The 131,066-nt window shown below is 45.6% G+C and overlaps 41 protein-coding genes and 1 non-coding gene across 42 annotated transcripts; 25 read left to right on the top strand and 17 right to left on the bottom strand.

Moving 5' to 3' along the window:
* Window positions 1-23,406: 23,406 nt before the first annotated feature.
* Window positions 23,407-25,156, top strand: P153DRAFT_351044 (PLP-dependent transferase). The gene is made up of 4 exons (XM_033666312.1): window positions 23,407-23,695; window positions 23,745-23,878; window positions 23,929-24,338; window positions 24,464-25,156. The coding sequence occupies exons 1-4, from the start codon at window positions 23,586-23,588 to the stop codon at window positions 24,989-24,991; spliced, it is 1,182 nt and encodes a 393-aa protein (XP_033518600.1). The 5' UTR covers window positions 23,407-23,585; the 3' UTR covers window positions 24,992-25,156.
* A 45-nt stretch (window positions 25,157-25,201) lies between these two features.
* Window positions 25,202-26,203, top strand: P153DRAFT_411814 (uncharacterized protein). The gene is made up of 2 exons (XM_033672093.1): window positions 25,202-25,912; window positions 25,998-26,203. The coding sequence occupies exon 1, from the start codon at window positions 25,591-25,593 to the stop codon at window positions 25,906-25,908; it is 318 nt and encodes a 105-aa protein (XP_033518599.1). The 5' UTR covers window positions 25,202-25,590; the 3' UTR covers window positions 25,909-25,912; window positions 25,998-26,203.
* A 119-nt stretch (window positions 26,204-26,322) lies between these two features.
* On the top strand, window positions 26,323-27,928 carry P153DRAFT_371075 (uncharacterized protein). Its single transcript, XM_033669179.1, has 3 exons — window positions 26,323-26,479; window positions 26,525-27,587; window positions 27,654-27,928. The coding sequence occupies exons 1-2, from the start codon at window positions 26,414-26,416 to the stop codon at window positions 27,578-27,580; spliced, it is 1,122 nt and encodes a 373-aa protein (XP_033518598.1). The 5' UTR covers window positions 26,323-26,413; the 3' UTR covers window positions 27,581-27,587; window positions 27,654-27,928.
* A 191-nt stretch (window positions 27,929-28,119) lies between these two features.
* On the top strand, window positions 28,120-30,448 carry P153DRAFT_327213 (uncharacterized protein). The gene is made up of 6 exons (XM_033665323.1): window positions 28,120-28,253; window positions 28,316-28,444; window positions 28,504-28,582; window positions 28,632-28,708; window positions 28,765-29,087; window positions 29,146-30,448. Exons 1-6 carry the CDS (start codon window positions 28,251-28,253, stop codon window positions 30,341-30,343), a joined length of 1,809 nt encoding a protein of 602 aa, XP_033518597.1. The 5' UTR covers window positions 28,120-28,250; the 3' UTR covers window positions 30,344-30,448.
* Window positions 30,449-30,544: 96 nt separating this feature from the next.
* P153DRAFT_371073 (glycoside hydrolase family 16 protein) lies at window positions 30,545-32,732 on the bottom strand. The gene is made up of 2 exons (XM_033669178.1): window positions 31,966-32,732; window positions 30,545-31,919 (listed from the first exon to the last, which is right to left on the bottom strand). The coding sequence occupies exons 1-2, from the start codon at window positions 32,353-32,355 to the stop codon at window positions 30,777-30,779; spliced, it is 1,533 nt and encodes a 510-aa protein (XP_033518596.1). The 5' UTR covers window positions 32,356-32,732; the 3' UTR covers window positions 30,545-30,776.
* Window positions 32,733-33,371: 639 nt separating this feature from the next.
* On the bottom strand, window positions 33,372-34,646 carry P153DRAFT_327207 (yeats-domain-containing protein). The gene is made up of 2 exons (XM_033665322.1): window positions 34,592-34,646; window positions 33,372-34,540 (listed from the first exon to the last, which is right to left on the bottom strand). The coding sequence occupies exons 1-2, from the start codon at window positions 34,622-34,624 to the stop codon at window positions 33,743-33,745; spliced, it is 831 nt and encodes a 276-aa protein (XP_033518595.1). The 5' UTR covers window positions 34,625-34,646; the 3' UTR covers window positions 33,372-33,742.
* Window positions 34,647-34,789: 143 nt separating this feature from the next.
* On the top strand, window positions 34,790-35,983 carry P153DRAFT_411800 (NAD(P)-binding protein; the record flags this gene model as incomplete). Its single annotated transcript, XM_033672092.1, has 4 exons — window positions 34,790-34,848; window positions 34,901-34,951; window positions 35,005-35,345; window positions 35,406-35,983. The coding sequence occupies 4 exons, from the start codon at window positions 34,790-34,792 to the stop codon at window positions 35,828-35,830; spliced, it is 876 nt and encodes a 291-aa protein (XP_033518594.1). The 3' UTR covers window positions 35,831-35,983.
* On the bottom strand, window positions 35,453-37,652 carry P153DRAFT_371071 (RIO1-domain-containing protein). Its single transcript, XM_033669177.1, has one exon. The coding sequence runs from the start codon at window positions 37,543-37,545 to the stop codon at window positions 35,920-35,922; it is 1,626 nt and encodes a 541-aa protein (XP_033518593.1). The 5' UTR covers window positions 37,546-37,652; the 3' UTR covers window positions 35,453-35,919.
* Window positions 37,653-39,621: 1,969 nt separating this feature from the next.
* On the top strand, window positions 39,622-41,142 carry P153DRAFT_254115 (uncharacterized protein; the record flags this gene model as incomplete). The annotated part of the gene is made up of 2 exons (XM_033662758.1): window positions 39,622-40,067; window positions 40,230-41,142. Coding segments are annotated over 2 exons (1,359 nt in total), but the record flags the coding sequence as incomplete, so codon positions are not given.
* Window positions 41,143-45,541: 4,399 nt separating this feature from the next.
* Window positions 45,542-47,320, top strand: P153DRAFT_361373 (uncharacterized protein; the record flags this gene model as incomplete). Its single annotated transcript, XM_033666982.1, has 11 exons — window positions 45,542-45,768; window positions 46,093-46,108; window positions 46,212-46,243; window positions 46,300-46,313; window positions 46,372-46,451; window positions 46,484-46,489; window positions 46,529-46,534; window positions 46,657-46,662; window positions 46,922-46,938; window positions 47,241-47,272; window positions 47,316-47,320. The coding sequence occupies 11 exons, from the start codon at window positions 45,542-45,544 to the stop codon at window positions 47,318-47,320; spliced, it is 441 nt and encodes a 146-aa protein (XP_033518591.1).
* Window positions 47,321-53,179: 5,859 nt separating this feature from the next.
* Window positions 53,180-55,744, top strand: P153DRAFT_137015 (apses-domain-containing protein). The gene is made up of 5 exons (XM_033662083.1): window positions 53,180-53,714; window positions 53,764-53,952; window positions 54,005-54,137; window positions 54,189-54,312; window positions 54,370-55,744. The coding sequence occupies exons 1-5, from the start codon at window positions 53,453-53,455 to the stop codon at window positions 55,537-55,539; spliced, it is 1,878 nt and encodes a 625-aa protein (XP_033518590.1). The 5' UTR covers window positions 53,180-53,452; the 3' UTR covers window positions 55,540-55,744.
* On the top strand, window positions 55,745-56,287 carry P153DRAFT_136989 (uncharacterized protein). Its single transcript, XM_033662082.1, has one exon. It carries the CDS (start codon window positions 55,950-55,952, stop codon window positions 56,250-56,252), a length of 303 nt encoding a protein of 100 aa, XP_033518589.1. The 5' UTR covers window positions 55,745-55,949; the 3' UTR covers window positions 56,253-56,287.
* A 302-nt stretch (window positions 56,288-56,589) lies between these two features.
* P153DRAFT_t121 lies at window positions 56,590-56,674 on the top strand. Its single transcript has one exon. It is a non-coding gene; the product is annotated as a tRNA-Phe (tRNA).
* A 697-nt stretch (window positions 56,675-57,371) lies between these two features.
* On the bottom strand, window positions 57,372-58,202 carry P153DRAFT_136976 (uncharacterized protein). Its single transcript, XM_033662081.1, has 2 exons — window positions 58,183-58,202; window positions 57,372-58,119 (listed from the first exon to the last, which is right to left on the bottom strand). Exon 2 carries the CDS (start codon window positions 58,041-58,043, stop codon window positions 57,651-57,653), a length of 393 nt encoding a protein of 130 aa, XP_033518588.1. The 5' UTR covers window positions 58,044-58,119; window positions 58,183-58,202; the 3' UTR covers window positions 57,372-57,650.
* Window positions 58,136-60,005, bottom strand: P153DRAFT_371069 (PRP3-domain-containing protein). The gene has a single exon (XM_033669176.1). It carries the CDS (start codon window positions 59,844-59,846, stop codon window positions 58,299-58,301), a length of 1,548 nt encoding a protein of 515 aa, XP_033518587.1. The 5' UTR covers window positions 59,847-60,005; the 3' UTR covers window positions 58,136-58,298.
* Window positions 60,006-60,147: 142 nt separating this feature from the next.
* P153DRAFT_327191 (beta and beta-prime subunits of DNA dependent RNA-polymerase) lies at window positions 60,148-65,566 on the top strand. Its single transcript, XM_033665321.1, has 2 exons — window positions 60,148-63,664; window positions 63,715-65,566. The coding sequence occupies exons 1-2, from the start codon at window positions 60,209-60,211 to the stop codon at window positions 65,449-65,451; spliced, it is 5,193 nt and encodes a 1,730-aa protein (XP_033518586.1). The 5' UTR covers window positions 60,148-60,208; the 3' UTR covers window positions 65,452-65,566.
* Window positions 65,567-65,597: 31 nt separating this feature from the next.
* Window positions 65,598-67,452, bottom strand: P153DRAFT_401284 (PCI-domain-containing protein). Its single transcript, XM_033671897.1, has 3 exons — window positions 67,410-67,452; window positions 66,947-67,337; window positions 65,598-66,886 (listed from the first exon to the last, which is right to left on the bottom strand). Exons 2-3 carry the CDS (start codon window positions 67,218-67,220, stop codon window positions 65,880-65,882), a joined length of 1,281 nt encoding a protein of 426 aa, XP_033518585.1. The 5' UTR covers window positions 67,221-67,337; window positions 67,410-67,452; the 3' UTR covers window positions 65,598-65,879.
* Window positions 67,453-68,541: 1,089 nt separating this feature from the next.
* On the top strand, window positions 68,542-71,204 carry P153DRAFT_371065 (autophagy-related protein 7). The gene is made up of 4 exons (XM_033669175.1): window positions 68,542-68,895; window positions 68,952-69,060; window positions 69,109-70,449; window positions 70,500-71,204. Exons 1-4 carry the CDS (start codon window positions 68,693-68,695, stop codon window positions 70,992-70,994), a joined length of 2,148 nt encoding a protein of 715 aa, XP_033518584.1. The 5' UTR covers window positions 68,542-68,692; the 3' UTR covers window positions 70,995-71,204.
* A 1,436-nt stretch (window positions 71,205-72,640) lies between these two features.
* On the bottom strand, window positions 72,641-73,298 carry P153DRAFT_371064 (Thioesterase/thiol ester dehydrase-isomerase). The gene has a single exon (XM_033669174.1). The coding sequence runs from the start codon at window positions 73,244-73,246 to the stop codon at window positions 72,788-72,790; it is 459 nt and encodes a 152-aa protein (XP_033518583.1). The 5' UTR covers window positions 73,247-73,298; the 3' UTR covers window positions 72,641-72,787.
* Window positions 73,299-73,467: 169 nt separating this feature from the next.
* Window positions 73,468-76,840, top strand: P153DRAFT_426644 (uncharacterized protein; the record flags this gene model as incomplete). The annotated part of the gene is made up of 2 exons (XM_033672614.1): window positions 73,468-74,090; window positions 74,137-76,840. Exons 1-2 carry the CDS (start codon window positions 73,564-73,566, stop codon window positions 76,838-76,840), a joined length of 3,231 nt encoding a protein of 1,076 aa, XP_033518582.1. The 5' UTR covers window positions 73,468-73,563.
* Window positions 76,841-77,068: 228 nt separating this feature from the next.
* On the bottom strand, window positions 77,069-77,477 carry P153DRAFT_136930 (uncharacterized protein). Its single transcript, XM_033662080.1, has one exon. The coding sequence runs from the start codon at window positions 77,345-77,347 to the stop codon at window positions 77,111-77,113; it is 237 nt and encodes a 78-aa protein (XP_033518581.1). The 5' UTR covers window positions 77,348-77,477; the 3' UTR covers window positions 77,069-77,110.
* A 131-nt stretch (window positions 77,478-77,608) lies between these two features.
* Window positions 77,609-84,979, bottom strand: P153DRAFT_390734 (uncharacterized protein; the record flags this gene model as incomplete). Its single annotated transcript, XM_033670973.1, has 2 exons — window positions 77,609-84,832; window positions 84,884-84,979. 2 exons carry the CDS (start codon window positions 84,977-84,979, stop codon window positions 77,609-77,611), a joined length of 7,320 nt encoding a protein of 2,439 aa, XP_033518580.1.
* Window positions 84,980-85,395: 416 nt separating this feature from the next.
* On the top strand, window positions 85,396-87,013 carry P153DRAFT_327170 (uncharacterized protein). The gene is made up of 3 exons (XM_033665320.1): window positions 85,396-85,774; window positions 85,821-86,498; window positions 86,547-87,013. Exons 1-3 carry the CDS (start codon window positions 85,753-85,755, stop codon window positions 86,939-86,941), a joined length of 1,095 nt encoding a protein of 364 aa, XP_033518579.1. The 5' UTR covers window positions 85,396-85,752; the 3' UTR covers window positions 86,942-87,013.
* A 25-nt stretch (window positions 87,014-87,038) lies between these two features.
* On the bottom strand, window positions 87,039-88,294 carry P153DRAFT_401277 (uncharacterized protein). Its single transcript, XM_033671896.1, has one exon. It carries the CDS (start codon window positions 88,006-88,008, stop codon window positions 87,190-87,192), a length of 819 nt encoding a protein of 272 aa, XP_033518578.1. The 5' UTR covers window positions 88,009-88,294; the 3' UTR covers window positions 87,039-87,189.
* A 1,937-nt stretch (window positions 88,295-90,231) lies between these two features.
* On the bottom strand, window positions 90,232-91,064 carry P153DRAFT_136794 (uncharacterized protein). Its single transcript, XM_033662079.1, has one exon. The coding sequence runs from the start codon at window positions 90,911-90,913 to the stop codon at window positions 90,458-90,460; it is 456 nt and encodes a 151-aa protein (XP_033518577.1). The 5' UTR covers window positions 90,914-91,064; the 3' UTR covers window positions 90,232-90,457.
* A 202-nt stretch (window positions 91,065-91,266) lies between these two features.
* On the top strand, window positions 91,267-91,852 carry P153DRAFT_361362 (uncharacterized protein; the record flags this gene model as incomplete). The annotated part of the gene is made up of 2 exons (XM_033666981.1): window positions 91,267-91,326; window positions 91,391-91,852. 2 exons carry the CDS (start codon window positions 91,267-91,269, stop codon window positions 91,850-91,852), a joined length of 522 nt encoding a protein of 173 aa, XP_033518576.1.
* A 536-nt stretch (window positions 91,853-92,388) lies between these two features.
* P153DRAFT_361361 (60S ribosomal protein L27-B) lies at window positions 92,389-93,089 on the bottom strand (the record flags this gene model as incomplete). The annotated part of the gene is made up of 5 exons (XM_033666980.1): window positions 92,389-92,417; window positions 92,468-92,620; window positions 92,670-92,865; window positions 92,920-92,941; window positions 93,082-93,089. The coding sequence occupies 5 exons, from the start codon at window positions 93,087-93,089 to the stop codon at window positions 92,389-92,391; spliced, it is 408 nt and encodes a 135-aa protein (XP_033518575.1).
* Window positions 93,090-93,319: 230 nt separating this feature from the next.
* On the top strand, window positions 93,320-94,715 carry P153DRAFT_390729 (WD40 repeat-like protein; the record flags this gene model as incomplete). Its single annotated transcript, XM_033670972.1, has 2 exons — window positions 93,320-94,114; window positions 94,170-94,715. 2 exons carry the CDS (start codon window positions 93,320-93,322, stop codon window positions 94,713-94,715), a joined length of 1,341 nt encoding a protein of 446 aa, XP_033518574.1.
* A 384-nt stretch (window positions 94,716-95,099) lies between these two features.
* On the top strand, window positions 95,100-96,394 carry P153DRAFT_302502 (alpha/beta-hydrolase; the record flags this gene model as incomplete). Its single annotated transcript, XM_033664456.1, has 3 exons — window positions 95,100-95,272; window positions 95,455-95,743; window positions 95,852-96,394. The coding sequence occupies 3 exons, from the start codon at window positions 95,100-95,102 to the stop codon at window positions 96,392-96,394; spliced, it is 1,005 nt and encodes a 334-aa protein (XP_033518573.1).
* A 1,169-nt stretch (window positions 96,395-97,563) lies between these two features.
* P153DRAFT_302438 (MCM-domain-containing protein) lies at window positions 97,564-100,703 on the bottom strand (the record flags this gene model as incomplete). The annotated part of the gene is made up of 3 exons (XM_033664451.1): window positions 97,564-99,341; window positions 99,391-100,344; window positions 100,391-100,703. 3 exons carry the CDS (start codon window positions 100,701-100,703, stop codon window positions 97,564-97,566), a joined length of 3,045 nt encoding a protein of 1,014 aa, XP_033518572.1.
* Window positions 100,704-100,774: 71 nt separating this feature from the next.
* P153DRAFT_136680 (tubulin binding cofactor A) lies at window positions 100,775-101,772 on the top strand. Its single transcript, XM_033662078.1, has 3 exons — window positions 100,775-101,132; window positions 101,326-101,412; window positions 101,471-101,772. The coding sequence occupies exons 1-3, from the start codon at window positions 100,971-100,973 to the stop codon at window positions 101,561-101,563; spliced, it is 342 nt and encodes a 113-aa protein (XP_033518571.1). The 5' UTR covers window positions 100,775-100,970; the 3' UTR covers window positions 101,564-101,772.
* P153DRAFT_371053 (uncharacterized protein) lies at window positions 101,472-102,966 on the bottom strand. The gene is made up of 2 exons (XM_033669173.1): window positions 102,868-102,966; window positions 101,472-102,822 (listed from the first exon to the last, which is right to left on the bottom strand). The coding sequence occupies exons 1-2, from the start codon at window positions 102,908-102,910 to the stop codon at window positions 101,828-101,830; spliced, it is 1,038 nt and encodes a 345-aa protein (XP_033518570.1). The 5' UTR covers window positions 102,911-102,966; the 3' UTR covers window positions 101,472-101,827.
* Window positions 102,967-103,411: 445 nt separating this feature from the next.
* Window positions 103,412-104,305, top strand: P153DRAFT_302591 (uncharacterized protein; the record flags this gene model as incomplete). The annotated part of the gene is made up of 1 exon (XM_033664462.1): window positions 103,412-104,305. One exon carries the CDS (start codon window positions 103,412-103,414, stop codon window positions 104,303-104,305), a length of 894 nt encoding a protein of 297 aa, XP_033518569.1.
* An 869-nt stretch (window positions 104,306-105,174) lies between these two features.
* P153DRAFT_350970 (uncharacterized protein) lies at window positions 105,175-106,749 on the top strand (the record flags this gene model as incomplete). The annotated part of the gene is made up of 1 exon (XM_033666311.1): window positions 105,175-106,749. One exon carries the CDS (start codon window positions 105,175-105,177, stop codon window positions 106,513-106,515), a length of 1,341 nt encoding a protein of 446 aa, XP_033518568.1. The 3' UTR covers window positions 106,516-106,749.
* Window positions 106,750-107,139: 390 nt separating this feature from the next.
* On the top strand, window positions 107,140-108,269 carry P153DRAFT_371051 (2-dehydropantoate 2-reductase). The gene has a single exon (XM_033669172.1). It carries the CDS (start codon window positions 107,176-107,178, stop codon window positions 108,142-108,144), a length of 969 nt encoding a protein of 322 aa, XP_033518567.1. The 5' UTR covers window positions 107,140-107,175; the 3' UTR covers window positions 108,145-108,269.
* On the top strand, window positions 108,258-109,127 carry P153DRAFT_136602 (uncharacterized protein). The gene has a single exon (XM_033662076.1). The coding sequence runs from the start codon at window positions 108,372-108,374 to the stop codon at window positions 108,927-108,929; it is 558 nt and encodes a 185-aa protein (XP_033518566.1). The 5' UTR covers window positions 108,258-108,371; the 3' UTR covers window positions 108,930-109,127.
* Window position 109,128: 1 nt separating this feature from the next.
* Window positions 109,129-111,444, top strand: P153DRAFT_136607 (uncharacterized protein). Its single transcript, XM_033662077.1, has 2 exons — window positions 109,129-111,178; window positions 111,234-111,444. Exons 1-2 carry the CDS (start codon window positions 109,327-109,329, stop codon window positions 111,254-111,256), a joined length of 1,875 nt encoding a protein of 624 aa, XP_033518565.1. The 5' UTR covers window positions 109,129-109,326; the 3' UTR covers window positions 111,257-111,444.
* Window positions 111,445-112,383: 939 nt separating this feature from the next.
* P153DRAFT_371049 (histidine permease) lies at window positions 112,384-114,375 on the top strand. Its single transcript, XM_033669171.1, has 2 exons — window positions 112,384-112,552; window positions 112,606-114,375. The coding sequence occupies exons 1-2, from the start codon at window positions 112,396-112,398 to the stop codon at window positions 114,072-114,074; spliced, it is 1,626 nt and encodes a 541-aa protein (XP_033518564.1). The 5' UTR covers window positions 112,384-112,395; the 3' UTR covers window positions 114,075-114,375.
* A 1,961-nt stretch (window positions 114,376-116,336) lies between these two features.
* P153DRAFT_302664 (uncharacterized protein) lies at window positions 116,337-116,718 on the top strand (the record flags this gene model as incomplete). The annotated part of the gene is made up of 2 exons (XM_033664465.1): window positions 116,337-116,481; window positions 116,570-116,718. The coding sequence occupies 2 exons, from the start codon at window positions 116,337-116,339 to the stop codon at window positions 116,716-116,718; spliced, it is 294 nt and encodes a 97-aa protein (XP_033518563.1).
* On the bottom strand, window positions 116,606-118,273 carry P153DRAFT_371047 (uncharacterized protein). The gene is made up of 3 exons (XM_033669170.1): window positions 118,072-118,273; window positions 117,804-118,017; window positions 116,606-117,750 (listed from the first exon to the last, which is right to left on the bottom strand). Exons 1-3 carry the CDS (start codon window positions 118,255-118,257, stop codon window positions 116,930-116,932), a joined length of 1,221 nt encoding a protein of 406 aa, XP_033518562.1. The 5' UTR covers window positions 118,258-118,273; the 3' UTR covers window positions 116,606-116,929.
* An 893-nt stretch (window positions 118,274-119,166) lies between these two features.
* P153DRAFT_371045 (uncharacterized protein) lies at window positions 119,167-120,096 on the bottom strand. Its single transcript, XM_033669169.1, has one exon. It carries the CDS (start codon window positions 119,618-119,620, stop codon window positions 119,330-119,332), a length of 291 nt encoding a protein of 96 aa, XP_033518561.1. The 5' UTR covers window positions 119,621-120,096; the 3' UTR covers window positions 119,167-119,329.
* A 246-nt stretch (window positions 120,097-120,342) lies between these two features.
* P153DRAFT_327130 (cytochrome P450) lies at window positions 120,343-122,500 on the bottom strand. The gene is made up of 3 exons (XM_033665319.1): window positions 122,012-122,500; window positions 121,615-121,955; window positions 120,343-121,568 (listed from the first exon to the last, which is right to left on the bottom strand). The coding sequence occupies exons 1-3, from the start codon at window positions 122,347-122,349 to the stop codon at window positions 120,661-120,663; spliced, it is 1,587 nt and encodes a 528-aa protein (XP_033518560.1). The 5' UTR covers window positions 122,350-122,500; the 3' UTR covers window positions 120,343-120,660.
* Window positions 122,501-131,066: the final 8,566 nt, after the last annotated feature.

The following is a 131,066-nucleotide window of genomic DNA, read 5'->3' as shown; positions in this document are numbered from 1 at the left end:
TTATTTCTATATCTACCTTAATAGCAAAGATATTAAAGTTTAAAAAGATAGACTTTTTTTTCAACTTTTTATTTATGTCACCCCACTGTATATTATAATACTCGTTTTTCTGCTTTAAGTCTATTATAGTAATACTTATAGTTATTATACTATATAGTATAATTTTACTACTATTTATAGCTTTTATAATTAAACTTAGAAGTAGAATAACTTTTAAGTTTTATTCCTTAACTAACTTTATATTAATAAGGTTAAGTTATATACCTTTATTTAAAAGGGCTTTTATAGCCTTTAATTAGCCTAATTTAGCTTATATAGTAAGAATATAAGCTAGTTTAAAGATAAAGTAGGACTTTAGTTTTTTTAACTTTTTATACTCTTTAAGGGCTTATATATAGGCTACTAAAAAAAAGCTTACTTTAATTAACTTTTTTCTATTTCTATATTTTCTTTAATAATTTTTTTAGACTTATTATTAGCCTTCTTTTAGTATTTATTTATATAGTAGCTTAGCTTATTAAAGTAGTAATAAGTAATTTCTTCTTTATTAAGAGACTTACTAGCCTTTACTTTATTAAAGGTTATTTTTCTTTTTTCCTAAAAAAAAGAAGTTATATTACTCTTCTTTAGAAAAAGTAGATCTTCTTAATTACTTTCTAATAAAAGTCTTTTATTCTTACTTTTATTAAGTTTATAGGTTTTTTTATCTAATCTTAGGTGCTAGTAGATATTATTAGTATATTTTTTAATTAATACTAAGTTATTATATCTATTTATAGGCAGAAGTAGTAGGTTATACTAGATCTATTTTTTTAAAAATATAGTAAACTCTAGTATCTATATTAAGAGTAAAATAGCTAATTATACCTATATTAAATATAGGTAGTTTAATACTTCTATAAAGCTTTATTTATAGTATTTCTTATAGTTCTTTACTATATTATAAGTATTTTAATAGTATTTATTAGGTATTTTAAAAGTATTAAGTATCTTAAGCTTTAAGTTAGCCTAAGTTAGCTTTTATAAAAGATAACTATACTTCTATTCCTCTATAAAAAATTCTTAGATTATTTTATAAATCTTTAATATATATATTATTTTAAAGTCTACTTTCTTTACCTTTATAGTAAACTTAGTAGAGTTAGAAAAGTAATAGCTTTTATAATTTCTCTCCTATCTATTATAGCTTTACCTATTATTTTTATTAAATATATATAGTAATTTAGGCCTTAGTAGGTTTATATTTAGTACTGCTATAGTACGTAGTACTATACCTATATTAAAAAGTAGCTTTACTACTACTATAGGATTTCTAGCCTTAGATCTAGCTTTAAAGCTCTATAGCTACCTAATTTATAGCTTATTTACCTATATCTTCTTCTATATAAGTAAGGCCTATAGCTCTTATTATACTTATTCTTTAATATCAGTACTAGGATTAAGTTATTTATAATTAGCCTAATTAGGTATTCTTAACTTTTAATAAACAGGGTACTTTATTACTATAAGTTATTACTACTAATTAGAGATTATAGTAATATCTCTTATTTTACATAAAGTCTAAATGTCCTTATATTATATCTAAACTTATAAGTAAATAATTTACTTAATATATTTACTATTCTAAGCTACTATATATTAGAAGTAATTTAAATATAAGACTTAGTTATAGTAGTAACGTAGTATAGTAAAGATAGAATAATAGTATTAAATATATAATAGGATAAATTACTAAGGGACCTTTATCCCTTTATAAGGTACTTTTATCTGTATATATAAGCTAAGAGGCTAGGGCTAGCGCGTTAGTATATAATATACCTGTTACTCTACACTTGCCTAACAGCTTAGAAGAAAGAAGTATAGTAATACTACTTTAACTAAGAGTATACGCTACTTAAAAAAAGTATTTATAGATATTAAGTATACTACCTAAAAAGGAATTATTAAGAGTTAATATAGAGAGAATAAGTCTTTACTATAGAACTATTTTATTATTTTAAAATAGTTATAAAGCTAGCTTATCTTAGTATAAAGGAGTAGTATAAGTAGTAGTAACTATAATAGAGATAGTAATTAGAAGTAGAATAATATAAATCTATAGGAAAAATAAACTTTATAATAAATATTAAGTAGAAATAATAAATACTAATAAATAATAAAAACTCGTAAGTAAAAACTTAGTGATAGCGTTATAGACAAATTCCTATTTATAATAGGTAGGTATAATAAATAGTAGTAGTAGTAGTACTAGTGTATAAAACAGTATTAGTAGATTTTATAGTAATAGTAAAAGTAGACACAGAGTTAATACTAATAATTATTTATTTTTATAGTATAGAAATCGAAATATTAAGTTTCTCTTCTATACTAGTTGCGTAAGTAGATTTATAATATAAAAAATATTCTTACTTATACTAACTAAAGTAGCTACTATAAAACTAGTTATTATTTTAGGTTTATAGCGTGTTTATACTTATAGTACAGGCAGATAGACGTAATACAGTAAGAATTTAATATAGTAACTTAGTGTAGAAGCTAATACCTAGCCCCTTTATACATAGTAAATATTAGTAGGAGTATATAGTAAAAGTAATAAAGAGCTAATTAGCTGTCTTATAATAACTAGCTGCTTAATACACTAATACAGACGTATATTTAAGAGCCTAGGTAGCTGTTAGTTAAAGTTTAGTTTAGTTATAAACCCTAGATTATATTCTAAACTATAGCAAAGTCGTAAAAACTCTTTAATTAACTAGTAATACTAAATTAAAAATTGTTATAGGTTATCTACCTAGAGGATAGAGATTAATATGTTACGTTACTATTATATTTTAGTTATATACGTCTTTTAATTACTTATTAGTTTTTATTATATTTTTATACTAACTACAGTAGCTTTAATTTATCCTAGTTATAGGTTATTAGCTATCTGCTTTTTATTACTATTACTGTTACTATTACTTTTTCTACTACCTATAAGCTAGCTTTATCTTTATTTTATATTAATCCTATAGTCCTATAGTAAGGTTTTATACCTGTTAAATTACATTTATAAGTCTTCTTTTTTAGGTAATATTCTTAAGGTCTATAAATGCTTACTTAAAACGTTATTTATTTTAAGTTAAAACAATATTATTATACTACTTAGTAGTAAGGCTAATAAGTTAAAAAAGCTATATATTAAAGAAAGCCTTATTAGCCTTATAAACCTATATAAAAAGAAGCTAAATCTTAACTTTATAAAGCTTTACTTTAAGCTTTTTATTAAGAACAAAATACTACTTTATATTTAGATTACTTAAGTAGAATATATTACTATTATACTAAGTAATTACTTCTATTTCCTTTTACTACCTAACTAGGTCTTTAGAGATCTTACTAGAGATATCTAAAGTACTATACTAATACTAGTAATAACTTACTTTAATAATTTAATTTTTAATCTATTATAAGACGCAATATAAGAGCTTCTACGCTACGCTAATAGGATTATCTTATAAGTTAAGCATAATCTAAGTTATAGAGAAAGATAAAATAAAATTAATAAATAGTTAATTAAATAAAGATTTTAACTTTTAAGGTATATAAGATATTAACATACTAGCTTGATTATATAAACTTTTCTTACCTATACCCTCTTTTAAGCTACCCTAGTTATATATTTAAAACTACTAGTTTATTAAAAAGTTTTTTTAACCTAGCTATAGTTTATAATATTATCTAGGGTTTATAATTAAATTAAACTTTAACTAATAGCTAACTAGGCTCTTAAATACGCGTATATACTAGTATATTAAGTAGCTAGTTATTATAGAAATAGTGTTTTAATAAGCTTTTTATAACTATTACTATATACTTTAACTAATATTTACTATATAAAAAGAGGCTAGGTAATAGCTTCTATACTAAGTTACTATATTAAATTTTTACTATATTACGTCTATCTGCTTGCAATTAAAGCATAAATACTCTATTAACCTAAAATAATAGGTTATTTACTTTTACTACCTATTACTACTACTAATATAACTATTACTCCTACTTTTATTATTATAATAAATACTACTATTCCTAATATAGTAGCTAAGGAAGTTACTTCTTATACTACTAACAGTATATATAGGTTTTCTATAACCTGTAAAACCTCTACTAATAAACCTTTTTAAGTATTAGATATAAATCCTAAAAAGAATTATAAAAGGTTTTTATTCTAAAAGGTTAAAGTAGTTAGATTATACTACTAAGTAATAAGTTAAGTACTCTAGAAGATAGACACTAATATATAATCTAATTATTATATTTTTTTTTCTATACGCGTTTAAATTTATTTATAGTTTTTATTATCTATACTAACAATAGCAGCTAAGGTTTAAGCTAGTTATAACCTATTACTTTTTATTACTATTACTATTACTATTGTTATTACTATTACTATAACTACTACTTTTAGCTTTATTCCTATTTTATATTAACTATACAGTCTCTTAGTAAAATATTATACCTTTAAGATTACTACTATAATTTTCTTTTTTAGGTAGTTTACCTAAGATTTATAAAAGCTTACTAAAAGTAGCTTTTTTCTTTTAGTTAAAGTAGTATTATTATACTACTTAGTAGTAAGCGTATTTAGTTAAAAAAGCTTAGTATTAAATAAAGCTTTATTAGTTTTTTAAACTTATATAAAAGAAGCTAAACTTTAACCTTATAAAGCTATACTATAAGTTTTTCTTTAACTTTAAAGTACTATAATATATATTTATCTTTTAGGTAAAAAGTATTACTATTGTATAAAGTAATAATCTTTATTTATTTCTACTACCTAACTAGGGTATTTAAGATCTTACTAGAGATATTTAAAGTACTCTACTAGTACTAGTAGTTACTTATAATAATTCTTTTATTATTAGTTTACTATAAAATATAGTATAAGAACATATAAGCTATACTAAAAAATTATTTTATTAATTAGGTATAATCTTATTAGTAATAAGAAATAAAATAAGATAGATAGATAGATAAGTTAAGTTTTATATCATTAAAGTATAAAGGATATTTATATACTAGCTTATTTAAATAAACTATTACAACCTAGTTATTTATGTAAGATATCTAGTTTATTAAAGAGTTTCTTAGACTTAAGTATAGTTTATAACCTAAAGCTAAATAAAACTTAAATTACTACTTAGGCTCTTTAATATATATCTAAATTAGTATATTAAGTATCTAGTTATTAAGAAATAGCTTATTAGCTTTTTATTATCTGTACTATATTCTTTTACTAATATTTACTATTTAAAAAGGGGCTAGGAATTAGCTTTAATACTAAGTTACTATATTAAATTCTTACTATATTACGTCTATCTGCCTGTATTATAAGTATACATACGCTATAAACCTAAAAAAATAGGATAATTATATTAGAGAAGCTAATCTTGTAAAAGAAAGCTTCTTAATTAAATTACCTATATAGAATACAGCTAGGATAAATATATTAAGGCTTTACTGTTAGTTTTTATTTTTATTTTATAGTTTAACTATATCTTAAAAATGTTATTATAAAATATTTAGCTATTACTATAAATTATATATATTATATTCTTTTACTATTTTATTTAGTATTTAGAAACTTTTATAGAGATTTTTAATATACATCTTAGTATCTAAAAATTATTATTACTATTAATATTTTCTTAGAGCACTTTAAAGTTAAGTATTAAAACATCTTAAGTTTAGTAATACAGTTACCCTAAAAGTCTATATTTTTAGAAATAATAACTTAAGATTAAATCTAAGCTAGAATAAATCTAAGGAATATTAAGGTCTTAATACTAAAAAGTTAATATATCTTTATGCACTAGCTTAGCTATAAAAACTAAAATTACCTACAATCTTTCTAGAGTTGCTTTAATTAGATATCTTCTAATACTAGATAATTAAAGAACCTCTTAATTTACCTATAAGTTTTTCCCTAAAATTAAGTATAATATAGATTACTATTTAGAATTTTAAAACATAAGTCCTAATATATATATAAAGTAAAATACTATTAATAGATAGACATGTTATTATTTTATACTACTTCTATCTATATCTACTAATATTTTTATTAATTAAAAGCTAGGTATTAAGTTCTAAACGCAGTTACTATCTAATAGACTTACTATTATTAGTTAATCTATCCATAAAGGATAGAGATAAATATGTTACGTTACTATCTTATTTTTATAACCGCGTTTTTTAATTATTTATAAGTCTTTAGAATTTATACTAACTATAGTAGCTAAAGTTTAACCTAGTTCTTTAGTATCTATGTTATTAGCTCTCTACTTCCTAATACTGTTACAAATACTATTACTATTACTATTACTATTACTACTACCTCTAACTTTATTATTATTTTATTTCGATTATATAGCTTTATAGAAAGGTATTTTACCTCTTAGATTACTACTATAATTCTCTTTTCCTCTAAGTATACTTAGAATTTATAAAAGCTTACTTGCAGTAGCTATTATTCTTAACTAAAGTAGTATTCTTAATAAAAGTAGTATTATTATAATACTTAGTAGTAAGCTTATTAAGTTAGATAGGCTAGGTATTTAAGAATATCTTATTAGTCTTATAGACTTATATAAGAAAAAGCTAAAATATAATATTATAACCTATACCTTAAGTTTTTATTAAGCTTAAGGTATTATAAAGGTATCTTTATCTTTTAGGTAGTAAGTATTACTATTATACTAAGTAAAACCTTTTATTTCTTTTTAATACCTAACTAGGTTTTTAAGAATCTTACTAAAGAGATCTAAAGTACTTTACTAGTACTATAAACTACTTACTTTAATTCTTTACTTATTAGCTTACTATAAAATATAGTATAGAAATACCTTAGCTATACTAATAGAGTTAGATTATTAGTAAGTAATAATTATAGTTATAAAGAATAATTAGATAGAAAAATAAAGATAATAAAAGTATAAAGGATATTTATATACTAGCTTATTTATATAAACTATTATTACCTTTACCTCTTCTAAAGCTGCTCTAGTTATATATTTAGAATTACTAGTTAATTAAAAAAGCTTTTATAACCCAGCTATAGTTTATAATATTATATAAGGTTTATAACTAAGCTAAACTTTAACTAATAGCTACCTAGGCTCTTAAATTTATATCTATATTAGTATATTAAGTAGCTAGTAATTAAGAGATAGCTAATTAGCTCTCTATTACTTTTACTATATACCTTTACTAATATTTACTAGATAAGAAAAGGCTAAATATTAACTTCTATACTAAGTTACTATATAAAATTCTTATAATATTATGTTTATCTGTATATACTACAAGTATCTCTAAAGGACAGAGATTAATATATAATCTTATTATTATATTTTTATACACGCGTTTTAATTATTTATTAGTTTTTATTTAGCTAAAATTTAACCTAGTTATAAGTTATTAGCCCTCTGCTTTTTATTGCTATTACTATTACTATTACTATTACTATTACTGCTACTTTAAAATTAGCTAGCTTTATCCTTGTTCTATATTTATTATATAGCTCTATAGTAAGGTATTATACCTTCTAGATTACTACTATAATTTTCTTTTTCTAGGTTATATACCTAGGATCTATAAAAGCTTACTTAAAGTAGCTCTTATCCTTAGTTAGAGTAGTATTATTATACTACTTAGTAGTAAGCTTATTAAGTTAAAAAAGCTAGGTATTAAAGAAAGCCCTATTAGTCTTATAGACTTATATAAGGAGAAGCTAAACTTTAACTTTATAAAGCTATACTCTAAGTTTCTTATTAACTTTAAGGTACTGTAAGATATCTTTATCTTTTAGGTAGAAGGTATTACTGTTATACTAAGTAATACCTTCTATTTCTTTTTACTACCTAACTAGGTCCTTAGAGATTTTACTAGAAATATCTAGAGTACTATACTAGTACTAGTAATTACTTATATTAATCTTTTAATTATTAGTTTACTATAAGATACAGCGTAGAAACTTCTAGGCTATACTAATAGAATTATATTATTAATTAGGTATATTCTTAGTAGTAAAGAAAAATAAGATAAGATAGATAGATAGATAGATAGATAAAGATTTTAACTTTTAAGGTATAAAGGATATTTATATACTAGCTTATCTATATAAACTATTATTACCTAATTATATATTTAGGATTACTAGTTAATTAAAGAGTTTTCCTAACTTAACTATAGTTTATAACCTAAAGCTAAACTAAACTTTAATTACTACCTAAGCTCTTAAATATACGTCTATATTAGTATATTAAGTAGCTAGTTATTAAGAGATAGTATACTAATTAGCTCTTTATTACCTTTACTATATACTCCTATTAATATTTTCTATATAAAAAGGGGCTAGGTATTAGCTTCTATACTAAGTTACTATATTAGATTCTTACTATGTTGTATCTATCTGCCTATACTATAAGTATAAATACGCTATAAACCTAAAATAATACTATAAGTATAAATATACTATAAACCTAATATATAAAGTTAAGTTATTAATATATAGGTATATATATAATAGAACTATACATAAATAAACCTTTGTAGATTTTATATAATTTAGTATATATAGCTAGTAGAAGTATTAAAAGTTAGAAACTAAAGAAAAGATAAATTTAGAATATACGTTTATTGCCTGCCTTCTGTAGGTTAGTAAGTAAATAAAAAAAAGAAAAACTAAGTATATAATAGAGCCTTAAATTATTTAGAGACTTTTAATAAAAGAGATCTAAGATAAAAGTTTATTAGGCTATATACTTATTTTTCTAAATAACTTAAGGCGTAATTACGGACTTATTATTTATTACGAAAAAGTTTAATCTTAATATTAAGTAGTACTTCTTATTTCTTTTTATTACTTAACTTTCTTATATAATAAATTACTAGTAGCTAAGAAACTAGTATACTACTATAAGCTATTACTATAATTTATCTTTTAATTTAAAGTTTTTCTTATAACGTAGTGTATAGATAGGTAGACTATATAGATTAAAGAAAAAGATTACTAAGTTTTAGTATTAGTTTCTAAGTTAGAAAAGTAATAGACAAATTATATCTCTAAAGAAATATAGAATACCTAATAAATTAGGCTTTCTATAAAAACTACTCTTTTATAAACACTCTATTTATAAGGTCTAGTAGAATTAGTATAAGTAGCTACTATTAGAGAAACCTTTATTTAGTTAACTATTATCTAAGACTAAAGCTAAACTACGCTTAAGTTATATCTCTAACTACTTATTTAATAACCTAGCTAAAATAGTATATTGTATATAATCTAATAAATTAATATCGTAATTATCTGTTATCTAAACTAATTTCTATAGACTTTTATAGAATATACTACATTAAAAAGGATCTAGTATTAGATCCTATATTAATATATTATACTTAATCTTTACTGTATTTTTTCTTTTCTGTAAAAATATAAGCTTAGATAAAGGATTACTAAATACTATTATTAAGACTTAGCAATATACGCTAGCTTTTAGTACTAATATACTTTATAAAACTTTAAAAAAGAATAGTTAGTTTAATCTTTATTACTATAACTCTTTACTCTTACTTATAATTACTTTAATAATAAAAAACGTATAAGCTTATAAACTAAGTAATTATACTATAGTCCTAGTATAAAACGTCTATAAGCTTATCTAACAAGTATAAATACTCGATAACTCTAGAATAATAGATTGCGTTAGTAGTAGAGTTAATAAGTATTAGAGAAAATTTATATATCTAGGCTTCTAAGATAATTAATAGAAGTAGTAACTAAAGTAGCTACTTAGTAAGATTAATAGTAAATTATAGACTTTTAGATATATATAGAAATATACTCTCTACTATTAGCTTATATAAACTCTATATAAATAAATCTATATAAGTAAATAAGTTTTAGAGTTAATTTTAGAGTCCTAAAGTTATTAAAATTCTTAGTAATAGTAGCCTATATTCTTTTTTACTAAACTTTTATATTTTTAAACTTCTCTAAGCCTTTAGGGCTTAGAAATATATAGCAGTTATAAACCTCTAAGACTACCTTTAGTAGTCTTGTCTTATTAAAAGAATAGTAAAAACTAAAAAGCTTACTAAAGATAGTATCTTAAAGAAGGAAAATTAATACTTTTATTTTTAAATATACTAAGCTATAAATATATAAAAGGCTATAAAATAATAGAAATTAAATAGGATTTTAAAGCTTATTTATAAAAGAACTAATTTTTAGATTTTTTAAGTTATACTTTATAGAGGAAAATAGAGCTAGAAATAGTAGGTTTAGGTAATCTATTATTTAAATTACTACTCTATAAAGAATTAATTATAGAGTAACTATATATACTACGTAAAGAGTAGAAGTAAGGTTACTCTAAGCTCTAGAATTTCTTAGCAGGAGCTTAGAAGTACTATAGTATTATAATATACCCCCTAGGTAGCGCGTAACTTATATATATTACTTAGATAACTTTATAGCTTATATACTTAGTGCTTAAAATTTTTAGTATACTTAGGACTTTAAGTAAATTTTATAATTAACGTAAATAACTACTTTATAATTAGTTAATTTTATATAATTATAGCTCCTAAAGTATTTATACTACTTTTTCCTATATTCTAAGATTTTTTACTAATTATAAGTTAATTAGCGTATTCTAGTTAGCTAAGCTAGTACTTCTAAGAAGTATATTAAAAAGGCTAAAAAGGAGGCTAAGACTTCTTTTTCTACTCTTAAGAAGTATAGCTATAGTTACCTTCTTAATAAGGCTTTTACTTTTAATTCTACTACTAAAGAAAAAAAAGAGAAAGAGAAGCTCTTTAAAAGTAAAAAGCTTAATAAGAAGGAGAATAAGCTTACTAGTAGTAGTAATAATAATAATACTATCTTTTCTTAGGCTTCTACTAATATTCTCTATTACTCTATATATACTACTAGTACTACTAATTAGCCTACTACTTTATTATCTACTACTCTATTACCTACTTCTAAGGCTACTTCTAAGAAGAATTATAGTAAGTATAGCTTTACTTATTAAGATTAGTACTTTAGTTACCTTAAAAGTACCTTTACTAGCTATATATATTATCTCTATATTAGCTGCTTTAATCTAATAGTTACTTATAGTAAGTAGTACTAGAAGTACTTATTTAGGTATAAGTATAAGTATATATAAGTTATAGAGAGCTACTCTTCTTAAAATTAAACTAATTATATATTTACTTTAGCTTTAATACTAGGCTTTCTCTAGTTCCTACCTTTCTTATAGCCTATATTATTAATTAGAAGTTTAAGTAAACTAACACTTTTTAAGCTTAGCTTAAAATAGTCTTAGGCTTAAAGAATAATAAGAATTTTACTAATACTAAAGCTATATATACTTTAATACTTACTTCTACTGTTAAGCTTAAGGTCCTAGCTACTTCTATTCTAGGTAGTTACACTATTAGAGCTAATTATACTATTCTCTATAGTAGAGGCTTCTATCTACCTACTTCTAATATAGCTTAAGGCTAGCCTAGAGCTTTTCTATTACCTAGTTAAGGTTCTATAACTCTATTTACTACTTTTAGTTACTAGGTTAGATCTTCTTCTTTAACTAGCTATAAAGGTTTAGAAAGCTATAGCTTTAGTAAAACTACTTTAAGTAACTACTTTTAGTCTATTAGTAATAGTAGAGCTTCTAGTAGTTACTTAGAATTAGTATTTCTTACTAATTACTAGGCTATAAGAAAGGCTAAGTAAGCTAAGTATTATTTTTTTAGGTTTATAGTATATTTATACTTCTAGTATAAGCAGATAGATATAATATAATAAGAATCTAATATAGTAACTTAGTATAGAAGCTATTACCTAGCCTCTTTTTATATAGTAAATATTAGTTAAAGTATATAGTAATAGTAATAGAAAGCTAATTAGAATACTATCTCTTTAATAACTAGCTGCTTAATATACTAGTATAGATATATATTTAAGAGCCTAGGTAGCTATTAGTTAAAGTTTAGTTTAGTTATAAACTCTAGATTATATTATAAACTATAACTAGGTTGTAAAAACCTCTTAATTAACTAGTAATTCTAAATATATAACTAGGGCAGCTTTAGAAGGAGTATAGGTAATAATAGTTTATATAGGTAAGCTAGTATATAAACATTCTTTATACCTTAAAAGTTAAGATCTTTATTTATTTATCTATCTATCTATCTTATCTTATCTTTCTTTATAACTAAGATTATACCTAACTAATAATATAATTCTATTAGCGTAGCCTAGGAGTTTCTATGCTGCGTCTTATAGTAAACTAATAATTAAAGAATTAAGGTAAGTAATTACTAGTACTAGTATAGTACTCTAGATATCTCTAATAAGATCTCTAAGGACCTAGTTAGGTAGTAGGAGGAAATAGAGGAAATTACTTAGTATAATAGTAATACGTTCTACTTAAGTAATTTAGATATTAAGTAGCACCTTATACTTAATAAGAGGCTTAGGGTAAAGCTTTATAAGGTTAAAGTTTAGCTCCTTTTTATATAAGTCTATAAGGCTAATAAGGCTTTCTTTAATACCTAGTTCTTTTAACTTAATAGCCTTACTACTAAGTAGCATAATAATACTATTTTAACTAAGGATAAGAGGCGTTTTAAGTAAGCTTTTATAGACCCTAGGTATACTACCTAGAAATAGAGACTTATAGAAGTAATTTAGAAGGTATAAAACCTTACTATAGAACTATAGGATTAATATAGAATAAGAATAAAGCTAGCTAATCTTATTAGAAAGTAGTAGTAAGAGTAATAGTAATAGTAATAGTAATAAGAAGTAGAGGGCTAATAACTTATAACTAAGTTAAACTTTAGCTACTGTAGTTAGTGTAAATAATAAAGACTAATAAATAATTAAAACGCGTATATAAAAATATAATAGTAACGTAATATATAAATTTATATTCTCTAGAGGTAAGCTAGGTATAAATATACTAAGCTTACTTATACTAACCTTACTTACTCTAATTATTACTAGTAAGCTCTTAATCTTACTATAGAGCTAATTAATTTTATTTTTAAGTAGATAGTTTTTCTAGAGGAGGAGAATATTCTCTCTAGATAAATACTAATAATATAATTTCTTTAGCTCTACTTCTTATACTTCTATACCTTCTAATATTACGTTAATTAGTATAGATACTATCTAGAGATTTAGAAGTTTCTTAAACTAATTAAATTACTGCTTAGAAAGGTACTTTATTAATCTATTTACTACTATCTTACTAGTAAAGAGGTAAATAATCTTAAAGAAGCTCTTTTTATACTTCTAGTACAGCTATAAATTTTAAATATCTATATAGTATAGCTAAGTTATTATTTATTCTCCTACTTTCTTTACTAGGTAGATTATTTATTAGTTATTATAAAAGATATTTTATACTTCTAGAATCTTAAGAGTAATCTCTTTAAGTAGTTTCTTAAGAGCTATAGATTCTTTTACTACCTACTTTAAAGCTAGAAGCTTAGCTTCTATAGTTAATATTATTACTATTAGTTATAAAGCTACTTTTTATATAATTACTCCTCTAAAGAGTATTATAATATATCTATAAAATAATTAATAAGTCTCTTAATTATTAGTAAATAATATATTTCTATAAAATATTAGATCTGTATTATTGCCTTTTTTATATTAAATTACTAAGTGCTTTAATTAGTATAAGTAAATAATTACTTAGTTAATTATTTTAAGGTACTTACTACTTAAGTTAGTAAGGAAGTAGAAAAGCTAGAAAATTATATAAGCTATATTTAGTTAGATTATTATAGCTATATATAGTACTAATCTAACTTACTTTTAGTAGTTTTTAATTTTTTTCTTTAAAGCTTCTTTTTTATTCTTTATAAGCTCTTTAGATACTAGAAGTATTTCTAGAAAGCTCCTAGTATTAGTAAAATTAAATTTCTTAGTAATCTTATTAATATAAGTATTATAGAAAAGCTTAATTATTTAAGCTTTTTTATTTCTAATTATATAGATTTCTAGAAACTATTCTACTACTCTTTAATCTTTAAGCTTATAGGCTCCTTATAAGCTCTTAATAAGCTTATAAGCTTCTTAATAGTAATTCTTATAAAATAGTAGTAGTATATTATTAATATAAAATAGTAAAAAGATCTACTACTTTCTTAAATAGAATAAGTATAGTTCTTCTTTAGATAAAATAAGCCCTAGCTCTTAAAGCTTACCTAAGAACTTATTATACTATAAGAGTAGTAAGTCTCTTAGTTTATATAGTACTTATTTAAGTATTATATACTTCCTAGGCTTTTAATAGCTATCTAGAAGATTATAGAGAACTAGAAACTTATTACTTACTTAAGTATTTAAAAATACTCTAATAATATTATATTAGAGAATCTCTAAATAAAATTTTACTATAATTACTATAGTAAGGTAAAATAATCTTACTACTAGTATTACTGTATAGGTTAATTATAAAGAGTCTTTAATTTATAAATTTCTTTAATTAACTAGCTAAGCTTTATACTTCTAAAAGAAACTATCCTAATTAAACTTATAAGTAAATACTTATTTAAGTAGAATTAGCTTAATATTTCTATTAGTAAGCTTAATTTCTTTCTAGGTACTCTTTTAGAGTAAGGTATTTAGTTTCTTTACTACAGCTTATTAAAATAGCTTTTTATATTAATAGTTATAAAGATCTTTCTATTTTATTAGTAGTTTAGGTAGCTTATCTTTATAGGTATAAGCTTTTTCTTTATATTAAAAAGTAGCTTTTATAATTAAATAGATTATAATAAGTTCTTTATCCTAGCTAAAAGTATTAATTACTTCTAGAAAGTAGGTAGCTATAAAATTATTACTTTACTTTTAGTATAGTAAAGTGTAAGCTCTTATATTTCCTACTCCTTTAGGCCTAAAAAAGAGATAATTTTCTAGATCTTTTCCTCTTCTTCTTCTACTCTTATAAGAAGTAGGTAGGTATATTTTCTTAATATATAATTACTTAGGAGGTTTTACTATATATACTATAATTAAAGGAATATCTAATCTAGTTAGGGTAGTAGTAAGAGAGCTTATAAGCTTTCTTTTATAGAATAATAATCTTTATAAGCTTAGTTAATCTAATTCTTTAGTTAAGTATACTTCTTAAAGACTACTAGACTAATTACGCTTATTTCTATTATAGAAATACTACTTTTATTAAGTACTTAATATTTACTTTAGAGAGATTTACTTTATAGAATTATTTCTACTTTCTATAAGAAATCTCTATAACTTACTAGCTAAGCTTATTACTTATATAGGTACTACTCTACTATTAGCTTAAGCTTCTAGCTAGCTAGCTATATACTTAGCTTCTTTTATTATAGTACTCTCTAGAATTTCTAAGAAGTAGAGAAGAATCTTTATAGAGTCTTATAACTTTAATTCTTTAGAGAGCTAATTATAAGCTTTTCTTATATTAGTAATCTTACTCTTATTTAGAATATATACTATTAGTATAGCTTTCTTTTTAAAGATCTCTTTAGATACTTTTTTATAGAAGAAATACTTATTAAATATTATATTTCTAGTAGTAATTACTTAATTAAGTACTAGAACCTATATTTTATAGATATTTAAAGCTTTATAGCCTACTAAATATCTAATATAGCTTCTAGGGCTTACTTTAAAGCTTTATTTATTACGCCTAGCTATTTAATTCTTATTTAAGAGATATATATAGTAGCTGTATATGTATACGTTACTTTAATCTAGGTATAGATCTACTATAGCCTATCTTATAGGCTTAGGATAATAGAAATAGAAATATTAATAAAACTAATTATCTAAAACTTTATTTAGGGCTCTTATTTCTTAGGCTTAAAAGAGACTTATATTATAGAGCTAAGTAGCTACTACTACTATTTCTAGCTAAAGCTTCTTAGGCAGGTTTATACTAATCTATATTTTAATAAATTTTATAATTATTTCTTACTTTACTCTTTCTACTCTACTATTTAGTTTATATATATATAGAAGAGTATTATTAATTTAAATTCTTTACTCTTCTACTTATATCTTAAACTATAATTATCCTCTTTATAAAAGTATTACTATATTATTATCCTACTAAAATTAAGCTATTCTTAGCTTATATTATATAGCTAAAAAGCTTATAAAGCTCTTAAATATTTTTATAATCTTAGGTAGTAATTTTATTTAAAGGTTAAACGTATAGATCTTCCTACTATAGTTATCTTTAATTAGAAGTATTTATATTTCTCTTAGTTTACTACTTAGTATATTAAATAGATTCTATATAATTTACTAGTATAGTATTAGAGATTTCTTCTTTAGTCTTTAGGAGATTACTTATATTATATAGGTTACTAAGTAGTGCTTATACTTTAATTAAGCTATTTTTTTAATATAGATATTCTAAGTATACTTAACTAGTACTTTTAGAGCTTTAAATTCTAAGTAACCTAAGTATAAGTATTAAAGCTATTTTAAATTAGATTAAGTATTAGTTACTTATAATTAGAGCTTATAATTAGCTAGGGTTATACTTATAACTTATAAGTAAAATAGTAGAGGATTATATTTAAAGAAAGTTAGGTTATACTTATACTATAATATAGCTAGTACTATACTTCTATCTAATAATCTAATCTATAGTATAGTATTTAAACTAAGATACTAAACTTCTTTCTATTTAAGCTAAGCTTTAGAGATAATATTTAAGTAAAAACCTTTAACTACTATAATATTATAAAGTATAAGGTTATTAGTATAAGCTTTATAAAATCTATTAGTAGCTTCTTTAAGTACTTAAGTTTCTATTTTACTAATTAGAAAAGCCTAAGTACCTAATTTTATATACTAGATTCTATTAAACTTCCTAAATATTTCTAGTATAATTAGATCTTTAGTATTTACTAGGTATATAGCTAATTTACTATCTAGAATTATACTTTTAGAGAGTAGATAAGAGTTAAAGTCTATAATATTATATACTTTTAAGCTTAGCTTAAGAAGCTTAAGATTAATTACTATAGTATTAATCTCTTTAGAGTAAATTAATCCTAATACCTTACTTAGAATAAAGTATCTATCTTTAGTAAGCTATACTTAGAGAGTAGTATACTTATAAGCTACTAGCCTAGTAAGGATTTACTAATATTCTCTTTCTAAAATCTACTATAGGGCTTTAGTAATTACTAATAAGAGCTTTCTATATATATATAGCTTTTACTTATAGAGTACTTAGTAATTTTCTTAGTAAGGGTATAAGGAAGCTTTAGGTTTTACTACTCTTTTATTATTACTTAGTAAGCTCTTTAATTAACTACTAGTAAGAAATCTTCTATTAAGTATTATAAAAATCTTTATATTATTTCTAGTAGAGTAGAGAGTATACTTCTAAAGAAGTACTAAGAAGATTCTACTAATCTATAAAAGTATTAGAGGAGTTTTACTAAGTATAGTCTTTTAAAGTACTACTTAATATGTTAAATAAGCCTATTCTAAAGTAAGCTTTAGAGTAAGGGTATTAAGAAAATTCTATATTATAAGCTACTTATTAATATTAGGAATCTTATAAGTCTTTACTCTTATATATAGGTAGTTCTATTTATAGTACTAGGTCTTAGAATCTATTAATCTAAGCTTTACCTTAATAAGATAAGCTTAGTATTAGGCCTTAACTAGGTTTTTTAAGCTTATATCTATTAGAGTAAGCTTAGCTTTTAGTACCTAAATTAGAGTTCAGAGAGTTAATTTCTTTTTAGCTACTAGGCTTATTATAGTAGGTACTTGAAGCTTTAAATCTACTATTATATTTACCTAATTCTAGAGGTTCTAGATTTATAAACTTTTAGCTGCGTAGTTACTTATAAGAGCTTTATATTTAGTAATTTTATTTTAAAATTCTTCTAATTCTATAGTAGTATTAGAAAGCTCTAGGTACTTTAGAGATTTATCTAAAAGATTTAATAAGTCTTCTTTTTCTAGATTTAAATAATCTTATACGCCTTTACTTAGTATATAGAACTAGAGCTGTATATACTAGTTAGGCTAGGTAGTACTATCTTTAAGCTAATAGTTACCTATAGGTAAAGTAGTATCTAATATAGTACTGTAATTATTTTAATCTTAGAAGTAAAGAATTAAAAGATATAAATAAAATTAGAGTATCTAAACTAGTATTCTAGTAAGTAGTTATATAGAGAGAATATTACTATAATCTTAAAGCGCTAGGCTTATAACTGTAAAAGAAAATAAAGCTAGAAATAGTAGGTTTAGGTAATTTATTATTTAGATTACTACTCTATAAAGAATTAATTATAGAGTAACTATATATACTATATAGAGAGTAGAAGTAAGTTTACTCTAAGCTCTAGGATCCCTTAGTAGGAGCTTAGGAGTACTATAGTATTATAACATACTTTATAAAAGGATATATAGTAATAAATTACATTACTATTATATTTAATTAATATACTTATTTTAAATTCTTAATAGTTTCTATTACTATAGATATTCCTTTATAAGCTCCTATTAGCTTATCTTTAGTAGATTACTAGGCTTAGAGTATAAGGATACTAGAGCTCTAGTATATAGTACCTATAAATTATTAGGTTAAATAACTAAAAATTTAGTTTACTTCTTTTTATAAAACCTAAATATTCTATATATTTATTACTAGCTTACAGTACTCTATTATTATAATAAATACTAACTATAGTAGTTTCCGTTTATATAGTAAGAAATTTCTAGAAATACTTTCTGTTATATATTTTATTAGTATATACTGTGCTAATAATAGAAAAAGTACTGTTATTTACACTTTAATAAATACTTATCTATTTCTATAAATAGTATTAAAATAGTCTAAACTTACTAAATTACTTATACTAATAATATCTTCTTTTTATAATTCTAGAAACCTTTAAAGATGTTTGTAAAGGAGATCTTATTTAAAGTTAGAGTAAAAGTATTATACTTATTTATAATAAGCTAGAAAAGTTTTATAAGCTAGGTATTATATAAAGATTAAATAGTCTAACTAACCTATAGAAGAAGATTATAAAGTTAACTATATAGAGCCTAACTTTATCTCTTTTATAAAGGCTATATTTAAAGTTAATACCTAGATTTCTGTAATAAAATACATTATAATTATTCTAAGTAATACTTTTTTTTTTTACTACTTAAATATGTCTCTAGAGATTCTACTAGAGAAATATTAAGAACTACACTAGTATTAGCACTAAGTTATATAAAACTTTTTCTTATAAGTTTACTATTTAATATACTTTTTAAGTACCCTTACTACGCTATTATATATATTTAATAAGTAAAGTGTAAGCTTAGCTATAAAGAGTTATATAAGAAGATAGAGATTAATATATTATATTATTATTATATTTTTATACACGGGTTTTAATTACTTACTAGTTATTAATTAGCTTAAGCTTCACCTAGTTATAAGCTTTTTATAATTATTAGCTCTCTACTTTCTATTACTATTACTTACGCTGGTAAATGGGTAGGGTCTGAGATTCTACCTGGGTACCCCCCAAAACTCAACCAAAACTAGTCCGATTTAGGCAGTTTTGAGTTCATTTTAAAGCCCTCACTCAGGACTATCAAATAGGGTCGGGGTTGTATTATCTTTTGTAAGTATTAGAGGAGCTATGACCAATAGAAGAGCCAAAAAAGGTGACCCAACCCCTACCCAACCCAGACTTTTGGGTAGCTAAATAACTTCTAACCTGTTACAGCTAGCGCCTAGTTAGTATAACACGATAGAATGCGCTAGCCTAGGGCTACAAAATAACCCAAAAATTGCCCATTTTGGACTAGTGGATAAAAAGATATATCGGAAATAAGAAATTTTTAGAAAAAAAATTTACCAGCCTACTATTACTATTACTATTACTATTACTATTACTTTTATAACTAACTTTAAATAAGCCAGCTTTATTCTACTTTTATTATTTTAGGTTTATAGTATATTTATGCTTGTAGTATAGGCAGATAGACGTAATACAGTAAGAATCTAATATAGTAACTTAGTGTAGAAGCTAATACCTAGCTCTTTTTTATATAGTAAATATTAGTAAAAGTATATAGTAAAGGTAATAAAGAGCTAATTAGCTATCTTTTAACAACTAGCTACTTAATATACTAATATAGACGTATTAATTAAAGTTTAGTCTAGCTTTAGAATATAAACTGTAATTAAGTTAAGAAAACTCTTTAATAACTAGTAATTCTAAATATATAACTAGGCAATAACAGTTTATATAAGCAAGCTAGTATATAAATATTCTTTAGACCTTAAAATTTAAAATCTAAATACTTTATTTACCTATCTATCTATTTATCTATTTTATTTTTCTTTTTAATTAAAATTATACCTAACTAAGAATATAATTCTATTAGTATAACCTAGAAGTTTCTACGCTAGCTTTTATAGTAAAGTAATAATTAAAGAATTAAAGTAAGTAATTACTAGTACTAGTATAGTACTCAAAATATCTCTAATAAGATCTTAAAAAAGCTAATTAAGTAGTAGAAGAATTAAAAAAGTATTACTTATTATAATAGTAATACCTTTTACTTAATAAATATAGATTTTATTAAATACTTTAAACTTTATAAGAAATTTAAATTATAGCTTTATAAAGTCAAAGCTTAGATTTTATTTATATAAGTTTATAAAACTAATAGGGATTTCTTTAGTACCTAGCTTTTTAAACTTTATAACTTTACTACTAAGTTAAATAATAATACTAGTTTAAATAAGAAAAAAAGCTATTTTAAGTAAGCTTTTATAGACCTTAAGTATACAACGTAGAAAAGGAGACTTATAGAAGTAATTTAAGAGGTATAAAACCTTACTACAGCACTATAGTTTAATATAGAATTAGAATAAAGCTAGAAGTAGTAGTAATAGTAATAGTAATAGTTATAGTAATAGAAAGTAGAAAGTTATAACTAGGTTAAACTTTAGCTACTATAGTTAGTATTAATAATAAGAACTAATAAGCAATTAAAACACGTACGTAAAAATATAATAGTAACTTAATAAATATATTTCTATCCTCTAGAAAATTAGCTTACTATAAGATATAATAAAGAAACTCCTAGGCTATACTAATAAAGTTAAGTTATTAGTTAGCTATAATTACAGCTATAATAAAAGATAAAAAAGATAGTAAAAGGTTTATAAAAAGCCCTAGCTACTTAATAATATAAATAATATTTATATACTTAGGTTTTAACTACTAAGGTGTAAAGGATATTAATATACTAGCTTATTAATATAAATATTTTAATCTATAGGTTTACTAAAGCTGTACTAGTTATATATTTAGAAGTACTTGTTTTTTAAAAAGTATTATTAATCTAGCTATTAGTTATAATATAATTTAAGGTTTAGATCTAAACTTAACTTTACTTAACAGCTTTCTATACTCTTAAATATATATCTATATTAATATATTAAGAGCTAGTTATAAAAAGATAGCTAATTAGCTCTTTATAACCTTTACTTTACACTTTTACTAATATCTAATATATAAAATAAGGCTAAGTACTAGCTTTTATACTAGGTTATTATATTACATTCTTACTATATTATGTCTATCTACCTATACTATAAGTTTAAATATACTAAAAACCGAAAATAATATAGGTAAGCTAGTATATAAGTATCTTATATACCCTAAAAGGTAAGATCTAAATATTTTATTTATTTATCTATTTATCTATCTAATATTATTCTTCCTTTTAACTAAGATATACCTAACTAATAATATATTTCTATTAGTATAATTAAGAAAATTTTAGGCTATTCTCTTCTAGTAAACTAATATTTAAAAGATTAAAGCTAGTAATTACTAGTACTAGTATAGTACTTTAGATATCTCTAGGAAAATCTTTAAAGACCTAGTTAAGTAGTAAAAAAAAAAAAAAAAACTACTTAGTATAATAGTAATATATTCTACTTAAGTAGTTTAAATATTAAGTAGTACCTTAGACTTAATAAGAATCTTAAGGTAAAGCTTTATAAAGTTAAGGTTTAGCTCCTCCTTATATAAGTTTATAAGGCTAATAAGGCTTTTTTTTATACTTAACTTATTTAACTTAAGTAGCTTACTATTAAGTAGTATAATAATACTACTTTAACCTTAAATAAGAGTAGCTTTAAGTAAGCTTTAAAAGATCTTAAGTATTATAATTAAAAAATTAGATTAGTACAAGTAATTAGGTAGGTATAGAACCTATATATACTATTAATAGTATAAGGACTAATAACTATTAGAGTAATAGTAATAGTAATAGTAATAGTAATAGTAATAGTAATAGTAATAGTAATAGTAATAAAAGGTTAAAGACTAATAACTTATAACTAGCATTAACGTTAGCTACTATTGTTAATATTAATATATTATAAAAACTAGTAAGTAATTTAAACGCGTATAGAATTAAAATATAAAAATAATATAATTTATTAATCTCTATTAATATTTACTAAATATACAGGGGCTAGGTATTAGCTTCTATACTAAGTTACTTAACTATAGTTTAATAGTAATCTATCTATCTACTTATATAATAAGTATAAAAACACTAAAACCTAATAATAATTAGTAGATATTATAAAGATTAACAAGTATATAATATCTATATATAACTAAAATATAATAGTAATAAGATACATTAATTACAATTCTTTAAAGACAAAAACCTTATATACTAATAGTACTATTAAGTTTTTAAAAGCTAGATATATTTAAGTTAAAGTTAAAATATATATTAGTTTTATAAAAAGAAAAAAATCTGTTATAATCTAATAGATAAGATAAGCAGCTTTTTGCTAATATAATTATAGAGTATAAGTCTAAAGAAACTAAAATTCTAAATCTAAACTTAAGTATAATATTTAATAATTACTTACTAACGTAAACTAATAAGCTTTTAGCTAACCTAAGATCTGTATATTCTATATACTATACTATAGAATAGAGAGAATAAAGAAGTAGTAGATAGGTAGTAAGTTATAAAAATAGTAGTAAAAGATTAGCTAAAGAATATCCTAGCTATTATATATTCTAACTAATCTTATAAATATTTAAGTTATTTAATGTAATTTCTTTCTATAAAATCTTAATTTTAAAGTTATACTTACAAAATACTCAGTATTATTCTTTTATATATATTCAGCTATAGTAAATATTAAAGACTTTGCTATCTTGTTATTTTCAATAAATTCTATCTTAAAATTTTAATTTTAGTTTGTTTTTCTTCTATTGCGTAATAGCTTTCTCGTAGATAATCTTGATATCGCGTTGTTCCCCGCCAGCACCTTCCTTATCGAGCATTACCCCTCATCTCTTGCTGCCGTTCTGTCGTGAAAGGTATATGAACAACAATAACCAACACATCAACGTTGATCTCTCAAACGAAGTTGTCTCCAGACATTAAGCTGTTCAGTTCGCGTCTTAGGCAACACGATACTCTTACCTCCGTCGTTATGCCGTTTGACATCTCGAAAGCACGAGGGTGCTTTCCCGCTTTGCAGCAAGACCAAGTCTTTCTAGACAACGCAGGAGGTAGTCAGGTACTGGATGTTGTGATCAATTCGTGAGTTCAATATAATCACGAATGCTTGACAAAGCTTACGCAATGGCAGAATGACTCAATATCTGTCCCAAACAAATGTTCAGTTAGGAGCTTCTTACCGAACTGGGTCGGTTTCGAACACCAAGTATGAAGAAGGCTATCAGGCTGCAGCGAAGTACATCAACGCAGGTCGTGATGAGATTGGTATTGAAAGCTTCTGTTGTGATTGAGGTTCGAACTAACGATCAGGTTAGTACTTGGTGGGTCCACCACGCAGCTTTTTATGAACCTCGCCAACGCACTTGACTTCCACGAGGGTGATGAGATTATCCTCTCGAAGATGGAGCACGAAACCAACGTCAAGCCGTGGTTATTCATGGCTGAGCGACTCAAGCTAAAAATCAAATGGTGGGTTTCAGACAGGTCAGACGGGCTGAGGTTAACAGCGAAGAATCTGAAACCGCTCCTCTCCGAGAAAGTGAAGTTCGTCGCTTGTACGCATGTCTCTAATATTCTAGGAACAATTCATGACGTGAGGGAAATCGCAGATGCAGTGCATGAAGCTGGTGCGTTACTGTGCGTAGACGGTGTCAGCTTCGCACCTCATCGGAATGTCAATGTCAAGTCTTTTGGAGTCGACTTTTACTCGTTTTCGTGGTACAAGGTGAGTAATTACTTTCTGAAACGTATTTTGCTCAGCACATACATTTGGGAGACTGCTGATGGCAGAAATCGACTGCTTGACAAGATCCCTGCATGTTTTTGGTCAATATCTTACTGACTGAACAGGTGTATGGTCCTCATATTGCTGTACTCTATGCCAGCAATTCTGCACAAGAGCATGTAAAGTCTATGGCACACTATTTCAATCCTGGGAATACTCTTGAAGAAAAACTGGGGTTCGCATCGTCGAACTATGAGTGCACACAATCCATCCCATACATTGCCAGCTACCTCGATGGTTCCATCGATGCCATCACTGAGCATGAGGGCAAGCTTCAGAAGATCCTACTCGATTATCTGAACTCCCGACCGGACACCACGGTCCACGGATCCACGTCAGCTGACTCCACAGTCCGCGTGCCCACTGTATCGTTTACGGTGGAAAAGATCAGTTCCAAGACAATTGTAGAAGAGGCGGAAAAGATCTCGAACTTTGGGTTTAGATGGGGTCACTTCTACTCCAAAAGGTTGTGTGATGAGGTGCTTTGCTTGGGTCCAGAAGGTGTCACGAGGGTCAGCATGGTGCACTACAACACCGAGGAGGAGATACGGGGCTTAGTATCGGTGCTCGAGAAGGTTCTTCCGAAGATTTAAGATGCGCATTTGTGTGTCTTGGCCCTGATTACCAGCTCAAGATATTGTATGGTGTCCATTGAACAATTTGCAACAAGGGTACCAAATGTCATACTCTACTACTACCTAAACTCTATTCCTCAGCTTGTGAAATTCTCGTTAGCAAATGCCAGGCACACAGACGCGGTCATTATCAAGCACTAGTTCGAACACGAAGTTTTATCTCCAAATATTGTTGTGTACCTATATGTCAATGCCAACATCCTCGACTTTAGCGGTCCTAGCGAGGTCTACAGTACGCTCCCAACTTCAGGAGGCATAGACTTCGATATCACAACTTTTGCGCATAGTAGTCCAGTAGCCACAGGGAGCGGGGCCCCTATACACATTCCTAATGCCCGGTTCGACGAGGTTGAAGTCCATATTAAGGACTACAGCGTCCTGCTCATTCCCGGTGCGGATTTCTCAACAATCTAGATACTAAGACAACTTTAAAGTAAGGCCGAGAACTGTTGTGTTTCATACAACAATTTTCTTCCCTACTGCCACAGGGTGAATATGAGAAACGCATCCTGCAGTCTGTGTGTACAGGTACGATCCTCCTTGCAGCGTCTGGCGTCATGACCGGGCGCACGGCGACAACGCACCATCTATGCTTCGACAAGCTAAAGCAAACCGCGAACCACGCGGCTTGTAGCGATGCAAAGATTGAGATCAATCAGAAGCGCTGGGTTGATGTGGGAACAACGAACGCAGGAGTTAGGATCGTGAACGCGGCGAACGTAACCTCTCGTATTGACACAAGTTTGTGTATCTACGAGCAGCTTGTTGGAAAGAAAGACGCGTATTTGGTTGCAGAGATCGCGGAGTTTGAGAGAAGGGACGAGTGTTGGAGTGCTTGGAAGCGTTACGTTTACGCTAATGGGCATGGAGCTTGATTTGGCCAAAGTTATGTTAGCTGGGTAGCAAATTTGACTTACGCCCCAACGGATATACAGTTCTTGTAAGTTATTGAGACTCTGACCTACTTGTTGCTCCTTTGCCAAATGTGCTTAATACATGTGTCAATCACCCATTCCACAATATGCAGTAGGCCACAGGATGGAGAAGCGCGCACGCGCCACACGACCTGCTATGTCACCCCAATTTGAAGTACGTTCGACAAGAGAAATACGTCTATTTGGTACCTCGAGTTTGTGCAGGAAGGCTTTGGGAGCAGCTTTGTTCTGGTCGGTCGGCGATGTGCAGAGATATGTGGCAAGTGGATCCATCCAGCCTATTGGGCTGCAACAGACGTTCGCGTAGTTTATCGACACCTGGCCCATTCCTGCGATCGAATGTCACCCCGACCACGTCGCCGTATTCGCACTCGCACTCGAGACGCATCTCCAATCCAGGACTGCAGCAACGGCCCACTGTCCGAAGCACGTCAGAGGTGGCAACATGCCTCGCCTTGGCTCTAGAAAGAGCCGCAATGGTTGTGTGCAGTGCAAAGCGAGACGGGTGAAGGTCAGGCATTTCTCTCTTTCGTGTCCATGCGCTTACTTTATACAGTGTGACGAATCTCGACCATGTGGAGCATGCACAAAATATCGCGTCGAATGTAGTCTCTTGAGTGGTACAACATCTGGTCGCCGTTCGAACGTTCTGCCGTCCCAGGCGAGATCGACGAGCAGAGAAGTTTCCTCGAGCACCCCAGAACCCACGAATTGGGCATATACATCATCGCCAAATCCATCAGTCACGGGATTGGTCTTTCGGCCTGAAGCTGCTCCCGTGACTCCAGAAATAACACACGAACAATGGATGCAGGATCTAGAATTGATGCATCATTTCACCGCGCATGCATATCTGACAATGCCTGGCGCAGAACATACCAGACAGATCTGGGGTTACGCTGTGCCGCAGGAAGCATTTAAATACCCGTTCCTCATGCACAGTGTTCTCGCGTTCTCTGCAAATCATCTTGCCCATATCAACCCTCCCAGAGCATCTCACTTCCGACTGCTCTCTTCTACTCACCAAACGGCCGCCCTCACCTTCTTGAACACAGCTCTCACTGATCTCGGACCGACAAACTGCCATGCACTCTTTGCAGGAGCCTCCTTAGTAGTCATGAATGCATTTGTAGATGCAAGCACACATGACCTAGACGCTCTCATCGAAATTTTCCAGCTCCTTCGCGGCATGGTGTTTGTGCTGCACAACGCCGAGTCCTGGATTGAAAGCGGTCCATTTGCAATGATAATACGACCGTGCAGCGATCAATCCAAGTCACCGCCACCTCTATTATCCGCTTTTCTCATAAACATTCAGGCATTGGCTTGTTCACCGCCCCAAGGGTCAACGCCAAATCAGATTGCCTGTATCAAAGCGGCCGAGGGACTTCGTCAGAGTGTGCAGTACAGCATCGAATCATCTCCTCACCCTGCGTTCCGAGCAGCAACGACATGGCCCACGACGATTGATGCAGAATTCTTGGAAATGTTGAGAGTAAGGACAGACCCTGACGTGCAACAGTTGTTCAAGCAGTATTGCAAGATACTGGAGTTTGCCAGCTCCGATTTTTGGTTTCTTTCCGGGTGGAGAGGCATCTCGCAGCTTCTGTAGAACCAAGGTCAGTGTCAGCATGAACTATGTTATTCTGCTATAAGACAGCTCGAGACTGATACCTCATCCACAGTCGTGCCGTGTTACATTGGAGAAACTTCGGATGCGTCCTGGAGGAATACATAGGTATCTAATTTGTATAGACGACTTGTTTTGGACTAGAACCACGTCGTATAGCATTGCAAACGTTCCCTTTGAAACAGTTTGCGGCTTTCGTTCGCAAGAAGATGTGTCTCAGTTAATGTCTTGTCGCGGTATTTCCTTTCGGTGATTGTTGGTTTGCAAACCCGTACTCAGCGCTCTTGATAAATATGTGATCTGGCGCCGGAATCGCAGAACGATGTCTCCTGCAGCCACTGCTTTTACGCGTTGAGTCCCTTCGCCTGGTCATAACGACTGCTTAGCTCAGAAATACGTGAAGCTACTGTAAGGTAGCTGTCTAAGCCGGCAGATCGCTCGCAAATGCCGATGGACCAGTATCCCATGGTGCTAGTTGTGGTGAGGAAAGCCCTTGTCAATCCTTCCCACTAACCCGTACCCCGCCCTTTCTAGAACAATGATGGGAAACTAGGAACAGCTCGCGAAACCAAGCAAATACCTGACTCTGTCTCTTCTAAATACCATAACCCAAACGATTTCATATCGGCAAGCTCTAATCAAACCGGCCGAAATGGTCAGTATATGTTGTTTACAGCTGTTCGCACGTTCCATAAGCTTACTCAATATACTGGCTAGGCTATATCTGACCAAATTCCTGTGCTCATTGCTGGAGGAGGTCCTTCGGGTCTCATACTAGCTCTACAGCTCGCAAAACATGGTGTCAAATCTTTGTTGGTCGAGCGTAACGAAGGCACTACGAAATGGGTATGAGGAGACAAGTTGAGCTCTCTACAATTAAGTTGCTGTGTTGACAAGCTCCGTAGCCGAAAATGGACATTACCAACTGCCGGACTATGGAGTTGTTCAATCGTCTCGACGTGTCTCAAGGGTTGCGAGAAATCGGTTCGCCACAAAGCCCTTCCAGTCAACGACGCGGAACTCACATGCGCAGGTGTCCCACAAGAGTACTCGTTCAATGTGCTCTTCAGCAGTGGTCTATCTGAAGGTGGAGAGAAGCTCGCGCAGTGGGTTAGTATAGTCTATTCAGAGTTTGAGTTTGTCGACACTGAGATGGGCTTTCGCAGGATCTTCCTTCTCCAAAAGAGTGGGACCAACGTATTCATGCACAAAATGACGGCACATTGCCACGCGAACCATACCAGAGATGCTCCCAGGCCATCTTCGAGGCTTGGCTGAAACCTCGAATCCAGCAGGAGCCTCTCATCGAGTCGCACTTTGGCGTCATGTTAGAGTCACTTATAGAGCTTGATGACTGCGTCGAATCATACCTTGTCAATGTGAAAACTGGCGAAAAGCACACAGTTCGAAGCCAGTACGTAGCTGGCTGCGACGGAGCAGGCAGCAGAGTGCGTAAAACAATTGGTACGAAACTGATTGGCGGTCAAGTGTAAGTACATTATTTCGAAACATTCTGCGTCGTTTATACTGCTAACAAGACCGGATAGGTCTGGTGCTACACTCCTTGTGCACTTCAAGTCGCGCGATCTCACCAAACTCCACAAGCAAGGTCATTTCTGGCATATCTTTTTCACGCAAGGGGCTGTTATCATATCCCAAGATGAAGTGGACACGTGGACTGTACATCTGCCCATTCCTCTAGATACAGACTGGGAACGTCTTGATCCCAGACAGGCAGTTTATACGGTTCTGGGTGGATCCATGGGCCCATTTCCCATTGAAATCGACGAGATACTCGTCAAGAGCATGTGGAGGCCGACTATCTGCATCGCGGAGAAGTATGCATCAGAGGGAAAACGCATATTTCTGTCAGGCGATGCAGCACATCAAAACGTCCCCCACGGAGGCTACGGCATGAACACTGCCATCGGCGATAGTTTTGATCTCGGATGGAAGCTGGCAGCCATGGTCAAGGGCCATGGTGGGAAGTATTTGCTAGACTCGTATGAAATCGAACGGAAACCAGTCGCCGCTCGCAACATTGAGCGGTCGGGCGTGCACGTCTCCGTCCACCACGATTATGTGAGTTGGGTCGCCGAGACGGGGCCTGGAATCCTGACCGCAGCGAGCGCAGAGGGAAAGGAGTTTCGACAGAAGATTGAATCCTATGTGACGGCCCGCGATGGCGAGAACAAAGACCACGGCCTGGAACTTGGTTACCGCTACAATGGATCCCCCGTCATAATCCAGAGCAAAGACTGCGAGGAGCCGCACTGGTCGGTACGGGATTACGTCGCCTCGACCTGGCCTGGTGCGCGAGCGCCTCACGTTTACCTAGCCGATGGAAAAACGAGCATCTTCGATCTCTACGGTCGTAACTATACTATCATCGACTTCACCCCGAGCGGGGACATCTCCCAGTCATTCATGCAGACCGCGGACGAACTTGCCATTCCACTGAAACGCGTCCATCTCCCGTCTGAAACTCACGTGCGCAGCGTGTGGGAACGCGACGTTGTGCTCGTCAGGCCAGATGATCATGTTGCGTGGCGTCTTCCTCAAGACGGAACAACAGTGAACACGAGGGAGGTTTTGGACATCGTGACCGGTAAGCAACGGACTGGTGAAGAAGAAGGGTCTGTTCAACTCGATGCGCTTGCAAACATTCGGGAGAAAGGGTTTTCGGGGACTACCGGCAATGAGGATCAGAATCTGGTCAAGGGACGGGGTGAGTTTCAAATGTAAAGTATGACAGGTTGAGGACTTTGTCAACAATTCCACTCTACTACCCGATCGATTCTGCTGTTCATCTTGTAGATCAACACACATGTCGTTCTGCAGTTCCGTGTCAACAATTGATTAAGTTCATAACTACATGAGGAGTAAATTGATTAAACATATTATCGTCATTCAAGACCTGCATGGACGTAGAGTGACTATAGCAAACCCGCCATATATTGTCGTCACATCTCACTTTCAGAAGAATGCAATCAAAGCACAGTTTTGACAAATTCAGCATGTATTCCTACTCCACGGCTGTCTAAATCTAAGGTCACGACACCAAAAAAGTCGTAATATCCAACTTAGATATCAACCAATTGTAATGCATGAGATTAACGTCTCATGCTTGGCTTACCAAGCCATACACTACGTTGTGCACATTCAAATGCTGAGATGCTTAGAAAGCGAGCAATACAGCGCCCGCAATGGCGCTGATCAGAACACTAGCTTTGTTGAGGCTAGCTGCTCCAGTGAACTCGGGAGTCGAGGCAGATGTTGTCGCGTTGCCGGACGGAAGCACGCCTGTGGGAGCTGAGGGGTATGGCACGGCTGGCGGCGAGCTTGTGTCGGTGAGAAGGCCGCTGCTCGGGAAGGGGGGTGAGACGATGGATGTAACGGGAGGTGAGACAACCGATGTAAAAGGTGGCGAGACAGCCGATGTAACGAGGGATTGTACGGGCTGCGCCGAGCTGAGGATGGGGACCTGAACAGAGCTGGCAAGGGGAGTTTCGGTCGCTGGTGGAGGGGCGCCTGTCACTGTGACTGTGACGACGCCGCCGCACTCGCAGGGGGTATCTTCAGCGCCATCCACACCACCGACGGGTGTGTTGGAAGTGCCGCCTGAAGACTGAGGGACAGAAGCCGTCTTGGATAGCGAGCCGGAGGTTTGAGGTGTTCCCTTGGGGTAGTCAAAGTCCGATGGGCCAGACACACGGGCGGAGCCGGAAGCGGAAACAGCACCAGAGACGGGCGTGGCAGTTTGCTGCTGGTTCTCGGTGCAGTTGCCTGATTGCGTTGCAGTCACGGTTGGGGCATTGAAACCCGACTCGAGAGGAGCGCCAGATGCAGTGGCAATGGCAGTGGCATTGGCATTGATTACGCCAGTGTTCTGAGGCGCGCCGCTCGCATTGCCGGCGTCGACAACCTGGATTGATTCGAACGAACCGGACTTGTCTGTCCAGTGGTACTCGGTACCGGGGCTGTAGTTAATGACCTTGATGGAGTCGACAACCATGGTAAAGGGCGCCTTTGTGTAGTCGACCTTTCCGCCAGCCCACTGACGAGTGCCCTCGTTCTCAGAGTCGCCGCCGGGCCAGTTGCCAAGACGAACGTTGCACGGCGTCTGCGGGAAGTTCTTGCCACCGTTTGCATCAGCGTAGTTGAGCGTGCGAATGGGCTTGTTGTCGATGATCCAGGTCAGCGACTCGGCTGTCCAGTTCAGCGCGTAGGTGTGGAAATCGTTCTGGGTTGACGCGAGTTCAGCCTCAATCATGCGGTCGTAAGTCGTAGTGTTTCCCTTTCCAAAGTAGTTCATTTGAACCTAGCCAAGTTAGAGATTTTCATACTTCTCATCGTGAACGGCTTACCTTGCTATCAGAGCCGCCGATCCATTCCCAGTCAACTTCGTCCAGATTGTCTGACTGGAGAACGATGGACGAGATGATACCCTGGCCGGGCGCTGCCTTCATCTTCACCTCGACATAGCCAAAGTGGAGATAGCCGATGGAACCAATGGTGGGAGCATCTCCTTTCTTGCTGACAATGAACTCGGCACCTTCAGCACCGTACGTGAGACTACCGGCAGTCTGCGTCCAGCCTTTGATGGCGTCCTTGCCTTGTTTGAAATCGGTCTCCCAGGTCTGGGCCATGGCAGGATCGTTCGGGCATGTCTTCTTCATGGGGTTGCAGTCTGTAAAGGTCTGGGCACTAGACAGAGCTGCGAGTGCGCTTGCAGCGGCATAGGTTGTGAAACGCATATTGGCGTGTGAGTTGATTCTTGAAAAATGAGATGGTCCTGGTGCAAGGGAGGAGTGGGTTGAGAAAGAAGTCTTCGCAGAAGAGAAAAAAGCCTGACAATCAAAGGAACAGGGCAATAAGAGAACAAGGGATCAACTGTGTGAGTGAAAGAATGGAAGCTCAGGGCTTTGACGAGGCCGAATGAGTGAGCGGTCGTCCAGCGTCCGAAAGCAAGTGAAGAGAGTGTGGTAAGGGAACAACTCGAAGCAAAAACCGTCGCAAGTTGGGGAGTATCAAGTCGAGGGCCCCCGAGTATATAGAAACTCGGTGACATGCAATTTCCGCCGTCACGCATTTTCACAGCCTCCCGTGTCATGTTTGAAGCTGGGTGTGAATGGTCGAGGAGGGTCTCTCGTTGGTCTCCCTGTGTGTTTCATGAAACGTCTGTGGAGACTAGGGCGTGTCAGAGCAGCCAGACGCCATGCCTCGTCCGGGGAGGCGCCGTGGCGACCTATCAGCAACGGCGTGTTCCTGGCATGTCTGACATGCCTGACATGCGGTAAGCCACCCGGGCCCTGCATCTTGCCTTATGCTGATGGTGTGAGATGTTACAGTGTGCAGCGAGCCAAAATTTCAGTGCAAGTAGAAACGTCGATGGCTTGGTTCGTGATTGCGATCCGCCAGGCCACGCATTTTGCACCTCCTTCTAGGCGATCTCACACGTTCTTGGAGGAATATGACGAAACGATCTACCGCCGTGAGGATCCCAATGCGACGGTGGGGTGTCAGGACGTCACATCACGTGATCATGGCGGGTAAAGGAGATGGACATGTGAAGAGTTGTAGGAAAATATTTGGTCTTGTGCACGATCAACGGCTTACACAACTGTTGATCCTTGGATCTAGCGCGCAACCGCACCCATTCTGAGCATGCAGTTTTCGTGGTTTGTAATATGATGGTATTGATATATAGGTAGTAGGCTACAGTAAGTTATGGTTCAAACTGGAGATTCAGCATCTCACACCAAATATGTATACTCATGGAGGTACATTGCCACACAGCCTTGAAGAAAGACATGGTCAAAACAGGCCAATGTGTATCAACAATTCACTACAACCTAGTCCCCAACGCCGGCCACGCCACGCACTCGGTTGCAATATCAAGGATGGCGCCTGTGGGGACCGTCCAGAAAGTCTTGCGTATCATTGTCAAACTACTTGAGCTCACGCGCAAGGTCGAGGCGTCTGTTGTTACTCGGCAATGTCAGCATGGCAAGCAGAACGAACAAGAGCACGGGCATGTTGCTGGCGGACTCTCGTTATGCCACAATGGGCGCGTGTTGGTGTGAGTTGCAGGGCCATGAGCGTCGAGTCAATCAGGCACTGAGGCCCAAGAAGGCTGTTCCCTCACCTCCGGCGACTGCGATCGCCGCTGGCCTGCTGGGCAGCCAGCTGTGCGGCTTCGTGTCCGAGCTCCTGCCTTAGGGCGTGCAGGTTCTTCTCCTGGTCCTCCCTCGCCTTGAGCTCCTTTTTGTAGGCGGCATCGACGTCGTCCATCTTGGCCTTGAGAAAGTCAATCAAGGCCTGCTCCTGCTCCTGGCTGAAGGGGATGTCGTCGGCGCCCTTTTCGGGCAGCTGGGCGCTGCGTTCGCCGTTGGGCAGGCCGCGCTTCAGCCTGCCGTTGGGACCCAGCGAGGCCTTCTTGCTGCCGCCCTTTGCGGGGGTCAGGTAGTTCCACTGGTCCTCTGCGGTCAGGGCGTCGTACAGGGCCTCGGTGGGCTCGTTGAACTGGACGACCTCGAGGAACTCCGAGCGCACGCAGCCGGTGCGCTCCTGCTCGGCCTGCATGGCATCGTCGCCGTATTTTTCGAGCTGCAGGAAGTGCTGGCGGTACTGGGCCTTCTCGCCCGAGGCAGGCTGAAAGTGCAGGCGGATGTCGATGTTGAAGCCGCCCCAGCCCGTCTCGGTCACGTCGAAGGGCGGGCTCTCGCAGGTGCGCAGCGGGTTCTCGTACGTGTTGAAGATCTTGAACTGGACCTTGTTGAGCCAGGCGGTGATGGCGGGGTCGCCGTCGGGCTGGCGCACGTAGACGGTCCAGCGCTTGGTGTGGTCGTCGGGCACGCCTTTGGGGCGGTCGGGGTGGCCGACGGGGGGCAGCTGCCAGGCCTCGGAGCCGATGATGATGTTGCGGCTGACGCGCTTGTTCTGGACGCGTGTGCATTAGCGGGGCGAGGGCCATGAGGGCAGGCGGCTCACCTTGACGCGCTTGCTTGCGGCGGGGGCGGGCATGCTGTGCGGTGGTGCGTCGTCTTGGAGCTGTGCAGGGCGCGCGAGGCCGAGTTGGAGCTACAAAGTCTAGCGGCGGCACCCTGTCAGCCCTACGCGTCGGGGGTGATGTCAGCACTCGAGCTCGACGCCCGCACCTCAACACATACACAACCACTCACATACACAATGGCGTCGGCAGCACAGAAGAAGCTCGTCGTGTGCGGGGGGAATGGTTTTCTGGGTGTGTGTATACTCATCTGTCCATCAAGTCACGTCTAAGGCAACAATCCCAGGCAGCCGCATCTGCAAAGCGGCAGCACACCGCGGATGGGCCGTGACATCCATCTCGTGAGGGCGCCGCGAGCCTCTGCTTCCCCCTCCACCGTCTAACGCGCCCCCAGACGCTCGGGAACCCCACACTGGCCGTCGATTTCGTCGCACCAAACAGCCCCCGACTGGTCGTCGGACGTGTCGTGGCAGAAGGGCGACATTCTCGACCCGGCCTCGTATGTGCAGCACCTCGAGGGGGCCGACGCCGTGGTGCATTCCATGGGCATCCTCCTCGAGGCAGACTACAAGGGCGTCGTGTCGGGCCGCGAGTCGCCCATCAAGGGCCTGCAGCGCGCCTTTAGCACCACCAAGGCAGGCACCCAGGACCCTCTGCAGCGCCGAGAGGGGGAGAGGCTGGCCCCGCAGGAGAGCGACGGCCAGCTCACCTACGAAGTCATGAACCGCGACACTGGTGCGTCGACGCCCCTCCCCTCCTCTGACCTCCCCTCGCCCCATTGACTGACCGTGCCAGCCGTCTCCCTCGCCCACGAAGCCTCGCAGAAAAAGGTGCCCGCCTACCTCTACATCTCGGCCGCCGCCGGCACCCCGATCCTGCCCGCCCGCTACATCAACACCAAGCGCGAGGCCGAGTCCATCATCAGCACCACCTTCCCCTCGATGCGCTCCGTCTTCATCCGCGCCCCCTTCCTCTACGACGCCTCGCGCTCCTTCACCATGCCCATCGCCGCCGTCAGTGGCATCGCCGCCATGGTGAACAGCGCCGTCGGTGGCCGTCTGACGTGGGCCATGGGCGCTGGGGGTATCAAGCCCTTGAAGGCCGATCTCGTCGGTGCCGCAGTTGTCGAGGCCCTAGAAGACCAGGACGTCCGCGGGCCAGTCGAGGTGCCCGAGATTGAACGCCTGGGCACACGCGCGTGGCGGAAGAACATGCTGTAGCAGGAGTGCTTGACGTGGTGACCAGCAAGACATACATGATAGAATAACGACTTGAAGTAGCTCCTACATGTACACAATACACGCCCACCTCACTTTTTCCTGCTCGACTGCGCCACCAGCTTCTTCTTGACGTGCTTGGGAATCTTGTCCTTGCGCTTCTCGCGCTTCTCCTCCTTGATCGACTTCTTGTGGTCCCGCTTCTCGTCCTTGTCCATGTTCTTCTTGCCCCGCGCCGGCCCCTTGTCGAAGATGCTCTGGTCCACCTCGGACCCGTCTGAATTCCCATCTGATCCCTCCGAGTTTGCGTCAGAGTCATGCTCGGAAGCGTCCGACTCGTTGTTGACCACCTTGTCCGCCAACAACCCCTGATATACCAGCCCCTCGCCCTCGCCCTTGTTGACGAGTTCGGCGTCGCGCTCAATATCGTAGACTTGGTCCAGCGTCTGCGGTATGTACTGGTTGCGGAAGACGTCATCCCCTTGCTCCTCCTTGCGCTTCTCTTCCTCCGTCAGTGCCTCGCCTTTGTTGAACAGCTCATAAACCTGCTCCTCGATCTTGTCCATGTCCTTGTTCTCTTTGGCCCCTACGTCGCTCGTGACAAACACAAACGCCCGCCGTTCACTGAGTACCTCGACATTGCGCGACCGGAAGAAATCAGACACGTTCTTGACATCCATGCGCAGGAACTCGAGCGACCGTGGATGGTCGTGCTCGACGGCCTGCGAGACATCGATGATCCACTGCTTCCCGTCGTGGAAGAGGACGTTGTACTCGCTCAGATCGGCATGCACGAGACGACACGTGTGGTACAGGATGCGCATGTAGGCCAGCATCTGCACGTACAGCTCGGTCCATTTCGTGTCCTCCTCTTCCGACGTCAGGCCCTCGAAGCGCACATCCTTCAGTCGCGGAGCCGCCTTGCCCTTCCTGTCGCCCACGAAGCCCATGACGAGCACATGCTGTCGCAGCGCCACGGGTTCAGGCGACGGGATGCCGGCGTCGTGGATGCGCGCCAGATTCCTGCGCTCCTTGTCGGCCCACATCTTCACCATGGCGCGGTTGTTGCTCTTGTTGTATCCCTGGCGGAAGCGGAACTCGCCCTCGACGTACTTTGCGCGGTCCTTGAAGACGAGAATCGACGTCTTGTACACCTTGACGGCGCGGTGGATGGGGTCGGCGTCGTCGGACTCTGTGATGGCGTGGTAGACGTTGGCCTCCTTGCCCGTCGAAATGACGCCGTGGATCTCCGACATGGTGTTGCGGTTGATGAGCTGCAGCAGAATCATCTGGGTGCGTCGGTCGAGCACCTGCTCCGTCGTGGCGCGGTCGGCCTTGTCCTTGTCTCGCGCAGCGCCACCCGTTGCGCCGACGAAGCGGTCGTTGAGGCGGATCTTGCTGGCATGTTTCGCGAGCGATGCGACCTCGTCGTCGAGCGAGGCCTTTGTGTTGGCCGTGGGCTTTTGCGCGTTCGTCTTGGGCTTGTGGTCGGCGGCGATGGATGTGTCGTTGAGTTTGCGCTGGCGGTTGTACGCTTTTGTGTAGTCGTGCGCGTTTCCCGACGACCCCACCAGCTCGTGGGCCTCGTCTTCCGACTCGTCGAACAGGTCGTCAATGTCGTCGTCATGCTCGTCGCCTGCCGCTGGCTCGCTGGCCTCGGGCTGTTCGACCGTGTGGGGAACCTCGAGCTGCTGCTCGGCCGCCTCTGTGCTCGTCATTTTCAACGCACTTGTTGGCAAAGGCCGCTTATCCAAGGGTGTGTGTGGGATGTATGGGGTGGTTGTGCGTTGGGTAGGGTATCTTGACGGTGATGGTGGCGCGGGCGGAGTGTGCGGCGTCGATTTTAAAAAAAATCGCCCAAGTCGACGCGCTGCCTGTGGCAGAATAGCGGGGGCGGGGCAAGGCGGCGAACCACCCCTGCCTGCACTGCTTAGTCTTGCATCTCTCCAGCCTGCTCACCATTCAATCCATGACAACAGCAACAGTGGAAGCACAAGTCAATGCTCCAATCAGTATATGAGTAACCCATTATGCTTTCGAATGAAAGATATCAACCTTGTCCAACAGACACCATGTGCTTCACCTGCTCATCCAGAGGAAGCTCGGCGTACATGGACGTCCATCGTGAACAGAACACTTGACATCAACGGCCTACGTCAACGCCACATGTAGCAGACATGAGAACAGCAGAGTCCGCTGGGACACGCAGGGCATGCTTCAACACTCACAATTCACGTCTGCACAACTCAATCAAGAAAGCTCCCCCTATTCCGCCAGCATCATGACTGCATCAGTACAACTGCATCGTGCGGCATCAAATTTGAAGATCGTCAAAGCCACAGGCGTCCAGCAGAAACTCAGGCAGCCAAAACGACGTGGGTGGGATTCAATGAGGTTGTAGCCTCGCCATGACAGAGCTCACTCTTGCCGTGGTCCGACACAATTTGGCATGGACTGACCTTAGGCACTCTCGCCAAGAGCTGAAGTTCTTGGAAATCATTGATTCCAGCGCCATCACCAGGACACGATACGCTAACGAACCGCCTGGAAGCCAAGGTACCCGCGCTCATGCCACTTACTTGACATTGCGCGCGACCTGTGGTATGTGGATCTCCGGAGTGGGACGCCTAGCCGCTCGTGACTCTCTCAGAATCTACAGTCGGAAATATGCAGAATCCATCACTCTCGTCACCAAAAAGTTGAACACGGCCCGCTGAACATCGTGGTGTCGATCAACAAACGCATCAGCGGGGCGTCGAGGAGTCTCCTTGCGACGATCAGGCCCGGGTTCCGAAGACTCGGCTCGACACTAGCGCAAGGCACCAGGGGTAATCGATTGCATACAGATCTGTGGCTAGCTGAACCTCGACTCCATGACATAGCTTCTGCATCTTGTCGAACCCCAGGCAGAGGCAGAAAGTCCAAAGCAAGAAGCAGACGATTCGAAAGACTAACACCAAACGCCTCAGGTCACAATGGAACTTCAACTTCGATCGCCAAAGCTTTGCGACGGTGTCTGCCTTCGTCGCAAAAAGCCAAGAAAGTTCCGTGCGGACTCAGCTCCGCAACATTAACAGCTAGCCGGGAGATTCGACTGCGGGGAAGCGTACGGAGGAGAACTGGATCATCGCTAGTGCTTATGCGGACCCAGGGGATCTTTTTTGAGTGCCCATGCAGAACCTGGGCGGCTGAATGAGGTAAAGCAATACGATAGCACGGAACCCTATCACACTGGCGTAGGTCCAGATATCAGCCACAGACTTAGTGTCAGCCGTTCAGCTGCTTAGCTGTTCAGCCCTGTGTAGGGCCTTGCCTGGGATGAACATGAACATTTTCAGTCAGGTCGACCTCGAGAGTGTCTTATAGAAAGCTTACATCTCCGCCAGGACCTCGCGATCAAGAGCACAAGGAGATAAGAAAATCCATGGAAAAAGGCTTCTGTAGGAGCATCTAATTGCCCGAAAGCTGAAAACGGCAGGATGTGGAGCGGCTTTACCAAGAACCCACGGTTCAGGTGTCAGGCACATCTACACTAGTGGTCCTGCATGAGCTTACACTACACATCCTCAACCGCGCGGGTGATGGTCAGAATCAGGGGTACATGGACGCAATTTCAAGTACCTCTACAAAAAGCATATATAGGCTTCTTGTCTCGTACAACTGAATTCCTCATCCACAGTCACTCATTCGACCGGACCAGACAGCTTCTTCGCACTCACACTCTTTACTTGCTTTTACCCCAATACACTCATTACTATCAATAATAATTGCTTAATACCAACCCCTACGCCACCATGAGATACGCAATCATCTTCGCCGCTACCGCAGCTGCCTCTGAGGCCTACGGTTACGGCAGCTACAACAACACGTCGTCTTCCACCATCGTCTACCCCTCCTCCAAGGGCGGAAACGGTGGATACGGAGAGACCTCCACCAACGTCTATGGATACGCTACCATGACACCCGGCTACGGAAAGCCCCCCGTCACCATCACTTCGCAGTACCAGGCTTACCCGACTTGCGTCAGCAAGGACGGTGACAAGTGCGGCAAGTGGAACGACGAGAAGTACGTCTCCACGGTTATCAAGGACTACGACAACAAGGATGTGACGGTCACCAAGACCGAGCAGATCGTCACCATCTACAAGACCAAGTCGACCAAGACCAACTCCGCTACGCCCACCCCGACTAGCTACAAGAAGGATGACTTCATGAAGGCCGACTGCAAGAGCTCTGCTGAGTACAAGGATACCTCTGACTACAAGACGGCTTGCGACAAGTCGATCAAGTACAGCGATTACCCGGCTGACTGCAAGAGCTCCGCCGAGTACAACGGCTACTCCGACTACAAAAGCACCTGCGATAAGGCGCTTGAGTACAAGGAGTGGTCCAAGACCAACAGCGGTTCATCCGACGACAAGTCAACTGAGTGGTACGAGCTCTACGAGAAGAGCTACGAGGCCAGCTACAAGGATCTCGGCCCACACGCCATGGTCGGCTACCCCGGATCTGGTCTCCGTGGTGATCTGAAGGACCACCAGCCCGTCAAGGTCAAGGAGTACAAGGACGGAAAGTGGTCCGAGTACGACGATGACCTCAAGTACGGCACTCCCGAGGACGTCAAGACCTACGAGAAGGCCGGTGTTTACACCAACCCCAGCAAGGACGTCTACGTTGACCACCCAATCACCAAGGGTTCAGAGGCTTACGCCACTGCTAAGGCCGGAGCTCCTGTCACCTACGGTGGTGCTTACACCGACGTTGATGCTCCCTGCACTGTCACTGGCGCTTATGGCGCTTACGAGACTGGTGTCAGCGATGGCAAGACCGTCACCTCGACCGTTGTCAAGACCGTCACTGTCTACTGCCCCAAGGCTGGCAAGTGCGAGATCGCTAAGCCCACCACCACGGTCTACGACCACGACACTGAGTTCGCATACCCCACTCCTGTGACTTATGCTCCCGGTGTCTACCACTACGATGCTGAGACCGTCACCATCACCGACCCCAGCAAGCCCTACACTTGCGAGTTCAAGCAGACCAAGACCTACGACCACCCCAAGGAGACACCTGCTTACTCCAGCGGCGCTGACTACTACTCCATGAGCTCCAAGACCGGCGACTACCCCAGCTACGCTACTTCCACCCCTGCTCACGGTGACGACCACCACACCAAGTCCGCCAAGAGCAGCGACTACTCCAGCTATGCCACCTCCACCCCTGTCCACGGTGACAAGTACTCGGCCTCCTCCTACCCATCGGTCAGCACCAAGACCGACAAGTACGAGGACCCCAGCTACCCGTCCGCCACCCCCAGCTACGACGAGTACCCAACCTACGACAACAAGGGTGATGAGTACTCCACTGGCAACAAGACTGAGGAGAACAAGGACGAGGAGCACCCCGTTGAGGAGGAGCCCAAAGACGAGGAGCACCCAGTAGAGGAGGAGCCCAAGGATGAGACCCCTGTCGAGGAGGCCCCCAAGGATGAGACCCCCGTTGAGGAGGCACCGAAGGACGAGGCTCCCGTTGAGGAGCTCCCCACCAGCGACAACTCCACTGCCCCTGTTGAGGATGAGACCAACAAGCCTGTCGAACTCCCCACCAACGACAACTCCACTGCCCCTGTCACTGATGATGAGGCCAACAAGCCCGTCGAGATCCCCACCGAGGAGACAACTCCCGAGACCACCCCAGAGGAGACCACCACCCCTGAGACTACTCCCGAGGAGACTGCTCCTTCTGATGAGGCCGGCCCTACTGACGATGCCGCTCCCGTTGAGGAGACCAACACCTCCCCCGACCCAGTTGCCCCGGCTCGCCGCTTCGCTGGATCCTTCGCTGCCCGTGCTCGTCGCGCCTTGTAAGGTGATACTCACCTTACCGTGTACATTGGGGCTTTTCCTTTGTCCACCTGCTTGCTAGCTAGTTGAAGATATTGTATTATTAGTTTCTAATCATGGAACGCGATGATTGCTGTCAATATAATGTATACTCTTTATTCACGGTCTCTTGCACAATAATCGGGACTGTTCATTCAATTTTTGCCTTCAGACCTTCCGACCTTTCGTTCGATGTACGTCGATGACCAGCGAGATCTATTTCACCCCGAGGTTCTCTGCTGACTCGCGGGACTGGCTCTATATTCTCTTGATTGCCCTCTAGTCATCCTTCCAATCAACATGCTACTCGCTGATCTTAATATCATTGAACCATATCTCAGAAGAGAAGAACAAATATACCTCATGAAGTGAATGCACAACCTAAAATGTTAACATATTTCCCAACACTTGAAAGCAGTGTAAAGCCAGACTATTCTGTTGAAGTAATATATATATATTTGTCCGCACTTATAAACAACTTTTAATGTGCCAGAATACTTCTACAACTTCACGACAGGTTGACCTTGACGCAAGTGGATGTTAAAACATTTAATAAATATAAACTGCTTCTTGGGTGGTAGCTGTTAGATTAGTACAACCAAATTAATGTTTAGATTTAGAAAAATATCGAACTGCGTTAAAGATAGATAGTTAATTTTAGGTTGTGTATATAGAGATAATTGTGTCGTGGGATAGCAATAATAGTAAATGCATAGTTGGTAGAACGAAGGGATTAGGTCTGGAAGAGAAAAACTAATGCAACTACCAACGAGTAGACTTACACTCTAACACATAGAAAGGGAATAAACTTGTTTTACTCGATATATTTTGTTGTACATGTTTTGCCCTGCTAATTGCTATATTTAAGCCACTATTCGCTGCAAGTATTTAAGAATTTCAATTTCAACTTAGATTTCCTAAAAACACTAACAATAATTTAAAGATCTTTAAAAGCTGCAACAGTTATATAAAAGTTGCGTTTTTAGGATTTATTTAAATACTAGTTGGTGTTGTATACTTGATAAAAGTACGGCTTCTAAGAAGGAAGTTACTTCCTTCTTAGCAGAAAATCTAACAAGGAAGGCAGAAAATCTAACAAGGAAGTCACTTCCTTCTTGGCAAAAAGTCTAACGAGGAAGTTTCTTCCTTCTTAGCGAAAAGTTAACAAGGAAGTTACTTCCTTCTTAGCAGAAAGTCTAACTACTATATATCTACACTATCTGCATAAGTCTTACCTTACCCTCTATAGACCTGGTCTGAGTTTCTGCGACATGTGTACTCTAGAGTATGTAGGCAGGATAAAAATAAGTAACAAACTCTATAGTAACTAAGAAAAGCAGTAAATAGTTAAAATGCTTTATTGCGACTAATCGTAATTCATTACAACTTATAAGTAATCTAGACCCAGTTGAGTTTTATACTTGTATTTTCCTACTACCCCAGGACGACACTGAATTGAACACAAAGCTGCTACTTAGACAGTGCGCCCCAGACCGAGGATAGGCTACCTATTTAAACATGTATAGGATGTATACTCCAAAAAGTACAAAAAGCTTTGTCCGGTTGTCTACATGTCTTCTGTAAAAGATTAATGGTCTACTGTTACGCAAGATACTCGCTCAAGCAAATCTTTACAGAACACAATCTTAACTATCTTAAGAAGTCGTACTTTTCTTTCTATAAAGATCTAAGTTTAATCGGTCTCTAACGAATAGAAGCTTCTACAAGAAAGTCGAAAATAGACAACACGCATAGTCGTTAGTATTATAGGTAGAACATTTATCAGCACTGGTTTAGTATCAGCAATGCGACCTACATATTGTACCGAAAAATACTACACAAATCAGACCAGGCGTTATGCTATACAAGTTGGATCAAGATGATAAAACTTGTAACACAACGTAAGATATACACTGGTGCACTCTTGCTGCGTTATGTTAACTGTCCCATACACTCGAATTGTATTTGTAACTTAGACACTGCGATGTTTATTCAAGTAAGAATAGCACTAAAAGGTAACTTAGAGATACAAATCTTAAACATATGTATATATCTTAAACGTCCGCGTAAACAACAGATGCACTGTAAACTTATCTGAATTTTGCACGCTCAGTCTTCCTGCGACGCTAGGTATACCAATAACACATGCAAGAACTTCACTCTTCCATGGACAATGCTTAGACAAGGAATCTGGAACACAGCAACTTAATTGTATGAGTGTGATATCTTGACTTCAATATTGAAGAAGGTAAGTAGTGGAGTGATTGAATAGTTATGGAGAGAGGTCGAAGTCAGAAATGGATCGAATGAAAGTCTTGGAAATCAAGTCAAACTCAATTGGTGGTTAATTTCTCATGGTCTCGCGTCTTGATTCTCCTGATTAGACTCGTTTCATGATGTGCCAGCAGAAGAGTTGCATGAAACAAATATGCTGAAACTGTAATTCCATCACCTGAGAAGCATATTTGTTTATTCAAGTCGGTTGATTCAAACGAACATGTCAAGAAACGAGAATCGACGATGTACAGGGGGGTTTATCAGGAGATCAGATAGATTGCAGGGTGTATTGGCAGAGAATGTCTAATGTTGGAGATTTCAAGACTGTTGCTTTCGCCGTAAGTCGAACTCAAAGGTTGCGCGTTTCTCTGCGACCACACAACGCTTATATCGATCATATCGATTTCATCAGACTGAGTAGGAGACTGCGACATCGTGGAATCAGAACATATGTGTTTAGCTGTCGATACATTCATCCCCACATGTGACTGAGGCTACCGGACCGTTTCGCCTCCAAACCTGGAACAGGAATCTTGGGGGGATTACAACCGCGTATATGCATGCAGCAACAGAAGGCAGGATGCAGGGTCAAGCATTAAGCATGCAGAAGTTACTACGGAACGGCAACGCATGTACATTACTCGACGTCGGAAGATCTGAGACGATGCATGGTTAATCATCAACGCATGTTCACACTTCAGTTCTCCAGGTTTTTAGCGTTTCTCTGCTCGATACGACATTGAGCGCCGAGCACCCACCCAATATGCGAGATTATTGAAGTGAGGGTGTAGGATGTCTCGTGCAATACCGAGAGATATTCCGAGGTCAAAGAGGCGTTCCAGACATGAATCGCAGGCTTGTGATGAACCTGTGCAGGTTGGGGGCAGAGTCCAAGCCCCAACTAGCAATCCCGGGTGCGGCTCATCTCGGCCCGCGAGCATGCAGAGATTTGCGTCTGCGCAGCCATCTTCCCAACCACCTCACGGTCCTCTAGAACTTTGGGTTCCACCTCGCGTGTTGGAGTGGACCACGGTTGATGCAGCTGGTAGCGTCGCTTGGATTGGGGCGCAATCCCATCGCATAGCCACGGTTACATGTGGATTAGTAAAAGCGCCCATATTGTTAGTCGTGTGCCTCGGTATGCTCCACAAAGCATGATCCTTGGTAATACACCGCTGACTCGCCATGTGGAGTGATGAAAGAGGAACTTGCTCAGAGTTTATCGAAGGATGGTCCTGAGCATATACCGCTTGGAGGCGAAGGTATATCGATCCTTGAGCAAGGGTCAATATTTGACCTGCCGCCTGCAGGATACGTCCTGCCTCCCGCAGCTGCATAACGAATCTTCGTGATCCATAAATGTGGCAGCAGTGATGCTTGGACATGCATGGCAGGTTATGTTTACATCCTGACATAAAACGCCTTCAAGAAAAAGTACTTATATTTGCCATCAACGTCGAACTTGCGGTGTATACACGAGACACCATCTTAATAGAAGTACTGTTAAGGACTCTGCCAATACAGTGTTTCTTTAAAATTATCTAGTTGAACCGAAATGTACTCCAACGTAACGGTCAAAGACACACATAGACGTGTCGTGCATGGCAAGCGGCAGAAGCCACTGCGCTCTGATGAGAAACGGTTGCCAACTTGTGACATGGCATCTGTGAGACGAAAACACGCGCAATGTTGCTTTAGGGACGCTGTGCAACGACAGACGTCGATACGGCGAGTTTCAACGTCTCGCTTCCTGGAGGTGGAGACACCAGCCTCCACAGTGAAGTAAGCTTTGACCCATAGCCCCGAAAAGTCAGCACACCTTGAGACTTGATGGTAGGTCGATCGTCCAGTTCAATCGTTGTATACTATACAAAGAACACAGGTACAGTAGGTTCTGCGTTATAATAATACCTATTAGGACAAGATAAATATTGTTACTACGCCTATATTATTACAGAGCAGAATTCCTTAGTACATTATATAGTTCTAAAAAAACAGTATATAGCTAGTAAAAATAGTATATTTATAAATTATCTAAAGTAATTATAAATACTTTACTGTTCCTATATAGTAGTATATTCTGCTATTAACCTCTACCTAATATAGCCTCTTAGTACCTAGAGTACGCTTATATAAGTATCCTGCGTATCCTTATTACTACCCTTATACTATAAGAGTTACTTAATAAGCTTATAACCTTATTTATATATAAATAGATGTACTAGAGAGGTATTCTCTTTATCCTTATTATTCTCTAGTAGGTATAGCTCTACTATATAATTAATAATTTTAGCTAGCTTAATATTAATATAGTGCTTATCTACTAGGTTAATAAACTTGTTTATAAAGTAATTAAGGCTTATAGTAAAGTATATATTTTATTAGTATATAAGCTTTGTAAGAAGCTCCTTAATATTCTTATAATTATAAGGAGAAAGGAACTAAGGACTATAATATATATTATAGTAAGTACTACTATACTAGTAATTAGTAATAGTCTAAGGTAAGATACCTTCCTACGCTATTACTATCTATTAAATAGTATAGAGTAGGTTTATTACTTTAATAGTATTATACCTATCTAGGCTTTTCTATATAAAGAATTTAAGCTAAGGAGCTCTTTATTTATACTTAAAGTTCTAGATAATACCTTAATTATATAGTTAATAGTATAAGGTACGTTTAGTAGTAGAAAAATAACTCTATAAGTTATAAGTTAGTATAAAAACTTAGAGTTAAGTATAGAAATAAAGGGGTAATCTATTAGTATTATAAGGTAGGTAATTTTTAATATTTCTAAACCCTAAATATTTAGGCTAACTAGAGGCTGTAGATTTATTAAGTAACCTAAGCTTTACTTAATTAGGTCTATATCTTACTTAATTAAAATAGTCTATAGATATTAGTAGAAGTTTATTAAAATACTAATATATAGTATATTTATAAACTTAGGTAAATCTTAAGCTTAGATTTAGCCTATTTATAATACTAATAGCTTACTTATACGTACCTTATATAGTATAATTACTTATATATTCTTTTTTTTATACTTATATACGCTAAGAAGCTATCTAGAATTAATAGTACCTTTCTTCTAGCTATCTTAGCATTAAAATCCTATAAAAACTCTACTATTAGCTTTCTAGTTATCTAGGCTTTTTTATTACTATAATAGGTATAATAGAAGCCTTATATAAGGAGGTTACCCTTACTACTAAGTACTTAAGAGTGTCTTAATTTACTAATAATAATAGGAGAAAGCTTATAGCTACTATTAGTGTTATAGGTAAGTCTAATTATAACCTACTCCTTATACTTTTTTATACTAGATTAAGGTCTTATTACTAACGTCTACTTTAGTACCTAACGCTAGAAAAGCCCTATTTTATTTATATTATAAGTATTATAGGCAGTGTACTTAGAATAGATACTATATACCTCTATTATTACTAACTCTAAGCTTACTAATAGGTTAGTTAATATAGCTTTACTATATTATTTAATAAGCTTTATATTATAGTATTTCTTAAAGCTGTTAATAAAGTCCTTATAGAATAATAGTATTAGTTAATTTATATAGTATAGCAGCTTTACCTATAGCTTAATTACTACCTACTTAAGTAGTATACTAGTAATAGGAATATACGCAGCTTTAAGCCTTATATACTATTTAAATAAGGTATTATTAAGGTTAGGCTATATAGTATAAGTCTTCTTTTTAAACTGCTTATTCTTTACTTCCTATCTTATATTCTTAATATATATAAAGCAGCTTAATAGTACCTTACTAATTATTAATTATTAAATAGTATAGCTAAACTAACGTAAAGCCTAGTTAGCTATTATTAACTATTTAGCCCTAAGGTGCTCTTTAGTATATTACTAAATTACTAAGTATTACTTATTATTAAGGGCGTATTAATAGTAATAATTAAGCTTAGTATTAAAAGGTATAGGCTAATAAATTATTAGTAAATAGTTAGTAATTATATAGGATAAATACTACCTTCTTAGCCTATAATTGCGCTCTATATAATAGCTTTAAAATAGGTAGTTAAGTAATAGCTAAGAGTAAATTTTAGCTACTAGAGGCTTTAGCTAGGTATCTAAACTCCTTTAGGATAGCAGCCTTATAATAATATTAGCTAATTATAATATTAACTAGCTGCTATTATTACGTACGTAAAAAAATACCTAGGGCGCAATACTTAATTGTTACAATACAGGAAATTGTTACACAGCAGGCATTGTTATGACGCAGAACCCACTGTATAGATATGTCTCTATCCATTCTAGGAGATGAGAGGACATGTCAATAAGAGCGGTGAGAGGAATCAAGAGTTGCGATGTTTGTCTCTAACAAGACGGGAACAGATGTCCAACCTTGAGATTGCTACCTCATTTCGACGGTCGAGCGCTACAGTCAAGGTCCGGGGGATCTTTGCGAGCATCATCTGGAGTTGACCTAATCAGCGCTAGAGAATGATGCAGCAAGCGAGCCGAGTCGTGATGACAAGCAGAGGAGTGGAGCGGTAACACGACCGGTCAATGTATGCACCAATCATGGGACGATTTGCAGAGCACCCCACAAGCTGCTTCGGGATGCAAGGAGCGGCGGTGGCTTGCTCGCCCGATAACGGCTCTGCTGGCTCCTGACGTGGCCGGTGTTCATTGGCGGATGAACGCCTATCTGATCGATCCGACGAGGATGCGATGCTGATCCAAAGGTCTCGAAAGCTCAGAGAGGGCCTTTAAGTTTGAAATCGAAGGCTGTGTCGGAATTATCGTATGTGTAGGTCAGTGCAAGGCACAAGTGCGAGCATCGTGTGCAACTGCAAGCAAAATGGCCTCGCAGCAGTTCGCTCTGGTTCTGCTCGAAGGTTGGAAGGGGTGGCACGGGCTGGGTAGTGCCGCGCAGGGAATGCCCTTCATTACACGCATATGCAGAGGGCGGGTGGTCGCATCATTGACGTAGCCAATTGCAATTCAGTCTCCACCCCAAGCGTGACTGCATTGCGGGATTGCCTTATAGCTGCAGGAACGCTTGTCTCGAGTGGACAAAGATATTGTGTGTAATGGCTAACTCCGACGTTGAGGGTAGTCGAGGTCGCCACCTTATCCAATAACCCGAAATTATGTCGCATCAGCATTATTACTGTCTCTATCTAGACACGGGGAGTCCCGCGCAAGGATTCGGAGCCTAAAACAATCGTCCTCGTCAGTTGGACAAGACGGCACACAGACCCCACTGCGTGCTCGCTTCGCGAAAATACTGTGTTCGTTGAGATGGGCTGATACGGCAGGAGGCGCCCTTCCGAGGGACCCCCTCGTTGAGCACTCCTGGAATAGCATAGCTGTCATGTGTTGTCTTGTTGGTAACCGATCAGGCAGGGTTACACCTAGTGTCGATGACTGCTTATCGTATCGTGTGTTGGTTTTCTCCACGATCCGCTCCCACATCGCGCCGGCTGCGCTGCACGTTTATTTTCACTTGTGCATATCTGCTAGGTAGACGGGTCAAATCCACGCGACGGTGGTATGACTGGACTTCTCTCAAGGGACGTCTAGCAAATAACCTTGTACATTGTGTTACTACACAGGTCGCTTGAGTCCATATTGTTGTACAGTCTTGTCTTTAGTGCATTGACATGCTTGCAACTGTACCAGCTAGGTGTAATGTACGTCTTATTTTTGGAGCCTCACTTAACTCTGCGACGACGATTGAAGGGGCGGTATTTTCTTGCCTACGAACAGTGTCGCCACCAGTAGTGATACACATGTGATAGAAGCCTGGAACCCTTGCCACACATTTCTGGAGAGAAGCTACGGATAAAGTCGAAGCAGGGCTATGCGGCAAGCAGGGTCAAACGGAATGCGAACAGTTGGTCTGACATTTGAGGCAAAAAGCTGACACGGGCATCATGGTGGATGTCATCTGTTGGACAAATCGACTCCCAGAGTCTAGGTTGTGCCGTTCGCATGACATAGATATGGCAGGATCATGATCATGATCCTGTGTTGACAACCTGATCCTTGAACGATAGGTGTGCAAGTACTTTGTAAAGGTAGACCTACGACGACACTGGTACCCGCACGGACTATGCTGTATCTCAGCAACTGTTTCAGCTGGCCGGAAAGGTTGTCCCTGTGTTACCGTACCGGGATCCTACCACGGTACTGGAATATAGGAAAGCACGAGTATCGCGGATAGCGGTTGAGAGAACCGCAGGAAAGTGACTGAGCTGGCTACTTCCATATCGGTTGACCCCTTGTCGAACACACATAGTACACGTATTTCAATATCCCTACACCGCAACGAGACGATACCCTATCATTGTGCGTGGCGTCCACATCCAACATCAAGTTTGTGATACAATCGGCACGTCTGTGAAGCTTGTATTCACTCTGGAACTCCATGGCACGCTTATCCTCCATGTGTGGCTCATCCCGTCCTCTGGCTGCATCCCGCGGAAGTGACAAGAGTGTTGCGTTCTCTCGAGTCTCCACATAGCATCCACTCCTTCTGGAGTTTTGCTTTGCTTCTTGGAGCCTTGTGGAGAGTTGGCCTCTGCGTGGTGGAGGTGTTGTTAGGTAACCATGCTCGCACTCCAACCGTGTTGCATTTCGGCAATGCCCAGAACTGCACGGTCTACCGTCCGTCTCTCCCGCTTCTTCGATGCTCATCCCTGTGGCGATTTAGCCTGAGCTGGACATCGATGCCAGTTTGTCCTGCCCAAAGCATCGAGCGCCATTTTGGAAGCGGAAATAAGGGTGAGAAGCATGTGCGGATAAGCCCGACAATTGAGTTCGTGTTCCAGAGCGAGTGTGGCTGGCCAGCATTGGGGGCTTGTTCCTTTGAAGATCCGCCTCGTCGTCGACGAAGCTCTCCCGCTGCGAGTCAGAGCAAGTGGGTGCAAATGGTCGCGTTTCGCGGGCCACTCAGGCTTGCTCACCCAGCGTGGGCGGAAAAGTACAAACGTTCGGCAGGGACATGCTGACCGATCGCTTGCTGGGATGCTGCGCTCATTCCAGCCTATTCCGAATCAACTGACCTCAGGTTTGCCAACGCACAACACGAATATCTCCGACCTCTCTGAGTGGCTGCAGTCGTCTAGCCGTCTTTTCCCTATCGGGATCGCAGCCGATGCCCAAGGACACTGCTGTGAGAACCGTAGGCGCCCGGCTAACGCTGGAGGGCAACCCCTGCCAGTAGTGGGCCTTGTTGGAGGTGTTGTTGAGGAGGACGCCACGAAAATAGCAGTTCCTCCGCCGTTTCTGCACCCCTCTTGGTGAGGGGGGGTCGAAGAGTCTGGGGCAGCAAACGACAGGACATTTGATGTGCTGTATCTTTGTGATGCTGGCGCCTGGCGTCATTGGCCGGCTGTCAATCGTCAGTTGTCAATCATCAGTCGTCTGTTGTCAGGTGGCTGGGCCAGCTCGCTTGCACGCATACTCGTCGTTGTATAGGCAGGTGGCCCTGTCGTGAGCAACTGTCTATCTGGGTATCCGGCGTCGTCGTCGGCATCATCGGCGCATCAGCCCATGGCAAGGTGGATGGCGGCGTCTGTGCTTGTCGCGCGTGAAACGGCGTGCTTTCACGGGATATGCTCTCGGCTCTGGCTGCGCAGGCCGGCCCACCCCCATGCCTGGTGCGAGTCCCCACCAAGCCCGTAGTGAATTTAGTAGGCTGTGTGCGAGCAGCGGCTCGTGGGTGTGCGTTGGGCACGGCGAGCGTCCCCAGAGATCTCCACCACGCGTCTCTAGGTACAGACAGGCAGAGAGTCTGCAGCATGGACGCATTGGAGCCGTCTCGCCTTGTGCACGCTGCATCGTCCTGCTGGCCGCGCCGTTCCGCGCTCGCAGGACACCAGCCTTCTGCTCTCGCGGACCAAGTTGTCAGCGGCGTCCCATAGCGCACCGACCGTGTAGGCAGAGGAGCAGAGCCATAGCCATAGCCAGAGCCAGCGCGGCGGGGCTGCGTGGCGGGTCGTGCGCTGCTTGCCTGGCCTGGTCAGCCTTCTTAGCTGCGGCCTGCCTGCTGTCGAGCGTGCAGGATTCTCTGCAGCATTGCCGACGAGAACGACTTCTCCCTCGCCCTCTCCCGCAAGCACCAAGCATCGCCGTGACTTCACTTCTGCGCTCCAAGCGTCCGTTCGCTGAGCAATTGGGTCAGTACATCGGTCTCTCTTTGTGTCTGGCTGCCGTCGAGTGCTCCGTACCGCCTGGCCTCGCCTCGACCCAGCTTTCCCGTGCCCTCGCCTATCTCTTCCTGTGTGGTTGGTCCCAGCAAGCACTAGCATCAGAGTCGTCCCAACCACCTCCGCCTCTAAACCACCGCTTCCCCTCCGCAGATGCGAAAAGCCTGCATGCTCTTGTTGCTTCTCATCGCATAGACTGGCGGAGGTTGGTTCCTGTCAATGCCATTGCACCCTTCCCGTGCATCACCACCTGCTGACGCCTGAGTCGTGCAGTGTTTTTGTGGGTTCAAGCAATCACTATCGATACAGCTGCAGATACAGCTCGGCTTGAGTGACGACCACAACAACGACCTTACGACTGCTACGACGACCCGACGACGCCACGACCCGACGACGCAGACGCTCTCCGCTATTTTTCCAGCCCGGCTCCCGTCGATTTGTCTCTTTGCGTGTTATGAACCGCGCCCCAAAAGCATTGCCAAGTCCCCGCGCCTTTCTCTTCACGACCGCAACGACCTAACGACGTGCTTTTTGTCTGTCCAGCATTGTTTGCAGTCCTCGTTGTCCTCGGTGAGTCGCTCTCCGCCCGTCCGAGGTGGCCTTGTTTGCACACGCGCTTGGCTGTGTCGCGCCCGCGCTGCACTTGACCGGGCCTCCGCTGTTGACAAGCAAACAACTGACTTGCGGTCAAGGCATTCGCCCCGTTTACCGTCGCCCAGTAGCTATAACATCACCCGCCATCGCCTTCCCGGCTACGTGCACCCATCACAGCACCCATCACAGCACGCTCGGCTATCTGTTGATTTGACTCGAGAATCTCCACTGGGACTTTCTCGCACCCGGCACTACCAACGCACACGCGAGTTCCAGGCAATACCGTAAAGCTGGAGCTGCCATCCATCTCGTCGGTCCACGCCCGCGGCCCCGTCGACACCTGGTACAACTCGCACTACGCGCCCAAGCCTGCAGTGTCCAGCGAACGACTCCCAGCGCTTCCTCAGATCCAGCCGTACGCCACCGGCTCCTCGACCAATTCCTCGCCTCGAGGCGACTCGATTAGCTCTGGGTCCGTGGGCGGAAGCGCGAGTTCACACACATCATACGCCGCGTCGATAAACGGCCACAACGCAGGCTTCAAGACACCCTCCCCCGAGCAGACCCCGCAGTCACTCAATCGCGACGGCCAACCGTTGAATGCGCAGTCGCAGCAAAGCTCTCCATACGCACCTCACGACGGCTACGCCTTCACCCAAGTGGGCTACAACAGCATGAACCAGATGCAACCGTATGCTGACGTGCATCCGCCCCACATGTCTGCTGCCACTGCCCATGCCCCGTCCTCGGCTGCTCCTCCGGGTCTTTCGCACTATGCCTATCCTCCCCAGTCTGCCATGCTCCAACCTGGGGCCCAATACGGACCTACCCCGCCTGGCTATCCGCAATATGGCTATTCGAATGGCGTCCCATCTCAATTGCCCGCATCTGGATCCATGAGTAACCCCATGGTACCTTCGACAATACAGCTTCCTGGTGAGTCTTGCATATTTTACTCCAGTTGATTAATGCTTATCATTTGTAGCCATGTCAGCTGGTGCGCCACCGTCGGGTCTGCCAGGCTCGCAAAGCTACCAAACACATTCGTTTGATCACACTGGGCAGGTCGCCCCGCCCGGCATGAAGCCTCGCGTAACTGCCACGTTGTGGGAAGACGAAGGCAGCCTTTGCTTCCAAGTTGAGGCAAAGGGTGTATGCGTCGCCCGTCGTGAAGGTATGCATCGCTCGACTCTTCCTCCAACTATCGTCTGCTGACGTTTCTCCAGACAACCACATGATCAACGGTACGAAACTTCTCAACGTCGCTGGTATGACACGAGGCCGTAGAGACGGTATTCTCAAGAGCGAAAAGACCCGACATGTCGTCAAAATTGGACCCATGCATCTCAAGGGCGTATGGTAAGAGCATGCCTCAGACCTGTAGTTGATGCACGAGCTTACACCACGCAGGATTCCTTTTGAGCGGGCGCTTGAGTTTGCCAACAAGGAGAAGATTACAGAACAGCTGTATCCTCTCTTTGTTCATGACATTGGAGCTCTGCTGTATCATCCCTCGAACCAGACGAGGGCAAGTGTAGGAAGCGCCGCCATGGCTGCTGTCGATCGAAACCGCAGACCTGACCCTATGCAGACTCAGCGATACATGGCAGGTCCGACGACGTCGCAACCTCCATCTCTGCATCACCATCACTCGATGAGCAACCCCGTCGGGGGAGCCATGTCCCAACCACCACATGCTATCCAGCCACACCCGTCCTCGGGACGCCCAAGCATCGATCGCGCGCACACTTTCCCCACTCCACCAACGAGTGCGTCCAGCATTATGGGGATGGGCAACCAAGGCAGTTCATATGAGTGGAACGGCAACAACGTTCAAAACACTCCAGGAAGCCAACCCCTCTCCATTGACACGGGCTTGAGCAATGCCCGATCTGTACCTACTACACCCGCGAGTACCCCGCCCGGTGTCGTACAGCAAGGCATTTCGTACCCTTCCGGTCAGAGTTTCGATGGCTCGAGGCCCATGTACTCTGCACCTCCCTCTCAGCCAGGTCAATATCACACTCAAGGGCAACCCATGATGACCTATAGACAAGACGGACCTTATCCCAAAACGGAGATGGCACCGCCGTCTCGCATCACCGATGTTACCGACGAGGAGGTCAAGCCAGCCGATGGCATGATGCCGCAAGGCAACGATCAGGTATCGGCTGCCCCGGCTGGAAGCGAGGCCGATCACGAGCAAGACCATGAGTACACTCATTCAAATGCTCCTTACAATGGCAACAGAAGCACGTATGGCTACAACCCCGGCGCTGCTCCTGGATCAATCCACCCCGATCATGCTCATCTTTCCCCGGAAATGACCGGATCCCCGCACCAGAACGGATCTGGACGCGCAACACCGCGAACAGCAGCCACTGGACAGACGCAATGGAACCCCGGATACCCAACACCCCAACGCCACGCACCGCCATCCAGCAATCTCTACAATGTCATGAGCGACCCTCGTGGTGCTCCCAACGGCAACGGACCACACCATGAGGCATATCCGGGCCAGGGCGCAGTGTCGCAGTATTCAAACCAAGCATACCCTCCGATGAACGGAAGCAAGCGTGGCCGCGACGACGAGGATCAAGAGTCGTACAGTCGCCCTGACAGCGTTCAAGGGGACGACATGGGTGGTATGAAGAGGCGGAAGACCATGGAAGGTGGTGCTGTCGGTGGGCCCTATGCTCAAGACCCCAATCCTGGACTTCAACGTTCTCACACTATGGCCGCTCAACGTGCCAGGAGATAGTGAGGTTGGCCTTTCCAGTTGCTCTGGTGGACAGTTGATTTTGTGTTTGATCTAGACGGTGGTCCAGTCTATATCCAATGGTTCTGCAGCATAGCGAGCGTTACTCACGAAAAATCACGACACCCTACCGCCGCATCTCCGACTGATCCTCCACTTCTTGATCTCGAACCCGACTGCTCTCGAGCAAACAAAAATTTGACACTCTCTCCGGTGCGAATTTCCTTATGTTTACTATTTCTTCATGTCGACTTTCCAGTTGGCATTTGCGTACCGAGCATTAACGATGTTTACGACTATATGTTTCTAAGAACTCACGTTCCTGTTGGCTACTGTTGACCTTTCATTTTCACGACGCACGACTTCAGCATTCGGCATTGGCATTTGCAAGTTCATCTTGACGTTCTTGCCTAATGTGGTGGCCGACGAACCTGTACTTTTCTATTTCTACTACAACAATCTTATCACGGCCTCGGGAGGCGTGTAGGAGTCTCGATGATTACTGGCCACACTGCTGCCTTTGTCAGGACTCCACTCGCCCCCACTCAATATATTATATCGACTATTTCCTGCGGACCGACTCGAGCGACACTATCACACACCCATTGCCTCATGACGATGGCGAAAATAAGGGCACGTACACAATGATGATATTTTGCTTGTTGATACGGGTGTCATGCGTGTGGAGTTATTCTTTCTGGCCGGAGTGGATTTAGCGAGCGGGGGTTGGATTGCGCACACTGATGATTTTATCGGGTCAACGCTGTGTGTGATGGGGTTTGTGGTTATATGTTGGTTCTTTTTTTTATAAGTGGGCGACTCCGGACCTTATGATGACAATGAGGGAAATCAAAAGCCTTTCTTCTTAATCTGATCCTGCTCCTCTGTGATGTGTGCCTCGGGTAGAATGGACCGAAACCTACTAGTCGCCAAGTCCACGTCCCACAAAGCGCTCATACGCGCACAAAGAAAAGAGTGATTTTGGTGTTGCGAAGCAATGGCATTATGAATATATAATTTGATTGTTCCAAATCTTCCATCAAAACAACATCAGTCGCTTTAGCTCAATTGGGAGAGCGCCAGACTGAAGCTCAGTCATTAAATCTGGAGGTACAGCGTTCGATCCGCTGAAGCGACAACAGTCCGCGCCTGGCTTGCCAGGATCATTCGAACATTCTTTTTTTGCTCGTGGTGGGGGTGGGGGGTTGGCGGATGGGTTTTCCGGGAGCGACATACCTACCCGGTTTGGACGTTAGTCGAGATAGGAACATCTTCTTTATCGGCTTGCCTGGACCACTCGAACATATCTTTTGCGCTTTTGAGCAAGGAAGAGAGAGAGGTTTTGTTTTGCGGATTCCACTTAGGATGAGGACGGGTGGTTTTGTGAGAGAGAAAATGGTCTGTCTGGTGTCTGAGTAGTTTTGTGTTTGTCTATGTGCGTTTAAGGATTCAGTATCGATTGAGTGTGGTTTTGGTGTTACGGTATATATGTTTATAAGCAGGCGATTAGTCTTGTGCACCACTCCATCACAGCCTGGGTGTAGTTACCTACTCAGATTGGATTGGAATGTAGTCATTCATGGCTATACATGGGAACGTAATGCATGTTTTATTTAGGATGGTATATTATCTCATCTACATACATACAAGATTGCGCACGGGAACAGTCAACGCGCAAATGTGTGAGCTGGGCGCGTCGTGGACGAACCTTGGATACGCTGAGATGTACTGGTCTGGGTTTGTGTTAGTGCTTGAAGGCATGTCGAGTCATCGTGTCATGTGCGGCGAGACGAAGGATGGGTGGTATGTCAATGCAATACACTATATTTACTCAGGCTATATAGGACGGTTGATGACCGGGTTACTACATCTAGATAGCGATACTTGAGATAAACTGACACAGGGTCTGCGTGTTTACTATATTTAATGTTTTGCGGTAGCTAGACGGGTTTACAGTAGCTTGAGTGCGTGTCTGGATCAGAAGTGCCTGCCGCTTCCCTGTCAAATAGAAATCAAGGTGCGGTGGAGTTTTGTAACAGCTTAACTTCCACATGTAAGATCAGTACAGGAGTTTTGTGCTAGAACTTCTGGTAGTATACGCCTAGCGTGCTCTTTCATGAAACTTGTTTGTAGAGGTTTGCGGCTTGTAGGAGTTGCCAAGGTTGTAGCTTGTTTCCCGCTTTTACACTTGACTGAGAGCTGCGTCTACTGATGTGGGTGCTGAAGTGAGTGTTGGGGATGCGGAGGCTACTCGAGCTGACACGCGAATATTGCGAGACTGGTATGGTCGAGAAGAGAGAGTGAAGAGCGGGAGTGATGTGGAAGTCATGGTTGGAAAGATGAGAGCTAGGAGATGGAAGACCTACGAGTTGCTGTAGCCGTTTCGGGGGAAAGCGTGACGTTATGGTATGAGATGTGATATAGAACAGGCAGAAGAAATGCAATCGGACAGAGAAGAGATGAAGAGAGATGAAAGGTGTGACAAGATATAGAGATGAAAAGAACATCCACGCGCAGGCCAAAGGTCACGCGATCCTACCTCGAATGTGTGCAAGTGCAAGTGCAAACCTCACAACGACGAGACTGGATCACCAAGATATGCATTAATACATGTATTCCCATCCTATGAAGATCGAGTAAACTTACATCTAACGTCCGAAGCAGAGCCCATCCCAGAAAGCAGTCCAGCAAACACCGCTGTTTTGCGCCATTTTGTGTCAAGATCTTCGCGAAACAAGAGACATCCAGTCTCCTATTCGAGCCTACTCCATGCTCTTAGCAAGCGCCCATAAGCTGTCGAGCTTGGTCCTGGCGAGCACCTCCCGCGCCTCGCCAGCCGTCTCGCACATTCTCGATCCCCACTTGAAAAACAGGTGCTGTTTGACTTCGCCTTCAAAGACGAGCGTGCACTTGTTCTCAGAGAGATCCTTCAGATTGCCCTTGTCGTCCATAGACTTCAGCCACTGGGGGTCTGACGCGTGTTTCTCTGCCTGGGTATCCGTTGGGGGTGCGTTTTCCTGCCATTTGATTCGCTGCAGCATGAGCTTCTTGAACTTGCTGATGGAGAAGCGGCCGCCCTCGACGACGACGAGATTCATGTCGGGATTAAAGATTGTGACGCCGTTGAGCGCATATTGCTTGCCGTTTTGGTCGATTTGGTAGCGGTGTTTGCTGTAGGCTAGGGTGTTGATCTTGAAGACGCAGAGGTAGAGGCCCTTTTGCGCATCCTTTTCTTGTTGTGTGGCGAGTTTGGCGTGTTGTTGCTCCTTTGTTAGTTTGCGGTCCTCGTTCGCGGCGATGTGGTTTTCGTGTCGCTCTGCAATCTGTGACTCGACGAGCATTTCGACAGCGGTGGGATCTGCGATGGCTTGTTCGCCCATGACGCGCATCATGTTTCCACGCTTGACCTTGGGTGGTGGAGGGGGCTCCAGTCCGAGACGGATCTTGGCCTGGTGCTCTTTCAGGTCTGCAGCACGACGCATCCTCCGCAGCTTCTCCTGCTCCTTCTTTGTGAGGTACATGGGCTTGATCTCGACCAGGCGCTGGTCCTGCGGCGCCTTGAGCAAGGGCGGGTGCTGGACGTAGAATGTGATGATGGAGTCGTCGCTGTCGATCTTGACCTTGGTGGGGTCGTCGATGCAGTCGTAGTTCTTCTCCGGCAGGATGCCCTCGTCCCACCACTCGATGTCTGGCGGGGCCTGGACCATGAAGCCTCGCTCGCTGTTCTCGTCCAGACCGGCGCGACGGGCTTGCTGGGCGAGCTTCTTCTTGATCTGCTCGAGACGGGTCTGGGCTCGCAGCTTCGAGGCCTGGTCGAGGTATTTTCCGTGCTCGTTGAACATCAGGCTGCGGGATGCGCGCTCGCGACCCGTGCCAAAGTTCTTCGCGTCGAAGTAGGGGTTCTCGTCCTCGACGCCCTGTGCCTGAGCCGGCTTGGGGGCAGCGGCCCGGGGCTTTGCATCGACCTTGGACGTGGGCACACGCTGGTTACCGAGCGTCGTCGCAAAGGGGTTCCTCGCAGGCTCAGGCGTCGCGGGCTTGGGCTCCTCCTTGGCGCTCTTCATGGCGTCCATCCTCGCCTTCAGCGCGGCGAGCCTGGCGGACGCGTCGCTGGGTGCAGCAGCAGCAGCGGCAGCAGCAGGCGGCGCGGGCGTGGCAGGGGCGCCATTGGCAGCGGCCTTCTTCGCAGCGAAGCGGGCAGCGATCTCCTGGGCCTTTGCGCGGGCGGCGGCGATGGCGTCGGAGCCCTTTGCGCGTTTGGCGTCGCCGTTGGGGCCCTGGCCTTCGGGATGGGGGCGCTTCTCGACCATGCTGAGGGCCTGTCGGGGGTGTGGGTGCGCCAGCGTGGGTTGCGTGGGTTGCGTGTGCGCGGCGGAGGGCGGGGCGTGGGGCTGTTGAGCGTTTCACGGGCGTCTGGCTGCGGTGGTCTCGTGGATGGATGGTCGACGGTGGATGCGCCTGTCTCGACGATGGAGCGCTCTGCACTGATAACCGCACGTGATTCCACGGGCATGACGCGAAAAGCGTCGACAGCAGTAGCGCGTCTTGGCGCCGGCAACTTTTCGAAGCTCGCTCCCAAAAAAACTCCCCGCGAACAGCTTTTGCCCGTCCCAGGCCTCGTGCGCGCAACTCTCCCACGACAGCAGGCGCAGAGCAGCGCCGTGGAGCCGCCATGAACTCGTCCCTCCCCACCTCGTCGGCCATCCAGAGCGTCGAGTTTGGCTTCTTCTCGGCCCAAGACGTGCGCTCGCTCTCGGTCAAGCGCATCACCAACCCGACCACCTTCGACTCGCTGCTGCACCCCGTGCCCGGCGGTCTGCACGATGCTGCCCTGGGCGCCTTCCTCGACAATGCCTGCGCCACATGCGGCCTGACGACAAACTTTGGCTGCCCCGGCCACTGCGGCCACATCGAGCTGCCCGTGCCCGTCTACCACCTCACCTTCATGGACCAGCTGCTGCGCCTGCTGCGCGGCAAGTGCGTCTACTGCCACCACTTCAAGCTCGCCCGCGTGCGCATCAACGAGTACGTCTCGCGCCTGCGCCTGATCCGCTGCGGCCTGGTGAGAGAGGCCAACGAGATGCACGAGCACATCGACATCAACAAGGGCAAGACGGGACCTCGTGAAGTCGACGAGTCTGAGTCGGACGACGAGAATGAGGACATCATCGGCCAGCGGAACAACTACGTCAAGCGCTGCATGAAGCGGGCCGGCATCTCCAAGCACGACGCGAGGTCCGTCAAGGAGAAGAACGACACCATTGCCGACGCCCGCCGACAGGTGCTGAAGGAGTTCTACGACCAGACTGTCTCGACGGGGAAGAGGTGCAAGAACTGCCAGGGCCTCAACCCAAACTACCGCAAGGACCGCGGCATCAAGATCTTCCGCAAGAACCTGAGCGCAAAGGAAAAGGCACAGATGGCCCAGGCCGAGAAGCGCTTCCAGAACCCACTCGACATTCTCGCGCGGCGGGAGGCAAAGGCCAAGAAGCAGCATGTCCACGCCGACGAGGGAGTGGCCGATCTGGATCCAGCCTCGGAAGAAGACGAGGGCATCGAGATGGACGTCGACGACGGCTCACTTGTCGCCTCCGAGGCCAGGACTGCCACCAAGACGAGAACCACAGTCGATGCCGCCGACAGCTCGCAGGAGTACATTACGACTGCTGAAGTCAAGGCCGCTATAACGCTGCTCTTCGAGAACGAGACCGAGATGGTGCGTCTGCTATACAGTCCCTATGGGACTAGGTCGCTCCTCGACGTCACCCCCGACATGTTCTTCATGGAGGCTGTTGTTGTGCCGCCCAACAGATACAGAATGGAAGACAAAACCGGAGACTCGATTGCCGAATCACCCAAGAACACTCTCTACAAGGGCATCCTGAACGCCTGCGACTCGATGCGCCAGATCAGCAACGAGATGAAGGGCCAGGAGAATGAAGCAGGATACAGGCGCCGGAATTTTGACGACCTGCAAACCACCTGGGTCAACCTTCAGGGATCTGTGAACGCTCTGATCGACCGCGATGCGAACCCTGTCCAAGGCCGAGCTGGACTCACAAATGCCGACGGTATCAAGCAGCATCTCGAGAAGAAGGAGGGTCTTTTCCGGAAGAACATGATGGGAAAGCGTGTCAACTTTGCCGCGCGTAGTGTCATTTCGCCTGATCCAAACATCGAGACCAACGAGATCGGTGTGCCGCCAGTGTTTGCTATGAAGCTGACCTACCCCGAGCCCGTCACAAACCACAACTTCTACGACATGAAGGAAGCCGTGCTCAACGGTCCAGACAAGTGGCCTGGAGCGCATGCGATTGAGAACGAGTTTGGCCAAGTCATCAACTTGAAGAAGAAGAACTACGAAGAACGACTAGCTCTAGCCAATCAACTCCTCGCGCCTTCCAGCTCCTACTCAAACGGGTCGAAGAACAAGAAAGTGCATCGTCACTTGAACAATGGCGACATGGTGATTATGAACCGACAGCCGACACTGCACAAGCCTTCCATGATGGCGCATCGAGCACGTGTACTGCCCGGCGAGAAGACGATTCGTATGCACTACGCCAACTGCAACACGTACAATGCCGATTTTGATGGTGACGAGATGAACATGCATTTCCCACAAAACGAACTTGCCCGTGCTGAGGCTATGACTATCGCCGATACAGACCATCAGTATCTCTCTGCGACAGCCGGAAAGCCTCTGCGTGGTCTTATTCAGGATCATATTTCCATGGGAGTCTGGCTCACGAACAAGGACACCTTCTTCACAAGAGAGGAATACCACCAGCTCATGTATTCGTGCTTGCGACCAGAAGACGGCCATACCACCTCTGGCAGACTTGAAACCGTCGACCCCGTTATCTGGAAGCCTCAACCGTTGTGGACAGGAAAACAGATCATCAGCACGGTCTTGAAGAACATCAAGCCTGAGGAGTTCCAGGAGTTGACTCTCACTTCCAAGTCGTCTACCAACGGCAAGCTGTGGGGCGCCAAAAGCGAAGAGCAGACAGTCATCGTCAAGGATGGGCAACTGCTCTGCGGTATCTTAGACAAGAGCCAGATTGGTCCAGCAGCAGGTGGATTGATCAACGGCATCTACGAGGCCTACGGTGAGACAATAGCTGGGCGAGCTCTTTCAATCATCGGTCGCCTGCTCACCAAGCTGCTTCACATGCGTGCATTCTCTTGCGGTGTAGAGGATCTCATTCTTACAGAAGCGGGTGACAGGGCACGATTAGAAAACCTCAGGGCTGCAGAGAAGCTGGGTTTGGAGGTTGCTTCGAAATACGTTACACTGGACTCAGATCAAATTGATTCCAAAAACCCAGAACTACGCAAGCGCCTGGAACAGGTTTTGCGAGACGATTCTAAGCAGCATGGCCTGGATCTCCTGGCTAACAGCGCGACTGCAAAGGTTTCTTCGGCGGTTACTTCTGCCTGCTTGCCGGAGAAGCTCATCAAGCTCTTTCCTAAGAACCAGATGCAAGCCATGACAGGCTCTGGAGCGAAGGGTAGTTTGGTCAACGCTAACCAGATTTCGTGTAACCTTGGTCAGCAAGTTTTGGAGGGTCGTCGTGTCCCTGTCATGGTCAGTGGTAAAACGCTGCCATGCTTCAAGCCCTACGAGACAAGCGTTCGTGCGGGTGGATACATTGTCAATCGTTTCTTGACTGGTATTCGGCCGCAAGAGTACTACTTCCATATGATGGCTGGTCGTGAAGGTCTTATTGATACCGCGGTCAAGACTTCTCGCTCTGGTTATTTGCAGCGTTGTATCGTCAAGGGCATGGAGGGACTTAAGGTCGAGTACGACACATCGGTCCGCGACTCCGATGGCACCATGGTACAATTTCTGTATGGCGAAGACGGCCTCGACACCACGAAGCAGAAGTACCTCAACGACTTCACGTTCCAGGCTCAGAACTTCTACTCGTTGGCTCAATCGCTGCAGACGCAAGAAGCCTTCGGTCGAGTGTTTAGCAAAGAGGCTGCTGATCACAACAAGAAGGCCGCGAAGAAGGCTAAGAAGGGCGATGTTGTGTCTATTGATCCAGTATTGTCTGTATACATGCCTTCTCGCCACTGTGGTAGTACATCGGAGAAGTTCTTCCACGCCAAGAAAGAGGTAGGTTACTCACTTGATAGTATCAGGCTTCGTTTGCTAACTGTTTGTAGTACGTTGACAACAACCCTGACAAGCTTTTGAAGAAGAAGAATCAAGATGTTGACGGTGAACATCTCATCAAGAGTTTCAACCAGATGCTGGATCTCAAGTACCTCCGATGTCTCGTCGAGCCGGGTGAAGCTGTCGGTGTTGTGGCCGGGCAGTCCATTGGTGAGCCCTCTACCCAGATGACGCTCAACACCTTCCATTTGGCTGGTCACTCAGCGAAGAACGTCACCCTCGGTATCCCCCGACTGCGAGAAATCGTCATGACGGCGTCGTCAAACATCTCTACACCTAGCATGCAGCTGTACCCACATACAGAGCTCTCGAAGGAAGACAATGAGAAGTTCGCGAAGAGTATCACTCGTCTTCCGCTCTCTGCTGTACTTGACAAGGTCACCGTTACCGAAACCTCTGGTCCTGGTGCTCAGTTCGGTCAGGCAAGGAGCTACAAGATCCGCCTGAACTTCTACCCCGCGAAAGAATACACCCAAGAATACGCTATAAAGGTTCGCGACGTCGCTGAATCGATCGAGCAGAAGTTCTGCCCACGTCTTCAGAAGGTCGTCCGAGCGGATCTAAAGAAGAAGGGCGAGAACAAATCATTGTCCACAGCCAACTCAGCAGCCATCCCCACCATTGGAGAGTCTTCTGGCGCGATTGAACAACAGGTTGTCCGCCAATCCGACGCCGCAGTCGACAGAGAAGGCGGCCCTGAAGATGATGACAGCGACGATGGTGAGGGTGAGAACGACACGACGCACGCCAAGGAGCGCGGCCGCCGCGAAGACAGCGTTGGCTACGAGGAGCCAGAGGAGGAAGAGCAAGCCTTCAACGCGAACCTCGATGCGCAAGAAGCTAGCGATGAAGACGAGACGTACGGCGGCAGCCCCAAGCCCTCGCGCGCCACAACGCCTGATCCCGCCGACGATGACATGGACGAATCAATGCTCATTCCCACCGACGAAGCCTCAGATGTTCGTCGCGAGCGGATATGCAACAAGAACGCCGACATCTTCAACTTCTCCTTCGACGACCGCAAAGGCGCGTCGTGTGAGATCACATTCGAATTCCCCGCCTCTGCCCCCAAACTACTCATGCTGCACCACGTCGAAGCCGCCGCAGACTTCGCAACCATCCACGTAATCCCCGGCATCACAAAAGCCACCGTCGTCACCGACGACACAACAAAAGAACCCATGATCGTCACCGACGGCTCCAACCTGCTCGCCATGCGCGACTTCCCCCACATCATCGACGTCAACCGCGTCCTCACAAACGACATCGTCGCCATGCTGCACCTGTACGGCGTCGAAGCCTGCCGCGCCACCATCGTCCGCGAAATGCACGCCGTCTTCAGCGGCCACGGCATCTCGGTCGACCTGCGCCATCTGAATCTCATCGCTGACACCATGACAAAGGGTGGTGGTTTCACGCCCTTTAACCGCATCGGCCTGCGCGGTAATGTCAGTCCGTTCATGAAGATGAGCTTCGAGACGACGGTGGGCTTCCTCAAGGATGCTGTCCTCGAGCGCGATTGGGATGATCTACGGAACCCTAGTGCGCGCATCGTCGTCGGCAGACTGGGCGCCGCGGGTACCGGCGCGTTCGACGTGCTTGCCCCCGTGCATGTCGTGGATCCGCTGAAGATGGAGTTGGGCGATGTGAAGAGCGGGGTCGAGGAGGAAGTGGGTAATGCGGTTGAGCAGGATGACGAGAGCGATGTTAGTATGGCGGATGTGTAGGCAGGCAGATATGCGCTATCTCGCCATGTCTGGTTGGTGAAGCGACGTGATTTCTTGACGTATTTCGGGCGTTATATAGGCTTGCATGGGGAGGTGTTCATGGCGAGTCAATGTGTAAATAAGTTTCCGTAGCCGTTTTGGCAGGTAGTCAAGAAAAGTCGTTTTCCCCCTAAGTATCTGTGCCTCGATGTATATGCTGTGCTATGATGTATGGATTGTGCAAAAACCGCTCACAACGTTCATCAATTCATGTCAGTTCTTCAGACCAGCTCACACACATGGACAGACATGTTCCAAACATCCAACAATCACATCTCGTCGTTATATTGGCTGCAAACCGTCTATGTTGATGATACATGAGTTTTCATGTTCAATCGCAGCAGGGCGCGCCTCCCTAGTCTTCACTACTCCTATCTAGCTACTTTCTCTCACTCCAAAAGAGACGCTTGGTTCGCATACAGCACATCAACGACATTGCCCAGCTTCTCGATCGTGTCCAACGCCGCGTCGTACCCCTGATCGCGCTCCGACTCATCGTATACGATCAGGCAACCCGCGCCTTGGTCCAGAACTCCAATGATGACCTTGTCGAGGATCATTTGCGAGAGCTTGCGTTCGACCTGCACCGTGTCGAGCCCGACCATCTTGGCGACATGATCGATCTCAACGCGGCTGTACGGCTCAATCACCTTGATGAGGTTCTGCTCGAGCATGTTGTCGTACAGGCGGCGGAGATGGCTTGTGATGAAGCGGTCGCTGCCGAGCTCCTGGCGGTATTCCGTCAACGCCGTCTCGTACTCCTCGAGACTGCGGTTTGTGTGTGCGCGCGCTACGGCCTTCATGGCTTCGAGGCGCTTTCCTGCGTACTTGATGGCGTGCTTCGACGTCATGAGCTGGGACACGTCGTCGCCGAGGTTGAGCATGATCTTGCAGAGGAGCATGTATTGGAGTGCTGATGTGGCTTTCTTCTCTTCATCCTGCGAGTGGTAGCCCTCCATTGCTTCGATGAAGTAGGAGAAGGAGGTGTTGAAGTCGCCATCCTCGGCGTGCAGCATACCACTCTGCATATCCAGGCCTGCTTGCAGGAGAGGTGGGGTGTAGACTGAGGCGGCGGAAGTTCGTGCGGACGTCAGGGCGGCGCGTCCCTTGGGTATGTTGCCTAGCGCATGGTAGACTCTCGACTCCAGAAGCTGAACCTCAACCAAGACAAGCTTGTCATCTAGGCGCTTCAGCTCCTTGAGCAGGCTGTTGATGAGTGTCAGGGCCTCGTAGTATGATTGCTTTTGCATGTACAGCGAGACGAGGCGGGTCTCAAGGTTCTGCCGTAAGAAGCCCCTCCGCTCTGACACGGCCCACTCTATGCATGACTTCGTAACGCCAATTTGAGTGTCGGTCGTGTTCGGGATTTTGGTGAAGAGGTCAAGGAGTTGTCGCACTGCGCAGTCGTTGTCAGTATGTTCCTCCTACTATGACGCGCATGTGACTGAGCACTCACCAAGCTTGGCTGTCTTTGCTTTGGCAAACGATGACAAGACCGATCGCGCCTGTCTCACCAACTCCGCAAGTGCGTCCACCCTCTTCTGGTCCCGGTACAGCTCCCCCAGCCCGACTAGCGCGCTCTCGTAGTTCTTGATGGCCGCCTCATTTGAGCCTGGGTCTTTTGCGAGCACCTCTTTGTACACCTGCTCAGCCTTTGCGGGCTCTGTCTTCGCTAGCGTGGACGCTTCCTCTATTTGCTTGCTCGTGTTGGTCGTGTCCGCGACAGCCATGGTGGGTTGTCGGGTGTGTGTTGCGAGCTGACGATGACGTGCGGAGAGTATGTGTGGTTTGTCGTGTCGGACAAGCAGGAAGGTGGCGGTCCGAGAGCTGTAGTGGGAGTGCTTTCGCTGGAAATAGCAAGTTAGTGTCGATCTATGGATGAGAGCATCCAAAAGTGCATGCACATCGGATAAGCTTACCTGGGAAGTGTTGCCGTGGTTGGACAGTTAGATCAGATTGGAGTGAGTGGTGTTGGTACACCTTCGTGGAGCTGCGGCGGATTTGGCTTGGCAAGACGGCCTAGCGTGTTTTTCCACGAAAGTACAGCCGCAGCGATCATCCTTCAACGTGCACCTCAAATGCTATGAATATCCCTTTTCTCGTTGATTATCACTCTATATGATTCATAGAGATCGATGACCTCCGGTTAAGCGAACCAAAATCCGATCTATGTCCACTGTCTTCGTTCATTTCTTTTATCTTCTACCGATCCTCCGCACTCTGTTCTCTGGTCTTGCGAATTTGAAGAGTTGATGACTCCAACTCAGTTGTGTTGATTCGCTATTGTTAGTGCTGACTGAGCATTCGATGTCTCGCAGTCTTGAACCGAGATCTGGTCACAGCAAGAGCAACGGATAACTTGAGATATGAAGTAATAACCATCGCACAAGTAGAGCAACATGACATCGTGGTTATTGTGCGGACTTTGGTCATCGACACTATGTTATTCGATAATTATGTGAACATATGATAGGTAAGTTTACAGCTTATTTACATCTTCTCTCTTCAGGGTCGAATACACGAGCCACACATAGGTACGTATCCAATTGAACAGTTTCTTGCTCCACTACCTAATCACAACATGTTTCATAAAGGCTTGTAACAAGATACCTACAATTGCCAAAGCTACATCTCTATTCTTTGTCGTACCACGCCATGCAAACCGAGTACCAGGTTACGAAGAAAGGATCTCTCGCGAAACACGATGATAGGCGGGGAAAGGTCAATATCTCTGGTACAGACGAAAGTGAAGGAAGCTTATTGAGGATGGTACTCGAAGCGCGTTTATCATCGAAACTGTCTTACAACTGCGTTTCCATGGCAGTCTATGATCCGAAGCATATTTCTCTCCCAAATCCTTGAAATGGCCGAATCAACATCAGAATCGACGTCAAAAGCTATGCTTGGAAATCGAGACGGTGCGATGCGATGCACAGGGGAGTGTCGCTAGCGTGATGGCAGCTGCAGGAACACCACGGCGCATCTACCCCACTTCGAGGATGCCTGACGCTGACATGTGGGGTGCCTTGCGGCTGAGACATATCACAAGTACTTGATCGTGGCCACGTGAATCGTCTTCTGATGTCAACTTATGACTCTAGCATCTGCTCACATTTTAGACTGTACTCCATCATAGACACCGCGGTGACGCCTGCGCTCTCACCAAAGCACCCCGCTTCGCCTTCAACCTTCAATACCAACGATGGCTACCCTTATCAAGTACGCACCGTTCATGAGCGATGTTGACATGCAGTTTTACGCGGCCCTCGCACATATCAAGATCAACCATGACAAGCTCGACGACTCCGCGCGTAAAGTGCTCGGATTGTATGAAGTACGGCCTGGAGACCACCCTTCGCGGTCCATGCGCGCTCAAATATACCCAAATGCGCTCACTTCGGATGAGTGCGTACCTTGCTTCATCTCAGTCTCAAGACGTACTAACAGCGACCGTGTGGCAGGACTCCACCAAATTACTACCGCGCTGAAGGCATCATAAAGAATTGCAACACCATAGAAGACTACAAGAACCTCGACCGCGCAGCTGTGCTTGAGAGATGCGCGCAAACGGTATGCTCAGTTGGCATACTTGCCCAAAGGTTTGCTGACATCCCATAGATCTGGGAAGCAATCCATGACGGCTCGATATACGAATGCCCCTCTCTCCTCTCCTCCTTTACAACCATCATCTTTGCAAATCTGAAGAAGTACAAATTCACATACCACTTTGGTTTCCCAGCCATACAGTCAGACCCACAGTGGAAGCGAGTAGGTGAAGCGACTCGATTTGATGCCCGGGAAACGACGTATCTGGTAGATGCGGTGCAGACGTGGAAATATAGTTCAGATGCCCGCCAAAGAGGCTTTTTCCTCGCGAAACGCGTTCGAGGAACTGCCACAGATGATGTACCGAAGACGCCTGTGTCGCCTCTGGAAGAGTTTGGATACCAGTGGGTGATTGGGAGGCTCGGCAAATTTGAAAAGGGTTTCTTCGATGGCGTAGACAAGGAAGATCGGTTCATCTCATTTGCAGATCCGTCAACATATGCGGACAACCCCGGATGGCCACTGAGGAATCTACTTGTTCTCATGCGGCAACGATGGCATCTAAGTGAGGCTCAAATCTTGTGTTATCGCGATACTCATACGCGGCGAGACCAACCAAATTCATTGATCTTGCAAATCCAGTCGGATCCTGGCCCACCTGCTTCAACCGCGACCTCTGGAGAACTTTCTGCCCGTCCACGGACACCGAAGTTGCCCAAGGTGACAGGCTGGGAGAGAACAGAAAGTGGCAAGCTCACGTCTCGAAACGTCGACCTTTCTGAATACATGGATGAGCGCAAACTGGCCGACCAAGCTGTAGACCTCAACCTCAAGCTTATCAAGTGGCGCATAGCACCCAACATCGACTTGGACGTGATTAAGAACACCAAATGCCTGTTGCTAGGAGCGGGAACACTAGGCTCTTACGTCTCAAGGACGTTGATGGGCTGGGGCGTCAGGAAAATCACCTTCGTCGACAACGCAACTGTCAGTTTCTCGAATCCAGTACGACAGCCTCTGTTCGACTTCAAGGACTGCTTGAAAGGAGGAGTCCTGAAGGCGGAACGCGCTGCCGAGGCGTTGGAAGAGATCTATCCAGGTGTCGACGCTGCAGGTCATGTCATGGAGGTGCCGATGGCCGGGCATCCAATTACTGACGCAGCGAAGACGAAAGCCAATTTTGAGAAGTTGGAGCAACTTATCGATCAACACGATGTCATCTTTCTTCTCATGGACACAAGGGAAAGCAGATGGCTGCCGACCGTCATGGGAAAGGCGAAGGGGAAGATTGTGCTTAACGCTGCGCTTGGCTTCGACACATTCGTCGTGATGCGACACGGCTTGAGGACCACGCAAGAGGGTGAGGTAGAGCTGGGTTGCTACTTTTGCAACGATGTGGTAGCGCCAGCAGACGTAAGTGTTCCAGTGGCGTAACATGGAATGTCGCAACTAACACATCATAGTCTCTCAGCAACGCAACTCTCGACCAACAATGCACGGTGACTCGTCCTGGCATTGCGCCTCTGGCATCGAGTCTCCTCGTCGAACTTCTCGTCAGCATCCTCCAACACCCTTCTAAATCTCGTGCCCCACCGCCGTCCCACACTCAGAAACCCACTTCCTCCAAACCATCCTCATCTCACCCCGCTCTCCCGCCTCCATTCGAACATCCACTCGGCACAATCCCGCACACAATTCGCGGTTACCTTTCTACTTTTTCCAACCTCCAAGTCGAAGGCCAGCCCTACGACTGCTGCTCCGCATGTAGTGACACCGTCATTCAATGCTACGAGAAAGACCCATGGGGGTTTGTGCAGAAGGCCCTGAACGAGAAGGGATGGGTAGAAGAGATGTCGGGGCTGGCGGAGGTGCAGAGACGTGCGGATGAGGCAAGTAAGGATGTGGAGTGGGATTCAGAGGACGAAGGTGGGCTGGAAGACGAGGGTGAGATCTTGTAGAGTATTTTTCTGGTCATGGCGTTTGGAGTTTGAGCATTGCATTAGATACACTTCGCTGGTAGTGGGCGTCGATTCCCGATATATTCTTACGTAGAACTCTTTACTTCCACCATATTGCATTCAAGAATGACGCCGGAAGCCGACGTCATAGAGTGGGCAGTTATTCAAGCTCTCTGGTACGAACTGTCTACTGAGTTCTGGATTCCCTTCTCCAACCAAGCTTCCAACTATGTCGCAATCTTCCAACCAAATAGTGTTCCGATACCCAGCCCTCACAACGTCACCCCCCTCCAACCCCAGATCGCCAACCCATTCTCTCCCCAACACCAGCCCATGAACCATCGTCACCTCCCAACCCCAACCCCAAAGATACGCAATACCAAGCGCGCGACAACGTCATTCCTTAACCAGAGTTCAGAAACCATGCGCCACATCCGTATTATCCGACCCACTACAGCCAATCAACGCGCTACTGGTTTCATTCCGCTCTGGCCAAGAATCTCCGCCGTGCAGGGCCGCGACGCAGGGACTGCTTTAGGTGTGCCGCAAGCCGGACCAAGGCTCCGGACGTTTGGCGAGAACGTTTGGCGCATGTCATGAGCTAGACGGGAAGCGAAGTTTGGAGCGCGAAGCCATAGTGAGGGGTGTGTGAAGGTAGATGGTGCAGAGTGACGCCGAGCAAGCAACAACAACAACGATGTATAAAAACCCACCCTGCGAACGAGGAATGTAGGATCATTAATCACACAATCCAAACAACTACTTCCACATTCTCAAAGTCGGAACCAAATAACTCCAAAAGCTCCCAACTCATCCCCGAAGAGCAAACAATCAAACTCCCTTTTCCAAAACTTGAAACTCGAAGTCCTTGCCGACTTCAGATCGAACACTGCTTCGCTTTACGCGCTACATACATCACTACCCCAACCACCATAATGGGCTGCGGACCTTCTCGCATGGGCAGCGGACGTCGCGGCGGTATGGGCTCCCGCATGGGCGGACCCTCCAAGGTCGTGAACGTGCACAACCACGGCGGTGGCGGCATGGATATGGGCGGACGCAGGAGTGGAGGCGGCATGATGGGCGGAGGTGGTGGTATGGGTGGAGGACGCCGCGGTCGTGGCATGGGTAGGAGGAGGTTCTAGGTGGACGATGAATTGAACAAGATGAGGAGCAGATGAAGGGATGAAGGGATGAGGGGATGAAGGGATGAGGGGATGAGTTGGGAGTGGGGGGTTTGGTGATGATTTGACGATTGGATGGTTGCTTTGGATTGTGACTTGAGTCTTGTATTATCATGTTGGTTTAGCGATGCGAGTTGAGCGAGCGAAAATTTACTTTTATGGTTGTAATTCAGTGCACATGCTGGTTTGAAGTGAGTTTCTGTGATGCGTGAATACTTAACTTGTCTGTTGCAACATATTTCCTCGGAGGGGTTGTTCCTGCTTTGTGAAGTCGAACTTTGCAGAAGTTACTCCGGGACAGCTTCGTGAGGTTATGGCAAAGGCGTGGTGGTGTTGTGAACCCGGCCAAAGCCGCAATTCTCATCAGGGGACTGGTGTTTGTAACACCAGAGACTACGTGCTATTTCCAAGAATACACGCGAGGATTGAGATATACAGAGTTACATTCGCGCTATGTGAGAATGCAGGTCCTTCGGCCTCCATATCATCGCCACGGGTGTCAACTGATAAGCTCAGGAATCCTTCGATCGTCGCAGTTCGCCTAAAGTCCTGCACTCATGGAGGAGTGAACAAGTCTTCAGAGAGGATGGCAAGTTGAAACCCTCAGACTTAAACCCTGACGAACTTGGTGTGCGAACCGGATGCAATGATAGGCCCAGGCTTGTCGTCAATCACCTTCCAGATGGTCGCAGTCGTAAAGGCCAATGTGCCTCCGACCTTGCCAGCCCTACCCTCGACCTCTATCCAGTCTCCATCCTTGGCTGAGGTCTGGTAGGAGATGTGGATGTCGGTGCTTACGCCTGTCTTGGTTCGGTTGTCGTAGGCTGCGATGGCAACACCGCCCACCCAGTCGATAAGCGTAGCTGAGACAGAACCATGAATACCACCATGGGCATTTACGTGGTTTTTTGTCAACAGCAGGCGAGCGCGAACTACGCCCTTTGACGCGTAGGTCAGTTTGATGTCGTCGAGCAGGAACTGGTAGATGGGACTGTGTGGCTTCCGTCCCTCCCAGAACTTCTCAACATGTGCGAGGATCTCGGGGTCGTTTGCTGCTTCTACACTCATTGTAGCAGTAAGTGGGTTTGGTAAGAAGATTGATGTTTCGTTGGGGCTGAAATGAGAGCGTCTGTAAAATCTGACATGTCAGATAATGTCCCCCTAAGTTCGCAAGCAAGGTAGATCAGCTCTCCCATTGGCTAGATCGCTGCAGGACCCCTGCTAGCACCATGTCGATCATTCACGCGAATCTGGTTCCCCAGATGTCCAGATATGTCAATTTTGAAACGGCGTACCTTGCCACTAGTTGGTGCACCCTCCTCACGATTTACCCGAACACTTACAGAACACGTAACCAGACATAGCCGCTCCATGTTAAAGCCACCATGAGCGACCCTGTCCATCCGCTCCACGATCTACGCGACTCCACCGTGGAGAAACCCCACGATGCGCCAGTTACCCCCGAGAACACATCGTCTCTGGACCTGAAGGCACTCACCGACCGCGTGCTGACCTTCCTGGCTACGTCGACGAACGAGACACTTGCAGCCTGCCTTGCAGGGCTGGGCGCCTGCACATATTTGATATTAGGCCGGGTCGGGCTGGTGTTGATGGGCATAGTGGGCGGAGTTGTCTTGCATGCAACCTGGGAAGGGAGCGCTCAGGGCGGCAATGCTGGGGCAGAGGGAAAGGGCGCGGGGGCCCGGAGACACGAGCTGGGTGTCGACGTAGCGCACAGGGTGCTTGACTGGCGGGATACACGGTCAGGAGGGAACGAGAAGCGCGAGCATGACCAGTCTGAGCTGAGCATGAAGCTGTATTCGGGCAAGAACCTGGACTTCTCGGGCTTCCAGCCAGAGACGGCAGCAGCACTCACGGAGCTGACGGACGCCGTCATCCGGGACTACGTCAAGTATGTCCATGTAGCGCCACGTATGTACTGTTCTAATGCATTGCAGGTGGTGGTATTCACCTGTCTTACCCACCGAAAATGACTTCCCCAACTCGTGCCGTCAGACGTTCATTGCTTTCATCCTCGGTATATCTGCACATCTCTCCCGCAAGCGACCAGCCGACAACCTTATCGACTTTGTGACACGTTCGTCTTCGTTCGCCATTATCATGTTGCAGGAGATAGCCTCGGCGACAAGCGCATCACCGGGCGACACGCCCTCTGAAGCAGTCGACCTGTACTTGAAGACGAAGCAAGACAGCGTATTAGCCAACATACTCGATTCTGACTACCAGATGAGGCAGTTCAGCATAGCCGCCGAGGACATACTGCAGAACTACCTGGAGCACAAGACCTACAACTGCGTGCCAGCACGAGTGTTCCTGCACCAGATTCTTGCCAAAGTTATACTGGAGATGATTGTCGTCAGCTGTTCGAAGCCAGAATGGATCAACGGCTGGATTATATATCTCCTGGAAGACGGCGAACCAGAGCTCATGAATGCCCTCGACGCAGGCGTGGAGGGCTCCTCTACACAGCTATCGGCTATCAAGAACAACGTGGAAAAGCATGAGAAGGCCTCGAACCAGACATCATCACCCGAGAGCAGGGAGCACAAGCGAGTTGTTAGCCGGGCACAAGATGCCATGGATGAGGCCATGCAAGAAGCACAGCGCCTAAGTCAGATGATCGCTGAAGAGGACGTCAAGCGTCTGAGAGAGTTGCATAAGCAAACCACCTCGAGTTCGACTGTTAACGACGATCAGTCGGAGAGCACAACTCAGGGAATGGTCACCCCGACGTCGTCGCAAAGCGGAAGCCATGCTGAGAGCGAGATGGCAGACCTTGGCATCTCAGGTCTCTCAACCAGTGCGTCGTCGCGAGTCGCGCCTCCATCTCCGCCACGAGCTTCTGAAGAGTCCAAGCGAGAAGCTAGGAAGACATTCACAAGCTTCGACCAACTCGTTCCGAGTCAGCCCACTACAGCTTTGATGGACAACCGACCTGCTATTGAGAAGCCTGCTCCACTAACACTCCATAATAGCACCATGTCCATCTTTGACGATAGCTTGCCGGGAGAGAAAGGTACAATAAAGACCAAGCCCACCGCGGAGTATCTGATTCAGATTGAGCCTAAGTCGCATCACCACACTGGCTGGATGACAGCTCGTAAATATGCCGAGTTCGAGACACTACACGAGGTGATACGTCGCATAGCCGCCATCACAGGAACAGCCGGCTTTACTGAAACCCACTCTGACTTACCGACTTGGAAAGGTCATACCAAAGCGTCTCTTCGAGGGGAACTGGAGCGCTATCTCAACGATGCTGTCAAGTTTCAGCCGTTAGCAGAGAGCGAAGGCATGAAGCGCTTTCTCGAGAAAGAACTCGGCTCTGGCAAGACTCCAAGCGGCGGGTTTCCCGGGATAGGTTGGGCGGGCCAGACCTTTGACAATATGGGCAAGGGAGTGCTTGACGTACTCACAAAAGCGCCGAAGGAGGTCGCGGGAGGCGGTAAGGCGTTTTTCGGCAATGTTACTGGCGTTCTAGGGAGTGTTGCGGCGCCTCTTGGAGGGTCGAGAAAGCAACGCGACTCCATCATCGGTGCCAGCAGCAGTACCAACGATCTCGCTTCTGTATCTACCACTTCTACTGCACCGATACAGACAAGACACAGCAGAGCGGAATCCACAGTCTCCGAACTCCCCAAGCACATCCGCTCAGAAAGTACACTGTCCTTGGCAGCAGCAAAACGCACATCCGTCGACTCAGTCAGGAACTCTAACTCGCCCATTGTCGACCAGCAACCCTCGCGCGAAGCACCCATGGAGCGCCGCGCATCTTCCCAATTTGACGGCGAGAACCATCCATCCGGCTTGTCTTCACGATATGGATCCAGGAGTAACAGCCGCGCCACTAGCGTACGGGAGAGCATGGAGCAAGACCTCAGTCCTCTGATGGGCGGCGATCAAATCTTAAACCTACCACCCATACCAAGCGAGATTCCCGACGACTACCGCACCAACTCCCCAGCACCCAACCAACACCACCGCAACACCTCACGTGCATCCACAACACCCCTCGCTACAACCAACGATGTGGCCCCGCCTCTCCCCCGCCGCCCATCTACCACATCCCTCTCATCGCCATCCAAGAAACCACTCCCCACAACCACACCAGCATCGACATCGACATCAACATCAACACCACACACGCCCCTCACCCAACCCGAAACAACCGTCCTAATCGAGCTAATCTTTGCGGTGATAACCTCCCTCTACACCCTCTCCTCCGCCTGGACCCTCCGCCGCACCCTCCTCAACGCAGCGAAAACCTTCCTCCTCCGCCCCTCAAACCCACAACTCCTCTCCATCCAAACCCTGCTGCAAACCACCGTCTTGGACAATAACGCCAGCGACGCAGGCATGGCACATCATCTGCGCCAGATACGGCAGAACGCGCTGCCCACCACCGACGAGCTAACCGCGTGGCCTGAGGAGCTTGGGCACGAGGAGAAGGAGAGATTGAGAGTGAAGGCGAGGAAGTTGCTGGTGGAGAGGGGCGTGCCGATGGCGCTTATGAGTGTTATGGGGCAGGCGGCTAGTGGGGAGGCGTTGGGGAAGGTGTTTGATGTGTTGCAGGAGGGGAGGGTGGCGAGGGGGTTTGTGTTTGGACTTGTTTTGCAGGGACTTAGGGGGGTTACGCAGTAGCTGGGGTTTTGTTTCTTGGGGGATGGGGATGGAGGTTGGATGTATATGAGATCGGGACGGGTGTTTGGGGTGATTAGATTTTCTTGGTTTTATGACGAAAATGGCATGAATCCTGGCGTTGGAATATGACAATACATCGCTATGGTACTTTCTACTTTACTCAATACTTTGACTAAGAAGCTTACACACATACATCACATGAAAAGACCTCAAACATGTGAAGGAAAATTACAGTCAAAACTCTGCATTAAACTCATAAACAGACATAGACTAATTCTCGTACCCAGCCGAGACCAACCAAACAAAACAATAACGAGAAAGACCCAGACAAGATCCGCCAACTGCATCCCATCCCATTCCTATTCCCATCCCAAAACCACTATCCATACGCCAAACCAGCAAGAAAATCCCGCCCAATCCATAACCACGTAAGCAAAACATCTCATCATGCTCTCCACAGGATATCATCGTAGACCCAAGTACCCAAACCAAACCAAACCACATCATGCACCCACACTCTCCAAGCCCAATACTCCCAATCGATCCCCACTATCCATCGCAACAAACCAACCATGCAACGCCGTCGAACTCAAGACCGCCATCGAACTCGAAATCAACAGTCGAACTCGAACATCGCGGTGAACTCAAAACCATGGATTGAACTCAAGACGGCGGCCGAACTCAAAACGATTGTTGGTAGGTGGGTGCTGGTCTGGACTGGGGATGATTGGTGGTATCTTGTTAGGCTACTCATCATCATCTTCATCCTCACGCAACGGTGCTCTCTTCCTCCTCGGCAGCTCGGCGGAAGTAGTCCGCATCCACGAGTTCCGAACTCTCTTCACCATCGGCGGAGGGCAGATCCGCATCGATGTCCAAGTCGTCTGGGGCGATGTCCATCTCTGCCCTGACGGCTTCAACGGCGCGGTCGATGTCGGAGTCTGTTGGCATGGGGACATCGCTGTCTGCCGTCGGGGTGGATATCTCAGACGGGTCGAGTTTGACAGTAGGTTCGTCGTCGTTGTTCTCATCGTCGCTGTAGTTGGACGTCTCGTCGATGTCTTTGTCAGCTTGAGAACCGTAGGATGTGCGACGGTCGACGTCGGTGCCGGTCATGTAGGAGCCGGTATCGTAGGTGTACTCTGTGCCTGTTCCACCGAAGCTGGATTGATCCTCGTAGCCAGGTGTCTCGCAGCCAGGCGTTTCGCCCTCAGGGTGGCTCTCCGAGTATTGCGAGCGGCTGCCGATGCTATAGCGGCGCTCTGTACCCGATTCGCTCTGTATGTCTTCCTCGGCAATGGAAGGAGCAATAGATGGGGCGGCGTGCTCGGCTTCAGTCTCGTCTTCTTCCTTCAGTGGGGCATTCTCTTTGTTTGCGACCACGGCGCTTGGGCGACTACCCCAAGATCCCTTGCGCAGAGCCGGGGTCTTGACTGAGTGGCTTCGCTTCAAGCCACTGTTGGAGGTCAGAGCGGTGTTGGTTGTCGGGTAAGGCTGGGCACCGGTAGGGGCGTTGCCGCTGATCTGACTGAGCGAGAGGATACGTCGGTTTGCCGGATTTGCGGGTGCACCATTGCGACGGACGGCAGGCCGAGGCTTCAAAGCGAAAGACAGTGCGGTTGCGGCAGCGCTTGGAGGCGGCATCATCCTGCCAGCTTCGTCGGTAACATCACCACTCATGCGCTTCTTCAGCTTGGAAGGACTCTTCGATCCATTCTTGGCGATCATGAGGGCGCGAGAATGGTCCATGATTCCGTTGAGGATACGGCGTTCAAGTGCGTCCGCCTTTGCGTCCATCATGTGTAGCTCTTCGCGCCTGATCTCGAGTGCAGTGTGGAGAGAGGAGACCTCACCAGTCAGACGCACTTTCTGATTGGCAAGGTTCTCACGCTCTCCCTGGAGCGCAGCGACAACAGCCAAAAGCGAGTCCTTCTCCTCCTTGAGTTCAAGCATCGTGCGCTCCTTTTCTTCCTTCAGCTCCTGCATGACGAGTTCCTTCTCGTCTTTCAGCTCTTGCATGATTCGCTCCTTCTCGGACTTGAGGAAGTCGATGTCAGCATCGAACTGCTCGATCTGGGCAGCTTTTTCGGACTTCAAGTTCTCGAGATCGGCCTCGAGGCACTCCTTCTGAGTAGTCCTGCGCTCCACGAGAAGAGCGAGCTCTTCTGCTTCACGTTCTTTGGTCTCGTTGCCATCGGTGATCGATTGGTTGTGTTTGGCGACGAAGTCACTCACTTCGACAGCAGTAGCCTTGACCTGAGCGTGGATTTCGTGGAGCTGTTCAAGCTGAAGGGCGGCCTGGGCGGCTTCATCGGCATGGCCGAGTAGTTTGTCCAGTTTCTCTTGCACGAAAGCATCATCGTATTTGGCCTCAGGTTCAACGGCAAGTAGCTTGTCGAGCTTCTCCTGTACAAAAGCGTCATCATACTTCGGCTCAGGCTCGACAGAAAGCAGCTTGTCGAGCTTCTCTTGCACAACGACGTCGTCGTATACAGCCTGGGGCTCGATGGCTAGCAGCATATCGAGCTTTTCCTGCAAAGGCGCATCATCGAACTTGGGTTGTTCGACAGCGAGTAGCAGGTCAAGCTTCTCCTGGATGGGCGCATCCTCAAACTTGGGCTGCTCGATAGCAAGTAGCATATCAAGCTTTTCTTGAATGGACGCATCATCAAACGTTGGCACTGGCTCAACAGCAAGAATCTTGTCGAGCTTCTCTTGAATGGAGACATCGTCAAACTGTGGTGCAGGCTCAATGGCAAGGAGTTGGTCGAGCTTGAGTTGAACCGGAGCATCATCGTACTTCTCTGGGACCTCAACCACTGGTGCAGGCAACAACTTTGGCAGGTTCTCGAAGTGGTTCTGGAGCTCCATGGCGCGAAGCTTAGCTTCTTCGTTCCAGTTTCGAGCGTGCTCATCAGCCTCTTCCTTGGTTTTCTGCGCGTGCTCGTAGTGTGCTTTGACCAGGGCTTCGATCTCTTGGAGCGCCAACATGAACTTGGGATGGTGCTCGGTGATGTTCTCCTGCAAACTCGCGAAGGCGGCCTCGACGTTCTTGATCTCGTCGCGCGTCTGCGAATGCTCTGTTCTGTCTTCGACCTTTTGCTCCTCGATCCTGGCAACGGTCTCGTCGATCTTGCCGACAACAGTCTCCGAAGCGGTCGACCAGCTTGTTGTGGCTCCTTCGAATTTGTCGTTCATTCCTGTGATCGAGGCGCCAAGTGTGTCGATGGTCAGGCGGAGCTCGTCGGCCATGGTCTTGGTGGTCTCCAGCATCTTCTCCTGTTCTTCGGCCTTCTCCTTCATCACTCGTGCCTGTTCGTCAGCCAGAAGTTGAGCGTCATCGTACTTCGCCATGAGCACATTGAACTTGTCCTCCAACTGCTCGGTGAAGCCGGCGATAATGGACTCTTTGACCTCGTCATGCTTCTCCAGGTGAAGGGCTGATTTTTCTGAATGATCATTCTGCAGGCCTTCAATCGATCCGTGCGCACGCTCAAACTCTCGCGACAGAGTCTCCATGAGTTCTTTGACGTCGGCAGTGACATTGTTTGTTCCGATGACTTCTTCAAGTGTCTTGAACGACTCCTTCAGGCTCTCGATCGGTGCTCCTTCGATGAGGTTGGTCTTGATCTCCTCCCTCATCTCATCCAGAGCTGTCTTGACTTCTACGATCGTTCCTACGATCGCCTCAGCTTCTTGCTTGCGATCGTCAAAGTTCTTTGCCGTCTTCATGATGTCCTCTTCATAAGTATCCTTCATCTTGTCGTGGCTGTCCCGGAAGTCATGAAGGAGGCCAGTAAGCTGTTCAACTTCGGCCTTGGACGCGAGTTCTTCCTGGATGGGCAGCTTCAAGTCATCGATCTTGACTTTGACATCGTCGACAAGCAGCGTAACAGCATCAATATCAGCCTTGGTTGCATGAGGTTCAGCTTCCTCAGGCTTTGCCGCTTTCATCTCATCCAAAGCTAGCTTGATGTCGTCGGCGATCACCTGGACTACCGTGATATCAGCCTTCGTTGCGCCTTCTTCTTCGATCTTCTTCGCGAGGGCATCCAAGGTTTCTGATGTAGTGCGAACAACTAACTCGACATCATCGAGATTCTCCTTTGTGACAGCGGTCGCGGGGTCCGGCAGGACGAGTTCCTCAATCTTGGCCTTGGTGTTGGCAAGCAGAGTCTCGATGGCGTCGGTGTCCTCCTTTCTCGCGAAGCCTTCAGGGACGGGCGGTGATGTTTCACGCTCCTGCAGGGTGAGGACTGCAATCTGAACGTCTTTGAGCAACTCTTCGATAGCGCCAAGGTCTTCCTTCATGGCTGTTCCAGGAACTGCAGCATGTTCGGCAGCCGGGGCCACATTCTGGATGTTCGCATCCATGGCTTCTACTCTGTCCTGGATTTGAGACAGAATGAGCTCCATCTTTTCCAGATCGTTTCGTCGCAAGGATTCTCCGACAACTTCCTGGCTTGCTGGCTCATCTACAATCTCCCGACTGGTTGACTCCTCCGCAGTCTCTGGATCTGCTGGTTCTGCCGGCTCCGCAGACTCTTCCACAATCTCGCGGCTGACAGCTTCGGCATCTCCATCATCAGCTAGGACAAGCTCGTTTCCAGCAGGCAAGGCGTTGGCATCTGCAACTCCTCTGTGGGACTTGAGTTCTTCAATGTCCGCACGCAAGCTGGCCAAACCTTCTTTGAGCGTGTCTAGAATCTCGTGGGAAACAGTCGTATCGGCTGGCTTCTCAACCAGCTTGGCAACGTCGGTCCGGATGCCTTCCAGTCCATCGTTGAGAGCATCGACAATCTCACCAGTAGCAGAATTGTAGCGTTCAGGATTGTCGAGCTTCTTCGTCAGGTGTGATTGCAAATCGTCGAGACCAAGCCGGATAGCTTCCAAGACTTCTTCAGTGTCGGCACGCGCGTGCTGTCGCGTGATGCCATCTGACAGACGGATTTGTTCGAGTTCTCCGCGGAATGCCTCGAGAAGTTCCTCGTTCATGCCGGATGACTGCGAATGTGCCTTGATCTCCTCCAAGCTAGCCTTGAGCGCCTCGAGCATCTGCGCCTTGTCGTTGTCTCCAGCGGGGACTAGAGCATTGCACACGGACTCCTTCAACGCTTCTAATTCTCCTTGGATAGTAGTGGCGTGGTCTTTGGAAGCGGTTGCCTGAGTCGCACTCAATTCATCGATGAGCCCTTTGACCGTATCAATGATTTCGTCCTTATCAGCAGTGCCACCAGGCGCAGCAAGGGTAGTTGCAAGAGTTTCGCGCAGGCTCTCAAACTCCTCTTTGACGCAAGCCAGCACTTCATCATTGGAGGATGTAGAAGTTGCAGTCTCGCCAAGAGCAACATGGAGTCCATCCAGCCCGGCTTGGAGTTTCTCGAGGACGTCGTTCTTGTGACCCGACGCATCCCCAAGTACAACCTCTTTCAACTGCTCGAACTCGTGCTTGATCGCTTCGTTGATCTCGTCGTTTGACTCGGGGCTCTCTTCTCGCAGAGCAACTTGAGATTTCATCTCCTCGAAGCCAGCATTGATGGCAGAAAGAATTTCTTCCTTGTCCTTGGCAGCTGGGGCGAACTGCGAACTTAGCTTCTCGTGGAGATCCTCAAGCTCTACTCGGACACCGTCCATAACCTCGTAGTTCTCGTTGGCATCCTTAGGTTTGTCAGCAAGGCCTTGGATTTCGGTACGCAGGTTGTCGAGGCCCTCCCGTAGTGCCTCGACGATTTCCTCCGTACTATTGCCAGCAGTTGAGGAGGAAGCCTTGAACTCAGCCTGCATTTCATCAATGAGAGCTTGCAGACGCTGTACACCGGCTTCGTTGTGGGCGTTAAGCTGGGGTTGGCACGCTTCAAGACCTGCTCGGACGGCATCGAAAAGAGGCTCTGGTGGGATATCGAGTTCCTGCGGTCCGAACTCATGATTGGAAAGGGCCTCCTTCATGACTTCCAGAACAACCTCTCTCGAAAGACTGTCGGACGAAGCTTGTTGAGGTTTTAGCTCGTCTAAGCATTCACGGACCGTCATGAGAATTTCCTCTCGGATCTCGTGAATCTCGTTGATGGGTGCAGGCAACTTCAGTTGCTGTAACGAGTCGTGGACAATCTCCTCAATCTCCTCCTTCGTCACTGCACCAGACCCGTTGTAGTCCTGAAGACCTTCGCGGAGACACTGGAGAATCTCATCACGTTCAAGGCCGAACTGTTGATTTTCGACATTCGGCTTGACCTCAACACTGTCGTATGCTTCGCGAACAGCGGCGACGATGGCTTCCCTATCCAAAGGTGCGCCTGGAGCAGCCTCGTGAGCTACCCCACGCTCTGTCAGTGCCTGCTTCATGACATCGTAAACTTCGTTACTATCGACAGTGTTTCGAGTGATGGCTGATGACATAGACTGGCGTCGCCTCTCGCGCATGGCCTTGTCGATGTGCTCCTTGAGATTTGCAAGTTCCTCCTGAATGATGACACTGACGTCTTGGGTGGGTTGGTCCTCCTCGTCATCGTCGATGGGTTCCTCTGCCCTCGCTTGCTCAGATTCCTCAATCTTGCGGGCGAGCTCGCGACCCATTGCTAGAACCTCATCCCGGAGATCCTGAACGAGTGTCTTGGTTGTCATGGTAACGCCGCCCGCCTCAGCAACGCTATCCTTGATCTTGCGCAAGAATTTCAACATCTCGTCGCCAACAAAGTCGGCAGCCTTGGGGCTCGAGTATGCCTCAGCTCCATTCAGCGGGTAACCTGCCGACATGGTTCGTGTAAGCGCTCCCGCACCCGGCGAAGGCTGGAATGAAGCCGATCCAGGAGGATGGAGGCTGGAGCCTTGCTTGACAAATTCGACCAATTCAGACACCTTCTTGGCAGTGTCGCCAGTGGCCTGGTCAACGAGCTTCTGAAGGCTCGAAATCAAGCGCTCCTGGCCGTCCTTGGTCACCATCTCGCGGATAATCTTCTCGAGCATGGCGACACTAGCGGCACCCTCGACAGAGTATGGATTTGGACTACCTATCCTCTCGTCTGGCCAGCCGCTGGGCGAGGTCATTCGAGGGAAGGTGAACTGCTTGATGGGCGTCATGTGAGGATCTTCGAGGTTCAGACTGCCCAGACGGGACGTGTCTGCTGGTTTGCTCGGTGTGCTGGCTACCGCAGCCGCCGCCGCCTCTTGCTGCTTCTGTGTCATGGTCTGCAGCAGGTCCTTGAGCGACTGGCGAATGTCCTCGTCGCGCGTGGTGGTGGCCTCCTTCAGGCTGATTAGGTCGACAGCGTTGTCCTTACTTCGACGACTGAGCTGAGACATGTCCTTTTGCAGATTCGACACGATCGATGAGATGCTGAAGAGCTGGCTGGAGATGGAGTCCATTGGCTGTCCCTGTGCCTGAGCCTGTGCCTGCGCCTGCGCGGGTGGGGCTGGAGACCGAGATGGGGAGGGGGTGCTGACGGCGGGGGGCGACGGAGGATCGAGGATGTGTGCGGGGATGGACATGTTCTGGAGCGCCATCATGGTCGCGGATGGGGGTGTGTGTTCTGCGTAGATGGATCTGTGGGACGGTCGCAGTGTGGGCGTATTACTCAGGTCGTACCGCGACGCCGGGGTCGGGGTGTGCAGCTGCAGCGGGCTCACGCCTGCGTCCTTGCCAAAGTAGTCTCTCTCTGTCGCGCGCGGTGGGGTCGCGGATCGTGTGGGCGGCCTCTCTGGTGACCTCTCCGGCGATCGCTCCGGCGAGCGGTGTGTCTCGAGGTAGCTGCGCAGGTCGCGGACGCCGTTGGGCTGCAGCGACTGCATGCGCTTGTGGTGGTTGCCCTTGACCAGGGCGCGCTCGGGCGACTTGCTCTGCAGCGGCATGGGGTTCACTGTGTAGGAGCTTGCGGGGGCGCTCTCCCGCGCCTTCTCTTCCAGCGCCTTCGCGACCTGCATGATGGCGGCTGACGTGTTGGGGCGCGTCGTGAGCTTCGGCGACCCCGGGCCGCCGGGGTTCATGGGGAGTGGGGGCTGAGAGCTTGTCAGAAGGTCCTTACGCTGTCCAGACTGCAGAGGGCGTACCGGCGCGCGTTCTGGATCAGACGAGTCCCACATTGGGATGCCTCCTGAGAACGAGAGAGAGTGGTTATGGCGGACAAGTTCACGGTCGTAGTCCATGTCGGGGTATTAGGTGTATAAGGTGTATATAGCAGCGCGAGTGTAGTATTGCAAATGAGGTGGGCAATAACCAGAGGCAGAATGTCGCGCGTCAATTGCAATTGCAGGTGCAGTTGCAGGGGCTCAAAGCAGAATCGCTCGAGTGGGTATCAAAGGCTCGTAAAAATCGTGATGTGATGGCGGTGAAATGCGAGGGCGCAACGGCTAATGTATCGGAGACTTGTTGTTTACAGTCCATGCGCTTTGTTGTGGACCCCGCCGCAGAGGTAGCCGCTGCCAGCTCAGCGTCTCCAGGCCAGCGACTCGTGGCTGGCGAATCACAGCACACCGGCGCGAACACGGCGGTGTGGATGGCTATCGCGAGAACACCTGATCGGGGTAGAAGGATGATTGCAGCTCGTCTGTCCTCTTGCGTGCGCGATGGATGCTCGTCATATCTCGTTGGCTGTCAGGCACGTTCCTCTGCGAAGCACAAGCCATGATCGATGCTCTGCGTTGCTTTTCCAAGAGATCATTCGCCGTCAATTCAAAATGTCTATGAGCATCGTAAACACTTCAACAGGACGCGAATGGTCTGCACTTGATACGTCTAAACGTGTCCTTACATTATCTCCTTGATCTATTCCAGGCTAGACGCGACTCATTAGTAGAGATGGAGAACATGCACAATGATCCACCATGGCATGCAAACGCAGAGCATGGCGCATATCCCGCACTAGCAACGCGACTATCTCGAACCTCACAACATCAGTGAAGCAACCCCAACATTCACCATGCTCGTAGGACTGTGCGGAGGCAAGCAGCGCCCTGATGACGGCCAACAGTTGCTGACGCGGCTCAGGTATCTGCGCGGGCAAGTCGTCGATAGCGCAATACCTCGCCGAGGAGCTCGGCTTCAAGCACATCCGCCTCGAGCAGACACCCGCCATAGCTGCCACAGCCGCGCCGTATGCAATTGAAGAGTCCAGTGACACACACCACACATTCTCCAACGTTGATGCCCTCGTCGACTTTGTCACGCTGCGCTGGAGAGAACGCTGGGTGACAACCGACATATGGGATGACACTGTCGTCGATGCACTGCTCAAGCGGCCCTTCTTCCTGCTCATCAGCGTGGACGCCCCAGTGAGTGTGCGATGGCAGAGGCTCAAGGCGCGGTATGCTGCTGAGCAGCTTAATCCCCCCACTCTTGAGGAGTTTGTCCTCCGCAACGACGCACACCTCTTTACGCCGCGGACGGGCCTAAGTGCCATGTTTCAGCGAGCACAGCTCAAGCTGCTCAACTCTGCCTCGTCCATTGCCCAGCTGCGCGATGCCGTCCGCTCACTCGACCTCACCGACGAAGCCCGTCTGCGTCCAAACTGGGACCAGTACTTCATGCAGCTGGCGGATCTGGCGGCGCACAGGAGCAATTGCATGAAGAGGCGTGTCGGCTGCTGCATAGTCAGAGGGAAGAGAGTCATAAGCACGGGATACAATGGCACGCCGAGGGGTATGACGAACTGCAACGAGGGCGGGTGTAGGTGAATACATAGGTTTCTCACATATCTTTTCTAATGTTTTCCAGGCCCGCGATGCAACAACGCTGCCAAAGGCGGTGCAGATCTCTCGACATGTCTTTGTCTGCACGCCGAGGAGAACGCGCTTCTCGAAGCCGGACGAGACCGTATTGGCGAAAACGCGACTCTCTACTGCAACACCTGTCCCTGTCTAACCTGCAGCGTCAAGATCACTCAAGTCGGCATCAGCGAAGTTGTCTACAATCAAGGCTACTTGGTCGATACCCTGACTGCCAAGATATTCGCCGAAAGTGGTGTGCGACTACGACAATTCTCCCCTCCCACAGGAGGCCTGGTGGATCTCTCTTTGGGCTCGTTGGCGGATACAGAGGGTGGAACTGCCAAAGGAATGGGTAAAGTTGAAGACATCAGAAGTGTTCTAAACGATCCCGATTTTGTGTAAACACCACAAGGTTTGGCGACTACACAGCATTTTCATAGAGCAGAAATAAAAACTTCACACAGTAGCCAGGAGGTCTTCAAGGGTGAATACAGTCAGTGCGAAACAGAAACACCATGGCATTGCGAAGTCGTCAAACACCAGGCAAAACTACAGAAAAACTACAGAAAAAAAGCAAACCACGGCCCAGCCGGGAGGTCGTCAACTACTTCTACGGCCGCAAGCTGACGCGCAACAGCAACGTGAAGGCCTCAAGCCTCCTCGTCACACACGCCGTCAACCCACTCCCTCACCGCCGCATCCGTCCACCTCCCCTCAACCTCCTCCTCCAACTCCACCAACAACGCCAAAGTCAGCACATCCCCTGACTTCTCCACACACAGCTCCTCCTCCACCACCACCACCACCTCCTCCTCATCCTCCTCCACCCTCCACTCAAACACCTCCTCCTCCCCCTCCCGCTCCGCCAACTCCCCCATCGTATACCCACTGGCAGTGACGACCAACCCCCGATGCAACCCCCTCTGCACCTCCCGATCCATCTCCAGCGCCTCGGCCGAGAACAACACCTCCTCGCTCACCGCCTCCCCCACAACCACATCCCCGGCCCGATGCTGCATCCACAGCCTCTCAAGCCGGTTCAGATCGCGGCACACAACGTGCACGCGGGTCGCGGCAGGCAGCGCATCGCCAAGGATAATCGCGAGCTCGGTCCACGTGACGTTCAGCCCCGTGCCCTTTTTCTTGTCGCCGGCGACCTCGACGACGATCTCGAGGGGGGTGGTCGCGGGGTCGAAGACCAGGTCTGCCCAGTCGTCTGCTGTCCAGATGGGGTAGTCGCGGACCCCGAAGGCGGATTGCGCGACGCGGCGGGCCTCTTTGCTGGTGGAGAAGAGGGGCGGTGGGGCGGAAACGGAGAGGACTTCGTAATCCTCTTCGCGGATTGTGAGACGGGCTGTTGGAGGGTTGCAGCGTCCCTGGTGTGCTGTTGTGGGGTTGCAGCGTCCCCATATGGCGAGGCGGAGCTCCGTTGGGAGGCGCGAGAAGGCCGGGAAAGTGGTTGCTGACATCTTGATAGTGATGTCGTGCGGAATTGGTGGGTAGAAAAAAGTTGTCTTGTGGTATGGTATGTGAGCTTTGGGGTTTACGGACGCAGAAGGGGGACGGGGGGATTCTGCCCTTTTAACGCACTGTGTTTTAGCGTGGGTGCGTTCTTTGGTAGGAGTCTTCTTGCTTGGGCTTGCTATTGTGGGTTTGTATTGTGGTAGCAAGGCGAATACAGTGGTGTTTCACTCGCGGATCTGGGTCGGCGTTGGGCGCTGTGAGTGGCTGCACCACGTTTTTCCTTCACTTCTTACTTCACGATAATGCGTTGTGGACCTCCACCCCTCACTTTACTTTGGTTATAGAGAAGAAACTTTTCGCATTGCATTTTTGCCTTTGTGACTCACTGCATGTACCGGTATTCAGTGTTGTGGAAGCAAGGCGATCGCAATGTGAGATTGGCATGGAATGCGGTAGATTACATTTCTTGACATCATTTGGTTACTATCGAAAATATCTTCATGTCTTGTGAAAGAAGAAATTTCAAGACCCGGAGTTGGGGAACGAAGGTTTTGGTTATGGCCCTTCTGTGCCAGTGGATCGAAGTATGCGAAAAGATGATGTATTTGTCAGTGCGTACTTTTATGGAAGAAATTGTTTGGATGTATGTGTGGGACTTGTAGACCTTGTGATTAGAGTGACTTCTTCAAAGTTTGAGTCTGCTTGCGTGCTGTAAGATAGCGGTGCACGATAAACTTACTGGCAGCATCGGTATGCTGACTGTATCGCTCTTCGATAGATATCAACTCAACTCACTTCACACTCACACAGGTAACGCGATCTGGAAGTATACAGACTATCCTAGGGAAATAAACATTCCTCGGAGCATTTACGGAGTGTTTACTGTACCCATAGCATGTATGATGTACCCTTGATGATGGTGATAGGGGCGGACTTGCCATCCGCGACTCCGTATCCCCGTATCCCCATATCCCCGCAGTTGTCAGCATGCAAACATGGTCTGGGGTGTTGATTGCATGGAAAGCGAGTGGTAAAAAAGCGTGGGGGTGTGATTAGACCGATGGGAAGAGAAATGGGGTTGGGAATGTTGACGATAGATAGAAGGATGGAACATGCCAGGATAGAAATGAGATAAGATGAGATGTGGAGATTGAAACTTGCTCACTCACGCTGTTCCTCCTGAATCGTGAAGATATCAGCGTGCGGATGTTAGGGTGTTGATACACAGAGGAAGGAAATTACAAGGATGTGGACTTCTCTGTCATCCCAAGTTGCCGACTCCGAGAGGGCCGTCCTGAGAGCGATATATTACGAACGTAGAGTCGAGCTACAATGTATACAAAAAGATAACTAGAGCCACTGCTCAAAGTCTACCACAATATGGGTCGATCCCAAGTTCATCAAAGGCGTCTCGCATGAATCCTCTACCTTCCCTTGTTAGCGACCTAGCACCTGTTACACAACATTGCACCAATCTACCAAACAGCATGGATGAATACACGGCGTCGTTCTATGCATAATATACAGAATCTTCCTATCTTCCTATAGGGCAGCAGACTACATAGCCGAACTCCACCGATCAGCAATACCAACAGCAATCAATTGTACCTTTAATAAAACACACTTGCATACGCACATGGAAGCGCTCTCTCACCATAACCGGACAGCCGCGCACTCGCCTAGCAAACGGGATGCCTAACCTCGAGGATCGAGACAACCGTCATTGTCATTGCCATCGCCATTGCCGTTACCATACCGAGGCTCGGTTGCCACCAACAGCGCATCACGGTACCTACAAGTCCCAGGAGACATCACGACATGTGTCGGAGGTGTGGTCGGACTTGAGCCGCACTCGTCCCGCGCCCACGAGCGCGAAAAGCTGAATAAGCACGGGTCCATGAATCGCGCTGCAGCGACGTCAGATGTTGTGCTGCTGAACGAACTGGATCCACTTTCACATGCGTGCGCTTCTTGCGAGGCGTCCCCCTCAACACTCAACATTCAACATTCGTCGCAATCGACATGCAGGACGCAGCGCAAGGCAGCGCAATGCGGAGCACACATACCGGGCATGACGAATTGGGTGGTTCAAAGCAAGGTTCGCAACTGATAAGGCTGGGTTTGGGGACCAATTGGAGAGATGTTATTTGCGGCCGGGGGGTTGTTTGTTCTTCCTGTGAAGACGAGGTTGCTTGTGATTGAGTGTTGTGATGTGATGAAAAGCAATGCAAACTGAGCAACCCTCTTTTCTGTTACAGACGAGAATGGTTATAATGTTGAATAACCTGCCCTCAACATCTCTTCTCACTCTAGCAAGCAATCCCCATTCATTCCCCACAAACTACTCCAAGCCATCTCAACAACCCACAAACTTCACGTCAACATCGGGGTTCCAACACTCCAACCCTAATCCAATCCAATCCGCTCAATCTCGCCATCCGCGCAATCGGCAAATCAGGACAGACCTGCGGTAATCTTCCTCGCTTCCAGCAATGCAGGACGCACCGTTACGAGCGGCATCCATCCCAGCCGCTTGATAACTGGGCCTGGCAATCCGGCCGTTCCACTGCCCACAAGCCATGAACACAAGCCGGACCAGCGCCAGCTTATCGTGACGTGCGCGCCCTGAGTGGTCGAGCACCCTTTCACATGTCTGCAGCCTGGCGCGCACGCCCAGTCGCGCTTTGGTGATCCAATGTCGCGACATTGGCAAACGTGCCCCAACGGCCAAGGCTCCGGAGCACAACCACACCAGAGGGATGGTGAACGGGTGTGTCGAGAGGGTACCTGTGTGTCGGTTTGCAAAGGTGAATACCTATTAATTGACTGCGTGACTATATGTGCGACGCTGAGAGGACTGTCAAATCTCGCTTGCTCAATTACAAGATCGCTAGGTCCACGGAATCTCATCCTCGTCTTATCGATAACCTAGATGTTGGAAAGCTCGTAACCCACTTTCACATGCTAAACCCGCCTGCTGCGTATAGTCCTTCACTGGATCAACGATTGCCCTCGACCGCCGCCGATTTCAGCACAGTCCAGCGCAACCGCATATAAACTCGTGTGTTGGGACCGTTTCCGCTGGAAAAACTCTGTGTTGCCCGATATTCTCTCTATCGTGTTTCCCAGTCATCGACATCAAGGAAAAAAAGCCCACTAGTAATAATTACGTTTCCCAGCTAGAGTTTACCTACAAAGAAGGAGAGAGTTACATGACACCACACGCCGAACAGGATAGCACTTCTTCGCAGACAAACGGCAAAATGACCAACGAAAGCGCCCCACTGACCAACGGCGAGACGCCTTCCTCCAGAGTGCTGTCGGTATGTATCTCCCTCCTGGCGCAATCGATCGCCACATTCGCTCGCATGTCCTAACGTACCCCAGCACCTGAACACCTACCCCGTAGTCCACGACTCAGTCGAACTCTACAAGTCGAACCCCTACGGCGCAAAGACCCTCTCCCTAGCCCACCAGACCTACACGCGCCTCACCCAGAGCCCATTTGCGCCCTACCTCCAAACACCGCTGGCCTACCTCTCACCGTACCTCTCAGCCGCAGACACGCGTCTCGACTCCGGGCTCAGCACGCTCGAATCCAAACTGCCCATTGTGAAGGAGGACACGAGCAAGCTGAAGGAGTATGCGTTCGCGCCGTACAAGTACCTGCTGGGCACGTGGGAGGACGAGTACAGCAAGACTCGCGGACAGGACGGGCTGGTCAAGACGGGCAAGGCGGTGCTGAGCCTCGAGTTGAAGGTCGTGAGTGATGCTTGCGTGGCTTTCTTGGGGTACTGGAACAAGGGGAAGGAGACGACGCAGAAGAAGGTTGAGGAGATCAAGCAGTAGGTGTGTGTTTGTGTGGTTTCCAGATGATAATAGCCACGGCGTGTTGGCAGATGGTGGCAGATGATGAGTTTGCGGCTGTGTAGATACCTTTCCTTCCGTTTTGTGCGTACTGCTGGTCTCGAAAAGGATGTTCCTTTTGGTTGAATAGATAAGATAATGATGACGAAGTATGCAAATTGCTCGTTGTGTTGACTTGTCGTTGCTCCAACCGTATCACTGGATCGTCCTTCTCAACAACCAAGATTCCACTTTAATACGGTATCACTGCATACCAGTCTGCGCCATACTCCAAACAAACGTCTACATGTACGGCGGGAGGAAAACGGCAATGTGGGACACAACAGGTTCATGAATTTCGTGAATTTGATCCCGAAGCCGGATTCTCATGCTTTGATTATCAAGCCCAAGTACACGCCTCGATGGCAGGCTACTTTTTGAATCCTGTCCACCCTGTGATATCCACTGACATGCCCATGCAGGATCTCCACGTGTGTCAAATCATGCCCGTCGACGCCCAGCCGTAACCGAAGAAATGCCTAGAACTGTAAGGGAGTGAAGAACCACCCTGCGCACGTTAGCATTGGTTCCACGATCCTCGATATGGAATCCACGCACTGTTCTTGCCCGACTGGTATCGCTCCTCGAAAGCCTTCTTCACTGTCTTCTTGGCCTCCTCCCGTTGCGAAACCTCCTTGAATGTGTCGGCCGAGACCACACCCTTCAGGTTCTCGAGCTCAATGGTGTAGCGGGTAGGCATGATGTGGGTGTCTGCTGGTATCAGCACCATTCCTCCAGACGGATCCTCATTTCCACATACAGTTGACCTGCTTGACGAAAGGCTTGACCTTGCTCTTCTTGGCCTGCTTGTTCTTCGACATGCGGCGGGTGACCTTTGTGGGGTAGCGCTCGATGCCAGCGACGAGGGCGTGAGGGAAGGGGTGCGACTTGGTGCCGTTGTCGAGAGGCGAGATGATCACGCACTTCTTGCCGGCATGGCGACCTCGGGTGATGATCTAGCGGGATGTGAGTGAGTGCGATCGCGGCGAATCGAGCGGCATTCAACGTACGACAACGCGTCCGACCTTGAGGCTGTGAATGGATTGTCAGCAGCTGTTCTGTCGCGTGTTGTGGTTTGGGTTCTCAGGGCGAGCGATTGGGTCCCCCAGACGTCCTGCCAGCGCTCCAATCGCGACCCTGAAATTCCCTGATAGAGCAGTCGGGGCACTCACAACTTCATCGTGGCTGTTGTCCTGGGAGTGGATGGTTAGTAGTCGTGAGGTTGGAGTCGTCGTCGTTATCCGAAAATGCTCTTCGTGTGCGTCGGCGAAAAGATCAAGCGAGCCTGCGACATTCGCTAGCGTCTTGGCGCACGCGCGCTGGTTGGCCAGCCATCTCGAAACTTCAAAGTCCCGCCAAAAAGTTCGCGACGCCTCGTTCCTGGCACATCCAGCCCGCAAGACCGCCACCATGAAGATCAAGGCCCTCAGCCGGTCGACCGCATCGGCGCAAGCCCCCGGCTCACATGTCGCAAAGGTGACGCGCAACCTCGACCCCAACCAGCATCCCTTCGAACGAGCCCGTGAATACACCCGCGCCCTCAATGCCACCAAGGTCGAGCGCATGTTCGCCCAGCCCTTCATTGGCGACTTCGAGCCCGGCCATGTCGACGGTGTCTACTCCTTCGCCAAAGACCCCGAGTCGCTTCAGCACTTTGCCAGCGGGAGTGGAGACGGAGTCGTGAAAGTATGGAACCTCACAAGTCGGGAAGAGAAGTGGCAGGCTCAGGCGCACGAGAACCTGGTCAAGGGAATGTGCTGGACTCGCGACAAGCAACTCATCACGTGCGGGTCCGATCGTCAGATCCAAATGTTCGAGCCGTATGCGCAGCCCTCCAAGTCACCGCCGAAAGCGACATGGCATGGCAACGCTGCCTTCACCTCCGTCTCACACCACCGCTCCTTGCCTTCATTTGCTGCAGCCTCTAGCACCGTCTCTATATACGACACCACTCGCACATCTGGAGCGCCAGTCCAGAATCTGGTATGGCCCTCCGCTATCGACACGATCAACTACGTTGCCTTCAACCAAGTCGAGACTTCAATCCTGGCATCGTGTGCGACTGACCGGGCTGTCGTTCTGTACGATGTCCGCACAAACTCCCCGTTACATAGAACCGTCCTCAACTTTGCATCCAACTGCATATCCTGGAACCCTATGGAAGCATACAATTTTGCTGTCGCCAATGAAGACCACAACGTATACGTAAGTGCTTGTCCTTGTTCTCGTAATTTCAGAGCCGTAAGCTAATATCTTCAAGATTTTCGACATGCGAAACATGAAGCGAGCCCTACAAGTCCTCAAAGGCCATGTAGCGGCGGTAATGAGCGTCGAATTCAGTCCTACTGGAGAAGAGCTTGTCACAGGTTCCTACGACCGCTCAGTACGCCTCTGGGAGCGTAGCAAAGGTCAATCTCGCGATATGTACTACACCAAGCGCATGCAGCGAGTCTTTTCCGTCGCCTGGTCTCCGGACAACAACTACATCCTCAGCGGTTCTGACGACGGCAACGTTCGACTTTGGCGTGCGCGGGCATCCACGAGGCAGGGTGTCAAGTCGTATGCCCTGCAGCAAAAATTGCAGTATGATGAGGCGCTCAAGGAGCGGTATAGTCACATGCCAGAGATCAAGCGCATCTCGAGGCATAGACATATTCCAAAGGCTGTCAAGAAGGCAGGTGAAATCAAGACTGAGGAACTCAAAGCGATCAAGAGGAGGGAGGAGAACGAGAGGAGACACACGAAGAAGGGGCAGGTCAGACGCAAGGCTGAGCGCGAGAAGATGGTATTGGCGAGGGAGCAGTAAGCGCCTATAAAATGATCAAGGAGTTTTTCCGCATAGCGACGGCGTTCATGGATGGTTTTGCGGGTATTGGGCAGCATTGCTGTTCATCAGACGGCTGGCAAGACGATATCAAAAGGACATTCGACAGCACTATAGGAACAAAATACCCACTACGCAACTACTCACATCTCTCCATCTGTTCGTTCTCTCTGTTTACGCATGCAAACGGTGGATCGTACTAGCGTGGTTACGTCATGCGTGTCACATCCTACGGTCCTCGTCGGCTATACAACTTCAACATGCTTTCAAATCAACCTTCATTGTATTACTTTTGTCACGTACTCCATCGATAACATTTTCACATCACTCCTCACAGTGGCAACAAACATGTCCGACGCCGACACCATGTCTTCCACCGCAGCCCTCGGGACTCAAGACGAGAAAATGAGTAGCCTGGGGCTGACTAAAACGATAGTAAACAACGAGAAGGTCTGCTGCTACAGCCGTGATCTAGGTGCCGTTTCGAAGAAGAATCCCGTTCTCGTGCTCGTCCATGGATACCCTCAGTCGAGCTATATGTATGTTTCTGTCTGTTTTTGTTTTCTCGTTCAAGTCTGTGTTTTGTCTTGGAACTATTCATTTAAAGTGTTCTCATACGGTTATCTCTTTCGCTACTTGGATGTAAACTACCCGCCATGTCTCAAAAACAGTCTATTCACCTCGCCCACTCGAGCAGCAAGTGCTGATGATTGTGTTATAGGTGGCGGCACTTCATCCCCCTCCTCCCTTCCACCGCGCCTCTATTTGTCCCCGACATGCCCGGCTACGGTGCAAGTGCGCCGACCGAGAAGATGGACAAGCTAACTGTCGGAAACGCCCTTATGGACGCACTGAAGAGCGAAGTATCAAAAGCACGCACTTCCAGTGATGCCCAAGGTGACATCCCAATCGTAATCATCAGCCACGACCGCGGCGCCCGCGTTGCACACCGTCTCGCAGTCAGTGGTGTAGCGGGCGTAGACATACGGGGCGTATGTTTAATCGACATTGTACGTCCCCCCTTATCCCTTCCTACCACCCATCTCCACCGTCAACAACCCGCCTCCTAGCAAACTCACCAGACCCACCACCTCTACCTAACTAACCCCCTAACCAAGGTCCCCACCTCAACCCAATGGCAACACAACGCCTCCCCCACCACCGCCGCAAAAGAAGTAACCGGCTACTTCCACTGGCCCTTCCTCGCCAACGTCTCCCTAGCCACACGCATGATCACCGCCCTCGGCCCCTCAACCTTCTGCACAGATATGATCCAGCGCTGGGCCGGCTCCGGTCTATCAAACCTAACCGCCGACTCCGCGCTTCCCCTCTACGGCGCCCTGTTCGCGCAACCCCATGTCCTGAAGGCGAGCTGCGAGGACTACGCCGCTGGCGCTACGGTCGATCTCGAGATGCAGGCTGCGGATCAGGAGGCGGGTAGGAAGATCAAGTGTCCGACGCTTTTGCTGTATAGTTCGGGGGGGATTGGGAGTCGGTTTGCGTTTCCGGATGTGTGGCGCGAGTGGGTGGGTGATGGGGTTGAGATTGAGGATAGGCCGTTGGGGGGCGGGGTGGGGCATTTTGGCGCGGAGGAGGCGCCTGAGGAGAGTGCGGAGGTTGTTGGGGAGTGGTTGGCGAGGCTGGCTGGGGGTGCGGCGTGATGTGAGGAGACGTGAGGGAGTGGATGTGTGCTACTGAACGTTTTGCTGCGTGGGACGAGGTTTCTCGAGGACGTGTGGAGTGGGGAATGTGTTTACCCTATTCGCAAGCTGTATACACGCGTTCGTACCTTTCAAACGTGGCACTCGATACACGATGAGAAGTCCAATGTCCTGTTTTGCAACTCACGCACGGTATTATGAACTCATGCTCAAGCCCCTATCAACAACAAGAAAACTCCTATCAAAGATACGGTATTGCTACACTTCCTCCCAAGCATACGGAACAGTATTCCTATTCTTACCTAGATATGCACATAGCCTATTCACTATTCATCAAGTTCAATCCTTTCAGTTCAGAGACCCTCAAGTAACCTGTTGTTGTTACCAATATATAGGGGAATGTGTGTACATAAGCCCGAAGCTCTCGAGGGCTATGTCGATCTGTCGACCGCGGATTATCGAATATCCATGCATGTACAGCAACCTGATCTGCTCTGGGCAGGGCAGTGTTTTTAGCCCTTTCACCCTATGACATAAAGTCCGTCTAGCATCTTGCTGAGCTTTGGGATATGTTGTGAGACCAAGCATGGATATGAGGGGGTTTCCCGCGCATGTTCACCAGAAAGGGTTCTTCTTTCGTCTGGCAAGCCGGTTGGTCTTTCCACTCCAAGATTAACAGAGCCAAAAACCAACAAGTCCACTGCCTGCACAAACATGTCTTACATCCAAACTCCACTTACCTTCCACACGACATAACATAACAACTTACCCCGTGAAAACTCCTACACACCACCATCTCCCTCCCTCGGCATACATTAAATCTTGGCGCGGTGCATCCGCATATTACGGTACTGTTTGTTGGGAATGAAGGGCTTGAGTGATGTAACGGGTTCCAGAAATGTAGGAGTGGAGAGGAGGTGTAGTTAAAGTATGGTTCGGGAAAAGGTGGGGCCTCGCACGGTGATGCACTACGCCTTACAGTGACCAACTACACGGTGACATTTTCTGACGGAACATTCGCATCAATAATGTTGAACCAAACTATCACGTACACAACATCAATCATATCAACGATTCATTTCATCTCATCCCATCTCATGCATCGCTAGATCCCCAACATACCCAACAACCCAGACCATGACCCCAAACGCCACCCTCCATCCATCCGTCTAAAACCCACCCACAATCCTCTTAACAACCCTCCTCGGCCCCTCGCCGCTAAGTTGAACCTGCCCCTCCGCCTCAGCACTCCTCAGCACCTCCAAGAACTCCGCGTTCTCCACCTGCTCACTCGCCCCCTCCCTAACATGCCTAACCAATTCGCTCATGCGGACGTTGTGGCCCGCACTACCCATCTCATCGAGCGCGGCCAGTACCGCGCGCTTAAGATCTTCCTTGCGTCTGCGATCGCCTGTGCTGGTGCCTTCGGTGAGGAGGCTCATATCGATGAGGCCCGTTCTGGCATCGGTGGCGGCTTGTTTGAGGGCGGATTGAATGAGGCGGACGGCTTCGTGCACGTCGTCGTCTGTGACGACTTCCGAGAGGCGCATTTTAGCGTGGGCTTCTGAGAGGCGGATCATAGATTCGAGTTGACGCGTGGTGGCTGTGATGCGGCGCTCCTGGGAGCGGATGTCTGCGCCGAGGGCGCGCATGGCGACGTATGCGTCGACGAGGGCTTTTTGCGCGGGCTCGGTGATTTTGGGGTGGATGTTGGAGCGCGCGTATGAGATGTATGAGGTGAGGAATTCGACGGGCATGACTTCGTTTTTGGTTGCGTTTTGCGGCGTGTCTTCGAGGTACATGCCGACGAGATGGCGGGCGAGGCGACGGTCGTTTTGCTCGTCGATGCGGTCGAGGACGAGGTATACGAGGTCGAAACGTGAGAGGAGTGTGGGGGGGAGGTCGATGTTCTGCGGGACGGGGAGGTTGATGTTGTACTTTGAGCCGATGGGGTTGGCGGATGCGAGGATGGAGGTACGGGCATTGAGGGTGGTGATGATGCCGGCCTTTGCGATGGAGACTGTCTGCTGCTCCATCACTTCGTGAAGCACGGATCGAGTGGATTCGGACATCTTGTCGAACTCGTCGATGCAGCAGACACCACCGTCGGACAGGACCAAAGCACCAGACTCGAGCACTAGCTGGCGCGTCTCAGGATCGCGAGTGATGTACGCAGTGAGACCTACGGCGGAGGAACCTTTTCCAGAAGTGTACACACCACGCGGTGCGATTCTGTGCACGTACTGCAGAAGTTGAGACTTGGCAGTAGACGGGTCACCACAAAGCAGGACGTTAATGTCACCTCTGTATCTCGGGCTACCGCCCTTCTCAAACTGCTTATTCGTGCCACCAAAGAGCTGGAGCAGAATACCCTTCTTAACGTCGTCCATTTCGTGGATACTGGGCGCAAGTGAGCGGGAGAGAATCTCATAGACTTCCGGACGGGCAGCCATTGCCCTGATCTTGGCTTCTTCCTCTTCGGAGACCTTGCGAGTCTCCTCGATGTCACCAGCTGCATGCTCGGCGAGCTCTTCCTCAATAGTCGATGCATCAATACCCATGCGCTTCTTGTCGACCTTCTGGATATGCAGTGCATCAACGTACGTCTTGAAGATGTTCTTGACTGATCGCTGACGGGGATTGATGCGGACCTGATTGCACTTGAAGATGCCCGTGATCTCGACTCTGTCACCAGCTTTGCACACATCGACCAGCTCGTCGTACGCGCAAAGGGAGACAGAATGGGGTGTCTGACCGTCGGGAACATTGTCTGGGGTTTCCTGGAGCTTGATGACTTGCTTATTCGCGAATCCAGAGCGGTTGTGCACGATTTGCATGGAGTTGGGTGACTCGCAGGCAGTGCGAGGGCACTTGGTAGGCTCTGTGATCTTGCCACGGTCAATGTCGACCCTGACAGAATGATTACAAACGGCGCATCGGAAGAAAGCTGCACAGATTAGCAGAGGCAAGATATACTCCTTAGAGAACCAACTCACCGTCTTTCATGTCAGGAATGATAGGGGTGGTTCTAATCACCAATCCCTTCACGCTAACCAACTTGTCCATATCGCCAGGGTTCAGCTCACGCAAATTGATGGTGTTGTCAAGCCCAAACGGCCTGACGTTGTAGGTCTTCTGGTCCACCTCACTGACTAGGTTGGGGATATCCGCAAACGGAGCAGGTGATGGGGCCCCAGGCGTAGGTGCATCCGAGCTGAGCATAGGCGGCAGAGAGCTTGCATCGCGAGTCCTCGATGGCGCATCACGTTGTGCCTGGGAGAGCTGGACCCTCATTTCCGCCATGCGCTTCTCGGCAATGTCCAACATAGTGTCCTTGATGGCCACATCCATGATGGGGATGATCTCATTGGGGTAGGCTTGCAGCTGATGCCACAACTTCCTCGTCGGCGGGTAAGCTTTGAGATTGCGGGCGTCCAAATTCAATGGCGTAACTCCAAGCTCGAGCATCATCTTCATGATCTCAACATACTCTCGTGCCATGGCGGGATGGTCGGCCGGCAGACTCATGCCCTCCTCGAGCTCACCGTCCTGGATCAAACGGTACTTTCGCTGGAAGTTCATCAAGAAGTCCTTCATGGCATGTCTGGCGTCCACAAGCGACACATTGGTGCCCCAGATGACCCGAGAAGAGTTGCCGCCCAGCACATCCGCATCTGAAGTATCCGGGTTGAGATTCGAAAACGTCGCGGTATCTGACGCGTCGTGGACCGCCATGCCATTCTCGTCAACAAACAGCCTGCGACGCCGACCGCCCGTGGATGGAGCACCAAACACATCAGAATGGATATCGCTGCGTCGGTTGCGCGTCGCCGACTCTGCGCCACGGACAAAGAGTGCGCTGCTGCTGCTGTGGGGGATATCGGTGTTCAGTCCATTGCGGGCTCGGCCAGGACTGGAGCTGGACGCGTAGTGGATGGGGGAAGAGTCTGCTCATATTAGCCACACATTCACCCCAAAGTCTCTGATACTGCCCACCTCCAATGTTCATGGCGCTAGCCTTCGGCGTCGCACCGCCATCGCTCTCTTCGGCGCCGTTTGCTGCTCCCGGATCGCCGCCATTCGCAGGCGACGAGCGGAAAAAGAGCGGCGATTGCGTGGATGTCGTCTGGAAGCGGGTGTTCCTCGGCGTGGCCTGCAGTCCCCGCGACGAAGACTGCTGTGAAGCTTCGGCGTGCAATTGTTCCTCTGGACCAGGGCTGCTAGCAGGGGCCTCTGTATTTCGGGTGCTGCGTCGGGGGGTCGCCGAAGCGGAGGTGCGCTGCGTGCGCCGCTTAGTCGGGGAAGACATTGCTGCGCCGTCCTCTGCGTGAGAGAATGCAACGCCGAGTGTGGATAGGGAGGGGTGGTGTTGCTCGACGCGTCGAAAGGAGCGGGGCGCGTAAAGTGGCTGCTAGCGTCCAGGGCACTTTCATCGATAACCACATTCCACGTTAACCCAGCAACGAAGCAAGCACGACGAGCATACTACACCAGCATATAACGGCAAAAGCACATTACAACATACAGCCGACTTCATACACGTTCCACGCCACAAACCACCAAAATAAACCCCACCATGGCGCCCCCCTCCAAACTCGCAATCTCCACCTCCGTCGTCACGCGCCTCGTCAAAGAAGAAGCGTCCTACCACAAGGAAGCCGTGCAGCAAGCCTCGCGCATCGCGAAACTCGAGAGCAGCCCCGGCGACGAGAATGCAGAGTACACGCTGAGACAAGAGGTACGCTAACCATCCTTCCCTTCAAAAAGAAAGAGAAAAAGAAAACCAAAACTCCACGTGCAAGTTTGAATGATGACTCAACGGCGAAACTCCGACGCGTCGGACTTTCTTGCGCGGCTAGCTGTGACGTAACTGAGACAGCGCTGAGTGGAGGGCGGGTTACGGCATCTCGCGTAGTTAACATGTAATACAGCGACAAGCCCTGCAGGAAACCAAGAACGTGCTTCCTAGCATGAAGGCCAAGATCGGTCAGGCGGTTGAAAGGCTGGAGGAAGAACTTGTATGTTGAGTTGTTCGAATGGCCTAGGGGGAAGATGAAAGCTAATCCATCTACGTAGGAGGTTAGTGGGGCAGATGCGCCCGACGCGGAGGTGACGAAGGCGAAGGAAGCGATTGCGAAGGGTAAAGAGGCGATGCAGGAGAGTGCGTAGGTGGGGATTATGAAAGTCGTGAACGGCATGCTGATAGGGACGAGCATACTGATGAAGCATACTCATAGAGGAGGGTATTGGAGTCTACAGATGGACGTCTGAAACGAGAAATGAAATGCAGCCAGAACACCGCGCTATGCCGAAAATATAAGACCTGAATGAGATCCGTTCCGAAAGGGATCGAGAAAACGAGGCCGCTCACGAACCAAGAAGTTTCGTCCGTCTTCATCGTAGCGGTCATAAGCCATCGCGTACTCGTCCCGCTCACGACTCGTCCATCTTGGCCTCGCTGTCGTCTTCGCCTTCTTCCAGATCTTCTCCCTCTTCTAACCCAGAAGAATCGTCATCTTCATGCCCCGCTTTCGCATCCAAATCCGCCATGTCGGTATCCTCATGAACGCCAGACCTAGCAAGAGACGGCGCAGGGCTCTGATCCCTAGAAAGCGCCCTCAACCGATCCTGCGGTGGAACCCTGAGTGTGGAAGAGCCCTCTCCGCTCTGGCTGACGTGAACCGGCGTCATGCCACCATCTGGCCGCGGAGTGCCAACATGGCTCACATCTCCCCTAGAGGTGCTGCCTTCAACATCCCCATCCTCATCTCCATCCTTCATCATGCCCTCCTTGCGCTCCGCCTCTTCCTTCTCATCCTTAATCATCCTCAGCATCTCTCGCGCCTCCTCTTCAATCCTGCCAAACTGCATCCGTCGCTCGCTCCACGTGTTCTTCGCAGACTGAATCTCCCACTCCAGCTCCGCAATCTCCTCGTCCAGTTTCGCATGCGCAAGCGCCTGCTCGTCCCGTGGTTTCAGCATCTTGCTGCTGGTAATCTTCTCCGTCAACTCGTCGTACGTCTTGCGCCCCGCAAGCGTCTCCTTGGCCTCGACCAGATCCACCCTTAGCTGTTCGATAGTGTCTTTGACATGTTGTTGTTTGGTCGTGATACCATCCTTCTCCACCGCATACCGTTTGCGCTCCTCGACATTACTCTCCGTTGTGAATTCCGCGCGCACAATAGCAAAGTCGAGCAACGAGAGCTCGTTCATTATGTCTCGCCGCCAGATGGCGACTTTGTGCGCTTTTTGCTCATTCGAGAGCGGTTTCGAGGCGGCTTCTTCCTGTTCGGGCGTGGCATCTGGTGGTGGGGAGGGCAGCTGGGCGCGCGCGACAGAGAAGAAGTTTGGTTTTAGCAGGCGATCGGCTGTGTGCATGTATGGGCGTGCTTCGACGGCGAGGAGACGAGAGACATTGTGGAGCGCATCTTGAGACTGTTAATGAGGCTTTGTGTTGGACGTGGGAAGCTTACCTTCGTCTGGTTGCGAAAGCAGTGTCCAGTCATTTGGCGCCATGACGTGTTGATCTCTTTGCCGAGGACAGGATTATGATGGGCGTGGAGGGTTGGAATGTCGAGATGCTGACCAAGTCGCGTTCCCCATCGCGAAGTCGAAGTTCGAGGCTGCCAAGGCGCGACTCGCAGCTCACCCGCGGTTCGCCAAACCGTCTCCACTCACTGCATCTCGGGCGCGCGTCCCATGGTTGCAACCACGTCTGCCTATTAAACTTGTCATCATGGGCACTCGATAGTAATACAAATGCTGTGATTGTCCGAACCAGTCTTGCCCCCGTCTCGGGCTTTCCTGTCCCAACATCTGTCGCTTTGAATACTGCTATTCACCACATCGACCACCGTCACTTACTGCCAAACAGCCTTGTTCGTAGCTGCTTTCACACTCCGCAGCGTATCGCACTTCTTGACGCACTTGAACCAGTCGGCTCGCCTTCAAAATCCCCAACACTTCGCCATCAGGCCAACCGGACTCGACTGGACCTCGCCGCGTCATCTACCCACCATGCCTGTCTCGACTCTCTTCGAGCTCGCCCGCCAGCGCCTGATACAAAACATCACCCTCCTCACAGACGTCGGCGACATCCCCTACTCCTTCCTCGAGCCCGTCCTCCGGCACATCCAAAACCCGACGCAACTGCAAGACCTCGAGGAGAACTGCCCCCAAATCTGCGGCGAGACAGGCTCTCTCTGGATACGCTTCATAAAGCGCGACATACCCGACTACGCCAACAAGCCCCACGAGCCGCGCGACCCGAGAAACTGGAGCAAAGTCTATCGAAAATTGAAGAAAGATGCCGAGCGCGAGAAGCAGGAGCAGGGCGAGGCGTTGAAGGAGCAGATGCGCGCCCTGCAGAACGACCGCGCGCAGAACAAAACTCTGATCGTGGACAGCAAGGTCGGGTACGGATCGAAGCCGCAGGGTTTCGCGTTCGGAGGACGCAGCTGGGGGCTTTCAGGGGCGCCGGCAAAGACGGGGAAAGTGGGCATGGATAAGTTGCGGAGGGGCATGTTTGACCGGAACAGAGAGCGGCCAAAGGCAGCACAAATGCCGGCACATGTCCTCGCGCAGAGAAAGAAGTTTGTCCAGGCGCCGGAGAGGATGGTGCGAATGGCGGAGAACGCAAACGAAGGCCAGAGGAACATGGTCGTGTCGAAACCGGCTGCTGCGTCGGTTGCTACCAGGAAAGAAGGCCTTCCTGCACTGAGTAAACCGCATATCACTCAACGACCTGTGCCGCAGCAAAGTGCTGCTCCGCCGCGGACCTCCCTACCTACTGGACAGCAGTTTCACGCTCCGAAATTGAGGCCGACTCAGGAGGCGGGCGCCGTGGCACCCCCGAAGAGGAAGAAGGAAGAGGCGACTATGTTCCATCAGCCGAAGCGGAGAAGAGTTTAGATGGTGGCTGGCACGTTCTTGTCGTCTTGTTAGATGGGGTTCTCTGTTCATGGAGGTGTCTTTGTGTGAAGGGCTAGAGCTGTTTAATTGTACAAACTGGACAGAGGCGCTCATAGATTGATCACGACTTGGGGGATGAGGCGTATGTTGGCTGGGTTCTGCATTCGGCGGCGTTGGTACGTCTTTTTGTGTGTTTCGAATACTTTATCTCGTTCTCCTACGCTGTCCATCAATCTTTCGTTTTTTAGTGTTCGGCTTCCATGTCACAACTAATATAGAGAACGATCTTTTTCTCTGTCGGAAACGAAGAAGTGAAAGTTTAGACCGTCACCTCTAGTGAAGTTTCCTTGTTAGGGTGAGAGCCAGTGTACGCGTTAATGATGAGTAGAGAAGCGGTCCACATCAACAATTTTATATATCTTGCTTCACATCTTTTTGTGTCATATCGTCCGTTGCTGGAGAGAACTCGCCGTGTGTTTCTTGTCCTAGTTTCAGAAAGAGATAAGATGAAGCCGCAATGCGTCTTGCGATGCAGTGCTGCACCTGTGATGCACATGGAGGCGGAAGCAAGTTGTGTCCGTCTAGAGGGAGTAGGGTTACGCACTTCCACCCGTTCTCATAAGCCGATCAAAGTATCAGGCGTGAGATAAGAGGTGGTGTGCATCAGTCACGATTTGGCCAAAGACTTGGCGTTGTCAAATGTGGAAAGAGCATTGTGATATCCCACAAACAAACGATTGCTAGAGTTCTCTCTACCTCACACACGACACTGGAGGCTGGCCTCAACTCACCTCCACCGAGCTGACTTCTCACGGGCTGCGTCCACCATGGCGATGACTCACCCGACGAGCACAGCTGCACCTTCGGACATGCCAGAACTCCCATGCAGGATCCTTGATCTGCCGTCAGAGCTAGTTGAGGAGATTTGCAGTCACCTCGACGACCAAGCGCTTCTCGAAGTGCGCTATGTCTGTCATGCTCTCAAAAACCTTTCGACATTCATGTTCGGCACCTGCTTCTTCCAGTGTCTCACAGCTATACTTCACCCGCGTAGCCTCACTAACCTTCTCGAGATTGCTTCTCATCCGACCTTATCTAGGTTCGTACACATCATCACAATCAGCGGCGAACGCATAGGCCACACTATGAACTTGTCAGGACATGAAAATGAGGATGTGCTTCACGATCTGCAGACTAGCATGGAAGAGTCTGGGATGGACCGCATGATCCTGACTGAAGTGTTTCGAAAACTCAGCCTAACGTGCGTTCGGATCGACGAAGAATCGTTCTACTATGCACGTTACGGGTTCGACGCCGTGCTCTGTGGACGTAAACATTTTATTGCAGGTAATGACGGTCCAAACAGCCGTCCCAGGTCTGATTCGAACCGAGCGTTTGATGTGGTCTTCACCTCGCTCAAGAATGCCGGAGTTCAGAACAACATCAGGATCCAGCTTGCCATCAACACAAATGGGGAACGTCCATACCGTACCAGCTACTTCGATCCGTCTTCTGAGGACTGGAACAGCGAATTCGCCGCGAACGTTGAGGTAATCGATCTATGCACAGATATGAAATCCAGCTGGCTGCCGGATCTTCTTCATTCTACTCACAATCTGGAGCATCTTGCCGTAAAAGGTACGCCTGCCACTCTCCAACTGTCTCACCCTACCCACGGTTTGTTCACATGGCCCAAATTCCACACCCTCAAGGTGGACAATACTGTTCTTGATACCACTACCTTTGTCCATTTCCTCGGCGCCCACCTGGCCACTCTTTCATCGTTGCAGCTGGAGTTTGCCTATCTCACGACGGGAACCTGGCAGGACCCGTTTTGTGTTATCAAGAAAATGGCGAAACTGAACAATCTCTACATGCACTTTTTGCACGAAGAGTTGGCCACCCCTGACAGCAAAGGACCTTTCGATCTCTTCGATAGTGACAAAGAACCTGGAATAAGTGAAGCTTACATCTTCAACGATGCTGATGTTGTCTCTGCTGTTTCCACGATCCTATCGGATTTCCGGAGCGTCTTTTTCAAGGATTCACCATATCGAGCGTTCGTGGTTGATCTCAGGTTGGCCTATGCTGTCGTAGGAGGCAGGGTTGAGCTACATGAAGGAAAGTGGAGGGCCAAGGCCCGAGAGAGGGAGGTTTCGCTCGTCGGGCCTTCCGGTCCTTTGCCTACGCAAAAAGATTTGGGCGCCTAGAGCGCACATGGCACACGACTTGAGATCAACTGAAGAGCTCGATCCGTCTGTATGGGCATTCTTCGGAAGGGGCAGTCAAATGGTATACGGCTCTTCATGTATATAGTAATCAAGGCATGATGGTACAATATGGATCAGGGCTAGGGCAGGACGTGTAGCTATGGACGAAAGACGGGTCTCTTGTAAGACTCATCGCAAGAGGGTCTGCTCAGGTCAATATGTTTTGTAAAGCACTCATGAATGTCACATGGAACAGACTATCGAATACGAAGCTCTGTCACCTCTACATGTTTCGTCATGATCAAGTTTTCGATGTACGCTCTCACATCAACATAAAGTATAAAACTTGATGGTAGTTTTCCGTTTCTAAACGAGCATTCACGCCCTCAGTCTGGGTCAGGAACTGGTTGCAAGGTGGTTCTTGTAGCCTCGTAGACCATTATCAAAGACTTGGAGTCGTGCTTCGTCGCGTTTACAACATTCACGCCTTATAGGCGAGCTAGTAGCTATAAATATTTGTCTGATTGATTGGAAGGGGTGCGGGTGTGAGATCAAACAAAAAAGGCTAGCGTCGGAAGTCTTTCCCGCGAATGATCATGACGATTTGGAGTTGCGATAGCAGACATCAACACTCACTTCCTACTTCCCAATATTCTGACGATGGCATCTGATACACGGCCGAGGATACTCCTGTTCGGCGCTGGAAGTGTTGGCACCATCTACCTGTGGCTGTTGTCCAAAGTCTCCTCCACCACCGCCGTCTGCCGTTCCAACTACGATGTCGTAAAAAGAGATGGCTTCACCATCAACTCGTCCATCTTTGGTAAAGGCATCCATTTCAAGCCAAACATTGTGCGTGACTGCGAAGAAGCAGCCTCAGAATCTTCGCAACCATACGATTACATCGTCGTTTGTAGCAAAGCCATCCCGGACACATTTCCCAAACTCATCGCCCCTGCCGTCACATCGAAACACACAGCCATCGTTCTCATACAGAATGGCGTCGGCATTGAAGAAGAGTATTCCGTCGCGTTTCCTGACAACCCCATTATAAGTGGCGTGGTGTACCTCCCCGTCGCGCAACGACCCGCAGGCGTAATCAACCACGGTGAAACGGAGAAACTCCAGCTAGGAAGCTATCCCTCCACCGCGCCAGGCGACCAAGCATCAGCACTTGTAAAACTCATCCAAACCGCCGGCGGCACAGCAGAGTTCTACACAGACATCCAACCCAAACGCTGGACCAAGCTCCTCGTCAACGCATCCTGGAACCCCATCTGCGCGCTGACCCTCAGTAAAGATACTGAAATACTCGAGTCATCCCCAGAAGCTACATCTGTGGTTTTGGCCGTTATGCTGGAGATTCAGGCTGTGGCTGCTGCGTACGGCTACACAGTCCCAAGGGAAGAGGTGGATTTCCAGCTTGGGAGGGCGCACGCGAGGATCCCGATCGGTGCTGGTATCAAGCCGAGTATGCTGCAGGATATCGAGATGAGTAGGAGGATAGAGATTGAGGCGATCGTTGGGAATGCGGTGAGGATGGGGAAGGAGAAGGGTGTCAAGTGTACGGGCTTGGAGATGCTGTATGTGCTTGGTAAGGCGTTGGATTTGCAGGTTGGGAGGAGGTGAAGCGTATAATAGTGGATGTCTATGGCGAGTTTTCTGTCTGACTATGGGTTTACTGTTGTCGATTACGATATCATCACACTGCGTCCGCTTGTCTAGATCTGGAATTATCTTTGACTTTATCAAAACTTCTGTTCGACGTCCTTCAGGAGTTACCCGCCGTGGCCGTACGAGCTATCTCGCGGGCGTTTGCGAGGATCCTATCCAAGCAAACCACACTCCGTTCACGTATGTGCTGGAGAGCTGCTGGAAACAAGCAACCCCAATTCTACAAAGCACCCTGGATACCCCCAACGCACAATCCCACTCTTCTCCTCTCCTCGCTTGTCCCTGGGTTCCATTCCGATGCAGCACATCAGGGTCCTTTCCCTCGCGCTCCCACACCGCAGTCACCAACGCCAAGCCGAGCCTCTTTCACTGCGACTCAGATTGACCGCGCAATGAGCACTGACGTATTGTTCCGTGTTGTCGCCGTGACCCTATTGTTCTCGTGCCAAGTCGCGGCCTTTACAAACACAGTTGTCGAACTTTTTTCCCTAACTTGCAACGTCCACGTTCTACGCCTACCACTCTCCAGCTACTGCGGATATACCGACATACTCTCTTCTTGCTGCTTTCGACTTTCTAGCTGTCGACCTTCTAGCTGTTCATACCGACGTACGCACACGTTCGCAACAGCTGTTCGCCCGCGTTGCTGCATACAGCGATTTTCTACTTGGTACGTGAGTCTCTATCTTGCGTGTATTCAGAGTGCCTCAGCGGGCTCGCACATCCTGCGTGACGTTTAGACGACGGCTTGGGTCACCTTACGGTGTGCCATGGCGAGCCCTAGAACGTTGCTTTCGCCCACTGTTCCCCTCAACCACGTTCTTCTGCTGACACTTGCTGTCCCCCAGGCTTTGCGTAGTCTTCCGGAAAGATGCTGCTCTCGTTCGTTGCGACGCTTCTCCAGGGCTTCTATGCCGTCTTCTTGCTGGCTGAGGAGTTCCTCTCTGAGGATGTACCTCTTTTGCTCGAAGATGCGCACCAAGATGTGCTCGCTTTCCTCACGGTCATGTCTTCCGACGACTGGGAGATCTTCTATGTCGTCACCGGGATGATCGTTCTCTGGGTGCTCGGATGGGGCTGGTACTTCGACTTCAGCTTCGAGAACTGTGAGTGTATTCACCTGCCTGCTAGTGCTATATGCTGACAGATACGATTGCAGTCCTGACCTACCTTGACACCACTCGCGGAGACAGGTATGCACTGCCGGTGCACGACATCAATGCTGCTTCTCCACCCAAGACTCGTGCTGCTTCTTCTTCCCCGAGCAAAGTCGCTTCCACAGAGCACTCCCCGCACACCAGTGCGAAAAGAGACTCTCTGGAGCGCCCGGCTTTTGAGTGGCCGGAGTGGATGTCCCACTTCAACCCCAACTCTCCCCGCGACCCTCCCGGAGGCTACTACAAGCCGAACATCTTCTCCCGGTTGAGACGGGCACAGGAGCAGCCAGCCGTCGTCAAGGAGCCAGGAGAGCCTCAAGGCCTTGTCGTCGAGGAGAATGAGTCCTCTGAGAGGGTTGAAGTCGCCAACCCTACTCATGACTCCGCCTTCCTCGTCGACGTTCTGGCCACTGAGCCTCTCCAAGCTCCCTCGTCGGTTTCTGCTCCTGTGTTTGCCCCTCTCGCTGAGCCCTTCCAGGCTCCTCCTTCAGCACCCCCGCCAGTCTTCGTTCAGGCCACTGTAGTAGCCCAAGCCCCGGTTCCAGCCCCCACTCCATCTCCAGAGCTGATGCTCGCATCCGTCTTCCAGAACCTCGAAAACGGGGCAGATGTCCTCCAGTTGGCAATGCTTCTCTTCCTCAGCCTCGTGTCACTCGATGACTACCACTCCTCGGCCGAGAGCATTGCCAACTGGATCGACAATGCGTATCAAGCCCTCTTGCCTTTCTTCCCACATGGGTTACCCTCTGGCGCGTCAAGCGAGATCAGCTGGATTTCGTGGTTCAAGCAATTCTGGGACGAAATCCAGCCCATGGGGTATCTGTTCCAGGCGCACCACGACTCAAGGCTGATGACTTTCTATCGAGGCGTCCTCACTTTTGGCCTGTACTTGGGCTTGACGCTTGAAGCGCCCAACTTCACTCCGCCTGCGCCGCCGCCACCACCACCACCGATGATGCAACTTCCGCCAGCGCTCTCGATACAGCACGAGCAGGTTGTTGCTGAAACGGTTCACGACGCCCCCCAAGCCCGTTCAACGCCCTCACTGGTCTCTGACTTCAACACCTCAAAGGCTCGCCAGCATCAAAAGTCCAACCAGATAGTCCATCGGCCACAGGGCGTCAGGAAATCGACCTCTGCACGTGTATTGGTTGCACTGCCGGCTTCTGCGCCTGAAAAGGAAGCAGAACCGGTCTCTGTACCGATACAAGCAGCAGCGACGATTTCCAGACAAGCCCCTGTCCAGCCAGATGATGAACTGCCTCCGATGCCAACAAGCTTTGAGGATGATGATGAGATCTCTGAGATGAGCGCAGATACGCTGAAGGGGTTGACTCCGAAGTCGTTTGGATGGGTTGGTGACGACCAGGTGGGTGAGATGCTCTGGGGGAAAGGTTCCTTCAAAGGATACGACCTTCTCTTACGCGGCGACGAGAATTCCTGGACGCGAAAGTCCGTGGAGAAACAGCTCAAAGATATGGCCTTGTTGTTCAAGAGGGCGACCATCGTGCTGTTCCTCCAAGCGAACACGGAATTTTGTCAATTCCACTCCGAGCCCGCTCGACTTGTCACCAATGTCAAGCACTTCGTCACCAAAGCTGGGCGTATGACGAAGCATTGCGGCGCAGATGCATCGGCGGTTGCGACCTGGTCGCCATGGATCGAGGCATGCGAGTTCTTTCACCAGAGCTTGCGTGCCAACTCGGAAATCCAGACCAGGTTGAGGAAGAACTTCGGCATTGATGGCTACACGTGGGAGAGCCTCGAGGAGAGGTGGGATGAGTACAAACCGCTCTGGGTTTCAGATTTGATGGACCCAGAGGAGGCACTCGGTGAGTGACATCTCCTCATCTTACTTTGATACTTTTCAGCTAATCTCGTATCCAGCTTTCATGAACGCAGACGAGTAGGGACGGTGCAAAGATCGCCGTCGCCGCCTGGAACCCACCTGACCAGCACAACTGCCACCTGCCTGAAATGTCATTGTCGGCGTCAGGATGCCTCAACAGAATTGGCATGAGCTTCCAGATCGAGTTGTATGTATGCCTCTTGGCTCTACCTTTTTGGCGCAATGGCTGACTCTTGTACAGTGTCTGTCGCCTTTGATTCTGTATACCGCTTTCGCTCCGCTGCGCCAGTAGACCCTGTCGGCTGCAGCACTACTCTTATTCTTCTTTTTGGCTTTGCGTAAGCTTACTGCCTTCTCCACGCCTCATATGTTGACACGGGTCGACCCCAGCACAATTATTGGACTCGTCAGTCGATCGATGCGATGGGAATAAGGAATGGGCCAATCGCATCACATCCGCAGTCGATTGATCAGTCAGGTACCGGGCGCGTTATCAGCGTTTAGTCAATGCGAACGCTCACGAAATGACTCAACCTCGGAGGCATCCGGGGCATGTGTGGAGAGAACAACGAACTTTGTACGAAGGACGGAGTCCAATCCTACGCTAAACGTCTCTTCCCTAGTCACCCGATGAAGGACCGATCCTCACGCTACTCGCTCAATTCTTCAGCCGCCACCGTCATGCCCGAAACAGAACAGGCTTAACTATGCTAAGACGCAGAAAATTCCTGCCCTGCGGCTCTGCGGCACGCTATTCTACACTTCCATGTCGCCGTAGTATCGAGTTTCCCGTCGCTTGAAGCTCAACGCGAATACGCAGCGAGCCGTCCATAACCGATGACATTAGTCGCAAATTTTCCAGCCGGCTGCAAATCATTCCACTTCTCACGGATCACCAGCGGCATCCGGCGCCGCGCAGACGACGATGATACCCGCGAAATGTGGACCGCGATGAAAATTTGAATGTCCAAACATTGACTGGAGCGTCGCGTGCACAGGCACACAGGCGACATTTTTGCTCAGATGAGCGAAAGTTTGGCTGATGGAGTCGCGCAATATGACCCCACTAATTGAAGTGGATGCGATTGAAATACCTCCAGGTCCCCAGTCGTGAGATTCATCTCATTGTGACTGTGCGGTATTGTCTTTCAAGTTCCACATACTGATCGAGAGAAAACTCTTGGTCGACTCATCACTAAGATGGCTTCTGCTTCTGAGGAGATCACGCCTAAGATGGACAACCATTCTGAAAAGTCGGCTCCACACTCAGCAAGCGATGTTGAGAAGCAAAGCCAAGCTCCAGCAGAGGAGCTGCAAAGGAAGCTGTCAAGTCGCCATCTCCAGTTCGTCGCAATTGGTGAGTCGACCCATCATTGAGCATATCCAACTAGCCATCCTAACATTCTCCAGGCGGAACAGTAGGCACTGGTGTCTTCATTGCCAGCGGTGGCTCAATCGCAACTGCTGGTCCAGTCGGCGCCCTCCTCGCATACGTCTTCGTCGGCACATTGGTCTACTCCGTCATGCTCTCGCTCGCAGAGATGGCAACTTACCTCCCAATCTCTGGTGCTTTCACGCAATACGCCGTCCGATTTGTCGATCCTAGTCTCGGTTTCGCCATGGGCTGGGTCTACTGGTTGTCCTGGTCTATCACATACGCACTCGAACTCGTCGCGGCTGGTCTCATTGTCCAATGGTGGAACCAAGACTTGAGTATTGGCATCTTCATCACCATTTTCTGGGTCCCCATTACTTTGATCAACTTCTTGCCAGTCGATGTTTTCGGCGAGTTTGAGTTTTGGTTCGCATTGATCAAGGTCGTTGCGTTGGTCGGGTTCTGGATTTTCGCCATCATCATGAACGCTGGCGGTGTCGGTCCGCAAGGCTACATCGGCTTCAAGTACTGGAAGGAGCCTGGTGCTTTTGCGCCCTATCTCGCTGAAGGTGCTGTCGCGAAATTCGTTGGTTTCTGGGCCGTCCTGATCCAAGCCGGATTTGCCTTCCAGGGAACAGAGCTTTGCGCCATCGGTGCAGGAGAATCCGCCAACCCGCGCAAGACCATGCCGCAAGCCATCCGCCGAACTTTCTGGAGCATCTTCACCCTTTTCGTGTTCACCATTTTCTTCATCGGCATCCTCATCCCATACGACAATGAGAACATGACGCGTGGCGACACCAACGCCGGATCATCGCCCCTCGTCATCGCCATCCAACTCGCGGGCGTCAGCGCTCTCCCCGACATATTCAACGCCATTCTCCTCACCGTCGTTCTATCCGCCGCTAGCTCCAACGTGTACTCCGGAAGTCGTATCCTAGTCGGTCTTGCAGAGCGCAACTGCGCCCCTGCTTTCTTCAAGCGCACAACCAAACGCGGCGTACCGTTCTACGCCACCGCCGCCACCGCCGCAATTGGTCTTCTGGCCTACATGAACCTGTCATCCAATGGCTCGGAAGTGTTCAACTGGTTACTCAACATCACAGCTGTCGCAGGCTTCATCGCGTGGTCCTGCGTGTGCATCTGCCATCTTTGCTTTATGCGCGCCCTCAAGGCTCAGAACATCGATCGCGACACACTTCCATTCAAGTCATGGGGCGGCAAGTACCTTGCATGGTACGCGCTCATTTTCTGCGTCATTATCATCTTCACGCAAGGTTTCACTGCTTTTGTTCCCTGGAGCGTGAGGGATTTCTTCATCGCATACATCAGTCTTATCCTCTTCGTTATTCTGTACGTCGGCCACAAGTCAATTACGAGGAGCAAGTTTGTCAAGGCTACCGAGGCGGATATCTTTTCGGGACAGTTCAAGGAGGAGTTGAGTGAGAACTGGGAGGAGAGCTCGGCGAGTGGGTGGAAGAAGATGTTTAGCAAAATCTTCTAAGTATAATGAGTTGGGTGTTTTTGTTTTTGGGTTTGAGTCGTTGCATTGGGAGCGGGTTTTGAAAAAGTGCTATGAGCTGCATGGTTGGGCGGGTTAGTTGCATTGCATGGTGTTTTAGGTTTGATGACGTTTTAGCTGAGCGAGATACCTTTGTTAATGACCACTTTCTACTGTTCATTGTTTTCTCGTCTCTTTTTCTTGTTTGGGCTATAATCGAGACTCGTAGTACAAACCTCAAGAACCTGACTTCGATTAGGATGATCCTGAGTAAGATTGATTGGGCATCTGAGTGAATGCATGAAAGCTTATTAATATTGAACCACGTCATTGCAAGATCGATCATGGTCTGCCTTAGCTGCATTTGAGTAAAGTAAATGTGCGGTAGTAAGATGAGCGGACCGTTTCGTCAAAGACAGGTTTGACTTCAGACGATATCCTTTGTCATGAAAATTTCAGGCAAGGAAAAGTTACATAAATCTCGGGTAATGGGACAGGACTACTCGACCTTCAAATACCTCTTGTGCATCAAATTGGTAATAGCAGTCCTCGTCATAAACATCTCCACCTTTCCATCGATGTCAAGATCCGAATTTCTACCCGTGACTCCACAATGCAGCTAATGTCTTGCATAACATAACGCATATCCACTCAACCACTCAAACGCCACGAATGCAAGATTTCAGGCGATATAGATTGAAGTGCCTGGATCATTGGTCACTTTGTAGAAATGATGTAAATCGCCGCTGTAAGGTACCGGGGTTGCAGACTGGCAGTGAAGGTGTGACGTAGGTCCCTGCAACTGACAGTGCTTGAAACGGGAAGGCGCAATGCACGGGCTAACGGTCAACGGGTCAACGGCCAACGGTGTTCTTCCCACCACAACAACCGTCAACACAACTTCATCGTGAAAATTCGAAGAGCTCGAGGTGCAAAATTGCCTACTATTATTGAACAAGTGGATGTAACATGGACAGAGACACGCAAAGTTCAGCAACAGAAAGAGCGACGCAGCAAGGAACAGCACAAATTCTCCTTGTTCAGGTACCTCTATAACAACCCTGCACTATATCGCTTCTAAGCGACCCGTCATCCGGTTCCAGATGCCATCGTTACCGCACTCTATTCGTTCCGGAACCCTGCACCCCTTTCCTACTCGGAGCTCTCTTATGTGTGATCGACACCCCTATCGTCACCAAACATCTGGTCCAAGGCTATGTTGACACATCTTCGCCACGTTTAGGTGGATTTGTGGAGAACTGATCAGAGGGGCCGATTCGATATGGCCGATACGTCCTGGATGTTTGCGCTATTTGGAATTTGCCCTGATTCTAACGGCTCGAAGTGTGTCCTTGCCCTGACGAGGAGTGTGTATACGTCCGTACATCTCGCTTGAAATCGTCTAAAACGTCCGATTCTGGGAGCCGAGATGCGACTTGGCCCACAACTGCCGCGTCCCCCCCTAGCTTGGCTTCTATTCTGATATCCTGGAGAGGAGCATTGACGCTTAAAGTAAGAACTTGTTTACTCTTCAAGCAATATAATCTCAGCGCCACCTGTGTTCGAGAGTTTAGTTCTAAGGGGTATCGAACTCAAGGTTCTTTGGGGAAATCTCTGTCCCGACATCTGAGGACAAGACTATATTTGCAGGGTCCGTTTCATATGACCTACGTGGTGGTGTAGTGTGAATTCTTCCACATTGGACAGTTCAAGGACTAGTCGCCTGCACGGTCACATCTAGTATTACTGGGAACAGCTAATTCTCCGACACTGGCTGTCAAATGCCTGTTCGAATTATTCTTGTCACGGCAACTATGCCTATGCTCGTCTCAAAAATCAATAGCCTCCAGAGGTGTTCCGCATTTGTATCAGCCACCTACGCCCCTAGGGTAGATTCATTGGAAAGTCAACGATGAGCAACGTCACTTGAGCTCACAGACCAGGCAAGTTGTCGCGAGATGTAGAGGGACTTGATGTTGAACCCCTGACCGTTGGTGACACTAAGGGGTTTATGACAATGCGCAGCCGTTGGTCCATGAACAACGATGACGAAGTGGCCGATGACGATGGCACTGCTATCCCTTGGAAGCTCAATTCCAAGTCATCAGGGCATGAACGTCGAGAGGTATAAGAAGGCCTTCGAATGTCGCCATTTAACTGACATCTCACACCATCAACTCACATTCACATATTCAACACTCCATCCAATCAACACCTCTCAGAACACTATCCAATCACCGAAAAGCTCCCCCAAACAAACTCAAGATGCTCTTCACCACCGTCCTCGCTTTCGCCGTTGGCGCCATCGCCGTTCCCCTCGAGCAACGTCAAACCGGTCTTTGCAGCTCAGGCTCGCCCCTCTGCTGCGCGACCGATGTTCTCAACCTCGCTATCTTGGACTGCGCTGCTCGTAAGTCAATTCTCACCCCATTCCTCACTCTCTCTATGTCCATCTGCGTCAGCATTGCAAGAGTTGAATGTGTACTAACACCGCTCAGCTGATGTCACACCAACGACCGTCAACGGTTTCATCGACACCTGTGCCGCCCAAGGCCAACAGGCCAAGTGCTGCCTTCTGCCCATCCTCGGCCAGGCTCTCATCTGCTCGGATGTGAACCCCACGGCTGCCACTACTACCGCCGCTTAAGCATCTCTATTAGCGGTTGTACATCCGGAGCGCACGATGTGTTTGCAGGAAAAGTAGTTCTTGTGTATTATTAGGTCTGGTGTGACTAGTATTGCTGGGTCCGTATAATCAGGGACCAGGGTTTTGTAGCATCAGATGTAAATTAGTCCGCAATGTATTAATTCGTCCATCAATTTGAGTGTTTGTCTACTGTGATGATGTCTTACTCAAGCTACTGTCGAGCTACGAGACTCTCGGCTGCCTCTCTCTCACCCTCTCCCAACAAACTGCTTTCTTCATCCACCACTTTCGCCTTCTTCTGTTCGGCAGTTACCGATTTCTTCTGTAAACTTATCCAGATAGCAGCACCGATGATCAACACAGCACCGAACAGGCTTTCCACAGGAGGAGTAGTACCCCAGATGACGCGTTCAATGATGAGAGCGAAAACCAGTTGCAAATAAGTCAAATTCGTTGCCCTACCGGCCTTTTCTCTCTGCAACCCCTCAGTAAGTAGGAATTGGAGTAAGAAGCCCGAAAATCCAATGATGGCAATCAAACCCCACTGGGAAAGATTTTCCGGCATCATGAAGTGCAAGTCCGGGTGCACGAGGATGATACATGCGGACCCTATCGTTGCAATACACGCAAAGTAGTTGACGCTTATGAGCGAGTGCGCACGTGTTCCAATGACCCGGATGGTGGCGTATGCCGTTGATGCGCCAAAAGTGCCTAGAACTGCGAGGATGATGGCAAGGCTGCGTTGACTTGAGGACACAGGGACTGTGGGTAAGGTGTCTTTCGCAACGTTGGAAATAACAGACATCAACATGTCAGTGCTTAACACGTCTTGCACGAGATCCTTGTGTTGAGCAGGGAAAAGCCAGGGCGGACGAGCGACGAAGAGCACGCCGGTGAATGCGAGCAGACCAGCTAGAGCTTCTCTCGACGTGAATGGCTCTCTTAGCCAGACGAAGCATACTAATGCCGTCATCGTTGGAATGATGAACGTGATGACTGTTGCATCGGAGAAAAGCAGCCACGATAGCGAGTCTGTTTCAGACTATTAGTTGTCAATTGCTGCATCTCGCCCACGAAATACTCACAATAGAGGCCGAAAATGCCAAAAAATCCAGCCAATCCACGCAGTACCAACAACCCTCTGATGCCTTTTTGGCCGAACGGGAAGTTAGGAACGCGGTGGTAACACATATAGAGAGTCCCCAGAACCGTGGTACACGACATGCGGATGAAGATGATGTGTAGAGCGTGGAATTTGGTCTCGTATCCAGTAGCCAGTAGTTTTGCTGCTGTGTTCATCTGTATTGTTTAGCAATGTCCGCTTCGCAATATCATGTAGAGTGTTAAACACACCACAGAACCGCATGTTTGCGCGAGGAACACCAAAAACAATCCGAAATTCCTTTCGTAGAAGTCTCTCAAGCTTTTTGGTATTCTGCTTCTAGCTTGCGCTGCATCGTTTTCTCTTTCTTGGTCTGTGTCGGGAGCAGGCGGATCTTGCGCCGCAAATCGTGCTGGATTCGTTGTTCCGTATGCCATATTGTCTTGAAAAGCACTAGCCAGATTGAAATAAGATGAGGTCTAGGTCTTAGCAGCAGACCTGAACATATAGAGACTTGGACATGGTTTTCTTGATCAGACGAGCAGAAATCTCATGGCGTCCACGCGACCCATAATGCAAATGCAGTGGCGAATCAGCATTAGCGGCCGTAAGCCGCATCTAGACAGGCTTACGTAACGCTGACTGAGAGGGTTACTTTATCCTGTCTTTTTCCTGGCTTTCCATCAAACGTATTTTCCAATATATCAAGCAGAAGGTACCAATTTAGCTGGATGCGGCGGTGGGAATTAAAAGACACTGCCTGCTCAGTGAAAGACGACCTGCATACTGATTTTTGTCGTTCTCATTGCGCAGTACTTGTGATTATATGCCAGAAGATAGATCTCTTTGTCGAAGGTTGAGTCATTCTCTTTAAACTCCTCGTCTCTCCTTATCTCCTCCAAGCCTTCCTACGAACAACACTTCTTCGGACTTCGATCTCGACTCATGCATATCACATCAGAGTGTTCATTTCGTATGATGATCAACCGTTGTGGCTGTGGAGAAGTGTGGCTGAGTCTTCTACTACCTACACCGATCTTCGATGCATCTTCCATCGACCTTCCATATCTGGTCAATGGTCGAGAAGAATAAGGAATGGCGTCGCCACAACCTTGGCAATGCTGATGTGGTGGCACAGCTGTAAAGCGGACGATCATAATCTTGGTGATCTCAACTCGTGATTGACATACAAGGTATCCATGACGAGTCTACCACATTTCAAAGAAGCTTTTCGCTGGCAAACAAGAAACTGAGGCGTACAAGAAGGTGTAATACCAAGCAAATGCTTGGCTTACAATGTTCCACGAGGGTTAGTTATGACGTAGCGAAGAGCATGAATAGTTGCAGTGTGGACATTTAAATTCGTCATTATGTTACAGTATAGCTGACGCAAAGGTGGTATCGCGCGTGATGGAAACAGAAAAAAAACATAGACATGAAGACGTTACAACCCATCCTCCAATTTACAGTGTAGCTGCATTTCCCCTGCATCATCTCCTAGAGTCCAAGCTATGTCCACAGTCTGACGGCTTCTACTACGCCAAGGCCCAACGCACCAAGTTGCACAGCGCGACTCGGTGTCATGGACACGATGGCACTCGACGTGCTGTTACCGTCGCTAGTCTTGGGTATCTTGGGCTTCTTGCGGGCTTCGAGTGTTCGTGCATCGATCTCAGGTGCCATGTTGGTGTTTGTCTTGACCTCGATGGGTTGCGCGAGTGCTTCTGGCTGAGCAATGGGTGCTGGACTCGCGAGCGCGAGAGTTGCGAAGAGCAGAGTTGTTGCTGCAGCGAACTTCATGATTGAGAGTCGTGAGTGGTTGGACGTGAAATTCGTGGAGTTGGGTGTGCGGAATGAGGTTGTTGTTGATTGCACTTGAGTTTGCGTAAGATTTGCCAACAGTGACAATTCGGTGATGAGTATGATTTTGGTGCAAAGTAAAGCTGAGATGAGGTGTAGTATGATGTTGTTAAGAAAAAGAGTCCTGCGAGTGCCAACTTATATGTGAGATCAAAAGCGAGCGGTGGGAATTATGACAGAGTAATATCGCCTGCCTGCGGATCACTGACCGGTGACTGCAGGCCTGATCGTACAGCACACAGCCAGCCTGATTGAAGCCATCGTGACGTCGAGAGTAGTCCTCCAATTGTACTTCGTGGTTGGAGACTTGGCTCTCTTGGCGACGGCACGTCGATGAACAAGCACAGCCCCACTGCCCTGCTTTGAATCGTATTACCTGGGCTCTTAGAAACGGTGAGGCAGCGATCCTATCAGAGGGCTGGTTGATTGTGTAGGGGGATCAAAGTAGTTAAGCATTTTGAGGACTAGTACCAAGGCTGTGCCTGAAGCTTAGTCAAACAAGGCTCTCTTTTAATTTCCTTTGTTTCCGCATTGGAATCTTGCCTATTCGGAGTCGAAAAGATGTAATTCAAAGAGAGACGCGTGCGATACCTTTGACGTCAGAATCTGCGCTTAAATGTCACCGGTTTACTGCTTCCAAGTTGTGAGAATTTTGGATGGATGGCTATTTGGTTGTTGTGTATTGGTAACTATACTTCTTATCGGACCGACACGACAAAGGAGGAAGGTGGCTGGTGGGATGCCTTAAAGTAAGCTAAGATCATCGAAGCTGATTGAGAGAGTTCGACAAAACTTGACAGAGGTAGAGGCTCTGCAAAGTGAAACGAGTCTCTGGGTCTGATTTGATGACAACTTGCTCTTAGTCCCAATTCTCTCGATGCAGGTGGATATCTCTTCAGCACCACAAGTGACGAATCATACCAAATGACTGCTTTGACCGCTAAAGAACGCGTTGTTATTGGGTACTACTTTACGCTTGCTTAAACTGTGGCCTTCTCCAACTCTTTCGCGTCGCTCTCTTCCCATGGAAAGTCTTGCTCCGCCTTCTTGATCAACTCTGCATGCTCCGCAGACCTCGGCTTGACAATTGCCCGGTATGGCTTGGGGTGACTGACAATGCCAGGCTCGAACTTGACCTCTGGCTCCACTACCTTTCCATTCTCGCTGAATTTCTCGATATTGAAGACTGCCAGTGTTTGCGCAATCGTGATGAACAGTGCGTTGTCTGCTACATATCTGCCAGGGCAGACACGACGCCCAAAACCAAAGATCCAGTTACGCGGGTCGGGCTCGGCCTTGTGGGTAGGAGTATCAAGATGACGTTCAGGGCGGAAGACCATAGGGTCAGCATAGACCGCCGGGTCATGTGTAAACCACCAGATGTTTGCAATCACGAGCGAGCCCTTTGGAATCCGGTATCCTTCGAAGACGTCCTCCGCGGTGCTGCAGTGAGGCAGGCCCATAGGGGCCACAGGGTGCCAGCGGTGAGTTTCTTTCATAATCGCCACAATGTAGGGAAGGTTTTCGAGATCGGAACGGACAGGTAGGCGGCCGCGTCCAACAACACGATCGAGCTCCTCTTGAGCCTTCACTTGTACTTCTGGACACACAGTCATCGCCAAGAAAAAGGTCATCAGGGACGAAACTGTCGTGTCAGCGCCGCCCAAGTATAGCGAAGCCGCTGACCACTTGTGAATGAACTCTAACTCTTTATCCATGCCGATCTTTTCAATTGCTTGAGACAAAAATGACGTCTTGTGTGTGTTCTCTCGCATCTGTTTCTTAACGAATTGGTAGGGCTGGTTGCTGGTTCGCTCTAGTTGGGCAGCCATCTTACGAGCCTTGGCCTTGAAGCCAGTGCCAGGGCACCATTCTGGTACGTATTTCACTTCTTCTGTTAGATGTGTTGTACGCATTTACAGAAAGATACTCACAGAAAGGCATAAGATCCACCATGAATCTTCCAGGTACGGTGCATTCAGCGAACTCTTCCATCGTCTTTCCGGCCATATCGACCAATGGGTCTGTGCCACGCTTGGTTGTGTATCCGTAGGCGATTTTCAGAATGACAGCACCTGCCTCCATGCGAATGTGATCAAAGAGAGCTTCAGGGGACTCGAGCATGTTAAGCAGGAAGTGAGCGGCCTCAACCTCTTGAATACGATCAAATACTGAGAGAGCAACATTGCTGCTAGCAACCTTTGCAATGTTCTTGCGGTGCATCTTGAAACTATCCGCATAAGGACTCATGGCAAGCGAGTTGTTCCATCCAACCCTTGTCATTCACGTCAGCTTGCTTATGGAATCAGGAATTGATGGTTTGTAGCATACATATCGCAGCTGAAGACCTGGTGCGGGCGTGACGAATGAGTAGCAGACCGATTGCTCAAGAGCTCAAATGCCATTTGCGCATCGTTGATGATGACGAAAGTTGTACCCAGGATAGTAACTGAACTGATCGGGCCATATATGTCCTTGTGCTTTAACCAATGGTGGCACTCAAGCGTGCCAGGCGGGGGCATGTCGCTGACATTTCCAAGGAGTGCAATGCCCTTCGGGCCTGGAGGGAGGGGTTTCTCATTCTTCGATCGGAGGTAGCTAAGACTGTAAAAGACAATCACGCCAAAAAGAACCGTAAGACCGGCTGTGGTGGGCGAGGCAAGACCCATGGTGAAGGTCGTAGAAACACGCCTTGGACAAGTCTTGGGATAGAAAACACAATTCACATATCGAAAGACGTGATATGTGCCTGCTTATCAACCGTAGGAGTGTTTCTGCCACCCGCGGCGTTACCGGCCCCAGGTCTTCTTTGGACTAGACTTCGGATCAGACCCGCCTCAGGGGCCGCGCGAGGTATGTTTCAACCTGCAGGGGCTCTGAATCAAGCGCGAAGACCATATGTAACATGTCTTAAAGACTCAAGAAAAGTAGCACAACAACGCGTCAAAATAGCAGCGATGGTTGTTGAAAATAGCAAAAAAGCTGAGGATACCTTTCAAAACCCAACAAATCACATAGATCTAAAGAAGATGTCGCTCATGGTTGTCACCTCAATCCAATGCAAGATTTTGCGAAAACCCCACTTGCGGCTTGCTCGCTTAATCGAGAGACTGGACCCTGTTCACGCATTAGCTTAATTGTGGGCGGATTGGGAAACCCCCAGAAGGCGGAAAGAACCTATTTAACAAACACGCGATCGACAATTGAATGTGCTACTACTAGGAAAGACTTCCGACCATTATACGAACCAGTCACGCCATGGAGAGCTCGAGCGAGTCGTTTAAACTTTCAGAGGTGATGTACCGCGTTGACAGAACCGCATGTGGCCCGAGTTTCTGCAGGAAGATGGCAGTTACCCTGCAAGTCACCAATGAGATCTACCCACCAAGCAACAATCGCATGCGCGTTTATACTGACACGTTGCGGCCACTGCATCAGTAGATCGGGCGTAGTGGTTGCCATGCAGACGATTAACTGACTAGTTTCCCAATTAGGCGCGCCCCGGACTAGTGGCGAATCCCAAGAACCGGGAGTTGTAGAAGTTGACGAAAAGAGAAGACGGCAATTATCTACCACAACGTTGAAACTGCTCTGTAGTCGGTAGACTTGAAGATAGACCGCGAACTTAATTCCTTAAGCGAGCATCCAATCCGTTCACGCTTACACAACGGCGAACTTACGGAGTCGAAATATATTTCCGAGGTTTAACACTTGCCGAGAGCACGGACTTTTCCAGAAAGCCGAGCTTGTCGATCAACTGATTGCCACTGGGCGTCTTAATTGTCAGCACACTCAATTAGATACTGACTCGACTCTGAACGTGCAAAACCTACTGGAATACGGTGCTGTCCATTGGCCAATTCGAGTGTTCATTGTGATCAGCCTGCACGTGACGGAAGCTGCTCCCTATGGGTTGCAGATTTAGTGGGAAATCTCACCTGATGTGACGACTGCTTATCCCGAGGAGCTCCTAGAAGCTCTTTCATGAACGTCCGTCTACGGCATTGGCATTCTTTTCGACTCGGCCATGCCGACCCTTTCTCTGTCTCTGTCGGCCGAGCTGTAGATGTCGAAAAAGCAACTCCACATCAAGGCTATATTTAGCGTTGGCGTATATCACGATTATGAGCATTGTACTGCATTTGTTTGTTGGTCCTGGCCCACTGGTTCGATATAATTGTTACCGGGACAGCAACCGGGCACAACAACGTGATTATGTCGAGCAACTAAGGTGCAGCAAAACCTTCCAACAGCTTGACAACAGCATTCTAGATTAGTGTAGGAGTATGGTACCTGAAGTCCGACCAGCACACGCCTAGTCTGCAATTTAGTAAGATTATATCTATAGTTCTATGGCTTGTACAAAGGGTGCGGCCCAGAGCAAATTAGATATACAGTGTATACGGTAAGTTACCGCCTGCCTAATGTAGCTTAGCGTCTTACTTAATAAGCTAATTAATTAATCTTAATTTAATTACTACCTAATTACTTTATAATACTATTGCTAAATACTTTAACGCTAACTTTAATTTTAGCTCTAAATAGTTATACTAAAGACTAAAATTACTATAGATACTTCTTTAGTACTCTAAAGAGCTATTATTATATTATAGGTAGTTTCTAGCTCTAAAACTAATAAAATTATAGCTATTTTACTTATTTTAAAATTTACTATTTCTAATATTCTTAAATAAGCTTATAAATATGCTAATAATCTAACTAATTTTATATAACTTCTATAAAGTATACTTAATTACTATAAATACTTAGGTAAGAAGCCTTATATTATTAATAGCTCTAATATATTAGGCGAGTGTAGAGTAATAGGCAGTTTACGTACTATTGCACTAGCCCTAGCTTTTTAGCTTATATATATAGATAAAAGTACCTTATAAAGAGATATAGGTCTCTTAGTAATTTATCTTATTATATATTAAATACTATTATTCTATCTTTACTATACTACGTTGCTACTATAACTAAGTCTTATATTTAAATTACTTCTAATATATAGTAGCTTAGAATAGTAAGAATATCTAGTAAATTATCTACTTATAAGTCTAGATATAATATAAGGACTCTTATATTTTAAGTAAAATAGAATACGCTACTATAATTTCTAATAGGTAGTAATAACCTATAATAATAGGGTACTCTCCTTATTAAAGGTTAAAAAGACCTAATTAGGCTAATTATAAATAATTTAATCCTGCTACCTATAATTAAGAAATAAATATAATAGGAGCTATAGGCCTTACTTATATAAAAGAAAACTTAGGTAGATAAGCTATAAATTAGGCAGCTATAAGACCTTAAAGCTAGATATAAGGCTAGAGTATAATAGGCTAGGCCTAGTAGAACCTTAGTAAGTAAAGCCTTAGAGCTTAGTAACTCTAACTACTAATACCTACCCTTAGCTAGCCTACTAGAAACAGCTAGTATACTACTAAAAGGACTATAAGTAGAAAAAAGCTAGTACTATAGATTCTTAGTAAATTTATTTAATTTATACTAGTAACTACCCTTAGAGTTAGCTCTTTATATTTAAATTTACTTATAAAAATACTTTTAGGTATTAGTAGTACCTTAGGAACTACTAGTAGTATATTTATTAAAAGAGATACTATAGTTACTAAGCTAAAAGTAGAAGCTTTATAGCTAGTAGAAATAGGCTTTATATAGAAAGTAATTAAAATATACTTATAAACTATAATAGGATAGAACTTAGATAAATAGAAAGTTCTACTAAAACTTTAGCTAGTTTCCTAGAGTCTCTAAAAGAATAAATAATAGATAATAAGATTTATAAATATACTAATCTTAATAGCTAGTCTATTATTAGTAGTAGCTAAAAAATAACCTATTAAGAGATTTAATAAAGAGTTCTTCTTAGAAGAACTATATAACGTACTATAGATACTAACCTAGAAGATTAACCTTCTTAAAAATAATATACTACTACTACCTACTTCTTTTAAATAGAGAGTTTAATAATTTAAAGAAGAAGTACGTAGACTAAGAGTAGTTCTAAGACTAACTTTTTTTATAGTAACTACTAAAACCTATATAAAAAACTTTAAAATACTAGATCTTAACTACTTTAATAGTAATGTAGTAGAGCAATATAGGAAGTATATCTAAAGGAGTATTAGAGTAAGATTATATAACGCAGGTTATGTAATCTAGGATTAGTACATAGCAATTAAGCCTCTAATAGGAACTTAACAAAGTATTAACTAATAATACACTTATCCTATCTAGTATTAAGCTACACGTGCCTAAAGAGGCGTTAAAGACTATCTCTTCTATATATAGTAACCTACGTAGGGAACAAAGAAGCTTTCTGTTTATAGCTATTTAGATATAATACTAAATTATTCTTGTAATACATTTATCTAGAGAGTAATTAATTTTTAGTAATAATAATAGGACTTTAGTAAGTCTAAGTTAAGGATTAAGAGACTAATATAAGATAGGTACAACACTAGATTATATATAGTACCTAAGAATTAGTACTTTAAGAACTTAATAAGGTATTAGTATACTTCTAGGAAATTTAGCAACCTTATAACTAGGGATTGTACTAGACCTAGAAAACTAAGGAGTTACCCCTAAAGAAGCTATTAATATAATAGCTAGTATACTAGTTACACTTAGATAACTTTTAGAGATTATTTTACTACTATAAAACTTATATAATTAGTATATAACCTACAGTTATACTTAAGTACTCTTTAGTAATAAGAATTAGCTAAGGAATAATTAAAAGAAAGGGATTAAGGGTAGTAAGTACTGCTAGGTATAGATAAAAAGGAGAAGAATAAATAAGGCAAGAAGCTTACTAACAAAGAATAGATATATACTAGTAATAATAACTTTCTTTATAATCTTTTCTACTATAAAGACCTTTTAGAGATCTTTACTTCTTCTTTCTATAGTAGTTAAGATAGTTCTTACTACTTACTTATTACTTATCTTTATAATTCTTATTTATACCTTTCTTATTTTTAAGATAACTAATAATCTCTTACTAATAGGTTATACCCTAAATACTAACTCTTCTACTAAGTATTTATTATTTAATGTAGGTTAATTATTAGCTCTCCTAACGTAAGCCTAGAGAGAGAAACCTAGAAATAACTTAAGTAATAATAAAACTCCTAGCCTATTTAAAGGTAAGGTAAAACTTCTAAAGCCTAATACTAAATTAATAAACCTAACTGCCCTATTTCTAGTAAATATAGCTTAAATAATAGTAACACTTATTTAGAACTAATTAAAGCTTAGCTAGGCACCTTTCCCTACTAAGTATATACTAAGTTTTAATAGCACTAAAGTTACTATTTTTATTAAGTAATATAAGGAAGTTGCTTTATATTACAGCTTCTTAGAGATTAATAAGATCTAATAAGTAATTACCTACTACTAGTAAAGGTAGAAGAATATTATTTATTACTCTAAGGAATACTAAACAGCCCTTAAAGGTAAAGACTAGGATATACTAAGAGAAGCCCTCTAATGTAAATTTAGGAGTAATAACAGCGCTTAATAGGAGGAATAGATTAAGTTCTTTAAATAGTAGCTCTATAAATACTAGTTAAGGAAGGATCTTAATATCTAATAATACCTTAAGGAGTTTAAGATTAGATTAGAGTAATATATCTCTATAGGCACTGTTAAGAGCAAGAAAAAGGGCTTCTACCTTATTAAAGGGCTCCCCCTTAACTATACTACTAGAGTCCTAAGTAAGTTTAGCCTATCTATAACACACTATTAGGAGTTTAAGTTTAGCTAGATTAGTAAATTCCTTAGCTACTAAGTAAATATTAAGGAAGAAGTATACCTACTAAACTTTAATAAGGCTATAAAAAAGTTTAGCCTAACCTAAGAATTTTAATCCTATATCTCTAAGACCTGTTTAGACTACTAGCTATTAGATATTACTAGGATAACTTAGTCCTAATTAGCTTCTCTAATAACCTATTAAGTTCCCTAGATAACTGTTAGTAAGAAACCCTAGTAATTACCTCTAGAAGTTCTAGCTACCTAGTATAAAGTTAACTTATTAACTAACAAGTTATATTAACTTAAGATTAGTTAGGCTAACCTTATTTTAGTATAATAGATACTATATAAGACTAAGCTATTATTAAACTAAAGCATTATAACCTATATACAAACCCTGTTAAATTAGAGAGTTAGTAAAGCTTAGCTATAAAGTACAGTTATACTAGGTAATAACTACTACCTAAGGAATTAGGCGGCTTCCTATAATATAATAGCAAATTAGAATACTGTTCCTTTAGGATTAGAATATAATTAATAGGAAACTCTAAGTTAAGCTGCTTAGAACGCTTAAATACTATTTACCTATTTTATATATAAGAAGGTTAGTTATAGGAAAGCTAACTGCCTATTAATTACCTAGTTAATTAAGAATAGCTAGTACTACTAGGATACTAACTAATAACTTATCTAGGGCACTATTTCCTCTCCCTAAGGGCGTGTTATAAACCTAGGTATAAATAGTTAGATTAATTCTATCCTCTTAAATATTAAGTAGATATAGCTAAAATAGGACCTTAATTCTCTTACTATAAAGGCTAATTAGGGAAGGCTAGTAGGATTAACAGCTATTTAGAATAATTCTATAGTTACTAGTCTAAACCCTAACTAAGACTTAGGCATAATATTAGCTAAAGACTATAAAGCTTTCTAGGAAGCCTCTATAAACTTAGGTAGTAATATTTAATTATTTTAATACCTAACGTTCTACTGCTTAAACGCTAAGCTTTTAGCTACTTAAATTTAATAAAAAGGACCTTTACAAAAGCCTATTAATAAGAAAGTGCTAGGTACTCCTAAGGTAGTAAAGCTAGTACTAGTTACTATTGCTAAACGGCCTGCTAATAATTAATTAATTTAACTAAGAAGCTAGCAGTAGAAGACTTAAGCTCTACCTGCCCTAAATATAACCTTTATACTAATATTAACTCCTTAGAACTATATTAAGGATTTAGAAATAACTAATGCTCTACCCTAAAGAAGAGTTAAACCTAAGAAGGCTTATTTCTCTAAACACATCCTAAGTACTACTAATAAAGTAATATATACTATTATATTAGTACCTATAGTAATACCTATTAGAGCACTACTTAGAAATATAGTAGAAGTCTAAAAGAAAATATTCTAAAATATATATACCTAAGAAGAGTTTAAAGCTATCTAAAACAACTCTATTTAGGTAATAGAAGTAGAGTTTAATAATAAGTTAAGTATAGAGGAAGAATACTTCTAACCTACCTTTAAGTCCTATATATCTAGTATAAATATATAGTTAGTTCCTAACTATGTTCTTATTAAAGCCCTGTTAGGTAGAGTAGACTAATATTACTTAATATTAGTAGTCTATTAGAATAAGCCTAAAGTTAATAAGGTCTAATTAAGTATTAATTAAATACTAAATAATTCCTAGATTAAAGCTAATATACAATTAAAAACTTTAGCTAGAAGAGAGTATAATAAGTAAGCTAGTATTAAATATATCTACTATAACTACCTAAAGGTTCTAGTTAGTATATTAGGAAATTACTTTCTAAGTCTCCTTAACTTAGGAGCGGAGCTAAATACTATTTAATAAGAAACTACTAATAATGCAATACTACCTATTACAACACTCCCTTAGGAAATAAGAAATATAAAAATAGTCTTAGCTAACAGTATATTAGGTAGTTTTCTTAGAATTATATAGGGAGCTGTTATAATAGTAGAATTAATCTCTATTTAGATAAACTTCTTTATTATTAATTACTATACTAATATAATTATTCTTAGTAACTCTTTTCTATTTAATACTTAAGCAAAGCTTAAATATACTTTAAATAGCCTTACTTACTACTAAATCTAGAGTAAGGAAGGTAATATAAGTATAAGATTTATATATACAAAAGGTAATTATATTAATACCTAAAGAGTTACAGTTTAATTACTAGGAAAAGGCAGGGGGATATAAAGTCTAGTATTATATCCCCTTAATAATAATAAATTAAAAGCCTAGAGTAAATATATATTAACTTAACCTAGCTACAGTAGAATAAGACTATAGCCCTAATAATAAGTATAGTTAGTAATTAGCAGTTAATAAAGGTAATAAAACCTACTATCCTAACAAAGGATTATTTCTTTATATAGCTAAATATTAGCAGTGTTAGCTAAGATAGCATTAGAAACATCCTCTTTTAAGACAATATAGGTATTATAATAGTTACTTATAAGGACCTTTCCCTAACTGCTACTTATAAAGTACTTAGTAGGATAGTTAATATACTTAGTAGTAAATATTTAACTTATTCTACAAAGATCTTTTAGGAAGATTTCCTAAAAGAACACCTACTAATTTAAATTAATATAATATATAAGCAGAAAAGAATTAAGGTTAAACCTATAGACTACTTAGGCTAAGAACCTTATATAATTAATAGTTAAATTAACTAGAAGAAGAGAGCTTAGGTATAGTAAATACTAAACTAGGACTCTGCTAGAGCCCCTTTCTAACAATACTTTAAACTAAGATATATATCTTTCCCTAGAGGAACACAGCTAGTACCTAAGAGACTATTAGAAATAAAGATATTAAATAATCTCTAGTTAAGAGAAAGAAACCTACTTATTAAGATACTCTATTAAAGAGAGGCAGCTCTTACTTAGGACTTCTTAGAATCTAGTTAGATTAGCTATAAAGTATCTCCTTTAGTAATAATTAATATAGTACTGTATAAAGCCTAGCAAGCTAATTAATTTTAGCTCCTAAGAAAGCTTTAGAATATAGTAATTAAGATAGTATAGTAATAAATTAACTAAGGGACTCTTAAATTGTGTAAAAGTTAATATTACAACCTATATTTCTTAGTTAAGAAAAAGAATTAGGACTATTAACTTATTAATAATGCCTAGAAAATAAATAGAGTTATAATTTAAGATATAAACCTACCTCTAAACCTTAATAAGTTTGCAGAAGAATTTACTAGCTGCTTTATTATATCCCTTACTAACTTCTTTTTAGGATATAATTAAATAGAACTTAATATTTAATTAAGAGATATTACTGCGTTCTATACCCCCCTTAGACTTATAAGGCAGTGTACTTTACCTTAAGGAGCTATAAATTTAGTTACTAAGTTTATTTAGGTTATAATAAAGATCTATTAGGAGTATATCCCTATAGTATATATACCTTACCTTAATAATATATATATTAAAGGCCTAAAGACTAATTATTAAGAATAAGAAGTTAAGCTAGGGATTTAATAATACGTTATAAAGTATATTATAAATATTAATTAAGTGCTAGCTAATATTAAAAGGGCTAGCGTAACTATTTTAAGAT

This window comes from Dothidotthia symphoricarpi (assembly GCF_010015815.1).
Source record: "Dothidotthia symphoricarpi CBS 119687 unplaced genomic scaffold P153scaffold_24, whole genome shotgun sequence".
In the NCBI taxonomy this organism is placed as follows: Eukaryota; Fungi; Ascomycota; class Dothideomycetes; order Pleosporales; family Dothidotthiaceae; genus Dothidotthia; species Dothidotthia symphoricarpi.
This window is presented reverse-complemented; position numbering and strand designations above follow the sequence as displayed.

Excerpts from the sequence above, each read along its gene's own strand:
- P153DRAFT_351044 (XM_033666312.1), top strand. The coding sequence starts at position 23,586 with ATGCCGTTTGACATCTCGAAAGCACGAGGGTGCTTTCCCGCTTTGCAG. Across the intron at positions 23,696-23,744 it reads CTGGATGTTGTGATCAATTC|AATGACTCAATATCTGTCCC; the intron begins GTGAGTTCAATA and ends ACGCAATGGCAG. Across the intron at positions 23,879-23,928 it reads CGCAGGTCGTGATGAGATTG|TACTTGGTGGGTCCACCACG; the intron begins GTATTGAAAGCT and ends CGATCAGGTTAG.
- P153DRAFT_411814 (XM_033672093.1), top strand. The coding sequence starts at position 25,591 with ATGACCGGGCGCACGGCGACAACGCACCATCTATGCTTCGACAAGCTA.
- P153DRAFT_371075 (XM_033669179.1), top strand. The coding sequence starts at position 26,414 with ATGCCTCGCCTTGGCTCTAGAAAGAGCCGCAATGGTTGTGTGCAGTGC. Across the intron at positions 26,480-26,524 it reads GCAAAGCGAGACGGGTGAAG|TGTGACGAATCTCGACCATG; the intron begins GTCAGGCATTTC and ends TACTTTATACAG.
- P153DRAFT_327213 (XM_033665323.1), top strand. Across the intron at positions 28,445-28,503 it reads ACGAAGGCACTACGAAATGG|CCGAAAATGGACATTACCAA; the intron begins GTATGAGGAGAC and ends CAAGCTCCGTAG. Across the intron at positions 28,583-28,631 it reads TCAAGGGTTGCGAGAAATCG|GTGTCCCACAAGAGTACTCG; the intron begins GTTCGCCACAAA and ends TCACATGCGCAG.
- P153DRAFT_371073 (XM_033669178.1), bottom strand. The coding sequence starts at position 32,355 with ATGCGTTTCACAACCTATGCCGCTGCAAGCGCACTCGCAGCTCTGTCT. Across the intron at positions 31,920-31,965 it reads TCGGCGGCTCTGATAGCAAG|GTTCAAATGAACTACTTTGG; the intron begins GTAAGCCGTTCA and ends TAACTTGGCTAG.
- P153DRAFT_327207 (XM_033665322.1), bottom strand. The coding sequence starts at position 34,624 with ATGCCCGCCCCCGCCGCAAGCAAGCGCGTCAAG. Across the intron at positions 34,541-34,591 it reads CCGCAAGCAAGCGCGTCAAG|AACAAGCGCGTCAGCCGCAA; the intron begins GTGAGCCGCCTG and ends ACACGCGTCCAG.
- P153DRAFT_371071 (XM_033669177.1), bottom strand. The coding sequence starts at position 37,545 with ATGACGAGCACAGAGGCGGCCGAGCAGCAGCTCGAGGTTCCCCACACG.
- P153DRAFT_137015 (XM_033662083.1), top strand. The coding sequence starts at position 53,453 with ATGAACCAGATGCAACCGTATGCTGACGTGCATCCGCCCCACATGTCT. Across the intron at positions 53,715-53,763 it reads TTCGACAATACAGCTTCCTG|CCATGTCAGCTGGTGCGCCA; the intron begins GTGAGTCTTGCA and ends TATCATTTGTAG. Across the intron at positions 53,953-54,004 it reads ATGCGTCGCCCGTCGTGAAG|ACAACCACATGATCAACGGT; the intron begins GTATGCATCGCT and ends ACGTTTCTCCAG.
- P153DRAFT_136989 (XM_033662082.1), top strand. The coding sequence starts at position 55,950 with ATGTGGTGGCCGACGAACCTGTACTTTTCTATTTCTACTACAACAATC.
- P153DRAFT_136976 (XM_033662081.1), bottom strand. The coding sequence starts at position 58,043 with ATGTTCTTTTCATCTCTATATCTTGTCACACCTTTCATCTCTCTTCAT.
- P153DRAFT_371069 (XM_033669176.1), bottom strand. The coding sequence starts at position 59,846 with ATGGTCGAGAAGCGCCCCCATCCCGAAGGCCAGGGCCCCAACGGCGAC.
- P153DRAFT_327191 (XM_033665321.1), top strand. The coding sequence starts at position 60,209 with ATGAACTCGTCCCTCCCCACCTCGTCGGCCATCCAGAGCGTCGAGTTT. Across the intron at positions 63,665-63,714 it reads TCTTCCACGCCAAGAAAGAG|TACGTTGACAACAACCCTGA; the intron begins GTAGGTTACTCA and ends AACTGTTTGTAG.
- P153DRAFT_401284 (XM_033671897.1), bottom strand. The coding sequence starts at position 67,220 with ATGGCTGTCGCGGACACGACCAACACGAGCAAGCAAATAGAGGAAGCG. Across the intron at positions 66,887-66,946 it reads AGCAAAGACAGCCAAGCTTG|TGCGACAACTCCTTGACCTC; the intron begins GTGAGTGCTCAG and ends ACGACTGCGCAG.
- P153DRAFT_371065 (XM_033669175.1), top strand. The coding sequence starts at position 68,693 with ATGGCTACCCTTATCAAGTACGCACCGTTCATGAGCGATGTTGACATG. Across the intron at positions 68,896-68,951 it reads AATGCGCTCACTTCGGATGA|GACTCCACCAAATTACTACC; the intron begins GTGCGTACCTTG and ends ACCGTGTGGCAG. Across the intron at positions 69,061-69,108 it reads TTGAGAGATGCGCGCAAACG|ATCTGGGAAGCAATCCATGA; the intron begins GTATGCTCAGTT and ends GACATCCCATAG.
- P153DRAFT_371064 (XM_033669174.1), bottom strand. The coding sequence starts at position 73,246 with ATGAGTGTAGAAGCAGCAAACGACCCCGAGATCCTCGCACATGTTGAG.
- P153DRAFT_136930 (XM_033662080.1), bottom strand. The coding sequence starts at position 77,347 with ATGATGTGGTTTGGTTTGGTTTGGGTACTTGGGTCTACGATGATATCC.
- P153DRAFT_327170 (XM_033665320.1), top strand. The coding sequence starts at position 85,753 with ATGCTCGTAGGACTGTGCGGAG. Across the intron at positions 85,775-85,820 it reads GCTCGTAGGACTGTGCGGAG|GTATCTGCGCGGGCAAGTCG; the intron begins GCAAGCAGCGCC and ends GACGCGGCTCAG. Across the intron at positions 86,499-86,546 it reads GAACTGCAACGAGGGCGGGT|GCCCGCGATGCAACAACGCT; the intron begins GTAGGTGAATAC and ends AATGTTTTCCAG.
- P153DRAFT_401277 (XM_033671896.1), bottom strand. The coding sequence starts at position 88,008 with ATGTCAGCAACCACTTTCCCGGCCTTCTCGCGCCTCCCAACGGAGCTC.
- P153DRAFT_136794 (XM_033662079.1), bottom strand. The coding sequence starts at position 90,913 with ATGAGATTCCGTGGACCTAGCGATCTTGTAATTGAGCAAGCGAGATTT.
- P153DRAFT_136680 (XM_033662078.1), top strand. The coding sequence starts at position 100,971 with ATGGCGCCCCCCTCCAAACTCGCAATCTCCACCTCCGTCGTCACGCGC. Across the intron at positions 101,133-101,325 it reads AGTACACGCTGAGACAAGAG|CGACAAGCCCTGCAGGAAAC; the intron begins GTACGCTAACCA and ends CATGTAATACAG. Across the intron at positions 101,413-101,470 it reads AAAGGCTGGAGGAAGAACTT|GAGGTTAGTGGGGCAGATGC; the intron begins GTATGTTGAGTT and ends CCATCTACGTAG.
- P153DRAFT_371053 (XM_033669173.1), bottom strand. The coding sequence starts at position 102,910 with ATGGCGCCAAATGACTGGACACTGCTTTCGCAACCAGACGAAG. Across the intron at positions 102,823-102,867 it reads GCTTTCGCAACCAGACGAAG|ATGCGCTCCACAATGTCTCT; the intron begins GTAAGCTTCCCA and ends AACAGTCTCAAG.
- P153DRAFT_371051 (XM_033669172.1), top strand. The coding sequence starts at position 107,176 with ATGGCATCTGATACACGGCCGAGGATACTCCTGTTCGGCGCTGGAAGT.
- P153DRAFT_136602 (XM_033662076.1), top strand. The coding sequence starts at position 108,372 with ATGTGCTGGAGAGCTGCTGGAAACAAGCAACCCCAATTCTACAAAGCA.
- P153DRAFT_136607 (XM_033662077.1), top strand. The coding sequence starts at position 109,327 with ATGCTGACAGATACGATTGCAGTCCTGACCTACCTTGACACCACTCGC. Across the intron at positions 111,179-111,233 it reads GGACCCAGAGGAGGCACTCG|CTTTCATGAACGCAGACGAG; the intron begins GTGAGTGACATC and ends TCTCGTATCCAG.
- P153DRAFT_371049 (XM_033669171.1), top strand. The coding sequence starts at position 112,396 with ATGGCTTCTGCTTCTGAGGAGATCACGCCTAAGATGGACAACCATTCT. Across the intron at positions 112,553-112,605 it reads TCTCCAGTTCGTCGCAATTG|GCGGAACAGTAGGCACTGGT; the intron begins GTGAGTCGACCC and ends AACATTCTCCAG.
- P153DRAFT_371047 (XM_033669170.1), bottom strand. The coding sequence starts at position 118,257 with ATGGCATACGGAACAACGAATCCAGCACGATTTGCGGCGCAAGATCCG. Across the intron at positions 118,018-118,071 it reads CGCAAACATGCGGTTCTGTG|ATGAACACAGCAGCAAAACT; the intron begins GTGTGTTTAACA and ends TAAACAATACAG. Across the intron at positions 117,751-117,803 it reads TGGCATTTTCGGCCTCTATT|ACTCGCTATCGTGGCTGCTT; the intron begins GTGAGTATTTCG and ends AGTCTGAAACAG.
- P153DRAFT_371045 (XM_033669169.1), bottom strand. The coding sequence starts at position 119,620 with ATGAAGTTCGCTGCAGCAACAACTCTGCTCTTCGCAACTCTCGCGCTC.
- P153DRAFT_327130 (XM_033665319.1), bottom strand. The coding sequence starts at position 122,349 with ATGGGTCTTGCCTCGCCCACCACAGCCGGTCTTACGGTTCTTTTTGGC. Across the intron at positions 121,956-122,011 it reads CAGGTCTTCAGCTGCGATAT|GGTTGGATGGAACAACTCGC; the intron begins GTATGCTACAAA and ends GTGAATGACAAG. Across the intron at positions 121,569-121,614 it reads GGTGGATCTTATGCCTTTCT|TGAAATACGTACCAGAATGG; the intron begins GTGAGTATCTTT and ends TAACAGAAGAAG.